Source organism: Marmota marmota, unplaced genomic scaffold, assembly GCF_001458135.2.
Source record: "Marmota marmota marmota unplaced genomic scaffold, marMar, whole genome shotgun sequence".
NCBI lineage: Eukaryota > Metazoa > Chordata > Mammalia > Rodentia > Sciuridae > Marmota > Marmota marmota.
Genome location: NW_025999999.1, coordinates 15,080,591 through 15,224,769, shown reverse-complemented (window position 1 = coordinate 15,224,769; position 144,179 = coordinate 15,080,591). Strand labels below are relative to the sequence as shown.

Sequence of the window (144,179 nt, the reverse complement as noted above, 5' to 3'; positions counted from 1 at the left end):
CTGACATAAGCAATTAGTACTATTTACAGTAGTTCTTGAGGGCATAAAATAGGAATAAATCTAACAAAATACTGAACATGCAGATTTATATGTTGAAAAACCAATTTGATTACAGAAATCAACACCAAAATAAGCTGAAAGGTACACTATGTTCATGAACTGGAAGACTCACTACAATCAAGATATCAACTCTCCCCAAACTGATCTACAAATTCAATGCAATCCCTATCAGAATTCCAGGAGTTTCTATGGAAATCACCAAGTTGGTTCTTACATACGGATGTGAAAGATTTTTTTAAGCACTTTCAAAAAGTAAATCAAAGTTGGAAGATGCATGTTACCTTAATTTTAAAATGAAGCTACAGTAATCATGACAGTGAGACACTCATGAAAATCAGACAATAGAGTAATGAAGCAGAATATTGGGTCCATAAATAAACCCACATGTATATTTTCAGTTGATTTTTAACTAAAGCACAAGGGTAATTCAATGGAGAAAATACAAGAGATTTTTTTTTTTCCTTTAATAGATGTTGCCGCAAAAACTGAACCTTTACATGCAAAAAAAAAAGCTATCAATCATGCCTCATACCATATACAAAAATTAACTCGAAACTGATCCTAGGTTACATTTATAGATGTAGGAGAAAATCTCTTAAAGAACGTAGAAAATCTTTGTAATTTTTGTTTGACATAGATTTCAGATGAGACACAAAATGCACAAAGAAAAGAAAAAAACTCATAAATTAAACTCATGAATTAAAACTTTTTCTTCAAAAGCCACTATCAAGAATGTGAAAAGACAAATCAGAGTGGGAAAGGAAATATTTGCAAAACATATATCTGATCAAACATTGGTAACCGGGGTTGGGGTTGTGGCTCAGCGGTAAAGCACTTGCCTCTCACGTGTAAGTCACTGGGTTTGATCCTCAGCACCACATAAAAATAAAATAAAGATGTTGTGTCCACCGAAAACTAAAAAATAAATATTAAAAAAATTCCCTCTCTCTCTCTCTCTCTCTTAAAAATAAATAAATAAATAAACAAAATAACTGTATTTGTCCCTCTACAACTAAAAAAATATATTTAAAAAGATGATAACCAACACTGTAAGGAACTGTCACAATTCTTTTTTATTAAATTATTTATTCTAATTTGTTATACACGATGGCAGAATGCAATTCATTTCATATTACATATACAGAGCACATTTTTTCAAGTTACTGATTGTACACAAAGTATTTTCACATCATTCGTGTCTTCATACATGTACTTAGGGTAATGATTGTCAAAATTCTTTTTTTTCACAATTATTTTATAAGAAAATTAAAATGGTCAAGAGTTCAAACAGATAATTTAAAGAAGAGATGAGGATAAACAGTAAGAACATGAAAAGATGCTCATCTTTATTATCAGTTAGGGAACTACAAATTAAAACTACAATGAAAGTAGTATGGTGGTAGCCATACTTCTATTAGAATGTTTTACTAAAAGAAAAGAAAACTGACAACACCTAATGGTGGGCTGGCTATAAAACACCTAGAATTCTTACTTGCTGCAGGTGGTAATGAGAAGTGATACAGCTACTTTGAAAAACTGTTTGGCAGTTCTGATAAAGTTAACATACACTTACTATATGAACCAGCAATTCCACTCCTAGGAATTTAGTCAAATGAATTGTAGAATTATATTCACACACACACACACACACACACACACACACACACACACAATCTGCATCAAGTATTTATATTGGTTTTATTCATAAGCATGAAAAATTGGACACAATCCAAATGTTCTTGTACTGATGAATGGATAAAGAATACAAATAGACTAACACTCTGCACTAGATAGAAAGAAACTTGGTACATACTACAGCATGGAACACTGAAAAGCATTACATTCAGTGAAAGAAGCCCAACTCAAAAGGCATTAACAATAGTGTAAAATTCCACTTATATGATATTCTAGAAAAGGCAAAATCCCAAGGACAGAAAACACACCAGCGACCAGGGTTGGGAGAAGGGAATTTTCTACCAAGGGACACCTGGTACTGTTGAGGTAGTTGGACACAGTTTATATCCTCCATTGTGATGGTTACATAATTGTGTGATCATCAAAATTCGTAGAACTGCTCACATCAAATGGATAAATTTGCTGCATTAAATTATACTTCAGTACACCTGTTAAAATGATGCAAGTCATTCTCTTCTTTTCTATTTTTTAAATTTCTCAAAAATTCAGATCTTAGACCCCACTCCCCAAAATTTGTTGTATAATAGCTCTATGATGAGCCCCTAAAATGTGCATATTTAGCAAAATCCTCAGAGAGTCCTGATGTAGCATATACTCAGAATATACTATGTTTCACTATTCCTTATTAGAGATAAACAAGCCAGTCTCAGCCCTTCACCTCCTGAGAAAGCTTCTGCTCTCACGAGAACATATGTGAGCCAGAATCTTCACTCTACTGCCTTAAAATCTAGGTGACCTTTGACACAATTAACTTTACCTCTCTGAGACTCGATTTTCTCATCTTTATGATAAAAGTCATGAAGGCTAACTCAAGTAATTTGGGGAGTTAACATAAAATAGAATGTATGAAAGGACTTGGTATGGGGGCTGGCATACCACAGATGTTAAATGAGTCCTATTTCTAATCCATCTTTATTCCCTGATGGGCTAAGTATACCTTATGCTTACCTTATGCCTTATGTATACCTTATGCCTTACCTTATGCTCTGCTATCATTTTTCAGGTCCTTTTGTGACTATATTTTAAACTCATACATTTAATGATCTATATCCCTTAACTGAATTTCTACCTCCCTGGCCACACAAATATGACATATGTATTGGATGCCCTCCTGTGTAGCAGATTGCAGTATCTTGCGCGTTGTTATCTAGCACTAATTAGAAGTATGCTAATAAAAAACATCCATCCATTCATCCATCTCTCCCACAAGCCTGCCTGAAATTCCCGTAAGTGGGGAAGGAACACGGTGAGTTATTCTCAATCTTTCCCACCCAATGGACAAGACTTCAGTCCCTAAGCACTGAGTTCTTCCTGACAAAACTGGAGACATACATCAGAGAGCTGAACTGAAGGACTTGAGAATGAAAGGCTGCCCAAGTCTAGAACCCACAGAAGGTAAGTTTAAGGCATTAGGGAAGGTTGGGCCCCTGGGTGCTTACTAGAGAAGACCATCATTCTAGTCTCAATTGCCAGCCCAGAATAGCACAGAGTGATGATATGGGGGTGATAAGCAGATGGTGTGGTCAGAAGAAGGGGAGCAGGAGGCTCTTGGAAGTCCAGCATATTGCAGACACGCTCCCATTCACCCATCTCCCTCCCACCACTCAGGACAGCTCTGTCTCTCCAAGGCTCTGAGCAGCAGCTGCAGATCTCCAGGCTAGAGCCTGCAGCGTGTATCTCCAGGCAGGAGAGGGCACCTGCAGGGATGTTTGGCAGTTTCCATGCTGGCACCACATGAGAGGAGCCCTTTGTCAGGACATCTAGTTCCCTCCATGGTCAATGCTTCTGTCAGCCTGAACCTCTCTTCATCTTCTCTGAGCTCAGAAACTTAAATAGGAAAAGCAGAGAGGCTGCGCTCTAGCTGGAGAAAGGTACACTGTGGTATCTTCCAGCTAAGACAAGGAGAGCCTTCAGACCAGTGGGCACCAGCTGGGACACATAAGTGGCACTCACCCACCCCACAGCCTGGCCATATGCTCATCCTCCCCCTTCACAGCTTCAATGAAGAGTGACATTGAGCAGAATGGATGAGATCTTTGTTCTGGCTCTTGCAGGGGCCAGATTTCTGTGAACAGGAAATGCACATTCTTCTAAATTTCCTACTCATATCACAGAATAGGCCAGTAAATGTCAGACCTGGGATCCACACCATGGCCCCTTACCCCTGCAATAACTCTGTCCACAGGCAGGCCAAAGCCTCCTCATAGAAGAGGACCATGGGGGGACTGCAAGAAGAGTTCACTGCCAGGCAAGCAGTGAGACCCAATTTTCTATGGTTTATTGTATTCAAATGTATAAGAGATTTTACTATTAATACTCTATGAAGCATACCTTCTTGCTGCTAGGGGAGAAGGGGCTAAGTAAGTAGAGTCTCTGCTTAAATAGCAAGTATGGACAACTTAGGCAGGTTAATAAACACAACTCATTGACCACTTACTGGGCACTTTATTATGTTATCTTTTTACATCTTTCATATATATTGGTGTGCCTATACATACACATATATAAAATATACAAATCTATTTTAAATGTGTAAATGCATGTATCATTTCTATACATAAAAATACTTTCTATACGTTTACATATAAGAAGATATATTTATGGATATATCTTATATATAAAATGTATGTGTTTAGAAATAACAATGACTTTTTTTTCTAATAACAAAAATATGAGAGGAATGGTGAATAGTACATGAATTCTAAGTAAACTTCCTCTGATCTTGGGAAAGTTATTTATCCTCCATGAGTTTGTCTCCCCATCAGGGAAAATAAAAAGAGTGAGAGAAAATAAGGCGAAAATTAAATGAGAGGAAGTATTATATAGAAATATGTACCTGACACACAAATCCAATTAAAAATTATCATCAGACATGTTTTTTTTTTAAAAAAAAAAAAAAAAGAGGATGTCCAAAAGGGACAGAGAAGAAATTAAAACTATCCTATCATCCTACCATCCAGAAGGAAAACATGGTTTGTGAAACACAACCCATGAGTTTTCTATGCATTTTCTTCCTCCACACACTCATTCATATCTCTGCTTTTACAAAAATTATTTCATAGTCTACTTGCCTTCATATCCTACTTTTCTCCCCTCTATGGAATGAATGTTGTTGTGAGTCAGTACAGAGAGAACTATATTTGCTTCTAATGGCATCACAGTCTGTAAATCCTGACAATGTCTCCTCTGCTTATTTTATTTCCTTTCTAATAGGATTGACACATCTGGAAAAAAAAAACATAACCAGATAATTGTTATAAAAGTGAACATTCTTCTCATGTTTCTGACTTTAAGAGGAGCTTTACCACTGAGCCTAAGGCTAGCCATGGGTTATAAATGTATGTTTTAAAGTACTGTGAGCATACCCATGTATTGACATTTGATTGAGAGGTTTTATATGAGGAATGGACATTAATTTCTATCAAATGTTTTTATAGTATCTATTAAGATTCTCAGCTATATTGCTTTTCTCTCACTGTTAATAAATTAAATTATATTAATTGATTTCCCAATTTTAAATAACTAATGCAGTCTCTAAAATAAACCCTATCTTGTCATGGTGATTTTTCTGTTAACATAGTGCTGGGTTCTATTTGCTATCATGTATATAAATACCCAAATCCCAAATCCCAAATAAAATAGTTACACTACGTATAATCATTTTGTATGCTCTTTGGACTTACGTTAATGGTGTTTTATTTATAAAAGTAATTGGAAATATTTTTTTCCCTATTTTATGCTTAAAAGGCTAGCTAGATTTAGTCTCTTCAGGTTGAAAGTATTGCAAAGAAAAAAATTTTTTGACGAATTTCTCCATTTTCAACTCTAGATTGTATCTTAGTTTCTATCTCTTTTTAGTGTCTTTTTTGGTCATTTATATCTTTTCCCATTTGGAGTTGAAAGAGTCACAAAGCCCTGAGGCTCCGCAAGTATTTGGTGGAGTCAGCATGATTTCCTCCACACAGCCAGTTTCAACTAATAGTGTTCCTCATTCTATGTGAAAATGGTTTTTCCCACCTACCAGACTGTTTTCTGGAACCTCCCGGTGAAGGACTCATGCCCTATACAATACTGGAAGAAACAAAGCTGCTCATAGTAAGGAGTGACCTTGAGCTATGTCCTCCATCCCTGCAGCTGCTGCTTTCACAGTGCACAAAGAGGATTGGCCATTGCTGCCCCCTGACCTTCCCTGGTCTCCAGTCCTTGATTTTTAACCCCAGAGATCTATTTAGCTCATTGACTCTATTTAAGGACACTCACTATGACCTCCATTTTTCAGAGGGAACTGACCGTGGGCACATTTCTTCACCAAGATGAGCTCACTCAGGTAAGTCAAGTGGTGCAGGTCCAGGATTCGAACTCAAACCTTTCTGCTTCCAAAGTCCATGGCCCTTCCTCTGCTCCCACGAGCACATTTGGGATCGTTTGTACCCTGTGTTATATCAGCTTTCTCTCATTATAGCAGACACCTGAGATGATCAACTTAAAAAAGAAAGGGTTTATTTTGGCTTGTAGTTTTAGAAGTTTTGATCCACAGTAGGTAGGCCCCCTTGTTCTAGGCAAAGCAATACATCATGGCAGGAGGTATGGCAGAAAAAAATCTGCTCACCCTGTGTCCAGGAAGTAAAAGGAGAGAATAGGACAGGCCAGTGTTCCACTTTCTCCTTCAAGGGCACATCCCCTGTGACCTTGAAACCTCCCACTATGCCCCACATCTTGGAGTTGCCATAGCCTATTATTATTATTATTATTATTATTATTATTATTATTATTCTTTTAGTTGTAGGCGGACACAATACCTTTATTTTATTTATTTATATGTGGTGCTGAGGATCAAACCCAGGGCCTCACACGTGCTAGGCAAGTGCTCTACCACTGAGCCACAACCCCAGCCCACCATAGCCTCTTAACAGTACCACTCTGGCTAAGACTTTATCATATGGACCTTTGATCCATGGACTTGAAATACAAACTGTAACATACTCTGCCCCCCTCATAGTGTTGGGGACATATGGAATTAAGTGATCATAACAAAAAAGGGCCCAACTAATAAAGATGAATAAATTCATCCAGTCCTACCCTATTGCCAATCCACTCAGTAACACACTGAGCTGCCCCTTTAGAGCAGATTCTGCCCACAAGATTCCAACAGAGAATGGGCTCAGCTTTGGGGAAAATGCCACCCAGAAGATCAAATTCTGAGTAAATCCAGAATCATCAGATTGCTCCTGTCTCTGGGTTCTAACAATGAATCATAGGAAACCTAATTTAAAATGTACAACATACTTAAACATTAATAAATAGGACTTATAAATGGAGAAATTATCAAGCTAAAGGTTGAGCTAGCATCCTGCACATGGCAGACATGATATGGTCAACCTGGCTTACTTACTGAGCAATTTGGGTTTTAATTTCCATAGCTCTAGTATCAATCACTGAACTCATGCAGAGTTGAAATATATGTGAATCCTTGAGGATTTAAGGAGTTCTGGGTGTAATCAAAAAGTATCAAAATAAAATTTGTCTAGAGACAAAAAGACCTCAAGTCTCATATTCCCTTGATGACAGCGAGAACATGATTACAGACCTATTATTTCCATTTTACAGATAGAAATCTGAACTTGAACTGGGTTGAGGTGGTACACGCCTGTAATCCCAGCGGCTCTAGAGGCTGAGACAGGAGGATCTCAAGTTCAATGCCAGCCTCAGCAAAAACAAGGCACTAAGCAACTCAGTGAGACCCCATCTCTAAATAAAGTACAAAACAGGGTTAGGGATATGGCTCAGTGGTTGAGTGCCCCTGAGTTCAATCTCTTGTACCCCTCCCCCCCAAAAAAAGAAATCTGACCTTGAACAAGTCTCTTCATCAAAGTGGTCTAAGCAGAGATTAAACAATGCCTGAATTGTATGGTGTAAGTGAATCTCAAACCTCCAGAAAATACTCTCTCCCTCCTTTATTCCTGGTCTAGATGACATCTAGATTGGTCTAGATGTCAGTACTGAGGAGACATTGAGGTCTTCCTAGGGTTCTCTCTCCTGCAGTGTAGTTTCATGTTTAGAATGCTCTGTCCTCTTTTTGGAAAGGAAAAATTTGTCAGCCAGAGGCACACTGCATTTCTTACCATTCTCATAGTGCTGATGTTGCTAAACACTCTCATTTCCTTTAATAATATTATTCATAAGAACAGCAATTGCTTCTACCATGGAAAAATGGCCATTTTTCCCTGACATGGTATCAGTAGCTCTACTGTAATGTGCCCACCTCCACGCAGTGGAAAGAGACACTTCTCCAACTCCCTGATAATGACCCTTACTACCAAGAGCTCACTGCCAACTAAAAATGCCCCCAAGCAAATCATGTAACAGTTCTTTTTATTAGATTTACTCATTAAATACACAAAAGATTCACTTTAAATTGAACAGCTATTTCTGCTTCTTTCTATCTGCAAGTATGAAAAAAAAATATTATCTCCTTGCAAATGTAGCTGAGCTTCAGCTATCACCTGATATGTGGGAAATTAATTATGCACCAAAGAGCTTTGCTGTATCAGGGCTTTCTGCAATCCTAAGATATATATGTTGTCTATAATCATATGAAAAAAAATCAAACGATGAGCTCAGCTTTATTTTGCTAATTTCTACAGGGAGGGGAGCAACTTTTCTTAAAAACAATTAGTCTCTAGAGGCTAACACTGGATCCTACATGCCAAGAATAACTAAGAGGAGATTTCTGGTGAGATCCTTAGGATATCTCTACCTTTTTTAAAGACCCTCTCCAAAGATAGTTCCCTAGCTCCAAAATAAGTTAAAATGTGAGCCAATTCATTGGGGATTTGGGGGTAAACAGACTGTTATTCTTCCTGTCCTGCCTCTGCTCCTGCCTTAGGATTTTCCATCCCTTCTCTGGATCTCTGGTCTCCCTCCAGGTGTGACCCAGTGATGGACAACTTCCTGGATGCTAGGTGCTTGGTCCTCTGTGTGATATCTAATCCTCATGAAGAAGATATATAGACAAGGGAACTGAAGTCAACTGGCTCAGCCCTTTGCCCAAACCATGCAAAATTTAGACGATAAAAGGCAGCTGCTTACGCCAGGCAACTTGCATCTGAGTGTTAATGACACTACAAACACATCTGATGCTTACAGTAGAAGTTTAATTTTCTCCTGTTGGTCACAAACAACCTCACAGGACACTGGCTCAGACAAGGTCATTTCACAATACAATATACCCAGCATCCTCCCCTAGGCTGAATGAGTGACTACTAGTTCTTTACCAACTGCAACTTGATCTCACTCCTTATAGGTAAGATTTATTAAGATAGTCAGTGATAGAATTTCAGAATCAATAGAGAACCTCTACCTCCTTAGAGGCTCACAAAACCACCCACCCAAATCCAAACCCCATAGTATGCTATTTTTAAGACCATCTTACTGAGAAACCCATAGCCCCACATGGTGTGTGGTCTGCCACATCACAATGACTAATAGACTCAAGGTTTCCAACTGGTGGTATGTTCCTGTGACCTAAAGCCTGTGGTTTCTGGTCATTCTACCACATGCTTATGTATTCCTTGGACTAGACTAAGCCTCTCTTTTCTCATCTCTAAAATCGGAATAATCAAAATATCTAACTCCTTAGGAGGCTTTAGAATGAAATGGAATGTTCTTAACAGCAGTAAGCTGCTCTTACTATCATTCCTACCACAAGCTGATATAATTACTAATTTCTTTATTACTGCGGCAACATAACACCTAAGACCTTGCCTCACCAAGAGCTTTTTCTCTGCAAGTCCAATTTCAGAGAGGTTTCTCCTTCTAAACCTCACGTGTATTGAGCTTCTGCTATGTGCGAACACTTATCTAGACCTCTCAGAATTTCTCTAAGCTGAACATGTCTAAAATTTTCAAGAAATGGAAAGCATTCTCTCTGTGTTTAAAACATTTTACAGGTGCTGGGCATGGTGACTCACACCTGTAATCCCATGGACACAGGAGGTTGAGGCAGGAGGATCCACAAGTTCAAGGCCAACCTCAGCAATTTAGCAAGGCCTGGAGCAACTTGGCAAGACCCTGTTTAAAAAAAATAAAAACGGCTAGGAAGGCAGCTCAGTGGTAAAGCACTCCCAGGTTCAATCCCTGGTATAAAAATAGGAAACAAAGAAAAAGAAACACTTCCCAGGCTGCCTTGGGTGCGATTTCTATTTTCATGCTCTTTGACTCTAACAAGATGATTTCTGGCTTTCAGGAGCATATCACATCTGGAAACTGTAACCCCCGCAGTTCCTGGCACATAATCAATAATCAATAAAACATGTGTTGATTGATAGATTGAAATAAAAGCTCAGTGGGACAGAAATGTGCAACTGAGCATACAGAGCCACCAGGATGGGCAGGAATAAGGAATCCAGGAGCCAGAAGGCCAGAAGGCCTCTCTTGTTGTTTTCTGCCTTTCAGGTTCGTTACTGATTAATAAGATCATGATGTTTCAAGGGCTTGCCTCCTTTCTGCTTAGGAAACAATGTTACAAATAGATTTTCAAAGGCTCTCTTTCAGGAATGGGTTTTTTAATACTTCTTTTTCACTCTATGCCTCCAAACATTTTTTTTCCTTGGCTCTAGATAAGAAGTTTCTATTAGTAAGAGGAAGCTGCTTTCCAATACTAATTTTAATATATGACTTCCATTTTTTTTTAATGATGGAGGGGAGGCTTTCAATGAACTATGAACATTTATTTAATTGCTCTATGTAGCAAGTACTCCTTTGATGTCCTAAGACTCTGTGTGGAATTTGAGGTAGGAGAGTCCTTTCCCACTAGAAAATATATAATTTTCTTTGAAAATTACTTGGCTTTTATTACTAGGGAAATAATTATTTTCTTTCAAACTAATGAGCAATGGTCCCTATTCACATCCTGATTCTGAAATGTCACTATGAGTGCAGGGTGCTGGTGTGCATACCAGCTGTGTAAAGATGCTTAACTGTGCTGCCACCATGACCCAATTCACAAATTAAGACATGTCCTTCTTCCTCCATCACCACCACCTGTCAGAAGAAGGTCAGTACCTCTCCTGTTCCACAGCTCTTAGCATTTCTTCCTCACTCAGTCCCAGGGCCATGGCTGGGAGGGTGGCATCCATGCCATAGCATATCCTGCCCCTATTTACATGAATGCATTCAATCTCTAACTGTGCATGAGATAGCTTCAATGTATTATTGTTTTAAGAGAGAAAAGCAACAGGCAGACGTATCCATAATAAGCTCCCACTCATGTAATCTCACAACTCAAACCCCTACGTATGTGTTTAAATCTTGATGTGTGATTGTTGAGACGTGAGACATGTATAGATAGATATGTGTTAAACTATACTGATTCCCTCCAGGGGCAGGAAATATGGGAGGAGCATGAAAAGTAGAGCAGAAATTATCTTGCCCTCATTTTTTCTTAATTTTTTCCCCACTTCTTAGAATAAAGCATATGACGTTTAGAAACTATAGAACGAAAAATTGGGTAAAGTACGAAGATATCGTTTAGTGCTTTGTGCTTCTTAAATTTGTGCCTGCAGAGCCGAGAAACTCTTGGAAAGAATCCTCAGAAGACCACGGTGTGATGTGAAAAAAGGGCCCAGAGCTTAAAATAGGAACATCCAGTGTGGGGAAAATTGGAGTAAGCAGAGCATAGTATGAAATGTCTCTGAAGGAAAAATATGCATTGTTTTGCTCATACCCTTCAGGATTGTCTGATTCTATTCTTTCATTGCCTTGGAGAATTTTACAGCTCTCTTAGTCGTACATAAATGAGAGCAGCACAAAATAATTTCTGTACACGTGCAACTGAAATTTTCCCATAGAGTGACACATCCCTCCCTCCCCCACTTTCTTGATCCATGAGATGCAATTTCTTTGGAACTAATTTTACCGCCTTGCCAGCTCTCCCATCAACAGTGAGTGCAGGAAACTCTTTAACGTGTTCATTTTATATCTGAACTAATCATCATGATTTTACTTTAAAAAAAAAAAAATGAGCTCTTCCCTTGTGATGGAACCCACGGTGGCCAGAGCCAGCTGTGTTACCACCAGGGCAAGTTACTTCTTCATTTCCCTGTACCCATCCACTCATCTCCTTAGCCTTTCTATTGCATTCTTTCTTGCTCACCCCCACCCCCGCATCTGTGCGAATGCTGTTCACTGGGTATTTCCAGGTGGTGAGGCTAAGGATAGTTATAGATATTTTCTTTATTTCTCTATGTTGCTTAAATCTTTTATAATTGGACCGTCACCATTTTTATAATTCAGAAAAGTAGATGAGAGCAGAGTTTTGACATTTCTCAGGATTTGTCAAGTGCTTCTTTCTCTCCCAATATTTTGCATCTTGGATCTTAGAAGCACCAGGGCCTTGGGGAATCCAAGACATTAGTAGGAGTCTATGAACTTCATCAAAGAAGAAATTAAAAGATGCCCACCCACGGTCTAAGAAGTAATATTTCTGACAGACTGCCCCAGAGGCATGGATCTCTAGCACAGCACAGTCATTTCAAAGGGAGGCCCAGCCAGCCCTGTGATGCTCCGAGAGCTCAGAGCCCCTGCCCCTGGATTCCTGCTGCACTGCTATCCCCATGAGTCCCTTCCCAGGCGGCCAACACTTCCTTGAGACAGGTTTGTACCCATGATATATTCCCGCTACACCATAGAAAGTATCCACCAGAGGCATTGGAGAGAAATAAACCATTCTGACAGGTATGTACAGCATACAGAGGTTTACAAAGGACATTTATGGATCCTCACCTCATCTAAATGAGGAAAGCAAAGCAGATGGTAAAAAAAAAAAACTAAAAAAAAAAACACTCCCCTTTACAGATCAGAAAACAGGTGCATGAAGTCCTGAGCCAGAAATCTCCAGGGCAAGTGTGACCTTGGTATCCTAGAATGCCCTCCCATAGGTTCCCCAATGTCATCTACAGTACTTATCAGTTTATGGTGGGTTTGGGGATGGTTATTCTACACAGTAACATTTTTAAATGCTGATCTTTAACATCTATAAATATTCTATTTAAAATTATAATTAATGTTACAAGATTAATTTTGAAGAAATTCCTGTTGAGGGTGTTTTATCAAGTTTAAAGATAATATTTAGGAAGAAGTAGAAGGTCAGTGTCTGAGCTCTATCCCAGCTTCTTCCACTTACTCACTCACTAGCTGGGGGAATGATTGGGGAAGTCATTGCAAATCATTGCAAAACACTGAACCACACTGAGGCTCAGTCTATACCTTCAGAGCGTACCAGTGAGGGTTCAGGGCAATATTCATATAAATGCTAAGCACAGGGCCTGGCCCCTAGAAAGAATTCAATGAGTGATACATTAATAATGATTGAACAGGGCGCAAAATATAAAACCAAGCTCAGACCATGCTAACATAATTAAAAATTAATGTCTGCACCTTTGGCAACCATCACGCTTCCTTTCAAGTCTCCAGTAGGCACACGTTGTTTAAGGAATAATGTGATGTTCCATTTACCATTGTGATCACTCTCATTCATCCACACAAAGGGAAATAAACAAGGCATGGATCATTAGCACATGTACAGTTTAAAAGTACCATTTCTTCAACTTTTGGATGTACTACCTTCTTCTACAGTTCCCTGCCCTGACCTCCTCCTGCCTGATTTTTTTCCAGCTTTTGATGGATCAACAGAGTGAATCCTCATTGTTGGAGATGAACTAATGACCCATGGAAATAGACAAATTAATATGCTTATGGGCATCCAAAGGGGCAATAGAATTAACTATGTTTACTGCAGTGTTTTTCAGCCTCAGCATTATTGATATTCTGGAAAATCATTGGTTGTAGGGAGGCATTCTACATATTATAAGAAGTTTCTCAACCCCTCTTCCTCTATTCATTAAGGCCAATAGCAAACCCCCCCTCTCTCCCTGACTCCCCGGTTATGAAATCAGAAACTACTCTAGACATTGTCATATGCCCATCAGGGAGCAAAATCATCTCTGGTTGAGCCTAATGCAGCGAGCTGCTGCTCTAACTGGGCTTTGCACTAAATTCTGTAACTATAATGCTTTTGACAGCACAGTGTGTTGGGAAGAGATCACTTGCAGAATCCTCAAAATGTGATTCTCATGGTCATTTTTAGCTGAAAGCAGCACATAGGACTGTGATCTACAGGATTGTTTTTGAAGAATGCTGTTCTTGTGTAGCCCCAAGTGATCCACCTACCCTGTGACGCTATATGGAGTGTAAGCCAATGACACGAGAAAAAAATCCCCTTACCACAAATTATACATCTGCCCTGCAGGCTAATGCCTGTCTATCTTCTAGGGCCCTGCTAAAGGGATTATTATTTGCCAGGGTTCACGGTAGTCAGACCCTCAGGATCCTGAGACTCTTGATGCCAGTTTAGCCCTCCCGCACAGCCCAGGGGGGGCCTTCACTTGACTGGGGAAGCTGGCAACAAGGCAGGGAGAATCCTTTAGGCACAGCTCACCAATGGAAGCGGAACCAACCAGAACTCCCAGTTCTCTTCCAACTCAAGTACCAGCACCTAGGCTTAAACCAAAGAGGGCTACCAATCCTTCCAAGGGTGGAAGCCTGAATTCACAGGGATTGATGAAGGGCCACAAAAATGCCCCTTAAAAAATATCAATGTTTTCCTAATTGTTTTAACTGCACTAGACAGCACATGCAAATGAGTATTCATCTTCTTATATACCAGCACAAAACATATTTTTGATTTTTGCTCTGTTACATTTTTTGTTAGAATTTTTTTTGAAACTTTTTTTTTCCTACTCTTACCTCATGAGCCACAAATCTTTGGAACATGAGATGGAGGCTAGCTCTGGTGGCTTACAGACACAGTCATCCAACAGATCACATTTATAACATGAGCAAATTCTGCTTAAATCCTTAGGTAGATAAACGCCAACCAATGGAACTGTCTTCTCCATTCTTCTCTCCATGTAAGAACAATGCCAACTGGTATGGTAGCTACTTCACCTTGGAGAGGCTGCAGGGAGGAGCCTGTACACAGACTTTTCTTGGCATTTTAGTTTTAGATTCCCAAAATTGGCAATCAACAGAAATATCTGAACACCTTGAAAAATTCAGTTCCCAGGATTGCTTCCAAACTCATTGAATAAAATCTGTAAGCGTGAGAGCACATTTTTGTAAAGTTCTACAGATGATTTGAATAACTGGCCAGATTTTTAACTCCTTGTATAAAGTACTTGGATTTTGAGACTTGTGATTTCATACTGTCTCCCATCAGGAGGGGAGAGAGCTCGGTGGTAAAGAACCACTGGGTTCAATCCCAGTAACCACAAAAGAAAACAAGGTCACTGGTAGTTGAATTAGCAGCTACCATGTCACTTAACTCAGAAATCAACTTTAATAATAAATTGGAAAACCCTTAGCATTATCAAATAAAACATTAGCATTATCAAGTATTTGTTCTATGGCAAATAGAGGAAAGATATATGGAAAAACCCATACCTTGATTTTTCTGGACTATTTTCAGTTAAACTCATGTCTTTGTGTTCCAGTACATGACCAAAAATTCTCAGAAATCTGATTCATCTAATATTTAAATATCTCAACCAAAAATTGCAGACAACTTCTCATATTTAGGAATAGCAAAATATTTGTCCCTATTCGATATCTCAATTTTGATTTATTCATTAATTCAACAGAAATTTTGGACACCTTTACTTCTAGGATGTGATCTCAGTAATCAACTAGTTTTTGTTTTATTGGGGGAAATAAACCAATGCTCAAAAGTAGAATGCAAACAGTTATAGCTAATTGGGTGCTACATATGGAATAACCAGTAAAATTTGAGATCAGGAAAAGCATTCCTGGGAATAGAAATGGATCCTAGAGAAAAGAAAGGATTAACGGAAGCTGGAGAGATGCTCCCACCAGCCCTTTTCAATTTTTCCCACTGCTCAAGTAAGTAGCACACAGAGTTTTTGTTTGTTTGTTTTAAGCACAAAACAGACAAACCAAGACTACTTTTCTTAAAGATTTGATGCTTAGGATTGGGGACATAGCTCAGTGGTGGAGCACCTGCCTAGAACAGATGAGGTCCTGGGTCCAATCCTCAGCACTACACACACACACACACACACACACACACACACACAAATACTTTGAAGATAGAAGTATTGAGCCATTTAACATCTACTTCAGGAATATCCATTGCAGCCAAGATCCCTCTATCCACTGAAGTCAATATACCAAAATTGATTGTGTTAGTACTACTTCAACAAGAATAATTTAGGAAATGAAACATTAAAAATATAATTTATAGGGCTGGGGTTGTGGCTCAGTGGCAGGGTGCTTGCCTAGCATGTGTGAGGCACTGGGTTCAATTCTCAGCACTACGTATCAATAAATAAATAAATAAAGATCCACTGGCAACTAAAAAAACATTTCAAAAAAATATCATTTAGAGTAGAATTTAAAAAATGACAAACCTAAGAATAAACTAAAGAAATGTATATGATTCTCTATGCTGACAAACAATAAAATGCTGCTAAATTACAGAAGAAATTAAAAAGAAAGATATGCTGTTCTCATGAAGAGTAAAAATCAACTGTTATGGGGATATCTTCTTAAAAACATTTAAATTTAATTCCAATCAAGCCTTTTGTGAAAATTGGCAAGCTTATTATAAAGTTTACATAAGAAATGCCTGGACTCTAAAGTAACCTAAGCAATCCTGAAGAAGGAACTTGGAGGATTTATACCACCCGCAGACTGACACCTGCAACAGTAGGAAGTTCACCTAATTACAGGACAGCTTAAATGCCTTTTCATTAATATGCTTCTAGCGCAAGAATAGACAATTTGACCAAAGGGACAGAATAGGAAGTCTAGAAACAGAACACACGTTTTCAACAAAGATACCTAGCAAAGCAATGAGCGAAAGTTTTGTCTTCTATGATGAATACTACTAGAGCAACTGGATATCAATATTGGGAGAAGAAAATTTTAATTTTAATCCCTATCAATGCCATACATTAATATAAATTCAAGAGTGGGCCTAAATGGAAAAACAAAATATATAAAACTTCAGACAAAAAACAGAAGAAAATCCTTATCACACAAAAGTGAGTAAAGATTTCCTAAATAAAACAACAAAGTTAGACTTCAACTGAACTTTTATTGATCAAAAGCAGCCCTGAAAAGAATTTAAAATAAGATATGGACTAGAGGAAGATCTTTTAGTGCACATATCTGACTATCCAATAAGACTAGAAACCCATATAAAATAGGCGGAAGCCCTGACAAGACTCCTCACCAAAGGGGACATCCAAATGATGGAAACACCATAGTGTCCAACATCAAGGAAAGGCAAACTTAAACCACAATGAGATTGCTAATACACATCCTCTAAGATTTTTAAAATAGAAAGACTGAAAATAGCAAGTGTGAGAGAATGTGGAATAACTGGAACACTCCCATATTGGAAATGTAAGTTGATACTACCATTTTAGAAAACTGGTGATAACTATGGTCCAGAACTTTGACTTCTAGTGTTTACCCAAGAGAAATGAAAATATTAGTTCACCAAAATACATGCACAACAACACTGATAGCAGCTTATCTTAATTAGTTTGGGCTGCCATAACAATAATATTGACTGGGCAGATTAAATAACAGAAATTTATCTCTCACAGTTCTAGAGGTTGGAAGTGCAAGGTCAAGGTACTGGCCTAATCAGTCCCTGGAGAGGAACCGCTTCGTGATTTGTGGAGGACCACATTCTTGCTGTATCCTCACATGGTAGAGAGAGAGGAGCGGAGGTACAGAGGAAGCAAGCTTTATTGTATCTCTTCTCATAAGAGTACTAATCCCATCATGAGGGCTCCACCTTCATGATTTTATCACCTCCTCAAAGTCCCATTTTTAAATACCATCACATTAGAGATTAGGGTTTGGGGGAGATACAAACATTCATCCCATAGCATCGCTATATACATAAAAGCTCCAAACTAGAAGCAACCTAGTCATGTGATGAAAAAACAAATTGTAGCTTATCTGTGCAATGAAATAATACTCAGCAACACAAGGGAACAAATGACTGACACCTGCAACAGTGGGAAGTTCACAACACTGCGTCGAGCAGAAGAAGCCAGTCGTGAAAGGAACCAAGCTCCAGCCACATATTGTTAGACTACATCTTAGGAAACATAAGCACAGGAAAAATAAATCCACAGTTGTAGAAGCAGATTAGTGCAATATTTTAGTCTTTTTTTCTTTATTCTCCTAGAAGTCTTACTTTCCCACCCCCCTAAACTCCTTTCCAGCTAATTTGAATATTACAGGTATATTGTATCCCTTTTTATATACTAAGGCCCTTTAGAGGGCTATAAACCATTATAATAGCTACTGTTTCCCCTCTTTTCTCCAACAAGAACCAATCTGCATCTCTCTGGGGACAATACCACCCTTTAAGAGGGTAGGGACTAGTAGTTACTTCTGGAAAGTTGTAATCTGGGAAGAGAACTAAGAAAACCACTTGAAAATAATCTATGGTTTGATCTGGATGATGGTAACCTAAATATATACATAGTTATATACATGTGCAGATATATTGAGCTGACCCTTTAAGGCCCTTTAAGGCTTACCTCAACTTAAAAAGTAAAATAATGATAACAGTAATGAGTAATGAGGAAAACAAATCAGAATCCCACTTTCCATCATCTACCAACCATATTATTCTCTGCTCCATTTTCAGACAGACTCTTCTGTCATGGTAGCAGGATGGAGTTATAAGAATACACATCTTGGAAATGCTATCAGCCTACTCTAGCAGAAAACAGACACCTTCTCTTCCTTCATAGTCAAAGCAAAAGTTCTGCACTGATTCTTGTTGGTCAAAATTGGATCATATGCCCATTTCCTAAAGGAAACCTTTGGCTAAAGAGTAGAGTATCGCTTTGAGGGTGGGGGAAGCTCTCTTGTCTCTAAGAGCATTCATCTGATAACAAGAACTCCATCCTCATGATTTCATCTCCCAAAAACTGTATCTCCAAATGTCATCACAGTGGAGGTTAGGGTTCCATTGGCCAGGCCTGAGTGCTATGGTCAACTTACAGAGCTTGCAGGAAAATCAACAACACACAGACCACATGAACCCAGAGTCAGAGTGGTATGCTCCCCACCTGGAAACAAGGATTCTGTTACCAGAGAACAAATGGACACCAGACCACAAAAGAGCCAATAGGAAGCTAAAAGACTTCAATTCCTCTCCACAGCCTTTCTCAGGGGACTATTTGCAATTAATCCAATGCCATCTCTTCCTAGGACCTCAGGGTCAAGTAGAAAAGCTCTGATAGCAGGCCAGAATTGATTCATATGCTCCATTTGTTCATCTCCCTGCTTTCCCAGATTCTTCAAAATGAAAATAAAAACATCATTTAGGATAATGAATAAGCAGTTTTCATAAAAGAAGAAAGAAAGTTGAACCAAACAGTTGTGGGGCTCAGGTACCATAATGTGACTAAACCACAGCCTCCTCTTCTGTAAAATCTGGAAAGATCTCTGTGTCCTCACAGGAGGATGGTGAGGAAGAAGGTGATCCAGGTAGGATGCCTTTACGGGGGATGAGGGGAGCATTCTGGGCTTCAAGAACATAGCTGCTCCCAGGTCAGTAATTGTTCCAACTCTTTGCTGCTCTGACTGAAGCAACCCTATAACACTGTTGTTGGGAAAAGTATAAACGGCAGCCATACCCCAGAGAAAAAACCCCAACATGGCGCCTAAGCACCTCTTCTTCCTACCTTCTTCTTTTCTGCAGTGGCGCGAAAAGTTCCCGCCTGTGTGAACTCTCCTGCCGGCGCCAATTTCAAATCTCACTGGCGGGGAACCTTAGCCCCAATGAGAACTAATTCCTGGGCTCCGGAGCTGATATCTGAAAGAACTTGCCAATAAACGGGTTGCCTGCCATTTATCTAAGCCCTACCATCTCCCCCTTATATAAGCACACTGCTTTTTGCAATAAAATTGGAATTCTCCCCGCGAAGTGTCTTTGCGTGGGGAATTCTTTCAACTGTCACTTGCATTTCCATATTTAATGAACAGAACCACTGGGTTATTACTGCTTTCTTCTTCACTTCTCCACAAGATGATCAGCAAATGTTAGGAAATCCTGTATATTTGCCTACAGAAATATTAATTCTGGAAAAGAAGGAGCAGCCCTCAAGTCAAGATGGCTGGTAAACCCCAAACTCTTATCAGAAACTGTATCAGGGTTTTTCAGAGAAACAGAACCAATAGAGACTTACTATAAAGAACTGTCTCACAGGATTGTGAATTCTGAATGCCAGTGCTTGCAGGTATTGGGGCTAGAGCTTAGAGGTAGAACACTGGCCTAGCATGTGTGAGGCACAGGGTTTGATCCTCAGCACCATAAAAAATTAAATAAAGGTATTGTTTCCAGTGCTCAAGGACCAGGAGAGTTCTAGCCCAAGGTGTTAGCTCTAGCCCAAGGCAGGAAAAGACCAAAGTTATTCAAATCCCCGATAGGATTGGAAGACGCCCACCCACCCTGGGGAGGCCAATCTGCTTCACTGAGCCTACACTGAAATGCAAATCTCATATGGAAACACCCTCTTGGACTCACTCACATATGACATTTATCCCAATATCCGTGTACACCGTGATCCAGCCCATTCTGCATGTAGATTTACCATCACAGATGCTGAAGGTAAGATGCCAGAAGTTCATGAGGAAAAGGTGGGAGGGGAACCCCCAAGTCAAAAGAGAAGGTCACTGCAGCAAGCACTGAGTCCACCCCTCACGACACAGCTTCCTGTTTCAGTCAGGTTTTTTATCACTGTGACCCAAAGACATGACAGGAACACTTAGAGGAGGAAAAGTTTATTTGGCTCACAGTTTCAGAAGTCTCAGTCCAGAGATGGCCAGCTCCATCGCTCTGGGCCTAAGGTGAGACAGAACATCACAGCAAAAGGGCATGGTGAAGGAAATCAGTTCACAACATGGCAACAAAAGAGATTTCAGCTCACCCAGGACAAAAAGTCAACCCCAAAGGCACATCAGTGGCCCACCTCCTCCAGCCACATCCTACCTGCCTACAGTTACCACCCAGTTAATCCCCATCAGAAGATTAATGCCCCTATTACATTAAGGCACTCATAACCCAATCATTTCACCTCTAAACTTTCTTGCATTGTCTCACACTTGAGCCTTTAGGGGATACTTCATAACACTCCCTCTGACCTTCCTCTCTTGTCCTGACTCATATAAGGGGAGAGAGCAGAAATTTAGAAAGACAGTGTGGAAGGTCAGCTGAAAAAGTGGCTTTCAATATCATGTAAGTAAAGCTGGAGCCAGTGTACAAATGTGCTCTCATAATTAACTCAGATATCACTTTTTATAACTTTTACAAACTCTGTGCATCTTAAGTTATCTCAAAACCCCAAAAGGGCTGCAATTACTTGTAAGATATGGTGTACATAGCAGATATGTGACATTAGAACACAGAGATGCCAGATGGAGGTGAGAAGTTTACAAGCATCTTCCCTTGACCTATAAATACCTTTTTACTAATATAGGAAATAACCTTTCAAAGCCAGAGTTTGTGTTGATATAAAGCTAATGAATGAAAGATGGCAGGTCAAGAGAGAGGAGAGAGAGAGAGAGAGAGAGAGAGAGAGAGAGAGAGAGAGAGAGAGAGAGAGAGCTAATCTTACCAGATCTGTGTGCCAGGGGTACCACTAACCTGACCCCCAGAGGGGATGTCCTGCTTGTGCAGCCAGACACACTTTGTCTCCTGAAGCTTGATTCTCAGTCTCACACACACTGAGAACTGCCCTGGGTGTCCTCCAGAGCAATAATCCACAGTCTTCTAAAAGATTACTGAGGGAGGTTTTATGAAACAAACAAAATTCTGTACCCAGGGTGGTACAGGGATGTGGCCTAAAGGATGAAGCAGAAATGGTGATTTAACTGCAAATCTTGAGTTTACTACAAATGAGTTTTCTCCCTCCATGAGTCTACCACTCCATGTACACTCATCTGTCTTCATTTCCAGCACAGAACCTACTACAGACTTTTAAGTTGCCATCAGGGACAGGAACTAAAGTGGAACATGAATCAAAAATTAGAATGAACATACTCATTTGCTAAATCCCATAGCAAATCCAAATATCAACTTTCTAATTGAATTGAAAGTTTTTTTAAACCAGTGAGCCAGCTCAAACTAGAATTGAACCTATATATTTTCTTAAACTACTAAATAGGGAAGGAAAAAAACTACTACAAGGAAAAAGAATGAAGGGTGTCTTGGGGGTATCTACCCAAAAAGAAATAAAAACACATGTCCACATAAAGACTCTCAGGAAAATGTTCATAATGGCATTATTCAGAAAAGCCAAAAGCTTATAAAACTCAAGTACTCAATTGCTAAAGGGGTAAACAAAATGTATATATCAGATCAGTAAAATGGAATGTTATTTAACAACAAAGAGAAGTATAATACGGAGATAAACTATAACATGCAAAAACTCCAAAAATGTTCTGCTAAATTGAAAAAAAAGACACAAAATACAATATATTGCATGGTTCCAGTTGTATGAAATGTCCAGAAAAGGAAAATCCATAGAGAAAGTAGATTCATGGATACCTAGTACTGGAGTGGGAAAAATGAGCACAAAGGATCTTTTTAGGTGATAGAAATGTTCTACATTTGCTTTGTTGTGATGCTTGCATAACTCTGTAAATTTGTTGAAAATCAATTAATTATTCACTTTTTTAAAGTCTCAGGACTAAAGTCATGGTTTCAAGTCACTGGTTCTGCATCTGTTTGCAGGCAAACAACACGTCATCAGCCTCAACCCCTAGACCTGCTCTTCAGTGGAGAGTCAGTTAAAAGAGCTTTCCTCCAAAGACACCTGTTTTAGTCAGCTTTTTCACCACTGCAACTAAAAGAATGGATCAGAACAACTGTAGAGGAGGTAAAGTTTATTTGAGAGCTCACAGTTTCAAAGGACTTAGTCCATAGAAGGCCAGCTCCATTCTCCTGGGCTCAAGGTGAGGCTGAACACTATGGTAGAAGAGTGTGGCAGAGGGACTCCACTCACATGGCGATCAGGAAGCAGAGAGTGACTCCACTCATCAGATACAAATCTATACCTCAGAGCCACGCCCCGCAGCACCTCTTCCAGCCACACCCTACCAGCCTTCAGTTATCACTAGGTTAATCCCATCAGGTGATTAATTCGCTGATTTGGGTTTAAGGTTCTTATAATCCAATCATTTCCCTTCTGAACCCTTTTGCATTGTCCCACACGTGAGCTTTTGGGGGACACCTCACATCCAAACCATAATAGCCCCATCTTCTGGAAGGAGGCCCATTTTTCACCCCCAAAAAGATGGCACAGAAGTGAGGGTGGGCACTGCAGTACCACCCAGGCGTGGCCTCAGTGACCCATCCAAGGCATGAGCACAGAACCCACAGAAAAAATCCTAGAGCACTGCAGTCCTGCCCTAGGATTTTTAAATTGGAAACTGGAAGGGTCTCTTTTACCCTGATCCCAAATCTGGAAGATGTGAGTTCAGAGTTACCAGGTGCCATTTCTTTACCTCACAGTGAAAGTCCATTTGCAAAAAAAAATATATATATATATATATATATATATACACACACACACACACACACACACACACACACATACACACAATTCAGAAAGAACAAACATAAAAAACAAAAGACAAAGAAGCTGAATGCACTAACTCTAGAAAGCATATCATGCCCCCAGCCAGTTCTTCCCCTGCCTTCTCTGAATTGGGATTGCTTTTGCTAATTCATTACTCTCACTTATTTACTTCAGCTAATTTGATTAGGGACTGTTTCTAAAATACTAACACTAGTGATACATATTAGTTAGTAATATACTAATGCTAGTAAGTGATATACCAGAGACAAAGACATGGACCCCAGCTGACCTCTCCTAGGGAAATGTTTGCTGGTAATTCCTCCCCGCAGAAGCACCTCTTAAATCCAAGGCTCGCAGGGGACAATGTTGACTTGTGCCAGCTCCACAGCTGGGATCCATCACTTTACATGCTCATATGCTGGACCCAGGTCATCAAACATTTTCTGTAAAGTGCCACAGAGTAAATATCGAAGGCTGTATGGGCCATATGGTCTCTGTCACAACTACTCCATTCTGCTAATCACAGGGCAAAAATACATTAAAAAAAATAAGGATTGTTTTCCAATAAAACTTTATTTTATTAAATACATGGTAGATCAGATTTAGCCCTCAGACCTTATTTTTTCAGTCCCTGTTCTACTGGAGTCTATTTACTTATTCATTCACTCATTTTTCTCAGGCTCCCAGAATTGGATTAATCAAAATCCTTACTTCAAGGAACACTCTCACCATTGGATAGAGTAGCCTTCTTTTATTTGAACTACTGATTAATTTTAGTAACATAATGAAGGAGGGGATGGAATCAACAGTTGCTCCTCTGCTGGGGATGGAAGAGAATAAAAGGCATCCTTGTGAATTTTGGTCTCCCCTTCTGTGGTTGTCATTATCGAAATCCATCCACCCCAAATTCTAGTTATCCCTCTGTATACACACTCACATTGCCCTTCCCTGTCCTCTTTAAAATTACATGTGATCCTGTGACTTGCACTACCCAGTGAGAAATGAGCAATCGTAGCGTGTGGTACTTCCAGGTGGAAACTTCTAGAACTAGTGTAAGTTCCTCTCTCTTCTTCATGTCAAGAAGATGGCAGAAGCACTGTTGACCTGGCGATTCAGTCAACCTCAATCTCAAAGTGGTGGTGGAAGCAGAGTCATTCTTTTTACATACCCTTGAGATTTTGTACAGCCAAAACTAACACTTTTCATGTCAATGTTTGAGGTATGTGGGTTTTTTCTTCTTTAATTAGGAATAACTTAGATCAGAGTCAATAAATTTTTGATTGCAAGAAAACCCAGCCCACAGCCTGATTTTATAAAGTTTTATTGGAATACAGCCCTGTACATTCATTTCTGCATTGTCTGGGGATGTTTTTACAAGATAAGGGTGATGTCAAATAGTAGTAACAGAAGCCGTATGATTCACACAAAACAGTTACTACCTTGCCCTTTACAGAAAATCTTCGTGGACCCCTGACATAGACAATCCTAATTGATGATCCTCAATAGTCATTCATAACTTATTTGAAGCACAATGTGATCTCTTCCAACAAATGGGCTTATGCCCTTAAATTGTATGAAGGAATTAGTGAAAAGGTAAGGTCATTCTTTTGAGAAGCCAGGATCCCTCCAGAGTCCCCTGAAGTGACATTATGTGGGCAGCTGTTTTCTTTCATTCTGCATGCAGAAGAAGTCCTGAGAATAAGCTGATAACCGATGTCCTTCAAAACTCCACCAGTCTACCTTCAAAATAAATACATTCAGTCCTCTAACAATGCTGAGAATGTCCCATAAAGCCAGGAGATAAGCCAAAAAGACTTCAGAAAGGCCCCCAAAATGAATATTACCAATTCAATACAGTACAAGAAATTTATATCTAGATAATTTAAGTTTACACACAATTCTAGCTTGAGGGTCTGTCCTATGAGATCTTATGAAGAACCAATTCACAAGAAATCCTTCATTAGCTACATGCAGTCATTTGTTACATATGCATTCATTACTCATCCATTCTATCAGATTTACTTCTTGACTCCTAGATTTTAAAATGTCACTTGACATTTATAGAACAATTTACAATCTGTTTAAGCTGGTTTCTATGGGAAACATAAAGCTGAGGAAAATGGTACCCCTTCCCTCAAGGTAATGCTAATCCACTGGGAAAATAGGGTGGGCGACTCCCATCTTTGGCCCTGACTCAAAGCAAGATGGAAAAGTGCTTGATCATGATAGTAAGAGTTCTTTTGTTTTTTAATTGAAAATATAAAATTTATTGAATTAGTTCCCCAACTGAAAAATAATATATATGCACTCTGGAAAAAAATTCTAAATCAGAGAAATAGAGGGAATTTTTAAACAATCATTCATAATTCCATTATTGAAAAGCCATCACTGTTTGGCAAAATTGTTTTTTGGTGAATTTTGCAGTAGTCTCCTTTTCACAAATAGTTCGTGTATACATTGTTGTAATCTTATTTTTTATTTATTCTTATTTGTTATCTATGACAGCAGAATGTGATTCAATTCATAGTACACATATAGCACACAATTTTTCATATCTCTGTTTGTACACAAAGTAGAGTCTCACCATTTGTGTCTTCATACATGTACTTAGGGTAATGATGTCCATCTCATTCCATTGTCTTTCCTACCCCCATACCCCCTCCTTTCCCCTCCCTTCCCTTTGCCCTATCTAAAGTTGTCTATTCCTCCCACGCTGCCCCCACCATCCCCATTATGAATCAGCCTCCTTATATCAGAGAAAACATTCAGCATTTGGTTTTTTGGGATTGGCTAACTTCACTTAGCATAATATTCTCCAGCTCCACCCATTTACCAGCAAATGCCAAGATTTTATTCTCTTTTAATGTTGAGTAATATTCCATTGTGTATACATACCACATTTTCTTTATCAGTTTATCTACTGAAGGGCATCTAGGTTGGTTCCACAGTTTAGCTATTGTGAATTGTGCTGCTATATACATTAATGTGGTTGTGTCCCTGTAGTATGTTGTTTTTAAGTCCTTTGGGTATAAACCAAGGAGAGGGATAGCTGGGTCAAGTTTTCCAAAAAATCTCCACACTGCTTTCCATATTAGTTGCACAAATTTGCAGTCCCACCAGCAATGTATGAGTGTGCCTTTTTCCCCACATCCTCACCAACACTTATTGTTGTTTGTATTCTTAATAGCTGCCATTCTGACTGGAGTGAGATGAAATCATACAGTAGTTTTGATTTGCATTTCTCTAATTCCTAGAGATGTTGGACATTTTTTTCATATATTTGTTGATTAATTGTATACCATCTTCTGAGAAGTGTCTGTTCAGTTCCTTGGCCCATTTATTGATTGGGTTATTTGTTCTTTTGGTGTTAAGATTTTTGAATGCTTTATATACCCTAGAGATAGTAAGAGCTCTGTGGAGAACTAGAGGAGCAACCAAGTCCTAACTTCAAGATCTGAGCGGAGCCTGGCAAGGAAGTTCCCCTCCCAGCAGACAGGAGTGAAAGAGCAAGCAGAATAACCATGAGAGGCGTCCAGGGCAGAGGGAAGATCACAAGAGCATCCACGCATCCTCCCTGGGCCACAGCGGGAGCCTCCTCTGTACCTGCAGCCAGGACATCTTTTGAAATATAAATGTGATTGTGTCTAAGTCCCTGGGTGATTTCCTGTTGCTATTTTATCCTGGCTACAAGCCCTGTGACCCCAGCCTGTCTACCGCCCAGCAAGCATGCCCTGGCTCAGCTGCTGGGCCATGATGCCCGCTGAATCCCTTCTCAGAGACCGCTCCTTCCAGCCATGGGCCTTAGGGCTGGACAGTAAGCATTAGGATAAAGCTACTTGCCGGTGACAAGCCCAAAAGCCAGCGCGATGCAGGCCAGAATCAACCGCAGGCTTCAGCCTCCCTGCTTGCAAACCTCCCTACAGGTGACAAAAACTAAGCCAGGCATACATAAGGCACTCAGTATTCCGTATACTCCAACCTGGGGACAAGGAAGAGGGCCAAATTTGAGAAGGATTTTAACCAATTTTAATATCCAATGTTTAAAAGAATAAGCACTCATGGAAATTTTGATCAAACACCACTTATCTCACAAGACAGAAGCTGTCATCAGCCTCCCTTAGGAGGCTGGATGCCCAGCAACCCTGTTTGCATTCCCAAGAGCCTCCCCACCCCCACCACGCCTCCCCACCGGCACCTTGCCTCCCCACTCTCCCTGGGGCTCCTCAAGTTGTTGCCAGGATTGCTGAGCAAAGAGGCTCTTTCAGCTCAGGCAGAAGAGCTTTGACTCAGGTGGGAAATGAATGGTGAGAACAGATGTTCTTCAAATCAAATATCTGGTTTTATGCAAATATTGTCAGAAATAGACAATAAGAGAACCACAGAGGAAGTGCAATCGACACATAAACCTTGTTTCTAAAACAAATTTCTAAGCCACCCACAGGCCTGAAGTGAGCCTGCCAGAGCGTGATTCAGAGTCAGCCTGCGAAGCAAGCAAAACACTCAACTGCCTACATCACACTGTCTCAGGGATACCAAGAAGTTCTCTCCATTCTCAAATGGCTTGATTATCCTAGGGCCAAGGCACCACAAATGTCACAATTAGAAATTCACTCCTCAGGATTTTTTTCTAGTGCATATTTTTAAAGATGGGGGAAAGAAGTGTTATTCCTGAGCAAGATAAAACACTAAAAGAAAGCCATACACATTATTGGGTAATAGTGATAATAATGTTTTATGTTGATGCGGCATGTTGTAACTTCCAAATTCCCTGAAAAGTAGATAGAATAGGGATCATTTGTCCACATTTTACAGATTGATGGGGAAACTGAAGTTCAAAGAGGTGAAGGTCATGTCTCTCGCTCAGAGACCTGCAACAGCCTAATGCAGGGCAGGATAGAAGCAGGTGTCCTGATGCCAGGCGCCTTGCTTTTTACAGAGACAGGCACCAGGGCTGAGATGTAAGTCTTTAGCTCACCAAACAATGTTCTTCAAGACTTCCTTGATCTATGAAAAGGATTTCTTAATTGTAGGTGAGGCACTTAGCACACCGCTGCATTAAGACCCCACATCCTGCCGCTCAGTCCTTCCGTGGAGATTGCACTGGTGGAGACCAGAGCAAAGAGGAACTACTGAGCACCAGGTCCGCAGGGTCAGTGGGAGGAGGCAGGCCAGCAAGGGAAGGGAGAGGGCATAGTTGTCAGGCACATGTCCTGCTGACCTCGTGGGTTTAAACAGGCACCATGTTTGCTCTGTGTCAGGTTCATTCACCTTGTTAGAATTCTCACAATTGTCTTTCTAGGAAATCTCACACAAATCCATGTTGAAGGTGAGAAAACTGCAGCTTAGAGAGGTGACTTGCCTGACACTACACAGTGTGTGAGCAGTATTTGAACTCAGGTCTTATGTTTTTCAAGCCAGGCTTCAGCCACAAATTTCATTTTTGTCCCAAGAAACCAAGGAGGTGCTCAATTCTACATTTTTAAGTCAAGCTGGTGACAAAAATTAGTTTTCAAAATGAGAGAAGAAGAAAGATTGTACGTATAGGTTAAGCACAGACCCACACATGATTTATTTCTTCAAAAACACTGCAGCCATAGAAGCCACCTGACCACACCTCAGCATTCATAAGCCTTGTACTTGGATATACCCTTTCTGCCACCCAGCAGGACCAAAGAACCTTCAAATGAGATTAGCCAACCATTTACACTGAAGGCCACTGTGGTCCTCTAACTGCAGAGGCTACCCCAGGGCTCTTCAACAGGTCCTGCCCAAGCCCTCCTCTTTTGCCTTAGATTAATGACAGAAGCACTCAACAAACACTCTCCAAAGAAATAACCTTCACAGATGCTCCTCAAGAATCCTGCTCTCCTCTGTTCACAGTATCCAAGGTATGGAAGTAAGCCAGGTGTTCAATGAAAGACGAACAGATTGCGAAATGGATTTTGAATGGATATAAAAAATGCATTCAATATACTATGGAATATTATTTAGCCATAAAAAAATGAAATCTTGTCATTTTCAGCAACTCGAATGAGCCTGGAAGACATTATGTCAAATGAAATAAGCCAGGTACAGAAAGACAAATACCACATAATCTCATATGTGGAGCCAAAAAGAGGTTGAGCTCATAGAAGTAAAGTACAAATCTGATCAGTGATTGGGAAGGGGGTGAGGGAAGAGGGATGGAGAGAGGTTGGTTAACATGTACAGGGGTGCAGGTGGGACTTGTAATGTTCCATTGTGAAGTAGGGTAACTGTGGGTGAAAACTAATTGTGTATTTCAAAACGGCTACTAAAGAAGATTTTAAATTTTCCCAACACAAAGAAATGATAAATGTCTGAGGTGAGGGCTATTCCAGTTACCCTGATCTGATCTTCACACATTATATACAAATACGAAAATATTATACTGTACCCCATAAATATGTACATTTATTATGCATTATTTAAATGTACATTTTATTTATAATGTACATGGTTATTTGTTAAAGGAGAGAAAATCCTGCTCACAAATGAAAATAAAGTTCATGCAAAAATCATTATACAAATATTTATGGCAAATATTTAACAAGAAAAATGAAACCGGCCAAGGATCTTCAACCGATGAACGGAAGGAAAAACACACCCCACTATGTTACCACCTCAGCACGCTCCACAGTAAAGAGGAAGGAACTGCTAGATGCACACGCACCACAGGCGGATGAATCCCAGATGCATAATACCTGGCGAATGAGGCCCTTCTAGAAAGAACCATGTGGGGAGCTGAGATGGGCGCCATCTGGGCCAACAGGCTCCGAGAGATTAACAGCTCCTTGGAGAGCTCAAGGCTTAACCTTCAAGAGGGCCAGCTGCAGAGCTGACAGCCGGCAGGAAAAGGCAATATTCAAAATTAGCCAAAGATTGAAGTGAAACAAGGGCATTTGCCCCTTCCTCCCTGGGCACCCCTGTGGCAGAATCAGGTGCCCAGATCAGGCGGCAGGGCAGAGCAGCGACCCAACCCTGTATCGATCCAGCTAATAATCCCAGAACCAGAACTTGGCCTTGATTATAAACCCTGACTTATCGTGGTCTGTAACTAACACCAAGAAAATCTGCTGAGCAAATAGATTGCCTTTTCCATCTCAAGGTGACCGAAGCTCTTTGTATTTGGAGTAATTTGAATTCAAAGGCAGCGCAGAAGATGGAGAAGGGAAGAGTTCCCTATAACACCACCCCATTTAAAGTGTTTCAGAAATTACGAGAAGTGATTCTGCTACTTCAGCAAAAATAATACTTAAGCTAGACCTTGGCCACAGCCCAATAAGCCTGCTGCCCTTGGTGTGCTTTTAGAAAGCCCTCTTTTACAAAGAAAACTTTATTCTTGGCATATATTTCCAAACAAGAGGCCCCCAAACGGAAGGGGGACCAACCATGGTTGTACTCTGACTGCAACTGCATGCAGTTCATTCAAGACAGTATACATTAAGCATCTTTTATGGGTTGGTGCTGAGCTGGGCGTAGTAGGAAATAATCAACTCCATAGTCTTCCTACCTCATGCAAGGGTCGTTTTTCTCCAAAAAGAGAGTGATAAATGACAAAATAAAGCCAAAAGCTAAATTTTCTCACCAAAATCAGAATATGGCATTTAAAGCTGATGGTTCTCAAGCTTGATTGCTTTGCAGAATCATTCAGGGTGCTGTTTAAAAATTCGTTCTCTGGGACCTCACCCACAGAAGTCCTACATCCTGTAAGTTTAGGGTCTGCCCCAAGAACCGCCCACAGTGCTGATGATTCTGATGCTCATGGTCAAAGGCCACACTTGTGGCCCTTCCTGAACTAGCTTTTCCACAAGCAAGAGTTTCAATGCCAAGAATGATGAGGAAGGGTCATGCAAAAAGGCCAAGCGCCATTAGGATAAATCAGAAGCGTTCCTTTTATGAAACCAAATCAAACAAACTGGAGGACCTAACATAAGGCAAACAAGCAAACAAGCCCTTCTTCCTGGTTTCCACCAATTTCCAACATTCAAATCCCCAGTCTCATCTCTTTGATGAAGATGCTCTGTGATATGGGAAAGGTCAGGCCCTGGGCCTGGAGTTACAAAAATATTTGCTCTAGGAACATAATGGCCAACAGAGCGGCCAAGTGGAAGCCCCAGAGGACAGGTCTGTGGTTAGCGGACGCCCCTGTTGGTTCACTGCTGTGTGGAACACCCCTTGCACTTTGGCTTTGAGTGAGGGAAGTCCCCAAGAGGCCCGTGCAATTGTGGGAATGACTGTAGAAGTTCTCCCAAAACTCCGGGAAGTGGCAAAGAGGGTTAGAGGGTTACCGAAGTGGCTCCTGAACCACCAGCAGCCATCTTCCAAGTCTCCATCAACTCGCTGGGTGACACAGCTCCTTCTTTTTCTGCTTTGAGATTTTCCTGGCATCTAACCCCCAAAGGATGGCAGGGAAATGGTTTCTCCATGAGAGCTATCTTAACAAACCTTTACATCCAAGGGGAGAAGGAGAAACCAAGGTAAAAATCCCTGTAATGGTTAAAACAACAACAACAAAATGTGGTGATCTGGTAGTTTCTCTGTGGGCAAAAGAAAATTTAGCAAATGTTGTTTTACTTACCTAAGTATTTTGGTGTCAGGCTATGTGAATTGGCCACCAAGATGAGTAATGATGATGTTATCAAATGCTTAACAAAATGTCTGCTATGAAGCAAACCCCTGAGCACCAGCGGATTTCAGCATCTGCTGTACAGGGGAATTACCTGGGAGCTTTATAGAGACTAATACCTAGATACCTCCTCCAGAGAGTCTGATTATTTCATTTAATTCACATAACCCCACAAGTATCCTAAACCCCAGTTTACAGGCGAGAAACTAGTATCTAAGTCGTTAAGAGATGTCCAAAGGTACTGGCCTACTAGGTGAGTGACAAAAACGTGTCTCAGACCTGCCTGAGAATTTTTGACCCCCAAATATGTGTCCTCTATGGAGATATCTAAATATGCCTGTCAGAGCTGTTTAGAAAAAGAGGGATTGGGGGACCATGGATAGAAAAGGAGGTGAAGTTCAGCAGGTTTACATTTTCACAATAAACATTTAAGAGAAATGAACTAAAGGTGGGAGAGAGAATCAGGCCCTAAACAAACCTTCTAGAACCTTCTAGGAGGGAAGGTGCATACCAAGGGTCTGCCTGGAGAGGTGTGGATTGTGCCTCCCAAATGGCTTCTCCTCATTTCCATGGCTACTATCCCACTCCAGCTGCCATTTTTCTCTCACCTAAGACACTTGGGCCTAACTTCCATTTGGTTGCTTGTCAAAGAAATACAACTCCATGCCTGAACAAAATACAGGTCTTTTTCAACAAATAAGGATTCTGGAAGTAGGCACATGTGTGGTAGGGGAGCACCTACCAAGTTATCGGTGTCCCAGGCACCCTGTAGGGATCTCAGTATGGGACTTTTTCCTCATTCTTGTCCCATCATGAATGTTAGGTGACTGTCCTACCTACAGTTTTGGGTTCCTGTTTCATACAGAAAGAAGAGAGGCGTAAAGAAGGGACAAGTGGCATCTACCTCAGGGGAGGCAAAAGCTGGCCAGGAATCTTTAGTGCATTCCAGTTATGTCTTACTGGTCATATCTGTGTCCACTGCCACCTCAGCAAGGGGATCGAACAGATATCCTAGCAGATTCATTTTCTCTGAAAAACAAAAACAAAAACCCCAAAGTTTAGCCAGGCACAGTGGCACAAACCTGTAATCCAGTGGCTCATAAGGCAGGAGGATTGTGAGTTCAAAGCCAGCCTCAGCAACAGCGAGGTGCTAAGCAACTCAGTGAGACCCTGTCTCTAAATAAAATACAAAAAAGATCTGGGGCTGTGGCTCAGTGGTTGAGTGCCCTGAGTTCAATCCAAGGTACCAAAAAAATAATCCCTAAGGTTCAGGTGGTAAAATAAGCCATGAAAATTTCCTGTTTTCATTCCCTCCTCCTGATCTTTATCTTGCTCAGTAACCATAGTGAAATTTCTAGAAAGCAAAAGTGAAACTACAACTGCCCCTGATGAAAATCCTTCAAGCACCGCTGTTGCTTGGTTGTGAAATCTGTGTGCTGTACCAGGGCCTATAACAGTGGTTATCAGCTCACTACCCACCCTCCCTGTGCTCCCTGCACCCCTCCACTGTTCTTCCTTCAGTTCTGTGGCCCACAGAGTTCTCCCCATCCTCCAGGCCTTTGAATAAGCTGTCCCTTCTTACTGATGCACTGACAACTCCTCTTCGTCCCACTTTCTCAATTAGACTGTCCCATCCATGACTACCGTGGCACCCTGAGACTTGGGCCAGTTCCCTGCCCTCTGAGTGCAAGGTACTTGATGCTGCTGCTTTCTCGTTCTTGCAACATTTTTTTTAAATCATGTCGATAAGTTGTTTAAGGGCTGTTTTCATTCTTACTACGTGTCTTCCTTGAAGGTGGGGTGCTCATCTCCTTGAGCACTACTGTGGTCCTAGCTCAGCACCAACACAAGGTAGGGACATGAGCATTTGGGGAAGAATTAATGGATGGATGAAAAAGCCAATGAGAAAAACTAAGACAAGTGACCTCGAGTTTCAGGGGTAGATACGTCCCTAGTATAGCTAACAAACAGCCAAAGCTTCTGGTCTGAAGAATCCATGTGTTTCTGTTCTCGTGGAAGCTTGCTGAACTCAAGAAGGGAGCTTTTAAGAAATTAGAAATTAATAACTCCAAATCATAAAATCCAAAATTGCCCAACAACACATGGAGAACCAGAATTCTAAAAATCACATAACATAGATGTTTTCTGCCAGAAAGCAAAACAACTTTACAAGTATCTTGTCAAAACTATAAGAGAAAAGGATCTTGAAAGTTCCTAATAAGCAAGTGATAATGAAGGGAAATTAATTATCCATTCAGGATATGTAAAATGTCATCGATGTACTGTGTAGTGTGCAGTTCTATCATCAATGATTTTCATAAACATTTAAAATAAAATTTGAGAACATTTTTAAATGCATTTCTGGTTTTGTTCTTACACTTCCTGACTCCCCACCTCCAACCACCAAAATCTTCTGCTCTTAAACAATTTATTCTCCAAAACCATGGGGTTCTTCATGAGCTTAAACATAAGGGTTGGAAGGAAATAGGACCCACGACAGACAGGACTAAGGCAACATTTATGATTATTTTTTAAATAGGTTTACTGAGGTACCTACAGTAAAATTCACAATTTTAATTGTATAGATTGATGAGTTTTGACAATTATCTAGAGTTGCAAAATCAGCACTACAGTTGAGACCAGTTCCTCCACCCTCAATAAACTTCTGAACACGGTGGCAAAGGCCTGTAATCTCGCCAACATGGGAGGCTGAGGCAGGAGGATTGAAAGTTCAAAGCCAGCCTCAGCAACTTAATGGGTCCCTAAGCAACTTCATGAATCTCTGTCTCAAAATAAAAAGTAAAAGGGCAGGGGATGTGTATCTCAGTGGTAAAACATCCCTGGGTTCAATCCTTAGTTCAAAAAAAAAAAAAAAAAGAAGGTTCCTCCTACTCATTTCAGCCAGTTTCCGCTACCCAATCTCAGTCTCAGGTAACCACTGATATGCTTATATTGTGATTGTCATGCCTTTTATAGATATTATGTGATTGGAATCATATAGTAGGTAGTCTTTTGCTTTAATTTTTCACTTAGAATTATACTTTTAAGAAATATCTATGTGGTTAAATCAATGAGTAGTTTGCTCTTTGTGTTGGTAAATGGTATTTTACTGTCAGGATATACCATAATCTGTTTACTCATTCACCTGTTGATGGATATTTTGGTCTCCCAGGGTGGGTGTGTCACAGAGGGTGTGATTTTGAACAAAGCTCCTATGTACATCCGAGTAAAAGTTCCTTTGTGGACGTATGTTGCTACTTCTCTTGGGTAAACCATAGCCTTGAGATTGTTGGATCATGACAAATGTGTATATTTAATGTTATTAAGAACTACTACACTCCTTCTCAAGGTGGCTACACCATTTTACATGAGCTCCAGCAATGTACGAGAGTTCCAGTTGCTCCAAATCAGAGCCAGCACTTAGTATGGACAGTCTTTTTAAGTGTGAGCACTCCTGGTGGGGGTGTGGTAGGACCTCACCATAGATTTAATTTGTCTTTCTCCAGTAACTAATGGTGTTAAAAAAATCTTTTCATGTTACTTATTGGACACACATATACACAGATAATTTTTGGAGGAAATATCTATCCAAATATTTTTGCTGTTTTTTTTTTTTTAATTTTTGTTTTTTTGTAGCAATGACTTAATCCTGGAGTACTTTACCACTGAGTCATATCCCTAGGTGCCCCCTCCTTTAAAATTTTTTTTTTTATTATTTTTGAGACAAGGTCTTGCTAAATTGTTTAGGGCCTCACTAAATTGCTGAAGCTGGCCTCAAACTTGCAATCTTCCTGCCTCATCCACCCGAGTCACTGGGATTACTGGTATGCCCCACCATGCCTAGCATTTTTTCCTGTTTTAGTAGTGTTGCTTTTCATTTTATTGAGTTGTCAAAGTTTTTTTATATTTTCTAGGTAGCAGTCCTTTCTTAGATGTATGTTTTGTAAATACTCTTTCACAAATCCGTAGCTTGAATTTTCATCTTTCAACAGTTTTCTCAAAAATCACCAGATTTAAGTTCTAATGAAATCAAAGGTAGCAATTAGTTTATAGCTTGTACTTTTTAAATCATATCTAAGAAATTTTTGCCTAACCCAAAGCAGTAGTTTTTCTTCTTGAAGTCTTGTGATTTTTAGCGTTCACTATTTGATATTTGAGGCAGTTTGTATTAAACTTCGTAGATAGTGTAAGGTAAACATTGATGCTTATTTTTCCCATAAGAATATCCAATTGTTTTCATGTATTGAAAACCCATTCTTTCCTCTATCGAACATACTTTAGCATCTTTGTCCAAAACCCACTGACTATACAGGAGTGGAGTCAATTCCTGGATTCTGTTCTGGTACTTTGAGCTATATGTCTTTCCATATGTCAGTTCAATGCTGTAGCTTTAGAGCGAGCCTGACAATCTGGTGGTTATACATCTAACATCTGTGTTCTTTTCCAAAATTATTTTATCTATTCTAAATCCTTCAAGATTTGATTTTCCTTTAGAATCATCTCGATAATTCTACACAGGAAAAAAAATCTAATTTTTTGATTATGATCGTGTCAATAGATCAATTTGATAGAAGTACATATTATCAATATTGAGGCCTCTGATAGATAAACCTGGTGTATGGCCCTATTTCTTTAAGTCCTTAATTTCTCTCCATTTATAGTTTATAGTTGTTAGCAAATAGCTCTTAACAATTTTTATTCAAAAAATTTCCTGAAGTATTTCATGGTTTCTATGCTATTGCAAACGGTGTTATTTTGAATTTTCAATATCCAGGCTGGAGGTTTGGTTCAGTGGTAGAGTACTTGCCTCACATGCACAAGATCTGGGTTTAATAGCCAGCACCAAATTAATTAATTAATTAATTAAAAATTAAAATTAAAAGCTAAAATTTAAATACCCAGTTGTTCATTTTTAGAATATAAAACTATATTTGACTTTTTACTATCAGCCTTCTCTCTGTGACTAGATAAACTCATTTATTAGCTCTAGCAGATTTTGTTTTCATTTTTATTCTTTTTTGTAATTTCTTTTCAATTTTCTATACAGACAACTGTGTGGCAGGAAAAATTTTTACTTCTTCCTTTCTAATATGTAGTGCTTCATTTTTTTCTCGACTTATTTTCTGGCTAGGATCTTGAATACAATGGTGAGCAATAATGGCACTGTTCTCTTACTTTCCAATTTAGGAAGAAGGCACTTCATCTTTAACTAGTTAAGTATGATAGTGTAGGTTAGCACCCTTTAGTGCACCTCAGTGTTGGGGCTAAATTAACCCTGAACATGGCTTAGGGCCTGCTTTAAGAAAGCTCAAAAGTTAACCTTGCAAACATCCAATTGATCCACAAGTAATTTACCAGAATGCCAGAACAAATTCCAACACTCGTCTACTGCAATTGAAAGAATACTAATATTCCCAGAGGGACAGGAAGAGTGTAGCACTACTCCATCTCCTTAGATCCTTATGCATCTTCAAGAAGGGTCAAGAACTGGACACAAGAATAAGTTTCGTCTCTACCAGCTTGGGTGGAAGGGAATTTCATGGAAGAGTTGGCTTGTAGTAGGAAAATTTAGGAAAAAAAAAACTTACATTCTATGGTTCCCAGACAGTTCATCCTGTGACCTGTCACATATACTAGTTATGTTGGTATTGAAGATCCAGTAATGAGCAGGTTGAGCTTGGGGGTTGATCTTAACATCAATTTGTACGTGGTATAGAGATAAGATATAGCACTTTTTCAAAGATTCACTAGCCTTGTTCAAGCACTATATTTTGATATGATATCTGCCTAACATAGAATTCCAGAGAGTAACAGCAAATGATTTTTGGCCCATCTACTACTGATAACTCCCCTGCCTAATACCCAAAAGCTTCCTTTGGAACTTAAGAAGAAGAATCCCAGAAAATCCCAAGGAATAAGATTTGTGGTAAAGAACTATGCCCAGAGATATCCAGACGTGCCTTCGAGTGCCCTCCACTCTGTTCTACGTTAGGGTGGTCTATATCCCTCCTATTTTGGGCAAGGGCAGGGTTAGGAGATCTTCCATGCTGAGCAGGCTGACTGCCCACTTGCCTGAATGCCATTTCCCCTGGAAGTTCTTTTCCTGTCCTGTGTATACTTCTGCTCCAGTATCTGGCCTCTCTAGATAAAACTATACTCTTCCTGTCCCTCTGGGAATACTAGTATTCTTTTGATTGCAGTAGCATTCAATTAATTAAGCACAAAGGGGATTCATTGCCTTAAGGAACCCAAGGAAAGAAGTAGATAAGAGCAGAGCAGGGACAGCCCCACGTGGGACTCCACCATCCTGGTGACCGTCTCTCCTTTCTGCTTCTCTCTGTGCATCTCAGTTTGTTCTCTTTCCCTCAGAACAACTTTCTGCAAGTGATTCCAACCCATAGCATCCAAATATTTTTATCATATGATTTCAACTAGTGAATATTCTGCTTGGTTGATCTGGTCTCAACACCAAAAAAAAAAAAAAAAATTCCAAGGAATAAGAAATTGGTCCAACTTGGGTCACCTGTCCAGCATTGGATCCATCATCTGCACAGAAGGATGCAGCCAGCTAAGAAAATGGCAGCTTTTCTAGGAACAACACAGATAAAACAGGAGAATGGTGAACAGACAGGGGTGAGAAAGGCAGTGGTCAGAAGAAATAGGGGCCAGGAGACCTGGGCAGATAAAACAATAGCAGTTCCTACATATGGCCTCCATAATAACATTGGGGATACACGTTAAGCAAATAGTAAATTCATCCAGAACCCATAGCCTCAAACACCTCCACACACACACACACACACACACACACACACACACATATACACACACAGAAAATGATGGCAGCTAATTGCAGCAAGTCAATAAACCTTTCGGTCACTTCCTTAAGACTGATCATGGGGCTGGGGTTGTGGCTCAGAGGTAGAGTGCTTGCCTACCATGCCTGAGGCACCAAGTTCGATCCTCAGCACCACATTAAAAATAAAATAAAGATATTGTGCCATCTGTAACTAAAAAATAAGTGTTTAAAAAAAAAACTGATCACCTCAGAGAGCAACAGTGCTCAGGAATGGGCCGTCATTTCCATCTGTGCCCTATTAAGAAGTTGTCATGGCTGACCTCAAAAGTCCTTCAGCCCAAGTCCTCTATCTCTTTTAGAAACTCTCCTGTGAGGAATTAGGCCAGACCCAAATTACCATTTTCCTTCAAAAATGAACACACTCCTAAATCCAACATTTGGGCTCTTTTCTTGAGTAGCGGCACAGTTTTGAGGTCTTCCTCCACCAAGGGAATCACCTAATGGCAGGATAAAATCATCTTCTAATTAAACAGCTCTTAAATTCATTTACATATGATTTGACTTTGTTAATAAAAATGGATTAGATTATCTCTCTTCCGGGGCTGCAAGGCATCATTGCAATCAGAGCACCAGAGGACAAAACGAAATGAAGTATGATTCTGAGTACTCCATCAACGTGAAGAGGACTCCAGGAACAGGTGGGGAGCACTATCCAGACAAAGTGGGCAAAGCAGGTGGGCAGAAGTTCAAGAGGGGGGAAGGGAAGTTCAAGTCCACTTCCTCCAAGTCACAAGCTCAAATCTGACTTCCTTGATGATCTTCCCATTTTTACTCTACGACTGTCTTGACATGGACATTATAGCAGGTGACTCTGGGTTTTGTCCCAAAATTTCTTTGCAAAATGATAGAAACCACTGGAATAAGCAGAGCCATTTCACCTGAACCTTAAGTTTGAAAGTTCAAGTCCAAATTGAGGTAATTTGGAGGTTTGAATGGTCTAATCTTAACAATACCAGTAAACATTTAATAAGCTAGTACCAAATGCCAGATACAATGCTACCTGCATTATGGATACAGTCTCATTAACCCCTCTTGACATTCCAATGAAGTATATTATTATTAAAGTGATCATCAAAATAATACTGCTGGCGGGGAGGGGCTGGGGTTGTGGTTCAGTGGTAGAGCACTCGTCTGGCACATACAAGGCCCTGGGTACTATCCTCAGCACCACATTAGAAATAAATAAATAAATAAAGCTATTGTGTCCATCTACAACTAAAAACTAAATAAATAATAAAATAATAATAATAATACTGCAGGGTACTCAGAACACAGCCCTGGAATCAGAACTCATGCGTGAAGATCCTGGGTTCATTCCTTTCCAGTTCTATGACATATGGCAAGCTAGCATTTGTGGTCCTTGATTTTCTTGTTTGTAAAGTGGGAATGGATGGACATAATTACACCTCCCTCAAGTATTGTTGGGGGAATTAGGTTACTAAATAAAAGGAGCTTGAAGCACAACCTGATTCTCAGTAAAGTGCCCAGTAGGTCTGAGCCATTATCAATAACTCCGAATTACACACCAGGCACAAGAAGGGCTAAGGAATTTGCCAAAGGGCATTCAGCTGATGAACAGAAGAAGAAGAGTGAAATGAACCAAGGCCCTACCCAGCTAGTCTCACAGAAAAGTGACAGTAATGCCCCAAGCTCTATTGGTTATTACTGTTGCCATTTATCATTAAGTGCAAACTCAGAAATATATTTGGTTTAGTGGGTACTCCAATAAAAACTGCATTCCAATTTTTCCCATTAATGATTATCATGGCTGGAGATGCTTTCTGAGTGGACTGCAATCATCAACAAAAGTTCAAATTGTGGAGAGATGTTTCTTTAAGGAGCTAGATGCTAGGCATAGATACCCACTGTCCCTAATAGCTTACTAAAGAGCAGCTTTTCCAATGTTGGGTTTATGTCTGAGTGGATGAATTCAGAAGGGCTTTGCAATGCCATTAAAAGAGAGAGAGAGAAAAGAAGCTGCTCAGCTCAGGGAAAAACTGAGGTAAAATAAATGTTCTGTGGAGCGTGTGATTGATGTCAGAGCAAAGTATAAGACAGCAAAACAAAGCAAGGCTGCTGCTTCCTCCAGCTCAGAAGGAAAGCAAGAGGAAATTGATGCAGCTAAAGGAGGAAAGTAAATTTACTGGAGGACAGGGAAGAGCTGGGTCAGTTCTGGTTTTGCTGAATCTTAAATGAAGCAAATAAACAACAATCACTCCCCAAATTATATTTTCCTCCCAGGGAATTTTTTTCTCTGTATCTATATTTCCTGGCAAGTGAAACAAGAAGTAAGAATCTGAAATGCCCCCTAGGGGATCGCTCTGTTTCATATAAATATAAAATAAAATTTAAAAAGCAAAGGCATCTGCCTAAATCTGCCCCACAACAGGATGCTTCTGGCCTGAAATCCCGGTTGGAAGTTGGTAGGATTTCAGTTCACCTTTCAGCCATAATGTGGGACTAACTTGTTCTGGTCCCCCCTCTCCCCTTTGCATTATGCTCTGCCTCCTGTCTCCTTAGGCATTTGCCACCTCTACAATTTGGAATGCAAATCAGCACAGCAGGGCTGGGTTCCATGATAATATCACCTTGGTCTACTTGTGAATCTTAAATCAAAGTGCTTCCCCAAAGCACTTTCTTATTGACCTCATCTAGTGTTCAATCTGCATCATAAACCAAGAGCTACACTTCCTTCCTCAAACCCTCTCGGTCCCATATGTCTCTCAGGTGACAGCAAAACTCAGGTGCAATCAGATCGATGTCACAGATCTCTCATATCTATAATTAAGAAATTGATGCCTTATCTGACTTTTCAGAGGAAATCAAATGTGTATGTCCTTCTCTCTTCAGACATGCCCCCTCAGAGTTTACACTGGCTAAAAAGGATTTTTCTAGAATTTTCATGTAAATGAACACCATGTCTGAGCCATCACGGTCATGTCTTCTTGTGGCCACAAGGTGTCACTGCTGGAAACAGGCCCTATGCAGTCCAGTGCTGGCCCACTGCCACCAAAATCGCTGCCTGTGGTAGACATTCCCAGATGGCCTGCTGTGGTTCTTTGCTGGAGAAGAAATTCCTCCTGCACTGCTCAGTGTAGCTGAGAGTGAGGCTCTTAGTTGCCAAGACTCAGAGAATCAACCAACCCAGGAATGGAGTCAGGAGGGGGGCAAGAAACTTGCCACATACCCATCCAGGGAAGAGTGCTGCAAAGTTAGCCAGCAAAAAAATCATGAGACTAGAGCTGGGTAAGACTTTAGGGCCAAATGATGCCAAGTACTAGAATAAGCCACTGCACCATCATCATGGGGGACCAACTCGAGACAGCCACGTGGGATGCTTCACATTTGGTCAACTCATCCCTGCTGTTAATGTAAACCTGCACAAAGCTTTAAATACTAACACTCAAATACTGATGAACTTTTCCGTTTTTACACCTATTTGTTTCTAAAAATGATTTGAAGCCATCCATAGTAAAACAATCCCTAATGCAATAAAAATTAAACAAGAACTAAGTAACATTAACAGTAAGAAAATACTTGCTTTCAAAATCCTAGGTTATAGAAGTTCCTGCAATTGAGCTCCAAATTAGCCTGGGCTCCCTGGCAGGCAAGGTAAAATGAGAAACACAAATGGCTTATGTAGTTTCTTTTGTCTCCACTGTTTCCCTTGTGAGAGATGAACATTTTCCTTCTTCTAAGAGCAGAATATTAATGCAGCAATAATTTGGACATTAAAAAATACATATGTATTTTAGAGGAAGAAAGAACATGAGGTTTTAGATAGGGTAAACATATAATTTGTTTCCTAAATCAGCACACTTTTGAGAGTGAAGTGGTGTTATTAATCATGATGTTAGGGGCAATGATGCTAATGCATACTGGGGTGGATGCTCAACCGCATGCAAATGTTGGGTTCAATTTGGTTCACGAGTATATGCTATTCTTTCCTAGGGATAGTCTCCAAATAATTAAGTACAAACCCCAGAAGCAATTGCTACACTTCCCAGAAAGCCCTACCAGATACTTCCCTCAAAATATGGCAGTGTTTTATTTGCTCTTAAGTGGTCATCTACAGAATATGGACATTTATTCAGCACCGTGAACAATTCAGATGACTGCAGCTGCCTATCCAAGAACCCATCATCAATATCTCTCTCTGTTTTTTTTTTTTAAAGTAGGAAATTATTGGACCTTTCCCAACTGTTATTCATCTCGAAGAAGTGTGGACAAACTTTTTTTTCTCCCTAGGTAAAGTCCAGCCGTAGGGCAACTGTCTTTAGTGTCTCAATATAATTGGCCTGCTAATAAGCGGTTGCTGAATACCACACACACTGCAGCCCACTCTGGAAAAGCAGAGACTGCTCTAAGATCTATGAATTACATTAAAAATTCCAGCTGATTCTTCTGCCCGTTAGCTGCAATGAACTGAACATTTGTAGCCACCAAAAATTCCAATACTGAAATTGAAACCTCTACTGGGATGGGAGATAGGATAGGCACTTTGGGAGGTAATTAGATCATGAGGGTAGAATCCTCATGAATGGGATCAGTGCTCTTATCAAAGTGGTCCCAGAGAGTTCTCTTGCTCTCTTTCCATCATGTTAGGATCTGAGAAGTTCTCATTCAGCAACACAGAAGAAGTCTCTCCCTGAACCTGAGTCTGCTGGTCCCCTGCTCTCAACCTCTGGTCCCAGAACTGGGAGATAAGTTTCTATTGTTTAAACGCCATCCAATCTAGGGTGTTTTGTTACAGTAGCCCAAATTGACTAAGAGCAACATTTTTACCTCCTTAGATAAATTAAATTGTACTTAATCAAATTAGATAAATAATGCAATTATATTGGATAACATTTACTGAACACTCATACCATGTTCCAGGTGCCAAATGCTTGACTTATATTTTCTCATTTAATTCTCACTACAATCTGAAGAAGTATAGTTCTCCCCATTTTATAGATGAGGAAAATAGTGTTCAGAGAAGCTCAGCAATTTTCGCACTGTTGCATGGATTTTAAATGGCAAGGTTCGAATTTATACCCATGCCTGCCTAATTTCAGGGTTTAAACCCTTAGGGGCTTCAATTGTTCCCCAAATTTCTTTCATCCCTTCAGACCTCACAGGAAGTGGCTTAGAAAAAGCCGCTCAAGAGAAAGAGAAAATATCCTCCATGATCATTTTTCTCTGTCATCATTAAAGAAGGGCTCCAAAGAAAGGTTTCCCAAAGCCTGACCCAAAAGGTGGCCTCAGCATCCACATCACTCTCACCACAAAGGAGCTTCTGGCCACCTTCTGGTCACCCTGCTCCAGGTCAAAGTCCCCTTTCCTTCCAGCAAGAGGGGCACATCCAAGGTCAAGGCTAGGACCTTATCCTTAGAAATGTTTATTGTTTGTGAGTTAGACCAAAGAAACGCTTTGGGAAGGTAATGTGGTTAGAGAATTAAATTATGGAATACTGAAAAGGTCAAGTTCTTAGGAGGAGGTTTGCTAAGTTAATTGGATAATGACATCCTACAGAAAACAAAAGGAGACCGAAGATGGAAAGGTACTTAGGATACGCTGAATAGCCGAACGCAGAAACAATCAGCTCTTCTTTTGATTCTTGAAGATTGAAGGATTTGCCTTTTGTTTCTAAAGCCTAAGATTTCAAGATTTCAAAGCCTGCAGTCTCAAAGACAACAACCTCTCTTGATCGCATTTATCCCCAAAAGATGACCCCAGAGGACTGAGGGAAGGCAACTGATTTGCCGAGAGCACTTTGAGATCAACTCTGATTTAAACCTAGTCCTAAGAAGTGAGTTCAAAATGGGAACAAGACTAGATTCTGTCATCCTGCAGACTTTGGGAGTTTCTCCAGGTACAAATGTTAAAATCATTGCTGAGAAGAGCTAGGGGAACCTGCAGGTGCCTGCTCCCTGGTCCTTCTTAGGGTGTCATTCAAAACAGGATCTTTCACAAGATGCTGCACCGTGGGAGCTCAGAGCCCTTTCCATCCTCAAATTAAGAGTGAATCATATTGCGGGGAAGTTGCCAGCCTGTTCAGTCCTGAGCTGATTGTGGACAGGGGAGAGAGAGGGGGCTGCTGTGCCTGTGTTCATAATTCATTTAAAACTCTGCTCCCAATGCTTTCATCCACCCGCCAGCAGAGGCAAACAAAGGAGAAGCCATCAGCACGTATTGAGCTGCTGTCCTGGAGGGCACCTGACAGAAACTCAACCTAAACTAGATTAGGAGGGAAGGGGCGGGACTGTCTTGCAAGGAGAGCAAACATGGAGCTGCCTTCAGGGCTTGGATGCTCTCAGAGGCGCCAGCTCTCTTTCTGCCTCTTCCCAGAAGTCAGTTCCTCTCTCATGTACTGCACAGATTCCTTCCTCCAGGCTGGGGCAAGAGCCACTAATGGATCTAGGCCTCTGATTTTTCCAGCTTCAGCAAGGGCAGATATTTGCATATAGCACTGCAGCCACTCCTTCTGTCCCTGACATGTGACCTTTTGCAGTGTGGTTTTGCTGCTATCTCTATCAGAGGTGGAGTATATTCCCATTTAAATCTGGGCTGGGCCTCTGGTTTATTTTAATTAAAATACAAGAGAAATAAGGTTCTTTGATGTCCAACCCTCAGCACCAGAGGCCTTGCGTGTCACCTTCAGGGAATGTTCTCGCTGTTGTGACAGGAAGCCCAGGATGCACTCACCTGGAGAAAGAAGCATAGACCACAACCAGCACCAAGGCCCTCATTCTATCAGTGAGGCCATCCTAGATGCTCCAGCCCTACCTGAGCCATCAGGAACACAGTTGAGACCTGCATAAGAACCACCCAGGTGACCCACAGAGTTGCAAAATTTGTGCCCTCACTGCATGGACTCACCAAATTACAGGATGGTTTGTTATGCAGCAATGTGTAACAGATGCAGGCGAAATGTCATTTCCAAAGCAATGAAGTGGGCCTGGGAGGACAAGTACATGCCTACTGTCATGCTGTAGAGCTTTACAGTTGGTAAATAGCTAGGTTGAATTTTTACAATGCTCCAATGTTAAAAGATCAAATATGACTCTGTTCAGAGATATTTCAAGTTTCTTCCCCAAGGTCACAGAGCTATTACATGCCCAAGCCAGTGGACCATTTCTGAATCTCTCTGTCTAATGCTGTTCTTCTTACAGAGAATCCTTGGAATGAAGAGGCAGTTATTCAGTTTAAACCAGTTTTTCAGTCCAAAGCAAAAGAGTGGCAGCGGATCCAGCCTCTCAGCCAATGGTGAAGCACTTAGCCTGTGTCACACTCTGCTCCAGCCCAGGCATGGGTGTTAATAGATGGGATCCATCGGCTGAATGTATTAATAGATCCATCACCATTGGCTGCACTGAGGAGTAACCAACAGCAGGAAGGCAGGATAATGAATCTCAAAAATGGGGAGCTCCATTAGATTAAGGTACAAGAGTACTGCTGCCTTTAAAAGAAAAATGATTTCAATTCAGACTGAAAATCAAAGCCCCTTCCACAAGGCAGCAAGAAGGAATCCATTCTGTGACAATGCTGGTGCCCCCCAGATGACCAGAGACAGTGACATTCATGGGCTGTCTCTCTCCACTTCAACATCCCTGTCAGTATATTTCCCTCCCTGAACACTAGGCTTTGAGAGTTGGGACTTCCAAATATTACTACAATTACTAATTAACAATTTATTTCCTGGGTTTTTATGCATAAAAGACATTTCTGACTTCAAATTAAGCAATCTAATCAGCATGAAATAAAGTGTTAGCACACTGAGTTACTGCAATTTTCAGTCAAAAGCAAAGGAAAATTTTAGCTCGCATATTTATCCACAGTTAGATTTCAGCAATGATTTCTGTTAAGCTTGTTTAAAATAGAGAAGAGAGTCCAAGGCCTTGCATTAATAGCACTTCTACGAATTGTAAGGGCCTAAGATATTAAAAAGAAAAAAGTAACAAAAAGCAGTCAACACTTTCAGATTGTGATTCATATGTATTCAAAGGGATCACACACACACACACATACTTAAAAGTTCCATTGAACACTTCTCTAACTACTCTAAACTTGTGGAAGAAAAGGTTGAAGAGTGTTCTTTTTTTTTCTTAACTGGAGCATATTAATTGTACTGTATGGTGGGTTTCATTGTGGCCCACGTGTGCAAACGTAAAAACATAATTATGATCAATTTCACTCCCCAGCACCTCCCTGACCCTACCCTTCTCCCTTCCTCTGACTTCATACTCTTCCCTACTAATTTCATGGAGTCCCTTTTTCTGTTTTGATTTTTGTCTTTCCTTCTGGCTTCCATATGTGAGAGAAAGCATACAATATTTTTCTGAGTCTTATTTCACTTAAAATTATGTTCTCCAGTTTTAACCATTTTCCTGAAAATGACATAGCTTCATTCTCTCTTATGACAGAATAAAACCTGATTGTGTGTGTGTGTGTGTGTGTGTGTGTGTGTATGAGAGAGAGAGAAGAGTCACGTTTTCTTTAACCATTTATCTATTGGCAGACACTCAGGCTGATTCCATTACTTGGCTGTTGTGAATTGTGCTGCAATAAACATGGATATGCATGTGTCTCTATAATATGCTGACTTTTATTCTTTGGGGTAAATTTCAAGGAGTTGTGGAGCCAGATCACAGGGTAGATCTATTTATAGCTTTTTGAGGAAACTCCACACTGACCCCCATAGAGGTTGTACTAATTCACATTCCCACCACAGTGTATAAGAATTCCCTTTCCCCTGCATTCTCGCCAGCTTTTATTGTTATTTGTATTCTTGATGCTTGCCAGTCTAACTGGAGTGAGATGGCATCTCAGCTTAGGATTGATTTGCATTTCCCTGACAGATCAAAGACCTAACTATAAGACCAGAAACTTTCCAACTGTTGGAAGAAAAAATAGAGGAAATACTTCAACATACAGGCACAGGCAAAGACTTCCTGAATAAGACCCTATAATTCAGATAATCAGAGAATGAATCAATAAATAGTGTGGCTTAAAATTCAAAAGCTTTGCAGAACAAAGGAAATAATTAATAAAGAGACAATTGACTGAATGAGGGAAAACCTTTGCCAACTATTCCTCAGACAGAGGACTAATATCAAGTATATATAAAGATCTCAGAAAATTCAACATTAAAAAACAGATAACCCAATTGGTAAATAGGCAGAAGAACTGAACCCTCACTTCAAAAGAAGTAAAATTGGCCAGCAATTATATGAAAAAAATGTCCAATATCTTTAGACTCATTTTTTATTAAAATTGACATTGCCAACTTCCCAAGATTATTTGAAGTAATTTTTAATAAAAAGTCCTATAAAATTAAATAGAAAAATAAAATTAAGATCATATCATAAAATACAAATTTAAAAGCGTAAGCAAGGAAGAAAGAAAGAAATTCGTCAAAATTTATGGCTAAAATAATTGCTTTGATCAAATAATAAATAAACTTTTGAGCTTCCTGGCAGCCAAGGCAAACAGGTAAGAGTTGGTGTTTCTAGGGAACAAAACATACTATCACATTAGGGATAAATAAACTCCATCAGAAAGAAAGTTTTATTGTGTACTTAGTATTATTGTACACCTAAGGTAAGTTTGTGGCAGCCTTTAAAAAAAAAAGTATTACAAACTTACTAAAGAAAAACTAGAAAAGGCAAAAAGGGAAACCTTTTGTAAAAATATTCTTACTAATAAAAAAAAAAGTTGTCACATCATTCTACCCAAATATTTCTTTAACTGGTCTATGAAATGAAGATGTCTGGGAAGCTCTGAGCCAGATGGTCTCTGCCACCCCTTCCAGACATAGCAGTTGATGGAGAGCTCTCTGTGACCTGACCTCAAGTTTGCACCTCATCTGCATCATCTGAGAGTTTTCTTTTTGTAACCAAAGTGTCCATCCCAGCAGGTTCACCGCAACTTGCTCTTGGTTGACTAAGTTCAATGAGTGAATGAAGCCCTGCAGAACCTCAGAATGCCCAGGCTCATGGCCAAGGGCAGTCTCTGTCCCACTCCCTCACTGGCTTTGCGACACGGGATGCTGTTTCACAGAATTCTTCACTTAGGGCTCTTTTCAACTCAGCTCAGGTTTGAGACTCCACAAATGTGTTCAAGTCTCAATACGCCAGTTACAAAACCCCTCTGCTGGGACAAACCTCAGCCTCATCTGAGAGGAACGTTAGACCCTACGTCATAGAAACACGAGAAAGATGAAATAAGCGAATGTGACCAGAGTGCTTAGAGGAGCAACTTGGCATGGAGTGAACTCTCCAATGTTCTACAGAAACAAATTAACTTCTGAGACTGCTTTGGGTAAAACTGCAAATGTTCATGACTAATGAAGCCATTGTTGTACACTTCAAAGAAACCACAGCGCTTATTGTTTGCCATTATCTCTTAGCAGGCTGACTGACACCATTGGTCACAGCTCTACATCTGCTCAATAAGCACAAAAACTCAATCAGGCAACATCTGGCGAAGGGCAACTGAAATGACCCCTTTGGAGGAATGAGGAGTGATCTGAGAGCTCTTAGCTGGCCAGTCTTCCTTCAGCTCTAAAGGGCAGGCATTTATTTATCCCTCCCCTTCAATCACTCTCCGCTCCACAAAAATGGAGAGAGTGCATACCAAGCTCCAGAAGCTGCGCGAGGTTCTGGGGAATAAAGAACTAGATGTAGCCACTGACCCAAGAGAACGCCTAGCAGAACAGATCAGAGGCACTATGAATGACAAGCCCCACAGTAAGACTTTGGTGCCATAGTTCATTCCAGTTCCGACCAACATACGTTGGAAGAAAAGGAAAATTTCAGTAGAAACTTTCATATTTCAGATGGCCACTTAGCAATCTGTCCTTTAAGGAAACTTGGACGTGATTTTTTTTTTCTCAGTTTCCCCCCTTGGCATCGCCAAAAGCAATATGGATGGAAGTAGGTAGCCTTTCTCTCCTAGGGGAGCATTAATAATGGGGTAACATGGAACTGCCTCTGCTGCACAGTATTTATTACAGCTGTAACTCTGTCAATGTGCAAACTTTTAGGGTTTTATTTATTCCCACTCTGGTCACACTGAGAGGACCGGGTCGTTTACCATCCTGCTTCTTCTGTCAGGCATATTTTTATTTGCAGATATAAGGCAAAGTGTATAAACGGTTTTGTAATGGTGGATTTAGGCAGCTTGCAAAACTTGGAGAGGGACAAAGACACAAGGTTGCAGAGTGGCCATGTAGAGGAGAAATCACAGCAGCAAGATGACCACTGGCCAAGACAGCAAGAACACGACAGCCTGGTGGAATGGCCATTAAAGGGCAGTCGTTTCTCTGTTCTCAAGCCAGATTCAGGCAATACAAGCTGACCACTTCTCCCCACATTCTCCCAGCTCAGTTTTCATTTCCAGCAGTTCCTCACAGGAGTGCCATGGTGATAGCCAGACATAACTACGCACAGGCCTGCCATTTCAGCTTTTTACGGATGCCGTGGTCCTTACTAGAGACTAGGTTTGCCTTTGCGATAGCTGCAGCCACAGACACGAGCACCAAGGAGAAGAACGTAAAACACATCTACCCCAAGGACTTCCTAGGTGCCTCCTAAGTTTCTAAACAAAGAGAGATGGCCACTTAGCAAGATCTTTCAGAAACAAGGGAGGACTAAGACAGAGCTATTGTTTGTTGTGGTTGGTTGGTTGGTTGGTTTCCTGGTGGCTCTAGGAAGATTAAAATATGAAGAAATGTTTGTTTCACACTTCCAAGGTGATAGAATTTAAATGTTGCATTTCACAAACTGTCCTCCAGTAAAGGGTCACAGTTTGGTATCATATGATGAATGTCTCTTTCAATCTGTGCGAAGAGCTCAGGAACTCCATGTGGAAACACGTGGCAATAGCATCAGAGTCTAACCCAGAGGCCCCTGATGAACATGAGGCAGCTTGCTGGCCCCATGGAGATTCCTTTAGCCATGTCTGCCCAGCAAAGAGAGGAGCCTACTGAGGAGCAGAGGAGAGCCTGGGTCTGGCCCCTTAGGCCTGCAGAGAGCCCTGAAGGTCCTCAGGTCTGCACTGCTGACTCACTTGGGCTGCATGTCCATCTCCCCATTCATGTATTGACCCCTTGATACCCCTGGAGCCTGGCCCAGAGGAGGTCTCTGTAAAACCATGGGGGTAGGGTGTTTTGTGTATCCTGGGGGCAAACCACATTCCAGGATCAATGAGGAAAGTCAAGAACTGCTATTACCAGCATGGAGCTGCATGAAAAAATGACACCAAATCCCTCTGTTTCGAATAATTCCTCTCCCCAGTTGTGGAGATGATCATAGAATGCTAAAGGGGCTCAAGGAAGGCAGACCATGGAGCTTTGTTCTAGGCAAGGTGGATTCCAGCCAGAAGCCTGACTCCCCCTTGCAAGAGGATGACGAGCGAGGAGCAGGTAAAAAGGTGTAGACTTTGGAGGGGGGAGGCTGAGTGAGCCAAGGAAGGGCAAAGCAGCCAGGAGCCACAGGACGGTGGTGCAGGCCACTGTGCGATGCTCCCCCTGGCACTCAGAGCAGCCCAGGAGGCCAGCACCGTCCCTGGCCATACAGGATGCACAGCAGCACCACACTGAGCCTGTGAGCTAGACACCCCACCACAGAGGGGATCTGCAGAGGCAAGGTGTTGGGCTCTCAGAATCTGCAGGAGAAGGGGAGGCCATCTTGAAACAAAAGTTCATTCATATCTCCAAGGGCCAGAGGTGTAGGCCAACTTCTAGATGACCCAAGTCACACATTCCCTGGAGAAAACTTTCTACCTTCCCTCTCCCTTTCCAATAACTATCCCCTTTCCTTCTCCACTACTTTTTTTTACTTGGCTCTGTCTCCCTACCAACTGCTCCTAAATCCAGTGATCCTGGTGTGTGGTTTGGACATAATGTGTCTCCCAATAAGCTCAAGTGAGAAAATGCAGGAATGTTCAAAGGTGAAATAACTAGATTATGAGAGCCATAACCTAATCAGTGGATTAATCCACTTGACAGACAGATAATTTGAAAAAAGTACCACACTGGATAGTAACTATAGGCAGGTGGGACACAGCTAGAAGAAGTGGGTACTGAGGACATGCTTTTAGGGGCTTATGTTTTGTCCCCTGGTGCCTTGCCCTCTCTTTCTGCTTCCTGGCTACAGTGAGGTGAGCAGCTTTCCGTTGCTGCACCCTTCTGCCATTGTGTTCTACCTTGGGCCCAGGACAGTGGGATGGCCGACCACAGACTGAACCTCTGAAACTCTGAGTTGAAATCAATGTTCCCCCCTCCAACTTGTTCTTGTCAGATATTTTAGTTACAGTGATGAGAACCTAAGATTGGTAGTGAGGGGTGGGTTGGATAAGAGAACCTCCCCATCACTCTCCATCCCCCAGAGGCCACCCCAGTTTCACCCTGGAGCATGAAAACCAGGGGACCAACAAAGCCAGTACAGGAGGGACAGGACAATGGGAGGGCCTTGATTGCCATCACCATGGGGGGCACTTTCCCAGGCCCACCCTCTGTCTCAAGGAAGCAGAGTCTCCCAAGGTAGATCTTACCCTGGCCCTGACTCTCACCCCTCCTCACTGTTGGGTCATTGCTCTCCTTCCTTAGAGGGAACCATGTCCCGAACCACCCCACTCCCTTCAGCACTGCAACAGCAAGGGAACCTCACCCTGGTTCTGCTTCAGCTGAAAAGTCCCCAACAGGGAAATAATTAAGAGAAACCAGAGAACCCTGCTAGGACTCAAGGCCAGAGAGGCAAATCTTACAGGTAAATAATCACAGCTGCTACTCTTGCATGCATTTGTTCATTTAGCAAAGATGAACCAAGAGTCTACTGTATGCTAAGTGCTGGATGGGAATACAGCAAAAGTTTGTTGAATTAAGTAAATGACTGAGTGAGGTCCCACCCCCTGTATTGATGAGTGACGAAATGTGGAAGTATCTTACGCCATTTCTTCTCCTTGAATGTCACCTGATCTTTACAACAAATCTGAGAAAGGGGTACTGTTACAAATCAGAGAATAAACTAAGCTTAGAGAGATTTTTTTTGTAATTTCTATCATATAAGAGTTTAAAGCTCAAACCACATTTGTCTTTGTTAAAGCAGAGCCTAGGATGGTGCCTGGCACAGAGTAGAAGCCTCTTGGTTAAATATTGGCCAAAGCAGCTGAAAAGAACCAATTTTGCTAGGTACATCTGTGGAACCAAATGTCTGCTCAGAGACAAACTATCTCATCAAATGATTCAGAATAAATCCCTGCCCTGAAAGCTGGAAAGAATACATTTTCCAAAAGATTTTCTAGATCTTTCAGCAGTAGGGAGAATCCTAGCATGCCCAGTTCTCCTGTAGGAACAGGGCTTATTACCAAGCCTTGTGTGCTGACATGCCACATCACATGTGCCAAGGAACTCAGAAGAGGCCAGTTCCCCACCTGGGAATTGTAGGCGGTCCACAGTGGTCAGTGCTCAAAATCATTATACTTAAGAAGGACATTAAAGCCATAGTAAAATACAAATAAATACATCCAAAGGGAAGGGTCAAACAAATGTCCCAGATTTCTTGGAAAGAAGGTCTTAGCCTTCTGTTCTCATAAACTTCTTTGTTTTTGATCAGAGCCTTTGCTCACAGCAAAATCTTAGTGCTGGGCTTCCCAAAATGAACTGTCTCTCTCACTCACACAGCAAAGGGTTTTCTGCTAAGCCCACCATGCACCCATCCTCCTGCTCCCGGGAATCACTCTGAATCTGGACTGCAAGGCAGCTTTTGTCTTTGCTCAGAATAAGGCCTCCCCTTCAGTACTCTGCAAATCCCTCTAATGGCCCAGTCTCTTTAACCACTCATGAGCCAAGCAAAAGACAGTCTTGACTTCCTCCAAGGAAGCCCTTTGGTCCGGACCTCTTCTCCTCACTACCTAACATGCTTCAGGATCAGAGAGTGAGAGATGCAATAACAGCGATATTTCAGGTATTCGCTGCTACAAAGTAAAGTACTCCAAAGTTTAGTGGCTTACAGTAATGCTCATGGATCCTGAGCATTAGGAATTTCAAAGGAGAACAGGGGAAAAGTTCTTCTGCCTCTGTGATGTTTAGGTCTTCAGCTGGGATGACTTGCATGGCCAGCAGAGACTGGAGTGGCCAGGACAGTGAGAACAGGGGTATTCCAGTCCCTGGTGGCTCTTTCATTCACACATCTGGGATCTGGACTGGGAGCTTAGAAGGACCAGCTCTGCTGGGACTGTCGAGCACAATATATCTGGGTGGCCTTGCTAGCATGGCCAGTCACCTCAGGGTAAGGGGAGGTGACTGATGGAAGCTGAGAGCAAGTGTCCAGAGTGCAGGAAGGAAACGGTATGGATGTTATAGTCTGCCTCAGAAGCCAGTACTTCTGTGGAACTCTATAAAAGCTGCCATAGATCCACTTCAATTCAGAGGAGGGGACAGAGACAAGACTTCTGAATGGGAGAAGTAACATAGAATTTGCAACCCTTTTAATATCACTGCTGTCTTTGCCCATAAATCAGACACATTCTTCCCACAGGCAAAATATTCTCAGCCCCTCCCAGGACCCCCTAAGAGTTTGTTCCATCACATCAGGCTCAGGGCTGGGTGAGGCTCTTCCATGTTCAGTGTCTTTGTTCTGAAAGCCCATCAAAAAAGACTAATGGGCTGAGAATATGGCTGAGTGGTGGAGTGCCTGCCTCACATGCTGGAGGCCCAGGACTAGAAAAAAAAGTCTAATTATTTTCATTCACACACACCCAACACACACCCAACACACACACACACACACACACACAGAGGCACACACACACACACCTCACAATGGTGGAACAAGCAAAGGACAATGAAACTAGAGACACACAGCAGTCTCTGGTCCATAGCAATCCTGAAAGCCAACAGGCTAATATTGCCAATTTCCTGTTTAGGGTTCCATCCTGTTTTTGAGGAGTGATTTTTAGAGCTCTTGACTCTGTCCTTTAAAAATCCCTCTCTGCCATCAAAGCAGCCCTTGTCTGTAGCCGAAAAGTTCAGCTACCTGTCTCTCACCCGCAGAATTCTGAAGGTCCAAAGACATTTTTATTTTGTGCTTTCTCTTGTCTGTTTGGTCCAATCTTTTTGAATCCTTCAAAAAGCTGTGCAGGTCTTAGGATCAACCTTAAAATCTACTCCATTAGGTAGGGCATTCCTTCAACAGAAAACATTCTCATCCCCATCTTTCCAGTACTCCCTTTGAGGCCACCTGGACACAAAACCTCTAAGATTCCTAGGCCCTTGAAGGCATATCCTTGGGAGCCTTAGAGGATTTCTATGTGAAAGCTTCTCTGAGGCCTGAGCTTGAAGCATTCTGAGGTCTTACCAATAAAAGGGGGAGGCAGTGGGTTACAGTCAGACCCTTATTTTCTTTCCCCATTTCCCTGGCGGTGACCCAGGTTCAGTTTTTCCATTTAAGCTCTTTGTTTAGTTTGAACACATTTTGCTGGATGAGACTGTCCAGGGCCTTTTGCTCCAAATTCCATTCAAAAAATTGAACAGTTTCCTCCTCTGATGCGTCTATCCCCACGCATCTGGTCAGAGGCACAATGCAGCAGCTCAGCAGACCTTTCACACTGAAGGAAATTCTTCTCAGTTGAATCCTTGATTGCACTAAGTTCCTTCTCCATTTCCATATGACCCAAGGTCACAGTATGGGCCAACTTCCCAGCATGACACAGCACGGCTCCCTCCTTTCAGCCTTCAAAACCCTGTCCTTCGAGCCCTCCCAGGTCTCCTCCAGGCCTCTCTGGCATCCAGAGTCAATGCTCCTTGTTTGGGGATTTTGATATGGTGACACTCCACTCCAGGTACCATGTGATGTTCTAATTATTGTTGTGTAACGAACCACCCCAAAGTTTGGTGGTATGACACTAATGCTTTATTGCTCATGGGCACTGCGGATTAGGGGTTGGGAACTGGCCCCGCAGGTGGCCCTCATCTACTACTACACAGTGTCTGAGTGTTTAACAGAGATGACTCCACCCCTGTGACCGAGGGAATTGAAGGTGAGAACCGCTGGCTCAGAGGAGCCCATTCCAAGGGAGCTTCCTCACTCACAAGACCAGAGCCCACAATGGAGTGGTGGAGGGCAGGCCTGGGGAGGCTGCCTGTTCCAACAGCTACTTGTGACCTTTCCAGCATGACAGTCTCAGAGCTGTTGGGCCTTTTCCACGGCAGCCAGGACTCCAAGAATGAGCATTCTCAGAAGCCTGGAGCCTTTTAGAACCTAGCCTTGGAAATCTCATAGCTGTAATTCCCATGGATTCTATTGGCAAAGCAGGCACAAACATGCCAGATTTGAGAAGGGACACCGACCTCAACTCTCAATGAGGGACATGTTGGAGAACGTGCAGGCATGGGCAGCTAACAGCATTTGCTGCCAAAGGTGTAGTCAGCAACAAAGATGAAGGAGTGGAACCAAAGGCTCCTTCGAATCATTAATGAAAACCGAAATGTTCAGTATCATCCATCTGAAGAATATGGGACCAAATCCAAGGAATCTAAAGGACGAAATAAATCTTCATCCCACAGCGCAGAAATCAAAAAAGAAAGAAGAAAAGATAGATTTTCCAAAAACTTGAAGACTACCTCTTGGCAAAAGATGTGCTCCCCACAGAGAGTGAAAAGAGGGCCAGAAAAGAAAAAAAAGGAGGCCGAGAGGGAGGAAGAGTCAGGCAAGGACATGTGTTCCTTGAGTCCTCACTTTTTTTCTTTTTCTTTTTCTTTAATTTTTTTTTTTTTAATTAACAGCACTGGAGTAATTTCAGAAGCAATGTTACACCCATGGGGGCAGTGTAAGACCATTCTTATAATCACACCTGAAGGCATTTGAATTTCTCTTCAAGTGGAGAAACTGAATGAACACATCTTGTTATATTCTCATGTATATCTGATGGATAATTAAATAATACTGTGTTGTGATTATAAACACATCTTTTAAGTTTAGTTTCTAGAGGTCCCAAGTTCAAAAGAACCAAATCTCAGATATTGTGATAGGAAAGAAAGTGGGTATAAATAGTAGACAGGTAAATAGATTTATCATCTAAACTGGGTACATTAATAGCACACAGGTTAGTAAATAGTAGATAGGTAAACAGATTGGTCATAGTCCTGACTCCACTGTACTTTATGCTTAAGAATTTGTGTTCCAGGGGCTGGAATTGTGGCTCAGCGGTACAGCGCTCGCCTAGGACGGGCGGGACCTGGGTTTGATTCTCAGCACCATATAAAGATAAAGGCATTGTGTTGTGTCCATCTACAAAAAAAAAAAAAAAAATTCATTCTCTCTCTCTCTCTCTCTCTCTCTCTCTCTCTCTCTCTCTCTCTCNATATTCAAAAATAGGGCTTGGGCTGGGATGTAGCTCAAGCAGTAGAATACTTGCCATAGCATGTCTGAGGCCTGGATTCAATCCCCATGCCCTGCCAAAAAAAAAAAAAAAAAAGGACTTGAATACTTTCCTGGATGATTCCCAAACTCATGCTGAATTAAAGTGAAATAGTGATTACTCTGAAAGAAAAAGACAAAAGTGCATGACTGATCAGTTTATCTCAGACACACCCATATATATCAGTAGTGATCACTTTCCCTAAATGTATTCCTGCCCTGATTTCTAACACCATGGATTAGTTTTGCCCCTCTTTGAACTTTACATAAACAAAAACATATAACATTATTTTATTTTTGACTATTTTCATGAGAATTACCCATGTTGCATGTAGCAATAGTTCATTTTTATTGTGTTATACTATATTTTATTGTATGACTAAGTTAGTAATATATTTATATATTCTGCTGTTGACAGACATTAGGGCATTTTTCAGGAATCAGCATGGATAATTCTGCCTGCATATTCTTGTACATTTTTTGTGACATATGCATGCATTTCTGTCCATGTGTATGTCTAGGAATGGAGTGGCCTGATCATATGCTATATACGTTGACAACTTTAGGAGATTCTGCTAAAAAAGTTTTTCAAAGTGGTTTTACCAGTTCACACACCCTCAGCAGTTTATGAGTTCTACATCCTCCCCAAAGTTGGTGTTACCAGCCTTTGTAACTTGAGCCATTCTCGTGGATGTGTAGTAGTACATTATTATAGTTTTGGTAGTCATTCCCTCTCAGGTGTATGTTGATATCTTTCTCCTTTTTTATTTTTTAGTTTTTGGTGGACACAACATCTTTATTTTATTTTTATGTGGTGCTGAGGGTCAAACCCAGCGCCCGCGCATTCCAGGCAAGCGCGCTACCGTTTGAGCCACATCCCCAGCCCCATGTTGATATCTTTCCAAAAAAATGTTTTACCTATAAGCTTCTGAGTAGTAGTTAACTTTAAGTATCATGTAAGTTTTGGGGCACAGGGAATTAGACCCAGAGGCACTCTATTTCTGAGCAACATCCTGGCCTGAAATTTGTGATCCTCCTGCTTCAGCCTTCTGAGTTGCTAGGATTACAGGCATGTGCCACCATAGCTGGCTACCACTTAAGTTTTTGTTAAGTGGACCCAGTGGAAATTAGTGACAGTATTTAATAAAGCTGCCTATCAAATGAGAAACCAGGCTATATAGGATCAATTATTATCATTTAAAAATTATGTATTCAAATTCTCTAAGGTTTTTGGCTTTGGGCCAAATGGTTGTTTTAGGCTTTTAGTGAAATTTGATTTAATAATTTTAATTCATCAGTTCCCTGGAAGTTGTTATTGTTAAGATTACTGTCTTTTGTGTGTATTCAGGGAAGGGTGCAAAGATAAGGACTTTAGTTCTAATACATTGTTTCACTCCTTTGTAGTTGACACCATTACCTAGGTTGATCCTAGTTTAAGTTTCCATTTAAGAAGATGTTCTTTTAGTTTGTTTAAAGGAAAAGATGTCATCCTTTAGTATATTATAACTTTAAAAATTCATTCATGGGGCTGGGGATGTGGCTCAAGCGGTAGCGCACTCGCCTGGCATGCATGCGGCCCGGGTTCGATCCTCAGCACCACATACAAAGATGTTAATGTCCGCCAATAACTAAAAAAAAATAAACATTAAAAAAATTCATTCTCTCTCTCTCTCTCTCTCTCTCTCTCTCTCTCTCTCTCTCTCTCTCTCTCTCAAATAATAATAATAATAATAATTTGTGTTCCAGGATGGAGTTGGAGAGGGAATTGATAGCATCATTTTGAAGAATATATTTTCTTTTTCTTAAAAAAATAGAGGTATGTTTGCAAATATATAGGAATGGTCCAATTTATCAATAGTGAAAAGCTTTTTTAAAGAAAATCAAAAAGCTACTGTTACTCTGCCAAATGATAAAGAATCATTTTACCTTTAGTGTTGAAACCTGACACTGTTCTATGAGTTTCTCATCATGTTCATTATCCATTTCATTTCATTCTTTGCCTTTCCAGATACAGAAAACAATAAGATGAAACAAGTTATATAAGGAAATTCTATGTATCAATATGATGCCTTGTATTTTTTATTAGAGCATGAGAGTTTCTCGTAGTAGTTGGGTTCATGGACTTTGACGTCCTCACTTTCCCTACTCTCCTTTCTCCCCTTATTCCCTCTCCTCTGTCCTACTGATCTTCCTTTCACCTGGTTATTTTTTATTGGGGCTTTATAAAGGGGCCATTCACTGTGGCATATTTATATATGAATATAGCATGATTTTGTTAAATTCATTCCACATTTTCTTCCATCTCCCATCCCTCCTCCCTCTCTCTTAGTCTCCTTCTTTTGCTTCACTGATCTCTCCTGTATCTTTGTGATATCAACCCCCCCACACACACACACACGCGCACTTTTGCCCTTATTTTGCTCTAACTTCCACATATGAGAGAAAACATTCAACCTCTGATTTTCTGTCTGGCTTATTGCACTTAGCATGATCTTCTCCATTTCCATCCATTTATCAGCAAATACCATCATTTCATTCTTTATAGATGAATAAAACTCCATTGTTTACATGTATTACATTTTCTTAAACCAGTCATCTACTGATTGGCATCTGAGATGGTTCCATAATCTGGTTTTGTGAAGTATGCTGCTATAAACATTGACGTGGCTGTATCACTGATTTCAGTTCTTTTAGATAAATATCAAGGAGTAGGATAGCTAAGTTATATGGTTGTTCCATTCCTAGTTTATAAGCAATCTCTATACTTTTTCCAGAGTGGTTGCATTAATTTGCATTGCCGCCAACAATGTATGCATGTACCTTTCTTCCCACATGTGCATTATCATTTATTATTATTTATATTCTTGACAATTGCCATTCTTACTGAAGTGAAATGAAATTTTAGTGTAGTTTGGATTTTCAGTTTCCTCATAGCTAGATATGTTGAAAATTTTTATATAGTTTTTTGCCATTTGTGTTTCTTCTTTTGAGAAATGTCTGTTTAGTTCTTTTGCCCATTTATCAATTATATTACTTGTTCTTTTGGTACTAAGTTTTTTGAGTTCTTTTTATATTCTGGATATTAATCCCCTGTTAGAAGAGTAGCTGGAAAAGATTTTCTACCATTCTGTATGTTCTCACTTCATATTCTAAATTGTTTCCTTTGCTGTGCAGAAGCTTTTTAATTTGATGCCATCACACTTAGTGATTTGTTGGTTTTTTTCTTGAGCTACAGGTTCTTGTTCAGGAAGCTAGTGCCTGCACCAATACGATGGAGTGTTGACCCTATGTTTTCTTCTAGCAGTTGCAAAGTTTATGGTCTAATTCCTACATCTTCATTCTACTTTCATTACATCTACTTTTGTGCAGGATGAGAGATAGGAATCTAGTTTCATTTTTCTACATATGGATATCAGTTTTCCCAGCACCATTTGTTAAAAAGGATTTATCTTCTCCAACATATATTATTGACACCTTTGACAGACTAAATATGTGGGTTTGTCTCTGTGTTTTCAATTCTTTTCCATTGGTCTTCATGTCTATTTTGATACCAATACACCATGTAGGTTTTGTTACTATAGCTCTGCAGTAGAATTTGATATCAGGTATGGTGATGCCCCCCTATACTTTTTACTGAGGATTGCCAATAAATTTTAGGACTATTTTTTTTCTAGTTCTGTGAGAATGTCATTTGTATTTCGATGGGGTTTGCACTGAATCAGAATATTGATTCTGCCTATCCAAAGAACATGGGAGGTCTTTCCATCTATTAAGGTCTTTTTCAATTTATTTCTTCAGTGTTCTATAGTTTTCTCCTGTAGAGATCTTTCACCTCCTTGGTTAGATTAGTTCCTAAATTGTTTTTTTTTGTTGTTGTTGTTGTTGTTTTTGTTGCTGTTTTTGTTTTGTTTATTGTTTAGTTTATGGTGAATGGGATAGTTTTCCTAATTTCTTTCTCAGAAGAATCACTATTGGAGTATAGAAAAGCTATTGATTTATGAATGTGGATCTTGTATCCTGCTACTTTGCTGAATTCAATTATCAGCTCTAGAAATATTCAGGTAGAGTTTTTAGGTCTCCTAGATATAAGATCATATCCTCAGCAAACAAATATTTGACTTTTTCTTTTCCTATTTATATCCCTTAAATTTCCTTCTCTTTCCTGATTGCTCTGGTTAGAGTTTGAATTTATTGAATATTGAATAGAAGAGGTCAGATTGGACATCCTTGTATTCTTCCTGACTTTAGAGGAAATGCTTTCAGTTTTTCTCTGTTCAGTATGACATTGGCCTTGGGTTTGTCATATAAAGCTTTTATAATATTAAGTTAAGTTCCTTCTATCCCTAGTTTCTATAGTGTTTTTAATATAAAAAGGTGTTGGATTATATCAAAGACCATTTCTGCATCTATTGAGATAATCATGTAATTCTTGTCTTTATGTTTAAAGAGTAAATTACATTTATTGATTAGAGCATATTGAAACAAATTTGCATCCTTGGGATGAAACCCACTTGGTTGTGGTGTATTATTTTCCTGATGTGTTTTCAAACTCAAATTGCTAATATTTTATTAAGGATTTTGCAACTATGTTCATCCTGGATATTGGTCTGTAGATTTCTTTCCTTTATGTGTCTTTGTCTGGGTTATGTATCAGGGTTATACTGACTTCATAGAGTTCTCTCCCTTTTTAATACAATGAAATAATTTGAGAAAAACTAGTATTAGTACTTTAAAGTTCTGGAAGAATCAGCTGAGAATCTGTCTTGTCCTGGACTTTTCTTTATTGCAAGATTTTTAATTGCTCTTTCAATTTCTTTACTTGATATTGGTTGGTTTAGCTTTTCTCTATCTTCTGGGTTCAATTTGTGCAGGTCATGTGTGTCTAGAAATTTGTCAATGTCTTCTACATTTTCCAGTTTGTTGGAATATAAATTTCCAATATAGTTTTTAATGATTTTTTTTTAATTTCAGAAGTATTGATGGTGAAATCTCCTTTTTCAAATCTAATTTTGTTAATTTATGTGTCTCTTAGTTTGTTTAAGGGATTATCCATCTTATTTATCTTTTAAAAAACCAACTCTTTGTTGCATTGATCCCATGTATTGCTTTTTTATTCTCAATTTCATTAATTTTGGCTTTGATCTTAGTATTTCCTGTCTTGTATTGACTTTGGAATTAGTTTGTTCTTCCTTTTCTAAGGTCTTGAGGTGGAGCATAAGTTTATTCATTAGGGATCTATTTTTTAATGTAAGCAATCAATGCTATAAATTTTCCTTTTAGAACTGCTTTCATACTGTTCCAGAGATTTTGATATGTTGTATTTCTGTTCTTATTTATTTATAAGATTTTTTGATTTCTTCTCTAATTTCTTCTATGATCTGTTATTTATTTTTAAAAGTATTGTTCAATCTCCACGTGTTTATGTGGTTTTTATTATTTTGCTTGCTGTTGATTTATAGTTTCATTCTATTATGATCTATACAATAACTGGAATTAGATGAAATGTTTTTTGTATTTACTAAGACTAATATTGTGACCTAGAATATGGTCTATTTTGGAAAAGTTTCCATTAGCTTCTGAAAATAAAGTAAATTTACCTGTTTGGGGTGGCCAGTGGCCAAAGATATTCTGAGGATATTTTTATGGTGTTATGGTTTGGATGTAAGGTATACCCCAAAAGCTCATGTGTGAGACAATGCAAGAGGGTTTGGAGAGAATGATTGGGTTAGGAGAGCCTTAACTCAATCAGTGAATTAATCTCCTGAAAGAATTAACTAAGAGGTAACTAAAGGTAGGTAGCATATGGCTAGAGGAGGTTGGGCAATGGGGGCATAGCTTTGGGGTATATATTTGCATATGGCAAGTGGAGTTTCTCTCTGCTTCCTGATAATCATGTAAGCTTATTTCCACCCCACCATCATACCATGTTGTTCTGCCTCATCTCAAGACCCAAAGAATGGAGTGAACTATCTATGGACTAAGACCTCTGAAACTGTGAGCCCCCAAATAAAGTTTTCCTCCTCTAAAATTGTTCTTGTCAAGTCTTTTAGTCACAGCAGCGAAAAAACTGATTAACAGAGATGTCTATTAGGTCTATTTAAATAATTGTATTATTTAGGTCAGAAATATTTACTGGCTGGGCACAGTGGTGCACACCTTTAATCCTAGCAGTTCAGGATGCTGAGCAAAGAGAATCATGAGTTCAAAGCCAGCCTCAGCAATGGCAAGGCACTAAGCAACTCAGTGAGACCCTGCCTGTAAAGCAAAACACAAAATAGGGCTGGGAATGTAGCTCAGTGGTTGAATGTCCCTGAGTTCAATTCCTGGTACACTGCACACCCCCCCCCAAAAAAAAAAAAGAAAAAGAAATAAATACCTATATTGATTTTTTATTTGTCTGCAGTGATAAGGGTGTGTTGAACTCAACCAGTGTTATTGTATTGGGATATACCTGGGATTTAATGTCAAGAAGTTTTTTTTTAATTAATGTAATCAAGTGCATTAACATTTGAAGCATATAGATTTACTACCATTATATCTTCTGGTTGGATTATTCCTTTTATCATTTATGTAGGGGTCATCATTGTCTCTGATTAATTTTTCCTTGAAATATGCTTTGTCAATATGAGAATAGCTACTTCAGCTTGTTTTCAGATTCAATTTGCCTGGAATTTTTTTCATTCTTTAACTTTCAGCCTGTGGGTGTCTTTATGAGATAAGTTTTTTTGAGACTAATTTACAATTGGATCTTGTTTTTTAAATCCACTCCACTGATCTATGTTTTTTAATCAGGAAGTTGTGACCATTTATATTTAGTGTTATTATGGACAGGTATTTGGTTTTTTACTGCCATTTGGTTTCTTTGCTATATTTATTCTATATTTATATATTCGGTCTCAGTTTTCATTTAGTTTGGCTCTTCTAGTAATCTTCATCCATTTCAGAGCTCTTGGGTTTGTTTTGGGGTTCCTTTGTGTGAAGTATGTCTTTGAGTATTCTTTGAGTGCTGGCTTAGTGGTCCTGAATTCTTTTATTCTTGTCATGGAAAGATTTTATCCCTTCATTTATTTTGACAGATAGTTTTTCTGGATAGAGCAATCTTGCCTCACAATTGTTTTCTTTTAGAGCTTGGAATATCTCATTCCTGGCCCTCCTACATTTTAGGGTCTGAGTTGAGAAATCAGAAGTGAGCCTAATTGGTTTGCCTCTAAATGTGACCTGATGTTTTCCTCTTGTAGTTTCTTTATTTTTTCTGGTAGGCATTTTGATTAAGATGTATGTTGGAGAATTTCTCTTTTGATCTTGTCTATTTAGCCTCCTATATGCATCCTGTATGTGGATGTCTATCTCATTTTTAATATGGGGAATTTTTTTTCTGTTACTGTTTCATCAAAGACATTCTTAATTCCTTGATCATGTATCTTCTTGTTCTCTTCTATTCCAATGACTCTCAGGTTTGTTCTCTTGATATTGTCCCAGAGTTCTTGTATATTCGTTCTCATCATGATATATATATTTTTTTCAATTTGCATGGAATGTATTTCATACTAAGTATTCAACTTCATATACTCTGTCTTTAAGGCCTGAAATTCTATTTCCTATGCAATCTAATCTGTTGATGATGCTTTCAAGTAAATATTCCATTTTATTCATTGTGTCTTTCTTTCATTTCCAGGAGTTCTGATTGGTTTCTTTTCATTATTTCTATTTCCTTATTGAAATGATCTTTCATCTCCTGTATTTACTCTCTCAATTTGTTCCTTAGATTTTCTCTCATTTCATTGAACATTTTAATAATCAGTTTTTACTGTCTTTCTCTGAAATTTCATCCCCTGCTATCTGTGGAATCACTTGTTGGGGGCCTGTTTCTTCATGTTTTCAAGAGATATCAGACTTGCACATCAGTTGAGATGGATTCTTCTTCCTCATTATGTGTATGTCTTTTGTGTATAGTTATCTTTTCTGTGCTGGGACTTCTGTTTTTGATGTATAAGTAGATGTGCAGGAGTGGGACCTGGGGCCCCTCTCTAGTTGTTCCTCCTTGGGGCCTGGATATTGGTTTGGGATTTTTGTCATTCTTATTCTACAAGTTGAAGTACTGTTGAGGCTCTCCGTGGGGCTGGATCATGTGTGGGATGAGATTTATTCGTATTTGCCAGAGTCGTGAGAATTGCTCAGCAGCAAAGGGTCCCAATCACTTTCCAGCCCCTCTCAGAGAAACAGGGGAATAGCACTAATGTTAGCCACAGATGTACAACCTTAAGATAAATGTCTGGGTCTATTTCTGCAACAATAATATTAATTGCCACGTTCCTAGGAATGGTAGATGGTGTAAGCATTTAACAGCAATACCAAGAATAAAAAACTGTAAACTAAATCAGGCATTCAATATTAAGTATATACTACATCATCCACTGTATTACTAATCACAACATGAATTGAGTAGGAATTACATGAACTTTATAATCTATCTTATGGTGGGATTACAGTTCTTAAGTAAAGAGAAAACAGGGTAGAAAGGCAACAGAAAATTTGAAATATTTAAAAAGTGAACAAAGGAGAAGTACTACATAGGTAGATGATAGCTATAAAGGAGGAGCAAAAAAAAAATAACTCAAAGTAACAAAACGATAAGAGGAGGACAGAACATTAAATTTTGGCTATGAGTGGGGAAAGAGTGGAGAAGAGGCAATAAGAAGGATAAAATCCAAGGTATGAATAAACTAATGTAGATCAAAACAATTCAAACCCACGTACATTTTTGCCCTACCTATGTCAAAGCAAGGCTAAATAATAAATGGGTGAAGAAGAAAGCAATTAAAATGAAAGACAAATTATATGAATACATTTTTCTCAAATCTATCCACGTAGTAAGAACACGTACACATACATACAATCATGAAGAATGAAAAAAAGTAAAAACATAAAATATAACGAATAAAAGTCTTAAAAATTACAAATGGGGGTAATATGAAAAAAATAATGTTTTTAATGAAAAGTAAAGGGCTTATTTCTGATGAAGTAGTCAAAACTGTTGGCAAGGATTGATTTTTCAGTCTTAGTATTTGTTTTGGGGACTCTGTATCCCTTGGGTCAAGGGTTGGTGTTGCTGGTTCAACATCTTTGTGTTCCTCACCTAGCTGCCAGCCATGTGGCTCGGGGCCAAACCTGGTTATAGTAGTTCTCAGCTGCCTGTCTCCCAGTATAGGGTGGGAGAGACTGGTGAATGGGATAGACTATAAATAAGATAGGTTATAAAGTTTATGTAATTCCTACTCAATTCATGTTGTGATTAGTAATACAGTGGGGCTGGCCCAGAATTCTAATTGGAAGTTCCAGAGTTGGCATCCAGTCTTGGCTGAACTTTGGAATTCTGTCGGTGGGTATTTAAGATTTGATCCACATCTCCTGCTAATGGGGAGATGCCAGTCTCATCTGAGTCCCAGAGGCCTCCTATAAAATCCACTTTTAGGGTGTGTTGTATACAGTTTCACAGGGTTCATATTCATTACTATGACCTTGAATGACTGGAGTGCAGACACAACTACCTGGCTGTTTTTGATGTCTTCCCAATAGCACTTATGAGATGCCGGCAATAAAAAGAGCTGTTTCCTTAGTATCCATAGACTGGGTGCCCTGGGCACAATGCTCTTTGCTCCTATCTCAGTCACATGGGTCCAGGCACTCTCTGGGGTTACAAGAGGTACCTGCTGGGTCAGCTGGCAATTTCCCTTACGATGCCACAGTGTTTACAAATGGTTCCCCACTCTGCCAGTCCTGTTGAACTCTCTACCCATGGCCAAGTGATTGTGGTGGCTTTTCACCCAACAGTTCCCCCACCAACTCTGTGTCCATGAAGATCATCCTCCTTCTCTATTCCACAAGTTCCTCCAAGACCTGTTTTTGGGGGGTTTTGTTCTTGGCCATGATTTCCTGTCTCTTTCTTTGCCTGTGTTCCTCCCTCCCCTCAGCTGCCATTACTGCTGCCAGCCAAGGAAGCATGTCATATTTTTTATATTATATATGAAGTGTCTGACTTTCCATGTCTCCATGGTTTCTTTTACTGTCCAGTATTGAACTTCATTGAGTTCCCTTAGGTACATACCTCACTGAGGAGCAGTCTTCCCACTTCTTAAGTCTTGGGCTGAGGAACTGACGGGAAGTGCACCCCTTCCTGTAATCCACCATCTTTCTCAAGGGGGTCTTCACTTTTTAATAGGAAAAAAAAGTCTATTTGGTTTATTTGAGTGTAAGACTCTATGTAAGAAAAATTTTGTCCTGTAGCAGTAGAGGAACAAATAAGAAAATATTTATTAAGGCTTCAGTGATTATCAGAGAGAAATAAGAATATTCTTATCCAGAAAGGTAAAAGAGGGTGGGTAGGGTTTCCTTTAAATTAGGCACCTGACTACAGACACCACACTGAGAGTTAGGGAACCTGAATTCTATTTGCCCTTCACCCTGTTATTGATGAGAACACCAGAACTCAGAAAGAGGAAATGAATTGCCTAATGCAATCTCAGGAATTGAAAGTTTCTCAAACTAACCACCCATTGAACACCAACAGCCCATGACTGCATAATGGTATTCCACTCCTGCAATCAAATGACCATCTTCCAGATCGCATACGATTCAGTCAATGCATGGTCATTTCTCCATTAATAAAGTTTTACCCATAAATGCTTCTTACTGCTTTACTCTAAGTTATCTCACCTATTCTGTTGAATACATCACAAAATAATGCATGTCATGATTTCCCAAAGAGCACCATGAATGCTGAAGACTTCCCTACTGGTCCAAGCTTAAGAATAAGCTCAGCACAGAAGTGTGATCTGCCACAATCCCTCACAAACACTCACTGGTAAGGGAACAGAAAATGGAACAGAGACTCAAGGTGAAGGCAGAGAAAAGGCCTGAGGAGTTCTCAGGGAGCATTGGAGATACTTTATTTAGAGAAAAACTTTGGAATGATATTAACTAGGAAATTAATGGTGGCAATTCTGGGTTAGGAATTTCAGAGATTCTTCTTTAACTCTTTTTTGGCTTATAAACGTTCTCTTGTTTTTCTGCAATGAACATGAATTTCTTGTTGTTCATAGAGTGGAAAAAAATACCTCTTCCCCACTTTTAAACATTTTTGCACCCCAGAGGGAGTAGCAGCAAGACAGACATTAGCAGCAGCAGTGAGCAGGCCATATGGGTCAGCAGCGAAACACCCAGGCTCTCAGGCAAGTTGATCAGAAGGACAAAGCTCTCCAGGCACAGCTGGCTGGAGAGCTTTCCTTTTGTTTTCTGACTTTGGTGTCCTCTAAGTGCACAGGTGCCTTTGTGACAAAGTCCATGTACTGTCCTGTGCTGGCTTTGCTGGAATAAACCTCCAGACTGCAGGGATTTCAATGTGCTGGAGAAGCAGATCTATAGATATCCCAAGTAAGAGCCCACTCCCCACCCTCTGTGCTTTCAACAACTGTACTGTATTTCCAGACTCAGAAGCCAGTTCCCTGCTAGATGGCTTTAGATACATATGAAGATCATGGTCAAAATATTGCTTTCAGACCCAAAATGTGAAAATCCTTTCTACCCTGGTTTAAACCCTCCAGATTTTCTCCTACTGATGTGATTGGTTCATGTTTGATGCAGAGACATGGTGCACCCAAGGTGGATTTGTATGTAGGGCCTTTGGTGGTGTGATTCCTAATGCTGAAGTATAGAACTATACTAAAACCTGAATCCTAAAACTTGGTTTGAGCTTAGTTTGTTATTTACTACTGGTTATCCTTGAGTAAATCAATAAACTACTCAGCTTCCTCCTCCATAAAATGGGGATTTAACAGTCTCTCCTTCACAAGTAAGTGGAATACGAGGAACTCATTCGCCCAAAGTCCAAGAAAATTCTAAGTATACCCTGAGGGATATTTTATGCTTCATAAGACCCAAACACCTTCATTTTTGAATACCTTCTCCAAATGTCATCAAATATATTAAATCATGGCTACATCGTATAATAAATATAAATGTATATGCAAATAGAAGTAAGTATTCACCATAAACATATATTGAGGCTGATTTTTTTATAATTGGGCCTTTGAAATCTAGATGCAACTCGTTTTGCAATCGATTATGGTTTCTTAATGATTATCATACATATTCAAGAATTCTTGTGAAGTGGGGGAAAAATCGCCTACAAATCGTTCTCAAATATAATGAAATTTTCATGAATACTAAATTTAATAATGAATGGAGTTGGCAATAGACAATTTTGATTTTGTTGTTGTCTATTCATCTTTCAGAGCCAACATAATTTTTCAAGACAAATATCTCTCTTGGCCCCAGAAAAGCATTTAGATATTGAGCTTAGCACATCTAATAGACAAGCTAATAGGTGCTCCTAGAATGTCCCCAGAGAGGTGTGGAAAATATCCCCAGGGATGTTGATTAAAATGCACATTCTCAGACTTTACCTTGAACATGGATGGCAGTGCAGCCCAGGAATCAAGATTTTTAACAAGTTCCCCAGGGGTCCAGGTTGGTTTGCATATCAGCATCCATGAATGAATGCTCTAGGATCCGTGTTCAGGGAAGGCCAGGAGGGCTTCAAGAACTGGAAGGGAATCTGCGGCCAGTCTCCTCTGACATCACAGCATGTCTGCAGACCTTCAGCAGGGCAGAGTGACCTGTAAGATAAACAGTAGTAGCAGCATGTGCACCTTGATGGAATCTGAATTTCATTTTTGTAGAGGCAGCATAAGCAATCTGCATGCTGCATTCAGCTCCCAGATGTTGAGTTCCTTTTTTCAACTGGGAATGAATAATTTATAATTCCATTGTGTTAAATCCAAAATAATAAGCCTGTCTGTTGAAGCAGTGCCGAAGTCCACACTTTGAGGACATACTCATAAATCCTTAAGCACTTTCAAACTAGTTGAAGACAATTTATGAAGTGGCTTTTGAGAAACACTGAGCTGGAGTTTTGCAAAAATGTGAGACATGAAGAGCATCTGCAGCAGAATTATCTGGTGCTTGCCAAAATGCAGACTCCCAGACACCATGTCCAGCCTGAGACAACAAAATGTGAGCAGGTGAAAAACCCAGAAAACTGTATTTTTAATAAGGGTTCCCCTGGTGACTTTTGTGCACAGGCAATTATGAGAACTGTGGCTTCCAACTGACAGTTTCGTCTTCAGTACATCTGAGCTGAACCCTGGAGGCAGATTTTCATCCTGAGTTAGCTCTGTTTTCTGAGTAGAGGTGTGGCCTCCACCCAGGGGTCAAGCCTACTTCATGGGCCACATGCATAATTTCAAGGGAAAAGGCCATCTTTGCTCCCTTCCTAGAAAACTCTGAAGGTATAGAAACTTCCAGCTAATCCCCCAGAGAGAGGAAATTTGCCCTAGTACTCTCTGAGGCAGCCCACCCTGTTCCCAAGGACATTCCCCAGATCCTTCCAATGGCAAGAGGCCACCTTTTGTCGTTTGGCTTGGACAGCCTACATTAAGGTCCCCAATTGAGTGAACTTCACCTCACATGTCTTAGCTCACCTCGCCTCAAAGTGCAGCAATTTTCACCTCCCTGGTCTAGATCCTGACTTCTCAAGTGTGATTGGTCTGAAAATTACCTGAGGGCTTGTACCATCCCAAGAGGGAGACTTGTGGACCCAAAGTGATTTATTTTGAAAGATTGGTTGCCTTGCTTAAAGGGTAGCTACCCAGGGAGCAAAGAGCAATTTTCCGGGCAGAAGGAAGGTTTTTGCTACAGAACCCAGAAGGTATTTCTTCACTCCCAAGGGCCACAGCTTTGGGCATAGGGATGCAGATGGGTGGGGCATCTAGAATGAGAAGCACGGAGAGCCAGACTGACTGTGCCGTTACAATAATAAAGTATCTCTATGTACAGGTCATTTGCTAGAGCTGAGTCATGATTAAAAGAAAGATAATGGCATTTTTTTAAAGAAATTCTTCTCAAAGAGGAAGGAAATAAAGAAGCCCTTTAGAAAGTGGCTGTCTTGCTACAAACCTATTTGTAAACATCGAAAATTAAGCACTCCACTCTGAGCCAGGAAAGCTGCCAGTGAGACTCTGTCAACCAGTCCGTGACAGACGGTCAAGGCCCCACCCAAGTGGAAGACTGGCGGACTCAGATGCCCATAGCAGTGGGGCAGGAATGCTCTTCACTTCCACCCTGAAAAACAGACTCTTCTTAACAAGCACCCCTTCTCCTAACTGTATAGACTTTCTACACTTTTGATAGTGATGTGGATACAGACATGGACTCCTCTGTTTTAACAAGTAAAAACAATAGTGGTCAGGAGCAGCAGGCCCCTTGCCTCTGTGTTGATGGGTGGCAGGGGGGGTGGGGCCAGGGGTAAGCAGGAGAGCACTGATCCTGCTAAAAAAAACCAGAATGGCTCCGCCTGGCTCCAGGGGACTGTTGGCACAAGAATGTGGACCGAGTCTTGCCAGAACTTTCCAACTTTCCAAAGAAGCTAAATATTCAGGTTTGCAAGTTACTATCCCCATTTTTAACTATCAGCTCTACTTTAACTTCTAAACACCACAAATAAAATAAGCCCAACATCTGCTTTAAAGACTAGAGGCTGAGATAGAGGCTCCAGATGCTCCCCAGGACTCAGGCACTGAGGAACAAAGGGATTGTCGGTGTCCAGCTCTCTTGGTATTCGCCAGTAGACTGGGGGCTCTGTCTTGTCTGAGGCACCAAGACTGGTACTGCATTTGAATCACCCAATGCTGGGAAGGGTTAGGGCTCAAGCAGTAAATGTAGGCCCAATATGTGTCCTCCTGATCAGATCCCATAACCGGGACTTTTTGTTGTTGTTGTTGTTTTTGGAGTTTTTTGTTTGTTTGTTCGTTTTTGGTGTGTGTGTTTGTGTGAGGTGTTTGGGATTGAACCCAGGGCCTTGGGCATGCAAGGCAAATATTCTACCAACTATGCTATAACCCCAGCCCATAAATGGGACTTTCTTTTCCCTTCCTACCAGATACGCAATGACAACCAGAACACTGCCCAAAGAAGCTATCCTTCTCCTTCCTTCTTAGAGACCCTTGAAGACCAAGGGTGTTACCTCCTGTGAGATGACTCACCCAATGATTGAATAACAACTAGTCCCACCTACCCTCCTCCCTCTGGATTACACACAGTCTAGATACCAATTATAGAGCAAGGTGACAGGTGCTACAACATGTAGGGAAGCCCAGGAGCACTAGGGGTGAGTTGGGCTGGGGACAATATTCCCAAGGAATCATCAAGGGTCCTGTGTCTCACAGTTACTATCTTGTTTTTAATCTCATACACTCTGAGGTCATTAGGCTTCATCTCCCCATTATACAGAGAGGAAAGTGAAGCTCAGAGAGCTTAGGCAACACATTCAATGTTGGGGAGTCAGAATGAGGCTCAGCAGAACTTGAATTCAGGCCTCCCCAAAGCTGTATTTTTCTATACCCAGAGCCTCATTCAAGTCCACAAGAAACTAAAAAATGAAGTTCTGTTCTATAAGCCTTGTTTAGAAAATGAAATGTGAAGTTCTGCAGAGGCTTAAGTGTGCACTTAAACACACTTATGTCTTCCACGATGTTTTGTTAATTAAAGAAAGACAGGTATAAAAGAAGGGAAGGTAGAGGTGCTGCCCTCTGTGGCTGGATGTGCAGGTTTCAGCTTGGGCTTCCCCAAATGCAGCTGCAGAGGCAAGCATTCAGGAGCAAGCAGGTTATTTCAAAGGAAATTCCAGGAAGCCCCACTAGGAGTGCGCAGGGAGGAGAAGGAAGCTGAGAAAGGCATATTCATGAGCAGGTGTCCACTGCACCCAGCCCCCAGGCAGCCCCTGGGAGACAGAGGACACATTTCAGAGCCAGGAGAAAGCTTTGAGCTTCTTTATGTAGAATAGAAGAGAGGAAGAGGGAGGGGTCAGAGGAAGACAGAGAAGGAGGACCTCCTAGCTATCTAGGCACACAAACCCTAGAAATTACTCCAAACAAAACAGTAAGGGAATCCAGGTCACAAGCTGGCCGAGGCCATCGCGACGTATAAAAGTCGAGTCTATCGCCCCTCTCTCACACACTGCTTAGGTCATTTAAGAAAAGCTTTTGTGAACTTTGAAGAACCCAAGGTGGTTATCTGGTCCATCTTTCAAGCCACCAGCACCTCTGAAATTCCTGGCCCCAAGACTCTCCAGTGGCCATACATGGGCAAAGGCTTGGGTTCCCACACAGCAAGTTAGTGTCAAAATCAAGGTCCCAAGGCACAGGGAACCAATGTCACTGACAGCAGTTGAGCCTTATGTGAGCAGCTGAGACAGTAATATCCTTCCTTAGATACTCAGAGGAGCCTGTTTAAAAAGCAACATCAAGCCAGTACAATGCTGAAGATAACTTTGCGTGACTTGCGTTTTTGCTCATTTATTTTCAAGGAATATCTGTAATAACATGGTACTACAAGCCATTTCTCATCTCTTCCCTCTACCTGCGATCTTTTCTCTCTTGTGGCTAAATAGTGGCTCCTTCCACGAACTGCTCATTTCCTTCCTTCTTTTGAAATCTCTCAGGTCAGAGTGAAAAGATGAACTCCGTACTTGCATGATTATTTGGGTCCCTGCTTTGGGGTATCCCAAACGATATGTTTCAGGTGTCATGGGCAGGAGTAATACAAGAAATTAGAAACTAGCTAAAGGATAAAGGACTGGTGAAGGGACTTAAAGCAGTCCCCTAAGATGACCAGGAGACCTGGAGCCTTGCTGCATTCACCACTGCATGCCAACACCTAGAATAACTCCTGGCACATAGTATACCCTCGGCACACTCTGCCCCCAAATCAACTTGCAGTGCAGGTAATGAGAGTGAACTTCACTCTGCAAACTCAGCCTGGGAGGGGACCCCTGGCACCCAGCACCTTTCCCCCTCACATCCAGAACTCTCTCCCTGAATACAGACATTCAGGCGTGTCCAGGAGTCACACTCATGCCCCACCTATTTCAAGCCCCCCTTCACCCCTGTGCACACACCCACCTCATGCTGGACACCCAGTGTGAACCCAGGAGGTAAAGGGTTTTTAAATATCTAGACTGTTCTTCCTTTAGCTGGAAATTTCTTAATCGGCCTATCTGCCCTCTCTTCCTTTTTACAGATTAAAAGACGCACACTCACGCACTAACCAGCCTTGCACAACACAAGCCACAGTCTGATGTGCAACATTGGGCAGAATAAGGTATGAAACCCAGGAGTTTGTCACCTCTATAAATGCACAAATTCCCAAAGGCTTGACATTTAAAGAACATTCCAGACCTAAAACATTTTTAGTCCATTTAGACTAAAATTAAAACTTTGGGGTGACTAGACACTTGTGTTTGGTTGTCTTTCATCCTTTCCAAACCTCTGAGACACCAGAGGTCGTACATAGGGAAGTGGTTTATTCGCATTTTCATGACAAAATAATGATAAAACCAAGACCAAGAAGAACTGACAAACGAAGAAATTAAATGAGCCTTTAAACTATACCTCACTGCTTCAGGAAGCAGGACCAAACTGGTCAGGGAGGCAGATGTCTCACTATATTTTTATTTAGCAGTCTATACATAAACCACTGTGCTTAATCTATGCTGCAAACTCTGGAGAGGACAATGACCACGTCTTATTTCTTGTATCTCCAGAGCTCTACTCACTGCCTGGCTTAGAGTGGACAATTAGTGAAAAGGGGTAAATTAATAGAATCTACCTGAACCAAGCAAGGAACTAGGTAGGGGCCTTCTAAATACTAGATGCTGAATGACATGGTTTGTATGAATTATTACACTCAGTCTCTGTATCAGCTCTCTGATAAGCATCAACCATCATCATTTGCAGATGAGAAAGAAGATTCAACAGAAGATTAACAGGGCTTAACCCAGATGAGAGGGACAGCAAAGACCATGGATACTTCTTCTAAATAATCACTGTGTTGTAAAAATATTCTGACTTCATGGGGCATTACAGCCTACATAGTGCTCCTAGCTACAAAAGCATTTGGTGCTTTATGCAATTTGGAATATTAAATAATTAGAAGTTGTAGTGGTCCATCAAAATGCACCTAGGCCAAAGAATAATGGAGAGTGCATTTGACAAATGGTAGTTCAGCCAGAGGTGCTCGAGGTGGGAGAGAGCTGTCAGGCACACTTGCTCTTTGAATAAGGATCCTAGCGCAGTGCCGGACGCCCCTGCACATGAATTATGGCTCAAGCAAGAAACACAACAAAGCAATTTGCCTCTGTAACTAATTCCTCTTGTCTGTAGCGCTGAAGGAGCAATACTTTAGCAGGCAGTGAGCTGGGTAATTGGAAATAAGGGCAACTCTCTGAGCAGGCTGGGGAAGGTTGAGGAAGGCTGGTTTTTATCAACCTAGGGGCTATTTTTTATAATCAGTGTCTATGTGCAAAAAATAAAAATAAAAGAAATAAATAAATACAGAAGGACAACTAAGCAAGCCTTCTTCATCTACCATCACAGGAAAATTCTTGTTCCCTTTTAATACTACCTTGAAACTCTATCAAATAATAGTGAAACTGGACTCTTTGGCCTTGGAAGGAGCCTTGGAGGTAGATTATTGAACTAACATTTCTGCAGATTGAGCAAAATGTTGCCAAAATCAATGTTCTTTCCAATATAGATGGAGAGGCGACAAGACCGGACTTTTCTGTAAGCACTTTTGTCTTCTGATTGCTAAGCCAGACCCAAGCTCCACTTTGCTATTGCAGCCACTCCTGCTAACTGGAAACGCTGGCAGATCTATGTACCCGGAGATCCAAGAGATCATCTACAAATACACACATATACACACAGTCTCTCTCTCTCTCCTACCAAACTCAGCCCCACTCCATGTATTGTCCCTCACTGTAATAGTATCAAGCCATCCCATGCATGGCTTGGAAAATATCCTGGCACACCCCCAACAAGGATCTGCATCTATCACCAAGGCAGTGTCTGATTTCCCATTTCACCAACTGATTTCTGTGGCCACAGATTTTTAAGTATAACATTTTTTAATGGCAAAATTACAGGCTGGAGTCTTCCCTTTGACGACTAAAGGAAAATCAGTCCTGGAATCAGGATCTTTTTCCTTTTAGAGATTTTACAAACGAGACAACAATTTAGGCACAACCTTTCAAACTGAATATAACGTAGAAAGATGGAGAATGGTTCATTCATCAAATCTTTGGGTCATAAACGTGATGTTTACTCTGGAGAAACCCTTTACAAAACTGCTAAGAGTGAAGGGAAAGACTCCAAGAGCAAACTCAAGACACAAAACCACTCTGTACATTGGTGGAGAAAGGAACTGGCCCTTCCTGGGGGAAACCCTGCAAAGGAAGAGGAAAGAAGAGAAATGGAGGGTGCTGGAGGAAAGGAAGGGTAGTGTAAGTGGGGCACTGAGGTGGTCGGGTAACCATTCGGTGACTTTGAAACAGGAAAAGGGCCAATGGAAAATTTTAGCACTGATTGCCATTTATTCTTAATACTGCATCAATATTATGACTCCCACTTCAGACACTTCCAGTGGCTTCCTGTTGTTTCCAGGATGCAATTCCAAAGCCTCGGCCTGCTGTCTAAGGCCTCCCCATTCCAGGTTGGCTCCAGCCACATCCCAGCTCCATAGCTAGTACCCCATGAATGAAGAACTGCAGGCAGGGCCATCAGGGCGGGCAGGGGTCCTGCTCTTGTGCAGACCCCCTCCCTCTGCAACCTCTTGGTGCCTCACCTTCTTCCAGGGTCAAATGCAAGAGTTATGCCAGCTGACCTCTGAAGCTCTTACTTCTCAATGCTCCAGGACCAGAAGTGACTTCTCATGGACATTCTATTCCCATCAGCATCTGCTCTGATATTTTGCTTCTCCCTTATCATGAAATCTGCACTTTTGCTCACTTAAATGGCCTTCTTCTGCTTTCCCTGCCTCTCCTTGAAACCTACCCACCCTTTGAATTCCAGCGGGAATCACACCACCTCAAAACCCCTCAGTGTGACAGTGTCACAGTGTACAAGCATTGGGTCCTTCGAGAACTGCTATGGCACTTACCATCTGTTCTATCCAGTTCCTTGCTGCTTTGACCATCGCTCAATTCTTTCTCATGGGAATGTCCTGCTCCTCATTCAGGTCGTAAATCCTCTGAAGCCTGCAACCATTTTTATTTGTATTGTTACTACTATTTTGTTATCACCAACAAACTCTGGTATGATTCTGAGCGCCAAATAAATACTGAATAAACAACGAACAAAGTAAGTCATCTGACCTCTCCCTCTACCAGGCTGGTAGTTTTGGGCTCAGAGCCACAGGCTGCCTTGAACTTAGAGGCCCAAAGTTTTCCGGAACTCCACCTGCTGGAGAAACGCTTTGTTGCTTTCTCGCTGCGCCTGTTTATCTCAGATCCAGAGCAGCAAGAGGACCTGTGCCAGCACAAGGCATGCATTTACTTCTGTGCACGTTAAGTGAATGAGCACACATGCAGATCACCACTTCAAACACCATGAAAGGTACATCATGTGGCTACCACAGCTGGAGTCTGTGCCTGGCCTATTTTGAGGGTCAAAGCAAACACTGGGTGGGTGTCTTGGCATCATCCACCCATTTGGGAAGCCATAGTCTGCCGCAGGAAGTGAGCTCCTTGGAAACAGAGCCTCATTTGCCACTGTGTCTCCCACACCAGCAAGAGTTCCAGGCACAGACGGGTACTCGATGTGTGAGGTGAAGAACTGAATAAATTAGCAAGCGGATCCGAGGATGCTGAGAACCCTGGAGAGGTTCTCAGCCTTCTCGCTGACAGCCTGAAGCTCTCGTCAGATGGCAACTTCTGAAGAACCAGAATGGGATGCGAAGGTGCAGCCCTGGAGGAGGCTGGCTATCTGCCCTCCCTTCCCTCATTAGCAAAATGCCACTGATGATTCCTGTCTTGTAGGACCAGGAATTGTAGGCACTTCCTCATGAATGGCCCATGCTGAGCAGCAGCCTGTGCTGGCTCTGAGCCCCTGGTGTTCAACACCTTCAAAAAGATGGCAGGTGACCTTGCAGCTCCCGGGCAACATCATGTGTGTCAATCTGAAAAGGGTCCCCTCACATCTCGAAAGGGTCACCCCAGCCCATCACAGCCCCTTCCGCTGGAGGAATGCATTGGCCCTTCAGGTATAAGAGGACACACGCTGCCAGACAGTTTCTGGATCACCTTGTACCTGATCCTCCTCTGCCCAGCACCACCATACCTATGGGTGGCTGGCCAAAGTGAGCGGACAGAGTGTGGCCTTCATTTAGGCCAAAGCAAGGACTGTGGCTCAGCTCTAAGCCTCTGACTCAGTGCACAGAAGGCACAGGCACACTTGAAGCATTTAGGAGAATCTGGGTAGAGTGGTATGGTGATTGTAAGCTTGGACACTGGAGCCAGACCACTTGGGATCGACACCTGCTTCCACCACCACAAGATGTGTGACCACAGGCAAGTGGCCTAGCCTCCTTGTATTATTCTCCCCATATGTAATGCCCTCAGATACCTGAAGATTGTGCCAGGTCACAAATACTCAAAGTGAAGGGAAGATTAACTTCACTTAGCCATTAGGGCTGAGTACTACTAAAGTTGTCTGAAAATTAAATAAGATGTAATATTTAGCCTTCTATGCCATCTATCACCATGTAATAGACCACCCAAAAGTTAGTGTGTTAAAACAGTAGTCATTTATTTGCTCATGATTTTGCAGTCTGGCCAGGGTATGACAAGTCTTTATTCTGTCTGATATCAGCAGGTGTAGTTCTTTTAGGCCAGAGAATCAAAGACACTTTCAGCCACAGGTCTGATATCCAAGATGGAAAAGGCTGGAAAGACTTGGGGCTGCCTTAGTCTCTTTCTTCACGGTCCCTCACCGCCCAAGTAGCCAGACTCCTTTGCATGGTTTCCAAAAAAGTAGGTGCAGAAGCTGCCAGTTCTCTTAAGCACTGGCTGGAAAATGGCAGAGTCTAATCCACTGCATTTTTTTTTGGGGGGGGGGTTTATTATTAGTTTCTCAAGACAATACAATGATCTTGACATATCATACATTTGATTCAAATGGGGTATGAATTCTTATTTTTCCACGTGTACAGATTGCAGGATCACATTGGTTATTCAGCCATGTTAATACATACAGCCATGCTAGTGTCTGTTGTATTCTGCTGCCCTTCCGATCCCCCCTCCCCTCTCCTCCCCTCCCATCACCTCTCTCTACCCAAACTACTGTGACACATTTCTCTCTCTTTTTTTTCTTCCCCCTCACACCATCATATATGTAATTTTGTATAACAATGAGGGTCTCCTTCCATCTTCTGGGCAATTCCCCTTCTCCCTCCCATTCCCTCCCACCTCTCGTCCCTGTTTAGTGGTAATCTTCTTCTCATGTTCTTCCTCCCTACTCTGTTTTAAGTTATCCCCCTTATATCAAAGAAGACATTCGGCATTTGTTTTTTAGGGATTGACTAACTTCGCTTAGCATAATCTGCTCTAATGCCATCCATTTCCCTGAAAATGCCATGATTTTGTTATTTTTTAGTGCTGAGTAATATTTTATTGTATATAAATGCCACATTTTTTTTTATCCATTCATCTATTGAAGGGCATCTAGGTTGGTTCCACAGTCTAGCTATTTTGAATTGTGCTGCTATGAACATTGATGTAGCTGTGTCCCTGTAGTATGCTCTTTTTAGATCTTTTGGGTATAGTCCGAGAAGGGGAATAGCTGGGTCAAATGGTGGTTCCATTCCCAGATTTTCAAGGAATCTCCATACTGCTTTCCAAATTGGCTGAACCAATTTGCAATCCCACCAGCAATGTTAAAGTATACCTATTTCCCCACATCCCCACCAGCACTTGTTATTGTTTGACTTCATAATGGCTGCCATTCTTACTGGAGTGAGACGGTATCTTAGAGTGGTTTTAATTTGCATTTCTCTGATTGCTAGAGATGGTGAGCCTATAGCACAGGAGTTAAAATCAAGAATCAACAAATGGGACGTTTTCAAAATAAAGAATTTTTTTTCTCAGCAAGAGAAATAATAAGTGAGGTAAATAGGGAGCCTACATCTTGGGAACAAATTTTTACCCCTCACACTTCAGATAGAGTGCTAATCTCCAGAGTATACAAAGAACTCAAAAAATTAAACAACAAGAAAACAAATAACCCAATCAACAAATGGGCCAAGGATCTGAACAGACACTTCTCAGAGGAGGATATACAATCAATCAACAAATACACGAAAAAAAAAAATCCACTGCATTTTATTGGTCAAAGCAAGTCCAAGGCCAGTCCAGATTCCAGGGAGGGAAAACAGACTTGACCCCTCAATAGGAGGAGTGGCCAAAGCAGCGAAGGAGGGCTGGAATCACTGGACACTGCATTTGATGAAAGTCTACCACAGTACCATGGGGTCATTACCACAAGGAAAACCTCAGAGTTGGAACACTTCCATCAGGCTTTTGACCTGAACTCTCTCAAGTGGTTACAAGCTGAACATATAGCACCAGGCTACAGCGAGCTGGCTGCAAACACCAGGACCATCATTTACAATCTGTGTCACATTGAGCATGTCACCTTACAGTTACAATGTCCCCTTGCTCTCATGTGGAAGGAATGTTCATACCAGCAGATCACACATAGACGCCTTGGCATCCAGACATAAACTTTTCAGGAATGAATGAATTCTAACATGATTTGTTGTGTGGATGAACAAAGGACTTAGATAAATGAATTAGTTAATGAGCTGGAAAAAAATAATAATTAACTTCTCTCCAGGGCTGATGGATCCATACCCAGAAGAACAATTTACACCAAAGACCAGTGGCTAAAGTTGAATGTCTCTGAGTCCCATGACCCCTTTACCAGCCATGTGACCTTGAACAAGGTTAGTATCTTGTACATAGTAAATACTCAATAAATATTTAGGAAGTTCATGAATTTTTATAGTGCTGGGAATTGAACACAGGGGTGTCTATCACTGAGCTACATTCCTATTTTTTTTTTTTAAAGACAACTTCTCTCAAATTTACCAGGACTAGCCTCAAACTTGTAATCCTCCTGCCTCAGCCTCCTGAGTCACTGGGATTACAGGTGTGTGCCATCATGTCTGGCTAAAGTTCATGAATTCTAAAATATGTGTTAAATGGTTAAATAAATGAATCAGTAGATGAATAAAAATCTATATCAGGGCTGGGGTTATAGCTCAATGGTAGAGCACTTGCCTTCCTAGCACGTGTGGGGCATAGGATTTGATCCTTGGCACCACATAAAAATAAAGAAAATAAAGGTATTATGTCCATCGACAACTAAAAATATTTTTAAAAAAGAACAACTATATCAACAATAACAATCTCTCTCTCCCTCCCTCCCTCCCTTCCTCCTCACTCCTTTCCTTCTACCCTCCCTCCCTCTCTCTCTTTCCCTCCCTCCCTCCCTCCCTTTCTCTTTCATTTCCTCCTCGTTGGTAGTCCTCAGGTGCCAAATTTTAGCCCTTGCTTGGGGTAAACGGTGACTGCTTCAGTTCACAGTGTTCCAGCATCCCTGAGGCCCAGGCTCGCCAAGCCAAAGAAGCCAGCATTTCTGTTCACATCCAAGCCCCCTTTCCTCCTCACCTTGAAGTGTGAGACTAAGAGGAGTCATTACTGCAAACATGGAAATAAAGACAGAACTAGGCCAAAGTCATGAAGAACATCAGCAAGTTAGTCACCTTGGGAAACTGATCTTATTTCTGATCTTATTTCTGGCACAACTAGTTCATATAGAAGCTGAAGGAATTTGTTCAACATGGGAAATTAAGAGGTTTCAAAGCAGAACCTGTGAACCACCTAGGGAGGTGGTGAAAATACCCACTCCTGGGTCCCACCCCCGGATCCACTGAATCAGAACCCCCGGGGGCCAGGAAGTCTACATTGCTAACAGGTTTTTTTCCACCTCCAGGGATTCTGCTGTACCCTCTGGGTTGAGAACCTCTGTCCTGGAGGCCAAGAATGAGGTTTGCTCACCTGGAAAGATATCACACCCTGGGGTGGTGTGAATATAGGCATGAACACGGCAGCACAGGTGTTCTCCCAGCTGCTACAGGGGTCCTGGGAGATGAGTTCAGAGAGCTTCCCTCCTAATCACACCTGGCCTCCCTCTGCAGGAGATAACGACCTGACTTTTTCTCGGTGCCAGAACCCCTAGATGAACCCAGGCACCTACCACTTTCAGGCACATGAAGCTAAAGATGTAAACCCCAAGAAAATTAATTTGTCTTAAGTTATAAGGCTCTTACAAACACAAATTTCTATCAATAACTCATTCTCTACCCATTCTTCTTGCTGTCCTGGGTAACTAATTAGAAAAAGGAAAAATGTCAAATGTGGACTATGATTTCAAGTTTCAGGCATCTACCGTCTTGTTCCTTCCATTAGAGAAGTTTCTTGGCAAGTCTTGGTGTCCCTACATTATTCCCTTGTGCACAAGGGAATAAGCTTCCACTAGATTTTCCGTGGGTACCCTGTGGAAATTCCAGCAAACCAGGACATTCGCCTCAGGAGCCACTCCTTAACTCAAAAATTCAGTTTCCCACTTACCTGCCATCCTTCCAGTCGCTGCCGTCTGGGCCAGGCATCTCTCCGTCTGATATTAAACTCAGGCAGAAAGCATATTGGTCAAAAGTGGCTCTCTTTTTTCTTCCCTTGTCAGGAGGACATAACGGCTCAGCTTTTGAAATGTTCCCCAACTTGAAAAATGGGACACATAAACTCAGCACCCAGGGAAATGAAATTTGCCTTCGTGCAGATTTAGCCATTTTTTACAGTTTGTGGGAAGAATAAAATATATATATTGAATTTCATACAATTTTTATCATGTCATAAAGTGAAAAGCCATTTTCCATCTATAAGAGGAACTCCAGCAGCTTCGGAGCCCCTGGAAGAAGATAGAAGGCAAGGAGCTGGGAAGAGGGGTGGAAATTCCCTGTGTTACCCGTTGCCTGGGTATGTCACCATTTCTTAGCAAAAGAGGATCATGAGAGCAGACCATGACACGTAAGAAGGCAGCCCCTTGCTTCCTTCAGAAACCACGTGATCAGGTTGGGACTTTTCCTATCCTGTGATGATCACTTGGGTATGTGAACTGATAGGATTTCTTTGCCCAGGGTTCCCGTGGCTTCATAAACTGAGCCAGGTTCCAGGGAGAAGGACCAGAGCTCTCAGCCTTGGGGCCATGCTCTGCTGGCCTGGGCTGGAAGCTTTGAAAATGCCCTCATGCTGTGTGTATGTACCAGTTTCTATGGCAATGGAAGTTAAGATTTGTAGGGACGTGTCAAGTCCCTACAGGCAGGGAAGACAATCTGCTGCCTGGTGGTTGCCAAGAAATGTTTTCTCCCGTACCCTGCCATGGCTTCTGATAATCACTGATAACTTAATCTAACAGTCATGCCTCTGCTCCTCAAGTACATCCCACAAAGTCCAGTTTCTATCAAACTACTTTTGTTTCCAAACAAGACTATCTCACAGTGCAGCAGGCTGCAAAGACAGCACTATCTAACTCATGACTCTCTTCTAATAAGTTATCCCCCCACCATCATTAGTTACCATTAGTAAGAACCTATCGTGTGCCAAACGCTGATGTAGGCATTCAACATGCACAGTTTCATTTTTCAAACAGGCTTATGGATCGGTGTTATAACCCCCATTTTATAGAAGATGTAACTGAGGGCCAAGGAAGCTAAGGGTCATGCCAGACATTCTACAGATGTAGTTGTTGGAGCCAAGACTTTACCAAAACTGTTCTGACTTTCCATCATATACTACTGCCCAGCTTGCATAACAGGGTGCCTTGATCTTTCTACTTAGAAAACGTAACTTTTCAAAATTCTTGTGTTGTTTTCAAGCTTCCCCTCCCTGCCATAAACTATCAGACCTCCTTAGGACATTGAATTCCATGTTTTAGTTCTTTCTTGACCCACTACTTTCTGAACCATCTTAACTTGTCCACCTTTCTCACTAGAGCCTAGAGTTAATTAAAGCAATAGCAGTTTTCAAGTTGGAGGTGCCTCACACAGAACTTTTGGGTCACATTTATTCTGACAATTATCTTTGGGGTTTCAGTCTTCTCGAGGCAGCAGTTGTGAGGGGGGAAAAAACGAAGAATTATGGCCATAAGAACTGAAATAAATTGTCTGGAATAATTAAACAATCTGATGTATCAAGAGGTAGTGGAAATAATAGGACCCCATCTTATAAAACACTTTAAAGCCATGGATGAAAAATTCCCGCTGAACATGATAATTCAATGCTAATCTATCATTGGGGATGAAGGCCCACATCCCAAGCTAATGATCACAGCAAATAGGCTGCCTCCTGAGAAAATTTCACATCGGCAAACTTGATTATTGCATTTTTCAGGCATTAACGTGCAAAAGGCCTGAGAGATATTGCAGCCATCTCTCAGCTAAGAGGTTCAAATGACAGGGTTTGAGCTAGCCAAGGAAGCTAAGGGGCATGCCAGACATTCTACAGATGTAGTTATTGGAGCTACATCTCTATCTCCAAATGCTTTTCATAAAGTCTGCCTTTCTCTGAGTTTGTTAGTCCGTTCTCTTTTTACTGGGCTTTTTGTTTTTTTTCTTTTGTTGACAGGTTGACTTCCATTGATCAGGCTCAGCATGTGTCCTTCTGGATTAAGGCAGTGATCCCAGTGCCACCCACCCCCCACCCCCCGAGAAACCACACACTGCTAGAAATAAAAGCAGAAGCCAGAAGTTATCCAGTGGCTTGGGACACTCAGGTGTGCCAACTTTTGAATTCCTGATACACAAGGAATGAGCCCACATCAGCAGCAATTTCATCCCGAGAACCATTATTATCTTGTCAGAGGCATTAAGTGTTCAAGTGAAACTCAGAATCCTTGCTGTGTTTCCAGGGCACAGCGCATTCTGATCCCATCCCCATCTTCCCAATTCTTCTTCCACATCATAGAAAGAAGTACTTTGCATTGATGTGATAATGACTAACTTTTATTGAACATTACGGTGTGCCAGGCACTGAGTACAAAGTCTTTCATTTTATCTTGAATTATGTGCAGTTGTAAATGAGAAAACTGAAACACAGAGAAACGTGCCCAGCATCACACCGTTTCTTTGGAAGAGTCGAATTTTTGAGCCAAAGAGTGTCTGACCCCAGATGCTGAGCTCTTGACTGTCTCTCCCACCACCAGGACACAAAGACCTGTACTAGACAATTACCCCAATTTTGATGGACCTTCAAGGCCCTGCTCAAACCCCACTGCTTCATGACATCTTCTCTGACCATGAGGCCCCAGCAAACTCTCTCTCTGATCTCCTCAACCGTCTGCTGTCACCACACTGACCTTGGCATTGCCCTTCGCTCCCTCCTGACATATGACAGTGAAGAGGAGTGGAAAGAATTGCTCTTGAATCCACAGATGTGTGTTCCACACCCACTCTGGGCATTTCCACCTATGCACTATCCATTCATTCAACCATAAAATAGTCATTAAGCACCTAATGGGTGCTTTACTCTGGGGTCTCAGTGCTGAGTTCATCACAGAGCAGCTCCAGGTTCCCATAGGACTCTTGTGGATCTTGGACCAGTGACCTCATCTCTTTAAGCCAATCTCATGTGCTCTGCTCATAATAGCCCAAAAGTATAAAAACACACCATAGAGGTCTGGCCTATAATAGGAGTAATAGATGCTCAGCAAATGGGGCTCCTCTAACTGCTATTCTAACTATTAAGTTTTCCTAGTATCAGTAAACTAGCTTATGAATACCCCTGCATTCAGTAGTCACTGCTCAACTAGAATCCAAAGAGCACTTAACCAGAGTCAGGAGTCACAGTTCCATGAGAAAATACTGAATGGCCTAAGAGGATGAGCCCCCATGTCCCTTGTTCTCGTGTGTGTGTGTGTGTGTGTGTGTGTGTCCATCCCCGTGGCAGAATCAGGATCTGGTGAGCACAAAGAGACTCTCCAAGATGTATCTGCAGTAGTGGGGCTTCTATGGCTCAGGCTGGAGCTGCTCCTCCTTATGGGCAGGGCTACCCAGAAGACAAAGTCCTGGGGCTGGGCTACGAGCACCCCCCCAAGCCATCCCTTGGTTGGTATTTTTTAAATTGTGCTCTAAAGGGAGCTGGCTCTCAGAACCCCAAACAGGAACTAACTCTAATAAAATTCCATCGCCCTTGCATTCACCTTCCATGACACCTCGGCTCCTTGCAGCCATGGCTAAATACAGCAGAAGAGCGTAGCTGTCCAGGCCCCTGGCTCAGACTCCAGCTTCGCTTTGCTCCCTCTGCTTGAGACTGAAGAATCAACGGCCACCCTGGGGGTGGTCATCTCACAACACAGGTGACTGCTCCCTAAAGAAGAGGGGAAGGAGGCAGGGCGTTCATTTTAGACTCATCCCCACCACCAGCCAGCGTGATCTACCTGTATGGGGAGGATAAGGCCCCAATCCTTTCATAAGCCAGCCCTGCCTTTCCCGAGCTGGCCCCTGCCTTCCTTTCCAGGACTGGTTCCTGCCAGTTCCCCTCCCCTCGCACTCTGAATCCAGTCATCCCAAACCTCTAGCCACTTCTCAGATACACCGTGCTGCTCCTGTCCCATGCATCTGCCATTCTCCTTTGTGGTCTTGCCCACCTGGTGAATCCCCTGTCCATTCAAGCTAACCCCATTCCCCTTCCTCATTCACACCATCCCTGTCCTATCTTTCTACAATGGCTCCTACCACCCCAAAGGACAGTTATGTGGGCAAAGAAAAGGGTGACCCAGGAGACGTCGAGTGCCACCCAGCAGCTAACACAGCAAGGGACACGGGCATGAGCTTGCTCTGTTGTTGGGTAAGCTGCTTTTTCCCGATAGACTATAAGAAAATTGAAGGCAAAGATATTTTCTATTTTTCACCACAGTATCCTTGGTGTCTGGAGGTTTTGTGACTGCCTCCAGACTGTTTATAAATTTAAATACAACTCACAAACAGTTGACAACTGAATGACCAATGACTACTGTAAAAGTGTCCAAGGAAGATTTCCTGTAGTAAGACCAGCAACAGAGCTTTCTGTGGCTTCATCATCGAGCTCAGTCTAGGAGGACTGCTTTTAAGGTCATCTTTCAGGGCTGGAAATAATAGAAAGAGGAGGAGAAAAAGGAGATGATCTCACTTACTGAAGTAAATTGCAAACAAAGGCAAGAGATGCAAGAGATAAGAAAGCGATATAAAGATGATAGCACTGTCGTGGAGAATTCCATCCAAGCAACCTTACTACTTTGCTCTCCTGGATTGATGGGCAGTTATCATTTATATACCCAGGCTTCATCATTCTAATTATCTTTAAAGGTGATAAGTTGTTTTAATCAACCTGACTTATTCTTTTTTCCCCACATCTGATAAAGTCATAAGCTAGAAGGCAGTTTTGTTCAATTCCTCTATTTGGTTGATATATGATGCTCTCTTCCAAGTTTTTCTCTTGAGAGCATCCCTTTTTTATTACTTTTCTTCTCAGTTCTTATAATGAAAGTTTTGCAAAGCATGACTACTGTTTTTATTCCTGATCTAAAAGGGAGATGGTACAAAATAGGAAAAGGATGGGTATAACTGATTGTTTTTAGCAAAATATTGTGCCCTTAAAGAAAGAATATCATGCAAAATATCAAAGCCAGGGGTCTTTGCAATTATAGTAAGAGTGTCTAACGATTACACTAAAAGCCTCTATCAACTGCGGGAAGGTGCTAAAGAGAGATAAAATCAAACCAGGCAGCAACCTGCCTTTCCTCACTTAGATGCACTGTCTTCTGCTGCTTTATGGATTACTGACTTTTTTATGAAAACTGTATCCCTATCTGTGTTTGGCACTGTGCTAGCTACACTGTCAGCACACAATAAAGTTTTATCATGATTAATAGTAATAATAATCATGCAGCGTGAGAAAGTTTCAATTAATTTCCCATAGCAGTATTTACCCATTTCTTTCCACCTTCCCTGAAGTTGATAAAAAGAAAAAGCTTTCATTTACACACACGTGGGCCGTGCCTCAACTAGCCTTTTCTTTATATGCCAGATAAACTTCACAGGAATGCAAGGTGCCAGGTAGAAGGTTGGTTGTCACAAATACTTCTCTAACTCTGCCGTGTGTCCTCAAGCAAGTCTTCCAACGTTGCTCAGATGGCTCCCCTTCTTGTCTGCCAAGGTTAGGGTACCCCGCTCTGCTTGTCTGCCATGTCAGACAGTGCTGCCTTAGGACCGGTCACACTGCCCGGGGAAATAACTCTGCACTTTATTATTTCTGGTTTTTGTCTTCTCTCTGGAAAGAAATTTGAAACAAGGTGCTGGTCATGTTTGCTGACTGAACGAACCAAACTGAACCAATCATTGGTAGATTTTATCTATTATTCATTCCTAAGGTTGCTTTTATATTGTCACCTTCTCCATGAAGCCTTTGTCACAGGACTACCCTCTATCATACACACACACTCACACCATGCCTTCTGTGTCCCCACAACCCAGTATTTATACTTCAGCATTCATCCTGTCTGTTTCTTCTTTGATAGTAGAAACCATGTTAGATTCCTTTTCAACTACCTTCAGGCAATTCCACCCAGTGGGAACCCAGAACAAATCTCAAAGAGGGTGGCCATGGGGCTGGGGTTGTAGCTCAGTGGTGTAGCGCTTGCCTTGCACACATGAGGCCCTGGGTTCGATCCTCAGTACCACATAAAAATAAATAAATAAAAATAAAGATATTGTGTCCATCTACAACTAATTTTTTTTTCTTAAAAAGAGGGTGGCCATGAAGATACAGAGATTAGTTGTGGAAGACAAAGGATATCACACAGTGTGCCTGATTCCGTGTTGAGGAATCTCTTTAAGCATGCCCTGGAACAGATGACACACGGTGGAAGACCAGAGAGGACCAGAAGACAGAGGGAGGGGGTTGGTGTTAGCTGTGGGTCCCTAATTCTCCAGATCTTGAGGAAAAAGGACACTGATGTCTAGGGCTCATGGGCAATGACAGACCTAGAGGCTGTTCTTTCTTTTTTTTATATCAGGAATTGACCTAGGGATGCCAAACCACTGAGCAACATCCCCTGCCCCTTTTATATGTTACTTAGAGGTAGGGTCTAGCTAATTTACTTAGGGCCTCTCTAAGTTGCCAAGGCAGCTTTGAACTCACAATCCTCCTGCCTTAGCCTCCCAAGCCCCTGGGACTACAGGTGTGCACCACCTCTGGCTGCTCATGTTTGATCTTTGATTGTCCCCAAGACAATCATCCTTGACAATGGCCCAAGAGTGTCTCCCACAGACAATGGGAAGATATCACATTGGAATGATAGAGGCAAGAAAGCCAGAGCAGACATAAGGTCACCAGAACCAGGAAAATTGCTCGGGGCAGAGAAAGCACTGTGAACATCATGGAGAAACAGTCCCTAGTAAACCCAGCTAAGTCCACAGTAGGAGCACACAGTAAATCATCCTCCCAGGTTTGCATGACCTGAAAGTTCTAATAATAATTAATATACTTATTACTTGATTATTAGGACTTGTTTAGCTGCAAGGAATGGAAAATCCAACTCAAGATGCCTTAAGATTTTAAAAAGATACTTACTGCTTACATAAAGAGATTTAGACCCAAAATTTCAGAAACATCCAAAATCTGTCTTCCTCTAGTTGCTCTCCTGTAGTATAGCTTTCTCCAAGCAGAAGCAAGGATGGTCATCGAAAGCAGCAGTTTTAGAAGCAGATGACTGAGGAGACCCAAGGAAAAAAGAGGGAGTTTCTTTCCATTTGCTTGAGCAAGAATCCTGAGTTTGAGCTTCATTGTCAACCCCTGAACCAATCAGCATAGTGACATGCATGGAGTACCACCATAGGACAGGTCTCCATCATATGTTAGAAGAAGGGAGAATAGACATGACAAAGTTAAAGTGAGGAAGAGTGGGGAGACAGGCAAACCTGTAGACCCGTCTACCTCACCTTATTAGCAGTCCCCCAGTGTCCCAGACCTAATCTCGAAAGAGCAGTTAGTGTCATGCTGTTTCTTGACACTAAGCAGGAGTGCAGCAAGAAAGACTGTGAAGAATATCCTCACCCCTGCTCCTCCTTGCGTTGGAGAGAACAATTTTCTCTGAAACTGGGGTGACTTTAATTTCATAGTCACTGTGTTTGAGAAATTTTATGAGCCAAGGTCAGAGTATTTTAACAGTAAAAATTGCACAGAAAGAGGTTTTTTTTAAGTCTCTATTTGCAGATGATGTCATCCTAAAGTCCAAAAGAAGCATGGGTAAAACTACTTCAAATAAGAGAACCTACTAAAATGGCTGAATATGAAGTTAACCTGCTTTGTCAGCTATTAAGCTCTTGGTCTTCAGCTCCAAGCCCATCCTTCTGTACTCAGCTTTGTGATGCAGAAGCGGGGGGTCCCTGGGTGGCTTCAGTCGTAGGGGGTCCTGCAGGGAGACTGGAGACAGAGGAACAGGAGGAACTTGCTTCGTCCTGTTGGCTGCCTGCCTGCTCCCTGTTCCTGCAAATATCTCTAAGAATAATTCCTCACTCAGTCCAGCAGCAACAGCAGAATCCAGCCTTTAGTTTCTCTAAGAATGACAGAGCCAGCCTCAATGCACACCCTTCAAGGACACCAGCACCCATTCCTCAAAGTCCTTTCCTCAAAGGTCTGGTTCCCACAGGCCCTTCCTCTGAGCTTATAGACTCCAGCACCAGCCAAACATCTTCCTCCTCAATGTCCAAGTTCCATCTCCTCCAGGACCCTCCTCAGACTTCCAAAATCAATAACTCCCTCTGCTTCCTAGCCCTGGGTGTGGAAGCTGCTCCTGCAGTTTATTTTTTCCTCTGTGAAACATGAATGTTCTCTTTTCACCTTTTCAGTTACCCACTTTACACCGGTTAATAATGCAATCTATTAAATAATCTGTGTTAGAATACATGGTGCTATTTCTGTCTTCTGACTGGACCCTGATTAACCTACATGTGATTTAACATACACAAAATAATCAATCAGAAGATATCAGGAAAGAGAAAACCTCATTCACAAAGGTAAAAAAATAAAAACTCAGACAAAATACCTAGGCATTAAACTAACAATGAATGTGTGCAGCCTATATGAGAAAAACTGCAAACTACTCCTGGAAACATCAAAATAATTTGAACCATTAGGAAGACCCGCTTTTAGTTTAAAAGCTCAATGTCATTAGAATGTCAATTTCGCCATATTAACTTATGCTTACAGAGCTCCCTATGGAGTTCTATTGGGATTTATCATTTTCTGGAGCTAAATGTGTTGATAATAAAGTTTACACGGAAAAATTAAAAAGCAAGAATAACACTGGGTGGGGTCATACTGGATAGTAAAAAATATTAAAGCCCCTGTGGGCAAAAAAACTGTCCAGTTATTTCACTGGTAAGCAGGCAGACAAGTGGTCCAGAATAGGGAACCAAAAATAGACCTAAGCAGATATGGCAATTTAATATATAATGAGGCAGTAAGTATCTCAAACACAAGAGAACAGATCAAGTTTTAATAAATGGGACTACTGGATGACCATATGGAAAAATCCCCAAGTAGATTTATTCTTCATATCATACATCAGGATAAATTCCAAATGGATTAGAGATTTTAAACTTAAAAAAAAAATAACTGAGGACAATCTGTCCTAGCTATGACTTAAAATCCAGAAGCAATAAAAGATTATATATAGATATAGATGCCAAAGGTTTACAGAAAATATAAATGTATCAAACTTTATACTTATATTAGTTCACTATGCACACTTGCATGTTAGACCACAATGAAGAGTACAAAAACATTAGACTGAAATACAAATACTCATTTATTAAACTGGCAAAAATCCAAGTCTGGCAAAATTATGTTGGAGCAGCTACGTGAAACAGGCATCCATACACTGCTGGCATAACTTGTAAGAAGCGGAATTTGGCAGTGTTTATATAACCACAAGTGCTCAGATCCTCTCACCGAGAATTTACACAAAATGGTGGGAAAACACAAAATGGTGTATGTGTAAGATAATTATTGGGACTTTTTAAAAATAAAGATCAGAGATTGGAAACAAAGCCAAAGTTTATCAGGTGGATGCTTGTTGAACAAACAATTCAAACTCCACATGATGCAGGTTCGTGTAGTATTAGCAAGGATATACAATAACCATCTGGTTACATCCCTCAGTGACAAAAAGTGAAGAATAGAATATCCTTTAGTATATGTGACTTGAAGTCAGAGGAGGTTGAGGGGGTTGGTTTAAAGATAGGTTTCCAATTTCTGATACTCACTTTGCCCATACTTGAGTTCTACTTTCCTTCCCCCGATATGGCTAGACTATGGCTGCTTTGACCAACAGAATATGGTAAAAATGACAGAGCCCATCCTCAGGGGAGACTGGCAGCCTGCACTTTACTCTCTTAGATCCCTGAATCACCTTGTAAGAAGTTCTTCTTACCCTGCTAGAGACACCACGGCACAGAAAGGCACTGAGGCTACTTGGAGAGGAGAGCCCAGCTAAGCCCAGTGTCCAGCCATTCTGTACAGCATGAGGCACATGAGTGAGCTGCCTTGGATGCTCCTGGCAGCCCAGGCCAGCGGAGCCAGCACATAAATATGACTGACACATGGAGTGAAGGAAATGCACACAGTAGTAATCTGGTATTGACATCTTTAAAATGATTACATGTTTTGTAGTAAATGATTGATGTCATTAGGGGACAATGTTGAGTTTAAAAGAGGATAAATCAAAAAAGTTAAAAGACCCAGTAAAGTTCAATTTGAATGGAAAATAACAGTATGTTCTCCTATTTTATTGTTTCTAAAAATACATATTTCCTATTTCAGACCACTGAAAAGGCCTAGCAGCATCAACAACCATGAAGCAATGAGAAACCCAGTGCTGGACTGTGCTCTCTGAACATCGTTTCCCACAGAGAGACACCAGGATCCCACACAGGAATGACTGATTCCAAGTCTGGAACTGAAGATACATGAATCTGAGCTGTCCAGGGCCAAGAAAGCCAGGAAGTTATGGAAGACAAATAGGGTCATGCTAAAAAGTCACAGGATCCAAGTCAAAGGCACATGCTGGCCCAAGATGACATAATGTGAGAAATAAATTATGACTGCCATGGATTAAAACACATCAAATATAGTCATGTGCTACATAACATTTCAGTCAACAGCAGACTACATTTGCAAAGGTGGATCCCTAAGATTATAATGGAGCTGAAACATTCCCATCACCTTGTGATGTCACAGCACAACCCATTCCACACATTGATGGTGATGCTGGGGTAAATAAACCCACCACACTGCCAATTGTAAAAAGCATAGCACATGCAACCATGAGCAGGACATAATACTTGATGATGATAATGAGCAACTGTGCTACCTGTTGATGTACCTACTGTACTATACTTTTAGTCAGTATCTTAGAGCAGTCTCCTACTTGTAAAACAAATGTTTTCTGTAGAAGCGCACGCTCTGAAATGCCTGCAGCAGACTCACACACCTGGTATTTACCACATCTCTTGACTACATCAAGAAGCTACATGAAGTGATTGACCTAGACTCTGTAGGTTTGTTTAAGTACATTCTGTGGTGTTCCCACAATGACAAAATTACCTATTGACGCATTTTTCAGACTATATCCTTGTTAAGTGATGTATCACTTATATAAAAATTCATGAGTCAATCATGATACTAAAAATAAATAAAGAAATCTCAATCGTCACCACTGGAGGTTGCAAAGGCACCAACTTATTGTTCCAAAATTTGGTACCACGCGAAAAACAAACATTTATCCTACCTTACCTATATAAATTCTATTTCAGAGTATTCACAATAAGGGCAGGGGGCACTAGAGAAGAACAGAGTTACCTTAGATTAGATAGAGGGAAGTGAATGAAAGGGAGGGGAGGAAATGTGGGAATAGAAAGGATAGTAGTACAAAACAGACATTATTATTTTATGTGTATATGTGACTGCATGACCAATGTGATTCCACAACACTCACTTTCTGAGTGTACACTCAGAAAAATGAGAAACTGTACCCCATCTATGTCTGATATATCAAAGTGCACAAGTGCATTTTACTGTCATGTATAATTAATTAAAACAAATTTTTAAAATTTTTTTAAGAAAGAAAAGATTGCTAAGGACAAGTTCTTCTTTACAAAAAAAAACTAGTTAATAAAGAAGGAGTAGGGCAATTATTATAACGCCATTTGGCAATGCCACTGAAATCATCGATTGGTCAATAACTATGAGTGAATGCTAAGAATCACTAGCTGAAAGCTTGGAGAATATTTTAATGGATATTAAAATCAGGCTGTTTCCCTTTAAACATAATTTAAACATAAATTCACTTTTGAAACACTAAAAGAGCAATGAACCACACATCATGTAACTCACAGTGCATTACAACACAAAACATAGAGTTCCACCATAAACATCTGAAATGTTCCTGTCTTTAAAGAAAAACTGAACCTGAATCTTCTTGATCTCTCCATACAGCAGCAAGATAACTGGAAACATCAAGAATAGGGTAACAAGTTAAAGGACATAATGAAAAAGTAGTCAATCACACCCAGAATGTGGAGTTTTTCACAAGCCAAATGTACTTGTACCTCAAATAAATAAGATAGAATGAAAACCCAAAAATAATGTGTCATATGCTAGTTCTATTTCTACTTTCCAAGCATTTACAGTGTCCAGGCATTCCCTTTCTCCACGTGCTTGCCAACACCTGTTACCTTTCATCTTTTTTTTAAGCTGCAGATGAATACAATATCTTTACTTATTCATTTATTTTTTACATGGTGCTGAGGTCCAAACCCAGTGCCTCATATTTGTGAGGCAAGCGCTTTACTACTGAACCCCAGCCCTCTTTCATCTTTTTGATAAAAGTTATGCTTTCTAGTGTGAGTGACATCTCATTGTGGCTTCCTTTTGTATTTCCCTAATGATTAGTGATGCTGAGCATTTTTTTATGAACCTGTAATGTGGTCTATATGTACAGTGGAATACCATTCAGCCTTAAAAAAGAAAATCTCGGTCATTAGAGACAACATGGATGAATCTAGAAGACATTATACTTATTTTTAAATATAAGCCATCATTACTTACCTAGTATAATTCTTAAAAATAACTCAGGCACAGAAAGAAACATAGCATGATCTCATTTATATATGTGCAATCTAAGAAGAGTTGGATTTGAAGAAGTGCAAAGTAGAATGGAGGTAGCAGAGGTTGGGTAGGGAAGGAGAGAAAAAAATGGTCTAGGGCAAAAATTCAGCCAGATGGAAAGAGCAAGTTCTGAGATCACTTGAACATCAGGGTGACCACCATCAATAATAATATATTGTATACTTCAAAATAATTAAAAGAGTAAATTTCAAAGGTATCACCACAAAAACTGTCAAGTAATTGAGGTGATAGACATGTTAATTAGCTTGATTTAATCACTTCACATTATATTCAGGTACAAAATATCACATTGTACTCTATAGATGTAACGTGCTAATGATTTGTCAATTAAAATGATTTTTTTTAATTTTTAAGGAGAGAGACTGATAAAGACATAAAAAGCAAATATAATATGTAGGACTAGGGGTATAGCACAGTGGTAGAGTATTTGCCTAGCAAATCTGAAGCCCAGTACCACACACAAAAAAAAATTCAAAATACAATATGTGGACCTTGTTTAAATCCTACACAACTAACTGTAAAACTATGAAAGAAAAAGTGCTTTGAGTTTATCAGTTTCTTAACTAACGAAGTCAAAGTTAAATATTTACCTACCCTATGACCCAGAAATTCCACCCCTAATTATTTACACAAAAGAAATAAAAACATTCCCACAAAAAGACGTGTTTGTAAAGTTCACAGAAATTTTATTCATAATAGCCAAGGTGGTGGGGGGTGAGTAGAACAAATGTCCATCAACAGGCGAATGGCTAGACATGGAGTAGTGTTCTTAAACATAAAGGAATAAACTGTTAATATACTCAATGTGAATGGATCGTGCAGATATAATTATGATAAGTGAAAGAATCCAAACACAAAACAATATTCCGATTCCATTTACATGAAGTTCTACAATAGGCAGATCCCATCTATGTTGGGGGAAAGTCAGTAATAGCACTCAATAAGAGGTTGACTGGGAAAGAGTCTAAGAGGATTTTCTAAGGTGATGCAAATTTGGATCACAAACCTGCATGCATTTGTCAAAACTAACTGAAATGTACACTTGGAATTTTCACAAGTTACTCTAGGTAAATTTTACCTTTAAAAAAATAGAATATAAATAAATACTGAACTGTGATCAACGGGTTCTCTTTTCATATTGATAAGAGTTAACAACTCTGAAACCACTTTCTGTGTACTCTAGGCTTGAGAAATTAAGCAAATAGTTTGAGACTAAAAGAGGCAACTTTCTCAGTAGCAGAGTGTGACGTGCAAACATGGAAAGGGGAACTGCTAGAACGCATCGGATGGGGAGTGACAGTAACAGGAGCAGTAAGCACAGTCAGCACCTCAGCCTTGGCTTCTAAACACTGTTCCCCACTAAAAAGAATGAGAACCCCTTTAACCAGCTGATTCCAGAACTAGAACAAGGAAAGCACAGGGCATCCTGGGATATCTTATTGATCCAGAAGTTAAGGAAGTGCTCAGAGAACAATAAGGCATAGAAAAAGATCTCAGGACCTGGCTCAACAGGACTCCCACGGGCCAAATCTGGGAAAACCTGAACATCAAAAACAAATGGTAAAGGGTGGGGGCTGTGGCCCACTGGTAGAGCACTTCCCTCGAAGGTGTGAGACCATGGGTTTGATCCTCAACACCATATAAAATAAATAAGTAAACAAATAAAGATATTGTGTTCATCTACAACTGAAAAAAAAATTTCTTGGAAAATTGGGAATGGAACCACCATTTGACCCAGCTATCCCACTCCTGGGTCTATACCCAAAGGACTTAAAAACAGCATACTACAGGGACACAGCCACATCAATGTTTATAGCAGCACAATTCACAATAGCTAAACTGTGGAACCAAACTAGATGCCCTTCAATAGATGAATGGATTTTAAAAATGTGGCATATATACACAATGGAATATTACTCAGCAATAAAAGAGAATAAAATCATGGCATTTGCAGGTAAATGGATGGAGTTGGAGAATATCATGCTAAGTGAAGTTAGCCAATCCCAAAAAACAAATGCTGAATGTTTTCTCTGATATAAGGAGACTGATTCATAGTGGGATAGGGAGCAGGAGCATGGGAAGAAGAGACGAACTCTAGATAGGGCAGAGGAGTTGGAGGGGAAGGGAGGGAGCATGGGGTAATTAATGATGGTGGAATGTGATGATCATTATTATCTAAAGTACAGGTCTGAAGACATGAATTGGTGTGAATATACTTTGTATACAACCAGAGATATGAAAAATTGTGCTCTATATGTGTAATAAGAATTGTAATGCATTCCGCTGTCATATATAAATAAAAAAAGAAAAAATGATAATTGATGAAAATACATTAAGTAAAATAGAAATCTGCAGGTTATACTGTTATAAAAAGTGATAAGTAAACAGGAAAAGAGATTATTGTTTATGGTAGCATAAATATCTAAATATATATATGTAAACATATATATATATAAACATAGAGAATAAAGTTAGAAAATCACAATGGATACTGAAACTTGTGAATGAAATTTTAATGAGAACCAGGATATTTACATAGTCTCTAAAAGCACTACACTATTAGCTAAAGTTAATAGTAGAATTGGAGAAACCACAGTGACCAAAAGCTCAAAGACATTACCAATAATACCTCTGGATGGGAGGCACTGAGATCAACACAACTTAACATCTTTGGTATTTCTGTTGAAAAGACAAAACAATCAAATCATAATAAAACTTCAAGCAAGCTGAATTAAAAGACACTCTACAAAATAGCTGACTCTGAAAAATGGCACCGTCAAGAAAGACAAAGGTGCAATAACCCAACAAATAACCCAATCAATAAATGGGCAAAGGAACTGAACAGAAGAAGAAATACAGTCGATCAACAAATATATGAAAAATGATCAACATCTCTACCAGTTAGAAAAATGCAAATTAAAACTCACAGAGATTCCATCTCACTCCAGTCAGAAAGGCAATATAGAGAATACAAGTAACAATAAATGCTGGTGAGGAGGTGGGGAAAAGGTACACTCATACATTGCTGGTGGGACTATAAATTGGTGCAACCACTCTGAAAAGCAGTGTGGAGATTCCTCAGAAAATTTAGTTGTAACTACCATTTGCCCAGTTATCCCACTCCTCAGATTATACTAAAGGACTTAAAATCAGCACACTACAATGACACTGCCAGATCAATGTTTATAGCAGCTCAATTCACAATAGCTAAATTATGGAATCAGCCTAGGTGCTCTTTGACAGATGAATGGATAAAAAAAAATGTGGTATGTTTACACAATGGAATACTACTCAACCTTAAAGAAGAATGAAATTATGGCATCTGCTGATCAAAGGATAGAGACTCTGATGCTTGGTAAAATAAGCCAATCCCAAAGAACCAAAGGCCTAATGTTTTCTCTGATGTGGATGCTAAATCACAATAAGAGGGAAGGTAGGAAAGATTAGATAAAGGGGAATGAAGGCAAGGGAGGGACAAGGGGAATAGGAAATAGAGTAGAATGAATCAACATTACTTTCTGACCACTAAAGGGAAGGTCAGGAAGAAGATGCCAGAGCAGCTCTGAGAGTCCCCGAGCTGCAAAGATGTCAGGGCTGGGAGGAGCAGGAAGCCTCCATCTTAACCTGAGCATTCCTTACTTTTTGTGTGCACTTCACTTTATAAAATTTAGCGTCAATAGAACCCAAAGATAAGAGCAATTCCACATGGGTGCACTAGGCTTTTATGTAAGTAGCATCCCTGAGATTTCACATCTCTGTTCCCCAAATCCCATGGGTTCACTCCCCATGAACTTCATCTGGGACCAGGAGGAGCTGCTGGGTGGGGAGGCTGCATGGTATGGGGTGAAGCCCCAGGCCACCCTCGGTCCCCGCTCCCTCACCCTCTCTCCTCTTTCTTGTGCTTCATCTTCCTTTCTCCACTGTAACACACCTAATGAAAAAAATGTGTATTTACTGACATTTTTTTAAACAAAACCTACAGAACCCAGGACAATGCACTATCTATATTCTTTGCTGATAAATTACCTATTGAATAATGCATTTAGCTAGGAACCAGAGATGATAATAAAACATCAATTTCCATTTTCTTAGATTTGATAAAGTCTGACGAAGGGTAGATGATTCCAAGATGGTCAGCAGACAGAATCCTAATAACCTTTTATAAGTACGAAGTCATGAATTGACGCCCAGTAAGGGTTTTCTCCCTCAATGCTCTTCCTAGAAGTTGCTGCTCATCCGCTGGCTCTTTCTGAGCTCTCTTCTCCGCCTCCTGAGCCAACTGGCTTGATCTCTGCACCTACCAGTGGTCTCAGGCTGTGGGCGTGTGTAGTTATTAAATGTGTCTCTGTCTTGGTCCTCAGTCGGCCCATATTCCTTGATGGATCTGATGCCATCAGCTGGCACTGAGGAGAGGATGAGAGAGAGGGAAGTAGGTTTAGGAAGAGAAATTGAGAAGGAAGAGAAGGAAGGGAGAAGAAATGAGAAAATGGAGTGGGAGGGAAGGAGAGGGAGTGAGGAGGTGGGGGATTGGGAGAGGAAGGAAATGCTTATTATGGGTCCCAAATGTCAGAAAGTGTCCTGGGTATTACAAAAGAATTAGTCTAGATCTTGTTCATAAGGACTTCTCAAAGCAATTGAGAAAAGGGAAAACCAGTGAACACAGAATCCTGCGTATTTTCAGAGCTAGCCCAGAGTCAGGGGCCACTTGGTCTACCTCCTTGTGCACTACTGAGGAGACTGAAGTCCTGCCTCAGGTCACACGCTTGGTCAGTCAAAGCAGGGATTATTGCCACCACATCCTAACTTTCACCAAGAGAAAAGAGGAGGATACCATGAATCAGTGTGAGAAATTCAGAGAAAACTCACCAAAGGCAAGAGGCTCCTCCCCTTTAGATCATCTTCCTCTTTGAAGAGAAAAAAATATGGGTGGTTTGGGGAAGGGACAGGCCAACCTGTCTCAGTGAGATACAGGGGAGGATGGCACCCGGGGGTGGCATATGAGTCTTTTCAAGAACATATGTGGTTGGCCTCCTGTGACCTCTGCCTTGAGAGAGACCTGAGTATCTGCTCTTGCACTCTATCCCAGGGGCACACAGGACACAGGAAGCCTGGTCAGGACAAATGACAGGAAGCAGATCCCAGGAGGAAAGGGGAAATATAAGCCCAATCCTTCAGGCTGGTCACTAAGGAACCCCCTGATGGACATGTCCTGCTCCTGGCCCTTAAAACATTACATGTGGATGAACACCATTATGAATGACAACAAGATGATCAGCAAACATCTTATTTTGTTTCTACTATAAAATGGTAAGTACAGCCTGAATTCCAAATCTGGGAGACCTGGAGCCATTTACAAACCCATATCACAGGGCAATGTCAATGTCATGAGCCTTAAGGAACACTCTCTAAGCCAATACATCAGGAGAGAGTTTGGTGGAGGACATGGAATAGAACTATCATTTTAGGAAGTACATCAGTAACAAAATTTCCTATATTGAGAAAAGAGATTGTTCATGTGTTTTTAAAATAGATGATGTTGGCACCTCAATCACAGTGGTATTGCATCCCACCAAATGATCTTTTAAAAGGAATCTAATCGTTATATTATAAAATGCCAATATCTACAACTTGTTAGAAAATTTATTTTTGTTACTATTTAATCACACCAAGACAGATTTTAGAAATCTTCTCAAACTTGTGAAGTCTTTTGCTTACAGATGCTCTAACAGAACTTTGAACGGGTTTTGAATAATAGCTAGGACAAAATTGGACTTCCTAATAATAAATTGAATAGAGCAAAATCTAAGTATTTGGCTAATTCGGGCAAATTTATGTGAGAGTTCCTTGTACTATTCTTGTGATCTTGTCAGTTTTAGATAAAATTGTTTAAAGTTCTGAGTCAAAAAAGAATTTTTTAACAAATCAGGGATAAGAAAATAGATGGGGTTATATGATATTAAGCAATCCCTAGGCATGGCCTGGTGGTTGGTTGTTAAGTCTTTGCTAGAGGTTCTTGCTGAATTATTTGTGGGTCATTTGACATAATGTCTGGGATTTGCTTTAAAATATCCACATGTTATGGTTTTGATCTTAAAGGTTCCCTGAAGGCTCACATGCTAAAGGCTTGTCACCAGCCTGAGGCCCTATGGGTGGCAGGGGAAACCAGGAAGCGGGGATTGTTGGAGAAATAGGTCATTTCCTATCCTTTAAGGGGATACTGGAAAGCCACCTCCTCCTTCTTCTTCTTCTTCTTCTTCTTCTTCTTCTTCTTCTTCTTCTTCTTCTCTCTCTCTCTCTCTCTCTCTCTCTCTCTCTCTCCTCTACTAGATGCTTCCACCTTGATACTCTGCCTTGCCACAGACCCAAAGGCAATGGCAACAAGCAAACATGGACTTAAAACTCTGAAAGTATAATCCAAAATAAACATTTTCCTCATTTTAAGTTGTTTATCTCAGGTATCTTGTCACATCAACAGAAAACTAACACATTCAATAAGGATACAGAGAGGATAGATAAAAGAAGAATGCTGAATGCTAATAACTGATAGATCTGACTGAGGAGTACATCAATCAATGATTCTCTTCACTGCTGCATAAAATTTAAGTTTTCCATTTAAAAATAAAAGGTTGCCAGACACATGAGAAGTGGATTCTCCATTAGTTAAGGAGAAAGAAACTTGCAGCTTAGATCCAAGTTCCCACTCCAGTGTGTCCACTGTGACTTCACTACACAGCCTGGGCAGGTGACATGCACTGGACTGAACCTGGATACCTGCAAAGCAGGGTAAGAAAATGGCCTGTGTCACTGTCAGGGATATTAGTGGGTGTGGTAGCCATGTATGATGATGAAGTTCAAGTTCCACTGAGAAAGCAGGGCCTGGCTAAGTGCCCATGCCACTTAGCAGTGTTGCCCCTGTGCTCAGCCAGATGGCTCACTGGCCAGCTGAGACACCAGTCTTCACAGTCCTCTGTAAGAGGACTGTATTCCATATACACATTTTTTGCCTTTCCAGGTAATTTTTTAGCTGAAGAAAACATAAGGGGGGGTGGTAGGAGGGGGAACTAGGATAAACCTGCCTTGTCGCAGAGAAAATATTTATAACAAGGGTTTTTCCTTCTCAGGAAGAAACTGCTTTCCAAATGCAATGATGAGTTTCCTGAGAGTCATTTGCAATGCTCAGGGCTCCAGAGCTGGTCCCTCTTCCCCTGTCTCTCTGCTCGCCCCCTCCACAGGCTGATTAACTTTCTCTGCTGAGTGTGGATACATTGGTCCATGGCAGAGCTCACCCCCGCAGTGCACAAGGTCCTCTCAGTCTTCTGAATGGGAAAGGGAGACGTCCACTTAAGGTGAGGTTCACTGAGCCCAGGTCCAGCAGACACCATCCAGCTGGCAGGGGAGGCCTTTCGAGTGGCTTGGGATAAGGAGCAGATGACCTCAGGGAGCCCTGGCCTTGTGCGTGCCTGTGTGGGTCATGCACAGAAGCTCTGCACACGTGCAAGTGTGAGGCAAACAAAACAAAGACAGGAACCCTGAAGTCTCCCTGGGGAGGCTGAGGACTAGACATCTTGCTGCTGCAAATCCTGGGACACCACCCACCTTTCAGACTACTGCTGGCCCAGCCAAGGAATCCAGATTGGGTGGGAAGAATGACTCTTGCCCAGAATGGAAAGGGCCCCACCCCACAGCCCTTAAAAATAAAAATAAATAAATAACTGTAGAGATGCAGGAGCTGCCTTGTAATAAAAATAGTGATGATCATCCATCATTCCCTGGGGGCAAAGAGTGCATTATTCCTTTAATTTTCCTAAAAAATGCTACGTTGTATACTTTATCTCTACTTTTTATTATAGTATATTATTGTGCTATATGTTGTATGTTACAGATTACATTATAAAATCATTTAGATTCTTTTATTATCTCCATGTGAGAAATCTAAAGATCAAGTGACTCCCTGCAGCCACAAAATAAGTGGGAAATGGAATTTGAACCCAAACAAGCAGGAGTCTTAAGTCCCTGCCGTTAAGCTCAGGGCTGCACTGTGACCAGTTCACAGGAACCAAGCCCAAACCTGAATAGCAATGGCCCCAGGTACCACCTCCAGCTCCAGGAATGGAAGACTCAGTCGGGCAAGTCTGGCATTCAGAAGGAAAAATGCAGACCTGGGGTCTGAGTACAAGAATAAGATCCAGGCTCTTAAGAAAACCTCCAGGTACAGAGCCAGGGGGCTGGAAACAAGGACATCTGACCTCTAGGGATAGATGTCCAGGGCTGTCATTGAAACATAATTTTTGCTAAAACTGAGGAGAAAAAAAAATGTTGGAAAGTCTGTTAAAGATTAAATAGGATAGGAGAAATAACTTCTAAAGTTTTACAGCAAAAGAGAATTACTATGGTTGACAACCATTAATAGTATATTGCCAAATAGCTAGTAGAGAGGATTTTGAATGTTCCCAGTGCAAAGAAACGATGAACGTCTGTGGTGATGAATATGCCAATTCTCCTGATCTGACCATTATATGCACGTATATATGTATACATGTATTGGAATGTCACACTCCACCCCAGTAAATATGTTCAATCACTGTATGTTGATTTAAAGTAAAAATATAAAGAAAAGTTAAATAGGAGCCAATCTAGGTGGGGATGACTGAATTCAATTGACAGTTGGGGGGAAAGAGCAGTCACAGTGGGCTAGGGGGGGCACTCAGTGGATCCCTGAGGGTAGGTGAGATTAGAACAGGAGAAAGGGAGCAGCAAACACCTTCTAGGGGTCGCCAGGATAAACAGAGCAGAGCTGAGCTGAATATTCCTCCTTTGGCATCAAGTGAGTTTCTGGTTTTCCTTCTCTCTGAGATAAAACCTCTGTGAACAGGGCCCTTTCCTGGGTGTGGCATTTTACAAGGTAGACAGCACACAGTCACCCTTCCCATGTCACTCCTGTGGTTGCCCAGTGAGGACAGGCAACACCAGGACCACTTTATCGAGCACAGATCCTAAGCTCGTAGAGACCTGTGTGAGGTGAGTGCTTTACTCCAGAAAGACCAAATCAGTTTCAAATCTAGGTCTTCAGAGACCTTAAACTGTGCTGCTAATAACTCGGTTTTGAAATTCTCAGCCTCCAGAATTATAAGGAAATAAATATCTGTTCTTTAAAAATCACCTAGTGTAGAGCAGCACAGAACAGAGCGAGACGGGAATTAGAAGAGTTGTAACAAGTGTCCTGACCTAATCTAGGAAGTAATAAAAGGCTCTGCAAGGAAGTGACAAGTAAGCTATCTGAAAGATGACTAGGAACTAATAAAAGAAAGAGCAGCTTAAAAGCCAGTCCCAGAATAGTAGCCCATGGGGACAAGGTCATGGGGCTGGAGGGAGCTGTGAAAGGTCAGCAGAGCAGGAAGCTGTTGAGCAGGCGAGAGCCAGTTGAGTGCCACTGGAGAGGAGGCAGGGCCAGATGGGATGGGGCCTTCATCCTAGGGTCACAGGAACTCAACTGATGCACGATTAGAACGGCACTTTAAGTATCAATGTGGCTGCTGTATACATAAAGAATCACGTGAGAATAAAAGTGGAAACAATATTTAGAAAATAAGGACAGCAGAATTGGTGGGAAGTAAGGGTGGTTTCTAGTTAGATACGGGCAGGGATGCAGAGGTTGATGGATTCCAGAGATAGAGAGGAGGCATTATCAACCCAAGAACATTTCCCAGCAAGGAAGACAGATCCCATGTGGCACTCCTCCTGGTCATCCAACCCTTTGTGGGAGTTTCTGGTACAACTTCTGGGTTTCATGAAAGAGAAAACTGGCAACATTGAGGTGATCCTAATGACTCAAGATTATTCAGCTGAGAGAAGAACCCAAGTCTCCAACCCCCAGCCCACCACCCCTTGATACCTGGTACACCTGGGAGAGTACCAGAGGATCGCACCACCATCAAATCCCTCCCAGACCTTAGGTTAGTCTTTCCATGAAATAAAACTCCACTTTATTAATACATCTACACAGCTCATTTTCCAAAAGTCCTTGAAGACCTGGTTTGGATGTAAGGTGTCCCAAAAGCTCATGTGAGAGACAATGCAAGAAGGCTTAGAGGTGAATTTGGGGTTATAAGAGTCTTAACCCTATCAATGAATTAATTCCCTGACAGGGCTTAACTGAGTGGTAACTGAAGGCAGGTATGATGTGGCTGGAGGAGGTGAGCATTGAGTGTCATGCCTTTGGGGTATATGTTTTGAATCTGGTGACTGAAGTCTCTCTGTCTCTCTCTGCTCCCTGGTGTGGTGTCTTGAGCTGCTCTTCTCTATCACACTCTTATGCCATGATGTTCCGCCTCACCTCGAGCACCAAGAAACAGAGCCAGTTGTCTAAGGACTAAGGCCTCTGAAACTGTGAGCCTCAAAATAAACATTTTTTCCTCTTTTGGTTGTAGTAATGAAAAAGCTGACCAAAACACCTAGCTTCCCTGGATCTCTGTAAGCCACTATATTAGTTTTTTCTTGCTGTCATAATGAATTGCCATAACCTTAGTGGTTTACAATGATAAAAATCAGGAGATTCAAGATGACAAATTAGAGGTTGCATTTCCAGTTGCCCCATGGATTGGGATGGAAACAGCAGGAATACTGTTTCTCAGCAAGGTGGATGAATGAGGGAATTTACTGAAATTCAATATTTTACAGTCAGAGTCTCTTAGAGACTCAGAAATTTGGGTATTTTGAACAAAGAACAAGAAAGAGTACATTGAAGCCAGTTGTGCCTATAGTGCTGGTTCACCAAAGAAGTTAGGGATAACACAGAAAGAAAAACACAACAGACAAATTTGACCCAGAAAACCCTACAGAACAGAATAGCAGCTGAACGTAGCTGATTCAGAGGCTGACCATTGAATTGTTGTTTGAAAAGTGGTCTGTTTCTCAACTGGAAAGTGGAGAGCTGAGGGGGAGAGCCATCTTGAGGAGGCCATGCTGCAGTTTATATTTGAAGAGACCAGGAAATCATAGCAAATATTGCCATACGATCCCAACTAACACACACTATGTGGCCTAGGGTGTATCTAGCAGAACATAAGTAAAATAGACACAGGGAGAATTCAAGTCAGAGATTCAGAGGGAAATGCAATTTGCTGTCCCTTTGAATCTGGAAGCTGAGGTGACCAGCTGAAGAGTGTCAGGAAATTGAACAGGTATGCATAAATACACTTAGGGACTAAGTCTAAGAAGGGCCATATTCAAGGGCAGCAGAGGGTGAGAGACCTGTGGAGGGCTAGCTCCCCTTCCCCAGAATTAGAATTCTCAGGAGGATCTTGACTCCCAGTCAAGATCAGCATCTTCTCAGCACTAGCGGTGTGTTGATCTTCTCTCTCCAGAGCACATACACATTCCAGCCACCAGAACTCCACACATGGAACTCTGCGGCAGCCCCCTACCCTGGGGGTGCATCAATTTGATCTGTCCAGACAAAACTACAATCAGCAGTACTTCCCATTTCATCCTACCTTATACTGGTAAGAAGGGAAGTTAAAAACTATTTCAACCCACTTCAGTTGTAGGCCACTCATCTGGCAGCTCAGTGAGCAATGCAAAAAGGGCACTGGGTGTAACAATCTCTAGCCATCTCTAAGGGGTACTTAGCTCACAAAGTAATAGAAAGAAGGACAGTCAGGTGTACACAGTGATTATCTATCTTACTCAATAGTTTCAACCAACTCAGTAGAGAAAATTCCTTCATCATTAAGAATCTTTCCTCATGTGTGTGTGTTCTTGCTGTGCTGATTGTTTCATGGCCAGATATACATCTACATATTTATTTCTCTTTTTCTCATTTTTAGCATTTTTGACTGTTATTTTTCTTTGTCTTGTCTTTTGAGGATTAGGGCTTTTGTTTATTTTTGTTTTATTTGTTTATCTTCTCTTTCTCTCCTTTCTTATGCCTCTAATAGCCAAATTCTCTTGTTCTCTCTCCCTTTGTTTCTTTCATTTTTTCTCCTCCTTCATTATAGCCACCACTTACTACATCTGTTCTGCTTTTTCTCTACTCACATTTTGAAAATATACACTCTCCTGTTCCTACCTAACACATTTTTTTATCTTAATGAATTGTACTTTTGCCATCTTTTAGAACTTTTTGGTTTATATAACTCATGCCTCCAACCACTGTTTCCAAAGATATTGAAATGGATGAAAGATCAAATAAAAAAATTTTTAAAAATGATTATAAGGATCAATGAATTCCAAGAAAAGCAATTGGATGAATTTAAAAAGTCAGTATAGGATACAAATGAGAAATTCAATAAGAAGATAAGATATTGAAAAAGAAACAAACAGAAATTTTGGAAATGAAAGATATAATAAATCAAATAAAATGTTCAGTTGAAAATCTCTAATAGAGTAGACCATGCTGACGACAGAATCTTAGAGCTGGAAGACAAAGTGTTTGGCCCTGAACATTTACACAATATTAAAGAACAGAAAACAGTAACCACAAGCAGAATATACAAGAATTCTAGGGCAACATCAAAAGAACAAATTTTAAAATCATTGAAATCAAAGAGGGTTATGAGATAGGAGATGAATTCAGAAACCCAAATAGACAAGATAAAAAAAAGAACCTCTCCATAACACTTTATAATTAAAATAAGAATAGAATTTTAAAAGCCTCAAGAGAAAAACATCAGGTCACATTTAGAGACAAACCAATCAGAATTATTTTTGATTTCTCAGCACAAACTCTAAAATCTAGGAAAGCCAGAAAATATGTCTTCCAAAACCCAAAAGAAAATAATTGTCAACCAAAATTGTCATATTGAACAAAGATATACTTCAGAATTTAAAGAGAAACAAGAACCTTCCAAGATAAGCAGAAACAAACAATTCTTGACTATTTTACAGCATACTTAAAGAAATACTACACACAGAACTCAAAAACCCCAGATCTGACAAATAGACAACTGTCACTTGAAGTCTGACTAAGCAAATGAGAAATTAAACAGAAATTAAACAGGATCAAATTAAACATTAGAAATAAACCAAAATGACAGAAATTAACAAATATCTCTTCATAATAACATTGAATGCAAATGATCTCAATTCTCCAATTAAAAGACATAGACTGGCAGACTAGATTAAGAAACAAGAGCCAACTCTATGTTGTTTGCAAGAGACTCACCTTATAGGAAAAGACAGCTACAGACAGAGAGAAAAAAAGATGGAAATTGATATACCATACAAGTGGTGCCCAAAACAAGCAGGAGTAGCTACTCTCATATCCAAAAAAGCATGTTTCAAATCAACATTAATCAAAAAGACAAAAAAAATGTCACTTCAAACTGGTAAAGGGAGCAATCCAATGTAGGCTGCTTCCAGAAATAGAAGAAAGGAAATGGATTATCCCCTGGAGTCTCCAAAAGGAAGCAGCTCTGCCTGTAATTTGACGTTAGCCCAGTGAAACTGGTTCCACATTTCTGACCTCTGAAAATGTAAGAGGATTGATGTGGAGTTTTTCTCCCATTTTGTTGTTGGTGGTAGTGGTGTTGGTAGTGTTGGTGGTGGTGGTGTTGGTGGTGTTGTTGGTGGTGGTGGTGGTGGAGGTGGAGGTGGTGGTGGGGGTAGTGCATTATCTGCACCGAATGGTGTGATTCATAATATTACATATTCATACATTCACATGATGTGACAATATAATTTGGCTAATATCATTCCCCAGTATTTCCTCCCTCCCTCCCTGCCGGCCTCCCACCCTCCTATTCCTTTCCTCTATGATCTTTTGATTTTAGATCCCACCCATCCCCCTTCTTTTCTTTTTCCTCTCTAGCTTCCACATATGAAAGAAAATGTATTACCCTTGACTTCATGAGTTTGGCTTACTTTGCTAACATAATGTTCCAAATTTCATCCATTTTCCAGAAATTGACATAATTTCATTCTTCTTAACAACTGAATAAAACTCCATTGAATATATATGTATATGTATATATGTCCTACATTCCCCAGGTCCTAGCTCCTTCCTCCAGACTCAAAGTTGACAGTGTAGCATGTTGCTTCCATTGTCTTGCTGCATGCTTCTATAGTCAAATCTCCCTTTGCCTGTCTCTTGTAAGGACACTTATGATTACATTTTAGGACAACCTGGATAATCCAGGATAGTTCTCCATCTGAGGGTTCTTCCACAGTTCCTTTTGCCATTTCAAGTAGCATTCACAGGTTCTAGGGATTATAACTTGGATGCTTTTAAGGATTATAAGCCTATCATAGATTCTGCTTATCTACAGTGAAAGGAAGACAGGATCCACTCCTTCTGGATATGATGACTAAACATCCACTCTTCTTAGAACAACTGGATTATTATTAAAATGATTGGCCTTGACTCAAAAAGAAGAAGAGGAGGAAATAGGAAACAGAAATAGATTGAGAATGAGCCAAGAATATTAGATTAATGTTGAACCAAAGATTCCTACCCTCTTAGAGACCACGTAACCCTCCATCCTTTGAGAATAATACTAAAACTTTGGAAATCTCCCCCTCAAAATGCCAGACTCCCAACATGCAATGTTAAATGTTTCACAGACTCAGTGAAATCCACCAAGGATAAAAACATGCTATGTACCATCAAAGCAGACCTAACAGCATTGGCTGGGTGTCCAGATCACAGTCTTCCCATCTCTGTATCTATTGCTTAGCCCTAAAGGGATTGGTCTTCTGCTGATTCTTGCACTAGGTATCTAGGTTTGTCACAATAACAGGAACTAGCCATCAAGAAAATATCTTTGGGCATCTGCTGAGAATGGGACCCCCTAATACCACACACAAAAAAATCTTAACAGAGATTCTGGAAAATCTAGGTTCATGCCATAATTTCCACTTTCATATAATACACGATGAAAATGTACATATTTAAGTGGTTATGAGAATTTTATTTTCAGAATCTATCACATTGGATACACTAAGATGCTTACCTAAGGCAAAAAAGCAACTGTTCATTATAAGAAAAAGGCAGACAACCCAATAGAAAAAGTAGGCAAAGACTTGAAAAGATTGTTCACAAAAGAGAATAATAGAGCTCTATTTCATTAGTTACTCAAGAAGTGCAAAAATTCATGAGATAACACTATATACCACCAAAATGTCTAAGAGAAAAATACAGATAACATCGAAAGTTGGTTAGGATGTGGAGCAAGAGGCATTATCACAATTAGCACAATCACTTTGGAAAACTGATGATAGCATCAACCACAGCTTAACATGTGCCCTACTATAACCCAATAATTCAAGGGAAAAAATGTGTATATATATTCATCCAAAGAAATGTTTTAAAATGTTCTAACAGCACCATTATTTTTTATTTTTAAAATTATTGTAGATATACATAATGAAATTCACTATCTAAACCACTTATCAGCAATTTTCCAGTAATTGACATAATTTCATGTGTATAATTCAATGGCATTAAGCACATCCTCATTATTATACAACCATCACCACTCCTAATCTTTAGAATTTTTCAAAATCTTCATAAATTGAAACACTATACCCATTAAACAATATCTCCCTATCCTTCCACCTTCAGCCTCTGTCAATTGCGATTCTGCTTTCTGTCTCTGTTTAGCTACACTTGTAGGTATGTCATGTAAGTGGAATCATATAGTATTTGTTCATTTGCTACTGACATTTCACTATGCATAATATCTTCAAGGTCCATCCATGTTATAGCATGTCTCAGATTTCTCTTTGTTTAAGGCTGGATTGTGTTCTGTAACATGCACATGCCACACTTTATTTATCCATTCATCCGCTGATGGACACATTTTTGCTATTGTGTATAATGCTGCTGTGAACATGGATGTATAGATATTTCAGGTCCCTGGTTTTAATTCTTTGGGGTATATGTCCTGCAGTGGATTTTCTAGATTATGTGAAAATTCTTTTTTTAATTTTTGAGGAATCTCAGTACTGTTTTCCATAGAGCCTTCCATGTTTTTTATTTGTTTGTTTGTTTTGTTTTGTTTTGTTTTACACAATGCCTTTATTTTTATGTGGTGCTGAGAATCAAACCTGGGTTCTGCCCGTGCTAGGCGAGCACTCTACCACTGAGCCACAATCCCAGCCCATCCTTCAATTTTTTATATTCTTCCCCAAAAAGCATACATGTTCCAACTTATCAACATCCTGACCAATGATTGTTATTATCTGAGGGTTTTTTAAAAATATAATAGCCATCCTAACCTGTAAAGTGCTATCTCATTTTGATTTTGATTTGAATTTCCTTAATGATTAGTGATGGCTGAATATCTTTCATGTGCTCATTGGTTATTTGTATACCTTCTTTGGAGAAATGTCTATTCAAATTCTTGACTATTTTCTAGTTGGATTATTCAATTTTTTATATTGAGTTTTATTAATTCTTTACATATTCTAGATGTTAACCCCTTATGTTATTCACAAATATTTTCCCATTCCAGGTATTGCTTTTTTGCTCTGCTAATGTCATTTGATGCTCAAAAGTTTTAGACTTTAATATTGTCATTTTTAACAATTTTATCCTTTGTCACCTATGACTTTGGTGTTGTGACCAAGAAATAATTGACAAATCCAATGTCATGAAGTTTTCCCTATTGTTTTCATCTAAGAGTTTTATGGTTTTAGCTCTTATACTTGTGTTTTTTGTCCCTCATATTATTTTTTAATATAGTGTGAAGTAAAGGCCTGGCTTCATTCTTTTTCATGTGGCTGTCTAGTTTTCCCATCACATTCTTTCTTTTTAATTTTTTGTAGATATTGATGGACCTTTATTTTATTCATTTATTTATATGTGGTGCTGAGAATCAAACCCAGTGCCTCAGACATGCTAGACGAACACTCTACCATTGAGCCACAACCCCAACCCAAACTTTACTCATTGAATGGTCCTTGGCACCCTTGTCAAAAATCATTTGACCACATATGAAAAAATTTTGTTTCTGGGTTCTCTGTTCTATCCCATAATGCTAACTATTCCCTTATGCCTGTCAGCCTCATTATTTTTAATAGCCCCAAAACAGAAACTTCCCAAACATCAATCAATGGTAGAATGGATATATAGTGAGATAGTAGCACTATGGAATATTATACAGCACTAAGAGTAAACGAAGAGCAACAATATGGGTGAACTTCACAAGCATATATTGAACAAAAGAAGCCAGATCCAAAAAAAAGAATGCTTATTTTACTATTTTTTTACATAAAACATGAGGCAAGAGCCTCAGGGAAGATGCCTTTCAAATGTTTCACCCCTTTATTCTTATTCACAGGGTCTGCATCTCCTTTGCTACCTTCACACCTTTCAGATGATTCTGTCTGACACTTGTGAGTACTCACCACAAGTGTCAAGAAAATTTTAGTTTGTGTTTCTAGAATCCAAGAAGGGAGGGAAGCAGGAAGGGGATCTGGCAAGGGAAGGAGGGGCTTCTGAAATGGTGATATTCCATTATTGGATCTGAATGCATTCATTCAGTAAAACACATTGAACTAGATATTTATGACTTGTTCATTTTTCTAGATGCATACAATGTGTCAATAAAACGTTATTAAAAATAAGAATCTATACGTATGAAGCAGTAGAAATGTTATTTAATTGCAAGAACCATTATTGCAGCCTGCAGATCATCACTTCCAGCCAATTAGGACTCGACAGTGCCCAGACCGTGCCAATTTCATACGCGGTATGGTTGTCAGCTGAAAATAGCTCATGGAGTCCCCAGCGACTGCCACTACAGTTTATGTTGAGTCCATAAAGCTGATAAAAACTGAGTGCATTACGCATGGTTGGTGTCTAACAATAAAATAATAAGTTATACCTGTTGCTAATATGTCTATGACTGGGAGACAGCATGACAAGGGCAGACAATTAAATCAGGATATGCAATAAGTTAATCCAGGGAGACTCTGGAAGAATCAAACTTAGCCTTATCCATAACAGTCTCCAGGAGCCATGGGAATTGCTCCAAAGTACCTCCGGCTGCAAGAGCCTCAGGGAAGATGCCTTTCAAATGTTTCACCCCTTTATTCTTGTTCACAGGAGCTGCATCTCCTTTGCTACCTTCACACCTTTCAGATGATTCTGTCTGACACTTGTGAGTACTTACCATGTGCCAAATACTGCACCCAACTCTCTCTCTCTGTATCACCTCATGGACATCTGCCTAGTGATCCTGCAAGATAGGGACTATTTCTACTTTCATTCAAAGATAAGAAAACTCAGACTTAAAATGTGTATCATCTTGCTAGAGTAAAGCAGTAAATGATAGGTCTGGAATTCAAAATTGGGCTTTCAGACTCCACCTGCTGACCTAGTTACATAGTGCCTGGGTGTATTACTCAGGGTTCTCCAGAGAAACAGAACCAATAGGATATATGAAGATAGACACACACACACACACACACACACACACACACACACACACATACACATTGGCTTACAAGGTTGTGGAGGTCAAGAAGTCCCAGGATCTGCTGTCTATACACTGGAGAAAGGAGAAAGCCTGTGGTGTAATTCAGTCCAATTCCAAAGGCCTGAAAAACAGAGGAATTAATAGTGTAAGCAAGTCTCCAAGTCCAATGGCGCCAGAACCAGGAGCTCCAATGTCTGAGAGAAGAAGAAGATGGATGGCCCAGCTCAAAGAATGGGAGAGGGCAGTGAGGGAGGGTTGTGGGGGGCGGGGAAGAGAGAATAAATTTCTTCATCCTCCCCTTTTATTGTATTCCAGCCCTCAATGGATTGGCTGATGCCCATCTAAGTTGGTAAGAACAGATATTCACTTAGTCTAATTCAAATGCTAATCTCTTCTGAAAACAATCTTACAGACACATCCAGAAAATATGTTTTACTAGCTATCTGGGCATCCTTTAGCCCAGTCAAGTTGACATGCAGAATTAACCCTCACACTGTGTATCCTGATTTGTCCCCAGCTACAAAGTACTGGGGACCCTGCTGAGGAAATAAGACCTGAAAAGACAAGAGGAGAATCCTTCAACACATATGCTGCTTCTCTGCAGCTCAATAATCATTGATTTTCCTGACTTGTTCAACTAAGCAGAAACTATGTCCTATTTATCTCAGAGTCCTCAATGCAGTGGACCGGGGGCTCAGAGTAAGCATCACACAGTGGCTGTCCCATAAATGGTTGTTGCCAGAGGGAGGAAGAAAGAAATGATTCCCTTGGCAGGAGACCAGGGAACAATCTAGAATCCATCACAACTGTCTGAACTCTACAGGGTTGGAGAGTCACAATCTCCTTCTGCCTAGGGATAGGAACCTGACAGCTGAGTTTAGAGGTGGCTTGGTGCTATTCATATCCTGTCTTCATTTTAGATGCTGTCTTTATTTCAGATCCTGTCTATTTAAAGTTTTGATATTTTGTTCATCATAAATTTTTTCATTAATTTTTTTAAAATATTGCATTGAGACACTATCTTGATGACTGAGTCTTCCACACACCCTTACATTTCCCTCTTGAAGCCAGTGTCTCGCTTTCCTCTCTCTAGCCTGGCATTGCCCAGTTTCTCTACTAAAGTCACACTCGGGACACAGCAATCTTGTGAGTGTAAGCAATGTGCTCTTCACTCATAATCAGAGTTCATGCCCAGAACATTGGGCTCTGATATCCTGGAGCAGTGGAAACGAATTTGTTGGCAACTCCTCACCAGACTTGAACAATGTTTTGGTGCTTAATTAAATTCCAAGAACACCTGTTTCATCAGCTTATAAATTCCAACTGAATTTTAAGCAGCTTCTGTTTGGCATGCGGAGTCTTTATTTTCTAGGCGGTAACCACAGCAACATTTCCCCTGAATATCCATCCTTTGCTCCTGCCACACACACCTCACACCTTCCCAGGGCCTTTTGCAAGCATGGAGAGACCCCCCTCCCCCAACCTGGCCTTCAGACAACCTTCAGCTCTTGGGAGGTTGAAGAGGCAGCAGGACAGCACACTTTCATATTTTTACTCTTCTTGACAGTTCACCTAAAGTTTGGGCATTTGCATGAGAGCACATGCTACCTACCACCTTGTAACTGAAATAGCTGCCCCCTTTTATAAGCATCTCTAGACCATATGCCAAGCCTGAGGCTGGGCCTCACACACATTTGCTCTCTCTGAGCTCAGTCCCCTTCTTGGAGAACAAGAATGACCTGCACCCCGCAGCAGAGCTGTAGGGACTAAGCAACTGTCCCTGAGGCCCCGCCACTACGATGGAGCAGGGTTCTGCAGCCAGGCCCTCCAGACTCTAAAACCTACCTGCCTCATCAACTTGGGGTTCTGGGGTCAACAGGGATCACCTGGGGATATAGCAATGAATCAAAGTCAAAAATGGAAGCAGTTAGGATGAATGGATACCATCACCTGTGTGAAGGCCCCCAAGAGGGGTGTTGTTAGATGACCCTCACCTACACTGAGATTCAGCCCAGTCCTGAGTGAGGAGGTCCAGAGACAGACTGTGCAACAGTAACACCTGGGCACCTGGTCAGGCCCATTCTACACGCCTGTCCTAACTCTTCGAGGCCTGGGTTCCCTTTTTTAGAAAAATGGGAATAACAGTTTCTATGAGCCTGAGGTTTGAGTTTGAAGAATGAATATAAAGTGTTTGCCCTAGAACCTGATATGTAAATACTTTATATTAATGTTTTACATATTCCTGTTTTATGTAAATGTAAGAGCACAATAAATATTAAACTGCTATTCTTAGTATGTGCATTTAGAGTGGTTTTGCCGTGCCATCCCCAATAACTTCCCAGCATCTCCATGACCAGTGCTAAGCCCCTCAAGGGTCCTGGCAGTCAGCTCACACCCTCCATATGCTTTTTTCTCCCGGCCTTCAGCTTGTCTTTTCCCAGTCCACCAGCTGTCTGCCGTGCCTGCTCCTCGCCTGACTTTAAGGGCATCCGTAAGCCCATCTTCTCCGTCGAGCCCTCCCTGACCATCCCCGTGCTCAACAACCTTCCTCTGTTCTACTCTTCACCCACACTGCTGCCTTGTTCTCCCACTCAGGGGACACAGCTGAATGCCACCTTGCCTTGGTTATCCTTCTGTGGATAGTGACAGACTGTGGACCATCCAAAACCCAACCCAGCTGAGGCCATGGCCATACTCAGTCATTCATTCCTGCCCCAAACAGGTGTCATGCACTTTGTGCCAAAGCCCAGGGCTAGAACCAGAGCACAGCAGAGCAGATGCAGAACCCATGCTTGTGGGATTTAGTGTCCAGGGAAGAAGATGATCATAAACACGTTATCAAGAAAAAAATTATAGGCTTATAAATTGTGATAAATGCAATAAAAGTAAAAGAGCTGTCAGGGGATTGATCAATATTCCCCCCTTCCCACACCAGTTGAAAGCAGAGAACTCAGCCCTCTAAGGATCACTGTGCTTGACAAATCCTAAGCCACTGTCTCCAAGTACAAAACCCTCCTTCACTTCAAGGTAGGAAAAGACCCAGTGGGCCTTCTGCCTTTGTCTGTTCTTTGGCAAAGGCATGGTTTGTTGTATGGCCCAGAAGTTCCTGGGCCCAGGCTCCCAAGCACTGCTGGTTTGGCGCTTGCCTTGGGCTTGCCTCTGAGCCTCAGGAAGGGAGCAGCTCATTTGGGATTCTGGCTGGGCCTCCAGGAGACAGCAGCCTTCAGATTCTCTTTAAATCACTTTTTTTTTTCCAAACAAAAACAGTAGTGGGGTTTTTGAAAACTACAAAACTCAGAAGAGTTGTGAAAAATAAGACACTGCATGCAGAAAACAACAGGTTGGCCCTTGCCTGGGTCCCCTCTGGTAAACAGCCCCAATCTGAAGGGAGTTTCCCAGCTTGCTGGGGATCCGTGCAGTTTTGTTTTTCTATTCTGATCAGACCGCTAGGGAGGGATCTGGGGTAAGCCTGACAACTCCCTCTTTCTTTCTCCGTTGGCAGGCAGCCCCCTTCCTCTCACCTTCGCTCTTCAGTCTAACTTGCCATTCACTTGCTCATTCTGGCTGTTTCTCTCTCTGGACTATGGCTGCTTTGTGTGCAAGGGCCAAGACTGACCCTCCTCTGACAGGCCAGCCCTGATGATCCCGGAAAGGACTCACTTTCAAAACAGCCTGTTAACCCTACAGTGAGTCCAGCTGAGCCAGGCTCCAGCTGCAGACCCTGATCTGTTTCTGGCCCTCCCCTTCCCAGGAAGCCCAAGACCCAAGCAAGCACCCCGCCTCAGTATTACCAGCTGGAGCGCAGGTAATACTGCTGCCCTCCAAACCATTTCCTAGGTCTATTACATCTGCTGCTTCCCTGTCTCCTCTAGGTCTGCTGGGCTTCATTTCATCTGCTCCTGTTCATACAATGCTGTGCAGATTGCCAGGCAAGCCAAACTCCTGGTCATGCCTGTAGGGTGCACTTGGGAGAACCAGGTCTTCGAAATCAGAGAGGCTTGCATTATAATCCCCGGCAACTCTCTTAGAAGCTCAACTTCACCTTGACCATCTGCAAATACAGGACCCCATACAGTTAGAAAATAAAGAAAAAAAATATTATACACATTAAAGACATCCTTAATGACATTATATATAATCACTTGGGACTTTGAGATTTGATGGACATCCTGCAGTGATAATAGCACCAGGCACAAAATTACTCTGAAGATTAAAGGGATTAATATATGCTAAGTGCCCGAATTCCTGCCAGGTCCTTAGAAAAGTCCCCAAAAATACTGGGTCCTCTTCCTTTGTACCCAAATTGTTCTTTTTCCCATTATAAGATATGTATCCCACGGCTACCTACCTTGTACCCTCTCACCCTCATGCTAAGTTATCTTGATTCTAGCATTTTCCACCTTTTTTGCAACAATCCCTCAGAAATATCCACTTGAGGGTGAGCAAAATCAGAGCCAGTTATTAATCATTTTTGCCCTGTCTTGAATTCCCATGGAGCTTAAGATTTTTACAAAAGCATATCTTGGCAGTTACAACTATCTCATGTTAAAATTAAGAAGTCAAAATGCTTATTTCAAAGAAGCCCAAATTTCTGGCAACAACTTGTACCTTGTCTATTAGGAGAAATGAGTGGGTCTCTACATGACTCGGAGCCTCTGCGGAGGTTTGGTTCAGATTGTCTCCAAATACACAAGAAGGTACATTTTTTCCAGCCCCAGAATTTATCAGCATCAACTCCATCTGCAAACCTATCATTTACGTATGCTGTACATTACTTCAAAAAATTATAACTCTGCTTTGTAACTAGACTTTCCTTTTGCTTGATTCAAGGGCTGTGGGTCTAATCAATGTTGCAGAAGGGGTTGTTGGAGAGCCTGTTACAAAGGTTTTGTAATGATTGCTCTGCCAAGGAAGTAACCAGATGCATTCCAGTCTTGTTAAAGAGTACAGAGCTGATGAAATATACATGTGAGATCAATGGGAGAACTGCTCAAACTTGCTTGGGTTTTTAAACCACTTAGTTAGACTCACCCCCAATAATAAAAGACTCATAGGTTGTGTCAATGTTTTGCTTCTCAAAGGCAAGATACGTGTACATCAGTGCATGTGCTGCTCACCCTTCTCCATTTTAAACCTCTACTTTTCTCTGCTTGGGACCATGATAAAACACCAGGTGATGGCTTCTAAGTTCAGGATGGGAACATGGGACCTACTTTGTAGATATTAGTAAGACCCCTAGGAAGCTGCCTTCCCAGTAAGCTGCCTCCCAGAAAAAATTTTCCCCACCGCCCAAAAATCCAACCTTTCCAGAGAAGGCAAAATGGTGGTGGCCATAGAATTCAGCCCTGATTACCCCCCACCAAAATTCAACAGCTGTCTTCCCCAAGAGAGAATAGATGCATCAGTATTTCCAAAATGTGTTCATGCAAACATTTGATGAATTGGGTCATAGGATTAGTACATTGTGTATCACAGTCTGGGAACCATTGCTTCAAGGGAGCTTGTCTAATGCAATAATTTATGAGAGAAAGATGGGTCACCCTAGTATATTCTTAGGGTTCATCCTTTAGCAATTTCCAATTTTTTTTTTCAGAGAGCAGAGGCATGGAGATTTTATAGGACCTAAGCAAGCTCTTTCCAAATTTGAATTCTTCAGAAAATAACTCCAGGATCAAAATGGCCTCACAGAGTTTGGAGCACACCCTCATTTGGGATCCCATAATTAGGACACACCACTATATAACAGTAGATGTCCTCACAAGTACTGGATTCCTTGAAAGCAGGTAACTCATTTATAATAAGACAGAAAGCCCATCAGCCAGGTACTCACCTAGAGACCTGGAGTACAAGTCCAATTTCACTTTTTCACCCAAATGTGACCCAGGGCAAGCCTGGCACTGGGAGAAACCATATCAAGACACCATGACAGAAGCCCAATACCTTTCCAGCCCTTAGGGAACTCAATGAGAAGCACCAAATAGGAGCATGGCTTCTTTCCACAGTCATCTCCTAGACCAGTCATTCTGGGCTCTAACTCCTCTGGCTTTCCTACTAATTCTCTGGTTAACTTCAATTTCACTTCCCTACTTCCCTGGGCCCTGCGCTCTAGGAACAGTAAGACTAGAACTGTCTAACACTAACACCAGTTGAATTCATTTATGCTTTTCTTGCCCTTTCAAGACAGGTTCAGGGCTAAATGTAGCAATCAGAGACTCACCATTCAACTAGAAGTTAATGTTAATTGACAAAACCAGCTGATCCACCCAGATAAAACCAGCCGGGTTAGCAAGGGACCTTAACAAAAGAAAACTTTGCTTGATTTGAAGCCTAGAAAATATTTCTGTTAATTTGATGGTGAGATTTTAAACATCAATCTGGAGTGGGGGACCCTGGTAGCTACTGCATTTGATTAACTGCTTTAGCTCCATCATAGATTGCTCCTCTGTGTTAGGCTAACAGAACCCACAGCATAGCTATATAAGTAATAATTACCAAATAACAATATTAAAATGTTAAATTTAAGAAAGCTTTCTTGAGGCAAAGCATTCTGGAAAGCCCTCTAGGTGAATGATCTCATTTCTCACAGCAATTCAGTGATATCCTTAGTATTTTATCTTATTCTGCATGTGCAAATCTGAGACTTAAAAGGATTAAGAGACCTATCCACGATCACCAAGCTACTGAGTTGCAGAGCTGGGATTGAACCCAAATATGTTGAAATACAAAACCAATACTCTCCACCAGTACATTGAAGGCACAGGTTATAATTTCCTCCCAAGGCTGCTACATTTAGGAGAAACCAAACTGAAATGCCAGTCACCCTTTCATACATTATTATGTGCCCACCATGTTCCAAGTGCTACCTTGGGTGTCCTACATTCATCATCAAGACTCTATAGTAGTGCTTTATCTTCATTTTATATACAGAGACTCAGGTTAAATGTCTCACATCACCCTGTTAGGAAGGAGCAAAGCTAGTTCTCAACCCTCAGCTGTGCCTTACTCTATAGCCCACACCTTCCACCTCTAAGCTACCTACCAGCATATCAGGAGTTTCTATTACAAATTTGGAAAGAATTGAGATGGGTGAAGCTATCAGAATATGATGAGAATCATGATAAACTTACTTCTGCAAATTTTCAACTTAATCTCTTGGCTGACCAAAATTTTAAAAACCAGGCAGCTGTCCCCAAGAACCCAGCATTAATTCAATATGTAGACCATTGTGCTGAAAATTTTCAAGAGAATATTGGTAGGAAATATTCCTCCAGTTATGAAAATCCCCACTAGCAGCATTGTAGAGTACTGTGGAGGTTTTCATGTGAGCCTGGGCCTCCCTCCAGCATTTCCTAGGGTTGCTCTTCAGACTCCTGCACTTGCAGATTATCAGCTCTTAGAGTAGTGTTAGGGAAGTCCTGCAGGAAGCTGTGACATCCGATGCCAGTATCTGAACAACGAACAGATGTGTGCCCTCCTCCACACCAGCCAATGTGGCATGGGTTTGAAAGCCTTCTCTCCAGTCCCCACCATGGGGCCCAAGTGGATGTCTCATAAAAATTTTTGGTTAATCTGCTAAGAGTTTCTTCTTCACTCCAAGGCTGGCTTCGTCTGCCTGCTGGAGAAGTAACCACAACTGTCCCCACAACGTTCCTGAAGTTTTCATCTCAGAGGACAGCTTCTAGACCAAGTTGACTCTGCCCACTTTGCATCCTGAGCCTTTGCCACTACCAAATATCTACCTGGAACTAACGAATCTCTCTCACTTCCCTTGAACATAAAAAGTCTTCAATCAAACTACCAGAGTTCACTGACTTATGGAATTGGCCTTTGAGAAAATGAGTTTACCATTCCTACCTCACAGCTTCTCATGCCTACCTGAAAGAATAATACCATCTTCAACAATATCATGCCAGCAAGAAAAAAAAAAAAAGTTTCTTTCCCCAGGAGGCAGAGGCAGATTTTCTGACTGAGCCTGGGAGACCAAACGCTAAGATTTGTATTATTTCCCTCAGACTAGCTTTAATATATCTAGTATCTGTCCCTGAGTTCTGTGCAGTCAGCAATTTCTCCAGAAAGTTCACTTATTTTTCATGCTGACTCTATTTTGGTTTTCCCCAGCCCCATTTCCATCTCCCTTGAAAACTTCCAGAGGAAGGAATCTGGTATCTAGAAGAGAAAATCGGAAGAAAAATAAGGAAGGCCTGGCCATTGAACAGAACCCAAAGTGATTTCCTCGGGAAAGCAACACCAGAGAGTCAATCTCAGTGACTTTTCTCTGTTTCCCTTCCTGAAGTTCCTCAGACACAGCGAGTCTCTGAGAGGGCTCTGGGGAAGGAGGTCTAGGCAGCCCCTGGTAATGCTCCATCAACACCATTGTGCAGGAGGAAGGTCCAGTGACAGGTAGGAGGGAGCTCACACTCATTCTGAACTTAGGAAAGGGGGAATCTGCTACTGAGGAGAACAGAAAGAAAGTCACATCAAAGTTCTAGTCCAATGTTCAACCTTCAAAACTATGAAAGCATTAGAGTCCAAAACCAAGTAGATCCTGGCAAGATGAACCATAAAGACAAAAAGGAATCATCCTGCACACGCCCTTACCCAAGCCCCAAACCACGGAGCAGAACAACAAGTTGCCCTTCCGTGGGGATCAGAATGTACTCTACCAGTCAGCCCCATCTTTCATTGGTCCTACCACCAAAGAGCCCAAACCGGTAAATAAAGTCTGAGGCTGCTTACCCCTATAAGGCCAAGGCCCGGGGCTGTGCCTGGTGCTGCCTCAGTGACTACTTCAGCTCAAACACCAAAGGGGCTTTTCCTGACTGATCTGTCCATGGCTTCTGCCCATATCCAACCCTGTATCATTACTCTTCTGGTTATATAATCTTAGGCCTTTCTGGACACACCCATCCTCAATGCTTGCATGTTCTGAAGCCTTCCCCAGCTTCAGAGGACTGAATTCCATCTCTTCATTGAGATCCCCTGCCCACCCCCCAGCCTTCCACCCTCTCAATCACAGAACACAAACTGAACACATTTGTGCTTCCTCTTGAGAGGAATGAGAAACCACTGGAGGTTTTTAAGTAGACAAGTAATGGCGATGCATTTGACCTTTAGAAGGATCTTGCTGCCTTCCGTGTAAGGAAAGGAGGTAGAAAGAGGAAGCCTGTCAGAGACTGATAAATTAACCCAAGCAAAATATAATCGATTATATAAGGATAGTGACACAGGAACCAGAGAGAAAAGGATGGTTTCAAGAAGTATTTAGGCAACAGAATAAGCAAGATATGACTGACGAAGATGTAGTTTATACGGAGAAAAATGAAGAAGCAAATGGCAGAGATGACCCCAATGCGTCTGGCTCAACAATAGGTAGTACGGTACTGCCACGTACTGAGCTAGGAAACAGATGACAAGCCAGTTTGAAGGAAAAATGTGTCGAATTTAATTTTGCATGTATGGCATTCAGGGAATTTGTAGGAAATCCTTCTGGAAATATTAACTGGACTATTGACTAAAGATCTGGTGCTCAAGAGTCACATCTGCATTCAATAGAGAGACTTTGGAGTGTCAGATACCAGTGCGGTTCCATGGAAGTGGTCCAAGTCAAAGAGACCCAAGGAAAGAACCCCAGTGAAACCCATCCTTGACACATTAGAATCTGGGTCTCCAAAGTAATTAATGGGTAGTGGGCAGATAGGGAGTTCAAACAGGAGACTGAATTAGGAAAAGCCAAATGGAAGACTATTTCCCTAAAGAGTGGTCCATGGTGTCTCATAACACTGAGTTCATTTGGATTTAATGACAAAGAGACCTTGGGCAACCTTCACTCAGCCAGACTTTCACTGCGGGGAGTAAGTAAGAGAGAATCCAGTTTGGAGCAGTTGAGGAAAGACTAGAAGGTGAGGAATTGGAAGAGTGGAAGGGTACAACTCTTTCAGAAGTTTGGCTGTGAAGAGGAAGGAAAAGCCAGAGGAGTGGGCTGAGGATAATGTGGAGAGTTTTATTTTTGTTGTGAAGATAAAAATACTGAAATATACTTAAGTGCTGAGTGCATTGAGCTGATCGAGAAGATGCTCAAGATGAGACAGGAGACAACTGGTAGACAGAGATCCCTGAGGATGCTGGAGTGCGGCCCGGATGCAGGGTATAAGCATCTCTTCCCTCAGGAGACAGGTGTAGAGGTCAGAATGACGCAGACCTGTCAGTGGGCAGAATGAGTGGTGAGAAGTCGGGGAGTTTCTGCCAATCCTGCATTCCAGATGCCAACAATGACACACCCTCACCCCACCACTTCACCCTCCAAAACAAGAAATAGATTTGTTCTATCAGGAAAACTGGAACATACTGGTGGGTGTTAAGAAGAGGCAGATTTTTTTTACTCCAGAGAAGACGAATGTTCCTGCAACTGGAGCTGTCCAACCACAGAGTCGCAGCTGAGAGCAGACCTCTGTGGGAATGGGCAGTTAGTTCACTGTCATGGTGGAGGGCCAGGGTTTAAATCCAGCTCCATTAGTGTCAGCTGAGTTGATCTTTCTGTGCCTCTTGTGGAAAATCAAATACCAAACTTTTATAAAAGTGCCCAGCCTATAGTAAGAACTCAGTAAGTACTCAAGTCGGGCAAAAATGCCCAAAACTCTGAACAGAGTGCCTTCATGGTTAGAGACTAAAGATATAGTCTAACTTCATTAGACTACATCAAAATTTATAATTTGAGATTTGCCCAAACCCCAGCCTTTTAGAAGATAGATCTTTTAATGTTATAATTACTCGTTGATAAGGAAACAGAGGCATTTGTCTTTGCAATGGGGGAATAAAAGGGTTCTGAGCTATGAAGATTGACCAAGAAATAGGTTCAGATTACTTTTCATTATGCTCTTGGGCACCCACTTCAGCTCAGGTGACGTTACAACTCTGATTTCCACCTAAATTCTGTGGGTAATGGACACTTCTTTCATACCCATTTGAGACAGAAAGCCAAATTGCTTACGCTATCTTTAATCCTCACAAAAACTGCAGGGCAGGGGGTAGTCCCATTTTACAAAGGAAAAAAAAACATAGGGAAGTTTTTGCAGGTTGTTCCAAAAGTCACTCAGCCTGTATTTAGTAGGGCCAACACTCAAACTCAGATCTATCTCATCATCAAGCCCTATTTGCTACTATGCTCCATTTCTTCTACATTCAAGACCCTACTAGATAGTAAGTTTCTTGCGGCCAGGGTGATACCATTGTGTCCCTGCAATGTGTAGTCCAACTACATAAAAGGGACTTAGTAAATGCTTTCTAAACTCCCACATGCCCGTAGGAGTTGATAGGTTCCAGACTATATTGCCTGCCTTACCTAACTTTCAACAAATATGTGTCTGCTAAAAAATTTAAGTCCTAAAGTCTCTTCCCTTCTATCCCCAAGAAATAAACCCTGTATCTCCGTGCTCCAGATGGGAAGTCATTCCACTGCTTTTTCTCTAGCCCCAGGGACAATCTATACCCACCACGGTGTGTAGCAACTACTACTGCAAATTTATCCAATATTTGGTACCAATGGAATCAAGGAGAGCAAAGATTGGAGGGATATGGAACAAAGACAAAGCCTTCAATGGGGCTGAATCAAGTGATCATCTGTAGTTTGGGCTGCAGCCAGCACCTTCTAGACTCTTCCTCACCCAGCCTTCCCTGCTTCATGCCTCCATCAGGATGCCTTCCAACCTGGATCCAACCCACTTCCGTTTTCTATGGTAGTTTGTAGCACTTTCTTCACCCGCCAAACCTCTTGCTTCTTACTCTTAAGACCACCTCCAGGAACCTTAGACATAAATATGTGCAGCCTCTGATGGTCACTGGGCTGTGTTTCAAGTAGACTGATCTACCTGTGCCAGCAAGAGCGATGCTCTCTATGCTTTCCTTCCCCCTCCACTGCCTGGGTCATCGGCCAGTAAGAAAAAAACATCCCCAAGCCAAGTTTCCCAAGCTTTGAAACTCAGGATGCTCCACCCTGGCAGGGATGGGAAGTGCCCTTTTCTGCAGACCCAAGAGCCATCATCCCATTGGCTTTCCTAAATTATCTCTAACCAGATTAACCTCCCACAGAACACAGAATCCTCCAAGGAGGCCCAGTGGATGCTGGCCCCAGGTCCTCAGCTAATTGCTCTCATCCTCTTCCGATTCAAGTCAGGAATTATCCCTCCAAAGCAGTGGAGTCCTGGAAAGATGGTAGTGGTGACTCATGCAGGGGTGGGGGAGGGGCAGGAGAGGAATGGGGAAAGAAAAGAGAGCGCACCCAGGCTAGCTGTGGAGCCACAGAATGAGGCACATTAGCCAATTTAGCCAATTACATGGCGAAGCAATTAAATAACCTCACAATGGTAGGAGGAAGTGTAAACAGAGCCCACAACACTACCCGCTAGGTCAAGAGAAAAACAAGCTCAGCCCTCATGGTGGGAAGCCATTACACAGAGTGCAGCTTCCCTGTTCTTCCCTTCCATTTGGTAACAGAATTCCACCTTCCCAAGGAAATCTATTCCATGCATTTGGGGTAGGATTCACCTGTAGGTGAAGCATGCATAATACCAGAATTAGCTGAATGTGCCATCCCTCAACCTTAGTGGTTGATTCCAGGATGGGCATACAATCCTAGAGTGGAAAGATTAGTACTGAAAGAAATCAGTCTGCATTCCTTGGGGATCATAACTTGGAGACGCTGGTTTGGACCTGCCAGAAACAATGTTTTATTCCATATACAAAATGTCTTCCTGAGTATAAATGCTATATGCTAAAAGGCAGAGTGCCAAGAGGTGGAGAGAAAGGAGAGTTTTGATACATTATTTGGAGTCCTGGATCCAGCCATTCCTGAAGCCTTGTACTGAGGTGGAAAGTGAACTTTCCACTTACAAAAAAACAAACAAACAACAAACCTCCCCATTTTCTCTCAAATTAATTAGAGTTGATTTGCTGATGTCTTGTTAACTAATATAGCCACTGAGACTAGAAGATGAACATCAGTGTAGTGGTGGGGTAGGGGGAGATGCTAAACATCAGGGACAGGTCTCTAAGATAAAATGATCACCGAAAGTTTTTTGATGTATCAGTTTATCAGGACTTTTGGCCTCCTGCATAGTAGAAGCAACCTACCAAACTACACTTAACTCAAAGAAAGAGCCATGCATATGAAGCTCAGAGAGAAATACTGGGGGTGTGGGGGGACTCTCATTCTTTCCCTGAAATCTAATCTAGCTTTCACGGTGACGGGAAGTGGTCCTGATTCTATCATAAAGTTGTTGCTAGCTTCTCTGAACTCCAGTCCTGAACTTGAAGACCTTCTGGAGGTCTTCCCTCCATCCCTGAATCAGCTTTTCTAAGTCCCTGCCACATTAAGAATTACGACTGCCCTCCAAAACCATGGGGTGGGTGCAGAGCTGTAGCTGTCACGGCTTCAGCATGCCCATGGCCTCCCACTGCATCGCTGTCCTCTTCTCCCAGGCGGCATGCCAGGGAGGCCTCCGTCTCTCTCCAGAGAGCAGAGAAGCTATTCATTGGGAAGGAAAGAGCTATACCTTCAGGCTGATGGACGTGGGGACCTGCGTCTCCCGTGGTGAGAGCTCCCACAGACTCCCGCTCAGCAGCAGCTCTCTAAGCAGAGATGGCATCGAGACCAGAGTGCTTCAGCCTACTCAATTGAAAGGCTGTCCCCTGGTGTCACCAGTACCACATGGTAGGGAAGTGGAAACTGTGAGACTTTGTGGTGGTGTCAGCAGATAAGGGTGTAAAAGAGGGAGCTGCCACCATCCTGGGAGTTGACCTCTGAAACTTTTCTTGGGACTTTGTATTCTCTTTCAAAACCACAAACTACAGCCACGACGCAGGTTCTCATCTCTGACTCCCCATGACATTTACCAGGGTTAGTGTAAGGGTTTTTGGTGCCTGAGCCACACCTATGCCTGAAGCATCCCAGGCAGGGGATGTGCCCAGAAAGCACCATTCTTCCATGCACTTCCTGTCACTTCCAAGGCACCTCAGTACAAGTGGCCCAAAGTAGCCGAATATGTCACTAAGGTCCCCCTTTTATAATCCTTTCTCTGCTTCCAACAGGCCCCCAAGTTTCCAATCGGCACTAATCAAGACTTCACCAAAGGTTGAGGGCTCCGGAATTGGATACGAAATCCTCAGGGGGAAAACAAGTCTTGGCGAGGACTCTTCCAGGTCAGTAACTGCTGAATGGACCTCTTAGAGGGGGACTGGGGGTTAGGAACACTGACTGACAGGAGAGTGGGGTTGGTCGTCGTACCCCACCCCAGCCCTGGTAGATGGGATGACCATGCATCGTCAGACTCTCCTCCCGGGGCTGATCTCAGGTGGCATTGAGGCTACAAGGGCAGGTGGACCTGTACGCAGAGAGAGGAGAGGAGAGTAGACTCCCCAGGCGAGGCAGGATAAGCCACAGAGGTGGACATTGCCCGTAAGCTCTTTAATAGATCACAGGAAAACTCATATTTTAATTCTCTCTAGAATCAAGTCTTCTCAACTCCCAGTCTCAGAGAGGAGAACATACTGCCCTCTCAGGCCCTGGATAACTGTGCTGGTTTCCCTGTGCATACATGGCCATGTTTATGGTATTTAACTGCGGAAATCACACTTCTAATAGTGTAGTGTCTAGACTGCCCTCGAGAGCCTGTCTCCTATCTGGAGAAATCAAATATGCCCAAGAAGAAAAAGTTCAATTAACAAAAGTTCAGCAAGGATGTAGGTGGAAAGGACTTTGGAACGAGATGGGGTCACTGGAAACCTCAGGCATGGCCAGGCTAGTCAGAGAGGCTCACAGAAGAGCTGGGATCTCAGTGCCATGCTGTGTGACACCAGACCCAGAAAGCCAGCCACAAATCTCCCAACCACATTTCACCTGAGAGAAACTTGCCAAGACGGAGTAGAAACGGCCATTGAAAGATATGTTCCACAGTCGAAAGATTTCTGATGATCACATTTCTCCTGAGCACCCATCAGATCCCAATTGTTTCCAGTTTGGGTTTGCAGTGGCCAGAAACCAGTGTCCTTTTTGCTGATTCACCCATCCCCATGCACCTGCCCCTGGACCACCTACAAGTGAATGCCATGGTTCCTGGCCTCCAATGTCACTATTGGGTACATGCATAACATGTTTCCAGAAGCTACAAGTACCAGGAAATTCACATCCCAGGCATAACTCTGAATCAGAGAAGGACAGGGGTCAATGAGGTGCCCCCAGATTTCTCCCTCAGTGTGAGGTACAGTCGATTCTGAGGTGTGTTCCACCCATTGATCCTCAGAGTCTCCCCTAGTGGTCCACTCATTATGTTCACCCTTCTTGAGGTTTCTTCCCCCCCGACCCCCAGCTCATCTCCCCAACTCCTATTTGGTGGTCCTGGATTTCATCACCCAAATAAACCACTTGCACCAAATCTTCTCTCAAGTTCTACATTTAGAGGGATCCAAACAAGGCCAAGAGGAGAGCAGAGCCTAAGGGCCAGGTGGGGAGCATTCCCCAGCTCCCCACTGCCTGCTTCTCCAGGTACATCCTGCATGGTTTGCCCCTGCACCTCTCCTGTGTTATTTTAAATCACGTTTGTTCCTGTTTTCTGCTAATCAACACCATTTGGTGCTACTCAGTAGGTCTCTGCTCCTGCAAGTGAATTAGTAATATTTCCTGAATGTTTTTCAAATAAGCATCTTTATGAGGGTTTTTCTGGTGCTCAGCAGCTACACTGGAACCAAATGAGCTGTTAGACACAGGGAAGAAAGTCGACTGAATCCCAGCGCAGAGCCCCACTCTCTGATTCATTCGGGGTGGAAGCAGAGCCCATGCTAGACATTTGCATAGATTGAATTTCCTTACAGGTAAATAAATTGGCCAGTTCCCTTGCCTGGCATGCAAGTTGGGTATCAGTGAGCAAGCAAATCATTAGCATGGTTGCTGCGACACCCAGCTCCTTCATGAACAGCAGGACCCATGGCCCAGGCTACCAGGGCAGGAAAAGTTAAATATCATCTCATGGAAGGGACCTGTGAGAATATAATGGCATTCTCAGAACTATGTCTATTCACTAATCCTGGTCCTGTTCCAGTAAACACAGTCCTCCTTTGAAGATAGGCATGAGATGGACTCCTAAGCAGCCACATCGAAATAAAGAATGAACCATGCCTTCTCAATGCACTAAGGGCTTGATCCATGAACTGAGTACAGGGAAAAGATCATCTATCAGAATATTTTGGCTTACTGGACAAGGAAGAATAGGAACATAACCAGTCTAAGAACACAGCTTCCCCGGGTGGCCCAGGGACTCAGACCATGAGACTGGATCTATTTCCTTTGCTCTTGCTGCATCCAAGTATGGAAAAAAGAAGATGGAATCCAGGAGATTTGAAGTGGGAAGGCAGGACACTGCCCAGTTGAACAGGGCTCTCCAACTCTGTCAGGCTTGAGCAGGAAGTTGGGAAGGGAAAGGAAAATAGAGAATTGTTAGGGTCGGGGATGAAAAAGGCAGCAGAAAGAAAGAGGGAGACTAAAGGCACAGAAGTCATTCTGGGCACATGCTGATCACAGCTGCCAACACCAACCCCTTCCTTCAATAAATATGCACTGAGCACCTGCTCTGTGACAGTCCCTGAGCTGGATGCCAGGAACACAAGGCACATGTGGTGCACACCCTCAAGAGTTCCCCAACAAGCAAAGAGTAGAATTTGAAAACAACAATGTCAATGAAGTAAGGGGAGCATTTCCTAAGCAGAATTGTGGAGATGCAGGACAAACCCAGCCAGGAATAAATGTCATCTAGCAATAAGGTACATTCCTCCAGAGTCTTAGAGTAAAGTTTTAAGCAAAAAAAGGAGGAATAGGGAGTCCACCAGAAGAAAAAGGCTAAGAGCAATTTGCCAAGAAGCAGAAATGGCAGGGCAAGGGACCTAAAGCCATGAAGCATGGTCTCTTTGAAGCAGTTAAAGAGAAAATGCAAACAAGATAATGGTGATGGAGAGGCGGAGAGATGGGGCTAACTGACCACCTCTGAGAAAGCTCAAAGCCATTGAAGGAGAACTGTCAGGTCTGCATGATAGAAAGAGCACTGAGGGGAAGCAGGGTTTAGGGATGGTGCAAACGCAGGAGAAGCAGACCTGTCAGGAGGCCAGGAGAAGAGCTACTGTGGTCATTTCCAGGGAGTGCTCGTGGGACGGAAACAAGTGGACAGAATCAAACCCTATTTAAGAAGCAGGATGAAAGGAATTTGGTGGTTTGAAAGGTCTGTAGACCCACTTGATGCAAATTAGACAATCTCTTTCAAGTTACACTGAACACCTCCGCAGGGCCCTGAGCCCTGGGTCGGGAGGCAGTCCATGAGTTGCTAAACCCTGGGATATCCATGGGAACCTGCCACAGAAAGTCTCCTGCCACCCTGGGTGCTGAACTGCCTTCTGAGTCATCCCTAAGAGCCTCTGGAGGAGCAGATCACCTCACCTCCAAGAACACAATCAGGGTGGGTCACCCAGCATAGGCTGATGATAAAATTGAGCAGCCTGGAAGCAATCCCACTAAGGCCTCAACCCCAGCTCCACCTGGACATTGTTGGGTCTCTTCTCTGGGCTGACCACAGCTGGTCCTTTCTTCATCATGACTAGAAACCCACCAAGGGTCTTGCCTCTTCCCCAGCAATGTGGCCCAATTAGACCAGGTTCCCTTCTGCGGACTCAGCTGAGGCCAACCCAGATCATTTTCCCTCTGCAGCCATTGATGAGTGGCCACCATGATTTCATCCACTTTTATTCCCTCCCTATTCTTCCTTACTCTTCCATGTGGGAAAAACCTAACGCACAGGGAGCATTTGTTTATCCTCTCTTTCTTGCTCTCCTCCACTCCCTAGATCCTCCAGTAGCTGCTCACCATTCTAATTTGAAGTCTCACCCTACAGCGACTGATGAGCTATAAAATTAGATACCCATGACTTAGTGACCTTTCACCTTCAGACGATCCTAATCTCAGACTTCATCTAATCCATCCCTTGTGAATGAGAAAGATTTGATCAGTAAACAGCACTGTGGTAAGACTCTCAGACCCCGGGGGAGTTAAATGTGGGCTTACTAGCTTCTAATTGTACATTTGGGGCAACTAACTTGAACCCCCAAAGCCTCAAATTTATTTGTAAAATAAATTTACATATCCAAAATAAAATAATGTATGTGAATAATTTAGCACATGATTAATAAACTTTAGTTATTCTATATAACCCCTTGTTTGTAGTTGCTTATTTTATTCATGGAAGTAAAAGAATCAAACGAAGTTGTCCAATGTAATTTTCCTTGATGCCTTTGATTCTTGGAATACACCGTGAAGAGAAATTCTGCCAGCCCCCCCCACCCTGTGAAGCCATGAATGATATTTTTTCATGAAGGGTTGTGTCAATCAACTTTCTATCACTGTAAAAAAAAATAACTGAAATAAATCAACTTAAAAAGAGAAAAGGTTTATTCTGGCACAAGATTTTGGAGATTTCAGTTCATGGTCCTTAGCTAGTTCTGTTGCTTCTGGGCCTGTGGAAAAGCATTACGTCATGATAGGAGCACATGGTGCATAAAGCTGCTCACCCCAGGGCAGCCTAGGAGCCCCCCCCCAAAAAAAAGCAATGGGTGAAATCCCACTACCCTTTAAAAGCAATGCCCTCATTGACCTTAAACCTCCCATGAGGCACCACCTTTGAAAGGTTTCCACCAGCTCCCAACAGCACCAAGTTGGGGACTAAACCTCTTACTCCTAGGAATAAAATAAACCATCACAAGGAGGGTTCTATATAATAAGCTTATTAATAATGTGCTAAATTATCCACATATTCTTTTATATTGGATATATTAAAGTTTTATTATGTTGTTACTATGTCCATTTTACAAATAAAATTGAGGCTTTGGGAGTTCAAGTTAGTTGCCCCAAAGGCACAGCTAAAAGAAACTAAGCCCAGACTTGAACTTGACTATTTAACTCCCCCAGAGTCGAGGGGTCTTTACCACAATGCTGTTTGCAGGGCCTCTGAGGGACATTTAAGAATCAAACTGTAGCAGTGGCTTCCAGCTTCTTAGAGAGCCATGAGCTGGGAAACCAGCAACATAGATGAACTGTGAATATCAGCACGAGATCTTTTTGTGGGTCCTCAGCCCTATGCCTTCCCTTTGTTGCTTGCCCTGTATTACCGTGGACAGAAGCCTGGAAACTACATTTTCCTGCAGTCGGCCCCCCATTCAGCATGAACTGTGTCTATTCTGTGTGTCCTGCTGTCTTTGTGGTGGACACTGTGAAACTGCAGAATAAAGAGACTGTATTGGTCAGAAAAACAGAAACCCCTCTAGTTATTTTAGCAGGAAAGGATTCAATGGAGAAAAATCTGTGGCTTACAAAACCTGTGGAAGGCTTGGGACATGATGTCCAAGGAGCCCCAGAGCCAACTTTCAGGAAACCGGGGAGTGCTGGGGTATCAGGGTGCTGGTGGTGGAGATACAGCTGCCAGCGACACTTAAGCAAGTGTTCAGTGGGGCCTTGCCCAGAAGCTACTGCAAACCTCGAGTCGGCCATCTGTCTGGCTTCACTTGCCAGAGTGGGAGGAAAACGCAGCACCCTCTTCTCTTCCACCTTCCAAATCTTATGTGCGGCTCAGCAGATTCTAAATCAGAAACTGCTGACAACACACTGGGTCTTAGCACTGTCCTCCACCACAGGGGCTAAAAGCCTAGGAACCATACGGACTTTCACAGCTCTGCCCTCTATCACAGGGGCTAAAACTACATTTCCAAAATGCTATTGCCATCCCCTTTCTTTCCTTTGTTTACTAATTTCTGCAGTTTCTACTTGAGGAATCATCTAATTTCTGGCTGATGTCCCAACCTCTAAATTTTTTTTTTTAATCATGGACTAAACAATGTTCACTGAGTGCCCAATCCCATGTTAAAGGATGGATATGTGTGCAGCTGGATGAAGAGGAAATTGTTCAAAGATGACAAGACACCGCCCACCTGGTAACACACCTTGTCACTCAACTGCTACTTCCTTAAGTCTTAGAAGAGGAGTAATGAGTGAGACCACACAGGAGCAAGAGTACTGCCACCAAGTGAGGGCTACAGAGAACTTCCATACCCTAGCTCACCATGGGGCAGAGAGGACAGTTCCAGGAGACCTCTTGGAGAAGGTGGCTCTTAAACAAACCCTCTTTCAACAAACCCTCTTAGCTGGTGAAGCATATAGGATAAGGACTTCTTATTTCAACTCCACACTCATCTAGCTGATGCCTTAGAAAAAGTCACTAAAGCTCTGAGGTCATCACAACCAAATGCCTTAGGCTACATAGAGAAACCTGAGGCAAAGGGACAGAGTATCTTTAAGACATTATGAGCCGGGCAAATTCAGGGTCAAGTTCTGTAAGGACATGGTTTTGAACCTTGTTAAAAATTACCTAAATTGATTTTTAAGTTAATGGATTAATTAGACTCAATCTTTGATCACTTGATTTAAGTGAATAATTAAATCAATTGACTTATGATCAGTATACAAGTCTGAGTTAATGCAGGAACTTCCCCTGCCCCTGACAAACAGAAATGATGGGTAACAAAAGCAATCAACAATGGGTTTGAACACAAATGAGACCAACACACACACACACACAAAAAAAAAATCCCTCGATGAAGAAAAGAGAGACAGACTCAAATCTGAAGCAGGAGTTGAAAGGGACACACCCAGTACTGTTAGAACTGGAGACACATAAGACAAAGTGTTTCAGGCAGAAGACACAGGATGCTAGACCCAGGCCTGGTGTTCCCCAAAGAAAGGAAGAGTGATAGAAATGGAAAGGATAAAGGCAGAACACAATGCATTTACTTTCTCACTTTTAGTTTAAGGCAAAAATGATAGCCCTGTACCGTCCGTGTAACAGCTGTGAAAGTAGAATGTATGAGAACAATAACATCAAAGATGAGAGGGAGGAATTGGAAATATAGTATTGTAAAGTCATTACAATATTCATGAAGCAGCATAATAGTATTTGAAGAAAGACTAGTTAATTGTGAATGTATATTGTAAACCCTTGGGCAACCACTTAAAAAAATTGTAATAAAATAATAATTTAACAGATGGTATAAAGTAGAATCATAAAAAATGCTCCAATAAACCAAAAGAAAGCATAAAATATTGGAGGCGGGAAAACAAAGAAGAACTGGAACAAATAACAAATAGGTGGTAGATTTTGATCAAATCTTACCAATAAACACATTTAAATATGAATATCACATTAAATGTGACTAAACATTGTAGTTATATTTAAAAGATAGATTGTTACATTGCCTCAAAAAACCCAACTCAAGACCCAACTATATTTAAAATATATATTTAAAGCTACTTTAAATATAAAGACATGCCAGGTACAGTGGTACACACCTGTAATCCCAACAGCTTGGGAAGTTGAAGCAGGAGGATTCTGAGTTCAAAGTCAGCCTCAGCAACATATTGAGAACCCAAGCAACTCAGTAAGACCCTGTCTCTAAATAAAATATTTTAAAAGGGCTGGAGATGTTGCTCAGTGGTTAAGCACTCATGGGTTTAATCCCTAGTACCAAATACACACACACATATGTATACATACAAATATATATGAAGACATAACTAAGTAAATTAAAAGTGTGAAAAATATATGATCATGCAGACACTAAACAAATGAAATCTGGAGTATTTGTATTGTTTTCTGATAAAGCAGATTTCAAACAAAGAATATTATCAGGACTTAAGAGGGACCTTACATATGATAAATGGGCCAATTCATTAATACAACAAGCAATTCTCAAGAGAAAACAATCCTAAATGGGTATGCACACAACAGTTTCAAAATCCATGAGGCACAAACAGAACTGGAAGGAGAAAGAAGAAAAATCACAATTTTAGCTAGAGACTTCAATTTTCCTTTCCCAGAAATCAACAGAACAAGCAAAAAGAAAAACAGTAAAGATTAAAAAAAAAAAAAAAAAAGCTGAGCAACTCTAATAACGCAACTAGACCTAACTGATGTTTCTGATACATCTCACCCAATGTGGAATACTTACCCAGATAGCTCATAGTGTGGGGCATAAAACAAACCTAGATTAATCTCAAAGAATAGACCTAATACACCAAAATTTATATTCTAGACATAAGAGAATTAAACTAGGAATCAATAGTCAATAGATACCTGAAATATCTCCAAATATTTGGATATTACACAACAAACATATAAATGAGTTATATATGAGAGAGAAATTATCAAAGTAGATTAGAATATTTTGAACTGAAGGAAAATGGAAATATAACACAAAAAAATGTGGGATACAGTTAAAGTAGTGTTTACAGAAAAATTCTTAACATTGATGGCTTATATTTGAAAATAATAGCTGTCTCAAATCAATCACCTGATATTTCTCATTAACAAAGAAAAAGAATTAAACCAGAAAAAAAAAATAGAAGGAAAAAATAATAAAAAGTATAATCAACATAATTTAAAGCAATAAAATCCACTATACCAAAATTTGGTTACTCAAAAATATCTATGAAATTGATAAACTTTTAGCTAGAGTGACCAAGAATTTAAGAGAAAGCAGATGATGAACAAAAAAACAAAATAAACAAACAAACAAAAAAATTACAGCTAACATCATGCGTAACAGAAGATTGAACACTTTCCTGCTAAGACTGAAACAGGGCAGAGAGATACTTATTTCACTCCTTTTCAGTGTTGTATAGGAAGTCGTAGCAGTACAATAACACAAGAAAAAATAATTCCAATCAGAAAGGGTAATTAAAACTGTCTTATTCTTAAGCAACATGATTATCTACATAGTAAATATAAATAGTACAAAAAAGCATTTGACAAAATACAAAACCCCTTCATGTTCAAAAACATTAGAAAAAAATAGAGATAGCAGGAACATACCTCAACATTGTAAAAGCTATATATGTTAAGCCCAAGGCCAACATAATTCTAAATGGAGAAAAATTAAAAGCATTCTCTCTAAAAACTGGAACAAGACAAAGAGGCTCTCTTTCACCACTGTTCTTCAACATCATCCTTGAAACTCTAGCCAGAACAATTAGAAGTAAAGGGATACAAATAGGAAAAGAAGAACTCAAACTATCACTATTTGCCAGTGACATAATTCTAAATTTAGAAGATCCAAACAATTCCATCAGAAAACTTCTAAAACTAATAAATGAATTCAGCAAAGTAGCAGGATATAAAATTGACACCCATAAATCAAATGCATTTCTGTATATCAATGACAAATCCTCCGAAAGGGAAACAAGAAAAACTACCCCATTCACAACAGCCTCAAAAAATAAATATGTGGGCATCAATCTAACAAAAGAGATGAAAGTCCTCTAAAATGAAAACTACACCACATTAATGAAAGAAATTCAAAAAGACCTTAGAAGATAGAAATATCTCCCATGCTCTTGGATGGGCAAAATTAACATTGTCAAAATGACCATACCATACTACCAAAAGCGTTACACAGATTTAATATAATTCCTATGAAAATTCAAATGACATTTTTCATAGAACTAGAAAAAGCAATCATGAAATTCATTTGGAAAAATAAGAGACCCCCAAATAGCCAAAGCAATCCTTAGCAAGAAAAATGAAGCAGGAGGCATCACAATATCACACCTTAAGTTATACTACAGAGCCATAGTAACAAAAACGGTATTGGCACCAAAACAGATATGTAGACCAATTGTACAGAGCAGAAGACATAGACACACTCACACGAATAAAGTTATCTTATACTAGACAAAGGCACCAAAAACATACATTGGAAAAAAGATAGCCTCCTCAACAAGTGGTACTGAGAAAACTAGAAATCCATATGTAGCAAAATGAAATAACACCCCTCTCACCCTGCACAAAAATCATTAACAAATAAAAAGAATTAAACCAGAAAAAATGGTGGATTTTGATCCATTCAAAATGGATCAAAGACTTAGGCACTAGGACAGAGACCCTGTGCCTAACAGAAGAAACAGTAGGCCCAAATCTCCACCATGCTGGCTTAGGAACTGACTTCCTTAACAAGATTCCTAAAGCACAAGAAGTAAAACAAGAATCAATAAATGGGATGGAATCAAACTAAAAAGGTTTTTTATAGCATGTACCTAGGGTAATGCCCTCCATCTCACTCCATCTTTCTTGCCTCCATACTTTCAATAACGTGAAGAGAGAGCCTACAGAATGGGAGAAAATCTTAACCACATGCACCTCAGATAGAGTATTAATCTCCAGGATACATAAAGAACTCAAAAAAAACTTAATCCCCCCCAAAATAATAATAATCCAATCAATAAATGGGCTAAGTAACTGAACAGACAATTCACAGAAGAAGAAATGCAAATCAATCAATAAATATATGAAAAAAATGTTCAACATCTCTAGCAATTAGAGAAATGCAAATCCAAACTACACTGAAATTCCATCTCACTCCAATCAGAATGGTAATTATCAAGAATACAAGCAACAACAAATGTTGGCAAGGATGTGGAGAAAAATGTACACTCATACATTGCTGGTAGCACTAGAAATTGGTGCAACACTCTGGAAAGCAGTATGGAGATTCCTCAGAAAACTTAGATGGAAGTTTTGACCCAGATATCCCACTCCTCGGATTATACTGAAGGTCTTAAAATCAGCACACTACAGTGACACTGCCACATCAATGTTTATAGCAGCTCAATTCACAATAGCTAAACCATGAAACCAAAGTAGGTGTCCTTCAACAGATGAATGGATAAAGAAATTGTGGTATATATGCACAGGAATATTACTCAACCTTAAATAAGAATGAAATTATGGCATATGTGGGTATATGGATGGAACTGGAGAACAAGCTAATCCCAAAAAACCAAAGGCTGAATGTTTTCTCAGATATGCGAATATTAATTCACAATAAACTGGGTGGGGGTAGCTAGGGAAGAATAGAGGTACTTTGGGTTAAACAAAGAGGAGTGAAGGGAGGGGAGGGGTATGGGGTAGGAATGATAGAAGAATGAATTGGACATTATTACCCTATGTGCATATATGATTACACAACCTGTGTAACTCTATGTCATGTACAACCAGAAGAATGAGAAGTTAGACTCTATTTATGTATGATGTATCAAATAACCTTCTACTGTCGTGTATAACTAATTCGAATAAATTAAAAAAGAAAAAAATGAAACTCAAAAATAAATAAAATCCACAAAGAAAACCTCCTGTAACTAATAAATTAGTTATCATGGTTGCAGATTACAAAAGTCAGTTATCAAGAATACAAACAATGTTAAGTGTTGGTGAGGATGTGGGAGATAAGGCACACTCATACATTGCTAGTAGGACTGCAAATTGGTGCAACCAATCTGGAAAGCAGTGTGGAGATTCCTTAGAAACCTTGGAATGGAACCACCATTTGACCCACTCCTTAGCCTATATTCAAAGGACTTAAATCAGCATACTATAGTAATGCAGCCACATCAAAGTTTATAAAAGCACAAATCACAATAGCTAAACTGTGGAAGCAACCTAGATGCAATTCAGTTGATGAATGGATAAAGAAACTGTGATATATATACACAGTGGAATATTACTCAGCATTAAAAGAGTAAAATCATGGCATTTTGCAGGTAAATGGATGGAGTTGGAGAATGTCATGCTAACCGAAGTTAGCCAATCCCAAAATACCAAAGGCCGAATGTTCTCTCTGATAAGTGGATACTGATCCATAATGGGAGCAGGCATGTAAAAAATGGAGGAACTTTGAGCAAAGGGGAGGGAGGGATGGGAGCAGGTATGGAGGCAGGAAAGATGGTGGAGTGAGATGGAGGGCATTACCCTAGGTACATGCATATATGGTGCAACGTTACATCATGTACAAACAGAAAAATGAAAAGTTGTACTGCAACTGTGTACAATTAATCAAAATGCATTCTGCTGTCATATATACCTAATGAGAATTAATTAATTAATTTTTAAAAAGAAGATCTGTCTTGTTTTACTTTCTCTTTCTCTATGATCTATCCATCTCAATATGGACCCATGGAGATTTATTTTATTAATAGAAGTATGATTTAATTCTACCTTCATTTAGTTTGCTGCTCAAGTTATTCTAACTTTGGGTCATAGGAACTTTTACAGGTTGACTTTTCTGCTCTTTCAACACGGTCCCATCTTGAGGTAGGGGGGACGAGGGGTATTTATTTAAGCATTTCCTTACTTTATGGCATCAAAATAAGATCCAGATTGCAGATTGGAGTCAACCTGTTCTCCAAGGAGCTCTGATTTATTTTTATTGAAGAATGCTATTTAGAAACCAATTTCTAGGTAATAGGTAATAGGTGTGTATACTGAAATTGGGTCATCATTGTTTCCATGGAATGAGCTAGGAATTAATATTTATATATGTATATATAAATGCTTGTGTGAGTACAAATTCACACACACACACACACACACACATACACACACACTTCTCCCCCTTTCATACTACAAACAGTGTTGGGTTCTCCAGCCCAGCACCACAGGGTTCATGGCCTTCCTTGCCTCTGTTTCTTTGTTACTTCCTTTCCCTACATGGTGAGAAGATGGCTCTCATGGTTGACCACACATTTGCTCACTGGTTGAGTCCTACTGCCTGACACATGTACACTGCATTCCAGAACCCCTTATCCACTTATTTCAGCTCATTTTTTCCTCAGATCCTCTGATGCAGGGTATGAGACCAATTTAAAGTACATTTAGATTTGTTGGTAATGATCTGTCTTCCAACTCGGGGTGCTCACATATCAACTGATGTTTAGCCATTTACATGTAATAAATTTTCTTTGAAGTCCTGTGGAATGAGTGGACGCACCCTCCATCAGTAAAACTTACTCAGAAGGTTGTACAGAGAAGAACTGGGTGGGAATATGGAAGAGAAGTTAAGGAACATAGAAGAAAGAGCAAGAAGTAAGAAAAACAGATAAAGGAAGAGAGACCACATCCAAAGACATGGCAGTAGGCAATTTTCCAGGATAAAAGAGATTCTTGATTAAGAAGTTAGCCATCATGAGCAAAATAAATTGAAGCAGTTTCAGAACTGCTAGCCTATACCCTGGTGAGGAATGAATCTACTCATGAGAATTCTCTGTGTACGCACGATTCTTCGGCCTCTTTTACTAGCTACTATACCTACTCACTGCTTTCCAAGGTTACTTTGATTAGCACCTTTCTTCAAAATGATTTTGTAATTTATTCCAAACATTTGCCCTCATCTGTGATCCAGTTCCTGCCAACACACACATACATACACACACACACACACACACACACACACATCCTGGTGAATATATTTTAAAAGTTTTGCATAAAATAACATACATTCTTTGTGGCTTTTAGTTCTACTTATTTTTTTAAAAATGCACAACTACATACCCACACCTCCACGCAGTATGGATCTACCCACGACTTAGGAACTATTAGTATCCCCATTTAACATGAGGAGAGAGGAACAAAGAGGAAAGTAACTTTGCCTGCAGTCATCCAACTAGGAAGTAAAGAGCTGCCTTGGGCAGTGTTGGCTCCAGAACACCAGCTTAAAAACTCTATGCTATATCCTCTTGGATTTTTAGGCCCCACCAAAGTCTACCTAAGAATTTGATTGTCAAAACCCTGCCCTCTAGGGGTTCCCAATGGGTGTGTTTAGCCACCTGGGAGCAGGGCAAAAGCCCAACCAACATTCTGGAAAGAGTCACAGGAACCAAAATAGTGCCTCGTTCAGACTTTCAGATAAGTCAGGATTGGACAGCCTCAAGAGACAGGGGTTCACTTGTAGCTCACGATGGCCTGGGCTTAGTTTAGTCCTCCAGGCTGTGACTCTTTGAAAGCACAGAACACATCTTATTCATCTCTATATCACGAGTACTTAGCACACGGCACGTGTTCCATCAAAATTTATTGAATGAAATCCTGTATCAATGAATGAAGACTTACAAACTCAAATACCAAGAGGTACCAGAGAAGAGCCCTGGGCCGCAGAACATGCTCCCTCTTTCAACTGACCTTCTACATCCTTCCCATCTACATCCCAAACCCCTGAATAGAATTAGCGGGTGTCAGGCTCCGTGGACCCCACGCCCTGCAGTGTGGTACAGATGTAGACAGGCCTGACCTGTTGGTTAAAGCACAGATAAGGACACAGGACTTAGTGTTTCTCTGGAGCCTTCCCAGACACATGAAATTATGTAGCAATGCAAAACAGTATGAGGCAAACACATGGATGGATGGACAGACAGACAGACAGTTGGACTAAAGTCTGCACTAAATTTAAATTAAAAAGCACACTGATGTAAGAATTTGGGGGACAGGATGTGGATGTAAAGCTCACTGACAAAACACTTGCCTAGCCTGCACAAGACCCTGGGTATGATCCCTAGCACCACAAGAAAAAGAGGGAATAAAAGATTTTTTTGTCCTCCATTATATCCACATCCCCAGTGGCTAACTCGTTGATAGTTTCCAAATAAATACTTGATGAACAAAAGAGAAAGGAAAACGAGGTAGCTGGCAAGCAGTGTCTCTGTGCCAAATGCTTAAAAGACAGAGGTGTTCCTAGCTTGTCCATTTGCTCTTCTGGCACCTGTGTCAGCTTCTCTGACAGAAACCCTTATGTTAGAATGGCCTTAGGCCTGAGCCTAAGCAACTGCATTAAAAAAAAAAAAAAACCTGCAGTTTCACCAGGCATGTCCACGGATCTCTCCAATGTGGCCTTAGACAAGTTCTTCCCCTCACCCTGATAAAGAGAGTGAAGCCCCTGGCAGGCTGTCCTCGCCTGATAAGAGGGAAAGTCGAGAAGATCAGGGTGGAGACCACCAGACCAGATGTCAGAAACATTTACCCAGGTAAATGATGTCACTGAGAGATTCAGTGGTAGCTGATAAAGATTGGGGGGGGGGGGTCAAAAAACCCAAAATTCAGTATAAATGATAGAGATAGGGATTCAGCCAGCCGAAACAAGGATCCACTCGAGCTGGAGAGCCTGATGAGGACCTCACATCCCATCACTTGCCATTGTTCCTGAGCCTCTGCGTGATCCTCACTGCTCTCAAACTCTACCGCCTCCTCTGGACCTTGGTGAGAGCCGCAACTCCTCCCTACGACCCCCTCCTCAACCAGTCCTCCGCTCCACACCAGGAAAAGCCTGCCTTGGTTCCAGACCTGATCACCTTGGTGTGAGTGAGTGTGCATCTGCTGGACATAAAGCCTGAGGCTTAAGACTTTTGAACTTCGCCTGCAGAGGAAATGTCTGTCATTAGCCTGTCATGATCAAGTGTGTTTTGCAGTGCTTAGAATTAATCTAGAATTGTTTGCTGTGAATTAATTAGTCTAGGATTGTTTGCTGTGAATTGATTATGTCTATGGCAGTGCCTAGCATTAAGGATTGTCGTTTTCTTGATTAAGAACCTATAGAGTGAAACTGTATTGAGTAATTTGAGTGAGAAGCATTGAAAGGGGCAAAAACACGTGGACATTCTTTATTTCTCCCCTCGATTACATATGTCACAATTTTGCCCCCTCATGACACTTTATGAGAAAAATTCAAAGACCAGCCCTTCTAGGTTGATTTTCAACCCATAGTCCCTATAAACTGAGAATTCTCAGGACCTAAGCAGACTTTCTGAAGCCCTAGTAAAAAATTGCAGAGGAGAGGGGGACAGGAAATTCCCAGGGCCCCTAAGAAGAGTGGCTTGGATGCCATCAGCTTTCTTCACGGCACCCGCAAGAATCTGCAGGCGATGCTGTTCAGGGGCCCAGCACTCCTCACACCATCGGAAGGGAAATACCGCTGCCAGCCACCAGGGAGACCCTCGCCAGAGGAAGCTGGCCGGATTAGCACGCGAAGGCAAGCCACCAACAGGCTGTGGTGACAGATGCTGTAGGCGCAGCCGCATGAAGCACGGAACCGTGTGGCTGCCGCACATCGCTCCCTTTTGTCAAGTTGGACTCTGGAGAGGGGCGCGGGCTCTCCTCCCCACCCTGCCTGGTCCTCAGCTCCACCATTGCTGGGGCGGGAGGTGTTTATTCAGTCAACAAGAGCCACGGAGTGTCCTTGAATCAGTGTGAAGATGCTGGAGTTAAAAATAACTGGAG

At 41.2% G+C, this 144,179-nt stretch overlaps 1 long non-coding RNA gene across 1 annotated transcript; it reads right to left on the bottom strand.

Moving 5' to 3' along the window:
* Positions 1–69,687: 69,687 nt before the first annotated feature.
* LOC125618008 lies at positions 69,688–127,650 on the bottom strand. Its single transcript, XR_007349217.1, has 3 exons — positions 127,557–127,650; positions 114,038–114,130; positions 69,688–70,028 (listed from the first exon to the last, which is right to left on the bottom strand). It is a non-coding gene; the product is annotated as an uncharacterized LOC125618008 (long non-coding RNA).
* Positions 127,651–144,179: the final 16,529 nt, after the last annotated feature.